The 121,896-nt window shown below is 33.7% G+C and overlaps 1 protein-coding gene across 2 annotated transcripts; it reads left to right on the top strand.

The window, feature by feature from the left end:
- Window positions 1-808: 808 nt before the first annotated feature.
- On the top strand, window positions 809-71,156 carry LOC123713586 (monocarboxylate transporter 9-like). 2 transcript variants are annotated; one of them, XM_045667321.1, is made up of 12 exons: window positions 809-928; window positions 31,558-31,720; window positions 34,665-34,819; window positions 43,120-43,270; window positions 52,264-52,382; window positions 63,333-63,500; window positions 64,939-65,098; window positions 68,061-68,202; window positions 68,709-68,837; window positions 69,207-69,381; window positions 69,758-69,910; window positions 69,983-71,156. In XM_045667321.1, the coding sequence occupies exons 3-12, from the start codon at window positions 34,705-34,707 to the stop codon at window positions 70,495-70,497; spliced, it is 1,827 nt and encodes a 608-aa protein (XP_045523277.1). In that variant the 5' UTR covers window positions 809-928; window positions 31,558-31,720; window positions 34,665-34,704; the 3' UTR covers window positions 70,498-71,156. The 2 variants fall into 2 exon arrangements, with proteins under 2 accessions (XP_045523277.1, XP_045523278.1); XM_045667322.1 differs by lacking the exons at window positions 68,709-68,837; window positions 69,207-69,381; window positions 69,758-69,910; window positions 69,983-71,156 and having other exon boundaries at window positions 64,939-65,102; window positions 68,061-68,204.
- The last annotated feature ends 50,740 nt before the right edge of the window (window positions 71,157-121,896 follow it).

Below are 121,896 nucleotides of genomic sequence, written 5' to 3'. Positions count from 1 at the left end.
ACAAGTGTGTGAGTTTACTGGCCTTAGTTGTTGTTGACTGCCGTGTGAGTGCTCTGGGGCAGTAGCTACGTAGAGGGCTGTGGACCAATGGACTTTCATGAAAAATATATCATAAAGTATACTTTAGATCCATGAAGTTGACGGAGTGTGTCAGGCATCTATTGGAAAAAAATGTTTAAAAAAACAGACAGAGAAATCTGTAGTCTATTTCTAAAAGGTTTAGGTCAGTTTGTTCTATATATGTAACGTAAATACAAGTGTAAATAGCGCTCATTTAAAATTTAAAATTACCTTAAGCTAACTGGAATATTTTCTCTTCATCAGAACTTACACATATTTAGTTTTTTTTACTATTATTATGATTTACATAATAATTTAGTTATATATTCCACAAATGTTGTATATTGAATGATATTAAGTAGACTATTGTGTAATATCTATCTCGCTTACTTTACTTTGCTGCAACAAGTTTCCATTAAATAAAAATAAGCTAAGCTTTCACGCATAGGTACACTGGCCTAACGCTTTCTAAAACTTAAAAAAAACTTTTTAAAGTAAGCATTTGTGAAGCTTGCCAATTTGTTATAAATGTTCATTAATTTTATCAGGATTTCCCGAAAATTTCAAATGCTTTACACAAAGATACTAGGCAACAGAGTCTAGTTTTAAGAGAAATATCTTTTAAAAGACGCTGAAAATGGTCAAAATAAGAAAAAGACCAAAGAATAGGAGTAGCCCCATTTAGGCACAAGGCCGATTGCTGCGGGGTGACCGTAAGCCCGGGGCTCACGGCTCAGTCTCGCGTCAACGTTCCAATGAGATGGTAGTACATGGTCGGCAATCTTACTTCCGCGCGAATTGAATTTTTTCGAACACGTGAACAGTGTAATTTGTGACGTGAAATAAAATTATTTATTAATAGATAAATGTGAGTATTTTAAAATAAAATTGATTTTAAATTTATGTAAGTTAAATCTTTTATAGAAATAACCTTTATTAGTCATGACCGTTGTCATTTAAAATGACTTTTTTAACTGAATGCATGCTACGAGGTCCTACGTGTCTACGAACTAATTCAATACATTCATTCGTATCTTGAGGTACAGTTTAAATTACTTAGTTGTGTTTTTCGATGAGGACTGATTTTTATTAGAACGGGCATATTGAATAGTAGTTTTTGCTAGGTTTTTCCGTAGAATTTAAATGACTTATTAGTAATTGTGCTTGGAAATGCGACCCAAATATTTTGTTTATATTCCTCATGTTGAACCTAAATTCAAACGTACAAGTTTCTTTCGTGTATGATTTATATTTTCATATGGTTTCCATATTACGTACAGGTACATCCGCCCGTTATGTGTTAATGCTTCAGATTAACAAACGAAATACATTACATGAGGATAAAAGTATATTATTTTATTTCTCAATTTCATTTGACACGACCATATACAAAAATTTATGTCACCAAACCGTTGGGTCTGTGGCAGCCACATATCAATAATCGATTCACTGACCGTGATTGCCTTCTTTACTCACATAAAACATTGTTTCTCCGGTAATCGTATCCGAAACCGTCATTAAGTACATACGTGTATCAAGCTCTTTTTTAAAAATGTATAACGATAGTATGCGTTTTCCTTACAACATTCATACAAAATAAAACTTTATATGATCATAAAGAGCTTGTAAGCCCTTGATGTAAAAGTCACGTAGAAGGCATTTTTCTGATAAACTTTAAAGAGGAATGGAAATGACATTTTATTCATACGACTCTGTACGAGCCTATTAGAAAGGCTTATAACTATTTTTTGAATAGCGCACGACCTTTGCGTAGTTTATGTTTTATTTAGATGATAAAGATTTAATCTTTTTCTATTATATCGTCTACTGTATCCGTTTGCTGATTGGGAAGCTTTCTCCCCACTTTTCACTATTTTCTCTTGTCGCGCACGCAATGCCAATAGATTGTCATCATATCTCGTTTTTTGGATCGCTACTGAGCTGAGATGACTGACGAATTATTCTGATATCTTATTGGATTATTTCCTTGTCTTGCCTGAAGTAACTACATGATCACTACCTCTTTTGCTTCTAATTATTATATAACGTCCAGATGTCAAATTTATACTGGAAAACTTGAAGATTTTAGATTCTTCGAACTTTAAAATTAACGTTATGTAAAGCAATATAACATTTTCAAATACTGCTCTAAAACAATTCAAGCACGGAAATAATTTAATTAATAAAATATGTAAGCGAAACAGAAAGTTAATATCTGTTCGTATATTTTATTTATACAGTTATTACACTCACACATTTGCATAAGCTTAAAAAGATCAGCATAATCATTTTTTACTGAGCTCGTTAGAACGGGCTGTATACTAATAGATTTTAGTGTTTATGCCATCACTTGCTCGTTCTGTGAAGGAATTTTTTTTTAATAGAACAATTGATATTATTTAGGCACATAAATTGTCCATAAATATGAAATAATGAAACAGATTCCGTCAGACTTCTCATCATTCATGATTAGTCAAACCATAGTGAACAATTAGTTATGTACATCATAGATCTAGTTGGTATTCGCAACTGTTCAACTTATTTTATTTTGAAGCCTTAGGCTATATCAATAAACGAAGCAAGTTTTAAAGATACTGCGTTGTATGGGTATTTACAACGCAGCCCACGCTCACGCGCCCTTTACGGCCAAGCTTTGCGGGCTGTCGCCGTGTGTGGCACTATAAGTCAGCAGATTGGGACGGGATGCGGTCTTTTTTTGCGTCCTACCCTTGGAGGCCCATTTGCTTTTCGTTGAGTACTCCGGATGCCGTCGCTGACTCTGTCGCTGATGTGTTCCTGCAGGGCATGGAACTTTTTATTCCATTCTCTGCGGTGCCGGTCGGTGGCAAGTCCCAGTCTTGGTTTAGGCGTTCGTGCAAAGAGGCTTTGCGCCGTAAGCGTGAATGCTTTAAAGCCTGGGCAGAAGCGGCGACATCCTGTGATGCGGCTATCGGCGAACGTAAAAAAGCATACAATTCAGCCTCTAGGTCCTTCAAACGGGAAATCGCTAAGGCAAAGTCAGAGCATATTGCCAGGTTTGGTGAAAAATTGGCCCACCTTCCTTCGGGAACTCGAGCCTTCTGGTCTCTTGCCAAAGCTGTCCAAGGGAATTTCTGTCAGCCCTCTATTCCACCACTGCATAGGGAGGATGACTCACTGGCCCATATTGCAAAAGAGAAGGCCGATCTTCTAGGCTGTCTCTTTGCGTCGAACTCAACTTTGGATGATCAGGGGAAGGAACCACCGACATTATTGCGGTGTGATACTACGATGCCTGAAGTTACATTCCGGCAACGTGCTATCCATAAACAATTATTTTCCCTGGACATCCATAAGTCGAGCGGGCCTGATGGCATCCCCCCAATTGTGCTGCGTACTTGTGCTCCTGAGTTGGCTCCGGTCCTAACGCGCCTTTTCCGGTACCTGTACTCCCTCAACACTGTTCCGAAGTGCTGGAAGACAGCTTTGATACATCCGATCCCTAAAAAAGGCGATCGCTCTGATCCATCCAACTATCGCCCAATCGCAATAACCTCCTTGTTCTCCAAAATAATGGAAACCATTATTAACGGCCAGCTCTTGAGGTATCTAGATGTCAGCCAGCTGATTAGCGATTCTCAGTACGGCTTTCGTCGTGGTCGCTCAGCTGGTGACCTCCTTGTATACCTTACACATAGGTGGGCAGAGGCAATTGAGTCCAAGGGGGAGGCGCTGGCGGTAAGTTTGGACATAGCGAAAGCCTTCGAAGAAATTATGCAACTGGATTTCCAGCTTTCTTGCTGATCGGAGCATTAAGGTCGTCATCGACGGAGCATGCTCCGACCTTAAACCCGTCAATACTGGTGTCCCACAAGGCTGTGTCCTATCCCTGACCCTGTTTATTCTGCATATTAATGATATGTTGCAACTTAGCAACCTTCATTGCTATGCGGACGACAGCACTGGGGATACTTTTTACACGGGCCGGGCCGGGTATTTCTCGGGCTGTTGTTGATGAGTGCCGGAACAAACTTGTGTCCGAAGTCGAAACTCTTTTACGTGGAGTCTCGGACTGGAGTAGACTAAATCTAGTTCAATTTAACCCCAAGAAGACACAAGTACGGCGAGACGGTACTTCACTCCGGGCCACCGCTTGCAACTCTATAAAGCGCAAATTCGGCCCCACATGGAATACTGTTCTCACCTCTGGGCGGGAGCTCCCCAGTACCAGCTCCTTCCACTAGACCGTATTCAACGAATAGCGGTTCGAATCGTCGACGATCAATCACTTTCCGTGCGGCTTGATCCCTTGGCGTTGCGTAGAGATGTTGGGTCCCTCTGCATCTTCTACCGCATTTACCATGGGAAGTGTTCAGAAGAGTTGTTCGGTCTAATACCCGCAGCTGAGTTTCATTATCGGACGTCAAGGCAAAATACAAAATACCATCCGTATCACCTCGACGTCCGCCGTTTCACAACTGAGCGTTTTCTAAGGCAGTTTTTGCCGCGCACCACCACTATGTGGAACCAGCTGCCCACTGAAGTATTTCCGAACCAATTGGACTTAGGGTCCTTCAAGAAAAGAGCGTACCAATGAAAGGCCGGCAACGCACTTGCGAGCCTTCTGGCAATGTGAGTGTCCATGGGCGGCGGTATCGCTTCACATCAGGTGAGCCTCTTGCCCGTTTGCCTGCTATTACATAAAAAAAAAAAATATATTTTTCTAAAGTATAATAATAATAGTTTAATGGATTCTAAATATATCTTAAAAATGATAGTAACGCCACTGAGCGTTTGATTTCTTCAAGTATATAAATCGATATATATATATATATATATTTTTATCAATAGATCCTTTTACAAAGACACGAGGCATCAGCAAAATTACTTTAATGGCTGTTGTGCGTTTGACCCTTATTTTAGTTGTAATTTTGCGTCAGGGTGAAATGAAGGTCCCGTCATTATGTATAAATAGTATATGTATCAAATTAACTTAAAAAAATACTAACTAAAGTATACCTCTGTAAAAAAAGTACACGTATGATTGTTTTTTATTACTAATGTTCTTTTTTTGATACATTTTCTCTTCATTGAGACATCATGAAACATTACGATGTAGCCTAACTTAAGACTATAAGAAATTTAAACCTAATTTACTAAAAAGATGTACGTCCAGTACCACTACTTACAGTCTGTATTAAGGGAAAGAAACTCTGTTCTTGTGTTCTATTTTTTGTTTTCACTTAGTACTTTTAAGCACTTAACTAACGTGTACTTCAAAACAAATATTTTTTCAATAATTTTGTCACATTGGAAATAATGAAATTGAAAAAAGTTTTAGGACTTTTAAAAACTATTAAAAAATATATTTTTATCCAGTCAAAGTAGATGGCCGAAATTCGTGTAAAATTACGTTATATTACGCACATTTTAAGTATTTTTCTTACTGTTAATGGACATTGCCATTGGTTCATACATGGGCCTCGTTCAGACAATGAATCCTACTATTTTAATACTGGAATATTTTTTTAATAATCGTTTTAAATGTTGATATATCGCGGGTACTAATAATTATATTAAGAAATCGGAGTAACAAGTACCTCTAATTGGTCAGTTTCTTAGCCCAGCAAAAGTCCCAACAGGGGCAGCCTAACTCGCACTTGGTTTAACGAAATATGAAAAAAATATTTTAGGCGATCGCAGTTTGTACATATCACTATAACATTATAAACCAATAATTATAATAAAAGTAGTCGCTTATGTAGACATTTTTCTGTTTGATTCATTATGTAAATATGTTGACTGTGTTTCTATATATGCAATTTTGTTATATTTACTTACTGAGACGCGATTTCTTACAATATTTTAGTTTCATATGATTTTCAGTAATCAGTGACCTCTTGACACACAAAAATACAAATTTTAAATAAAAAAGTTAATATATTAAAGCCACAAAGCGTTAGATGATAGAGTAGAATTATATACGTGACATACGTCACGTCTGTCAAAGGAGAACTTATGTGTGACAAGAATTAAGCTTTGGAAATTCAAAGGAACATAATAAAATATTTTTTTATAAATTATCCTTTATCTTTGTTATAAAGTATTACCAAAAGAATGTTAATAATAAACAATAATTCATTTTTGACAGTGTTAGCCTGAAACAGTTAAATTTTTTACAGTAAGAGTATATTATTTTATTTACTATAGTTAAATATGCACATTAGTGCACAACTTATGTTCGACGAACATTGTCTTGAACGAACCCTGTCCTTAGAGTCGCACGCTTACGCTGTTGGCTGTTCATTTTGTATTATGTGACTATAATCTACGTATTGTGTAATCGTTAAAATTTTATATAATATAAATAATAATTACGTAAATGAACAACCAAATTCACAAGGGACAGGAAGGCGAACTTTTGACACGTAAACGTGAAATTATGCGGGTAAGATAATTAATTAATTCTCTAGGGCGAGGGAAAAAAGTGCCGGCATGTGTCCCATTTACTACTCACTGGGTTCGTTAACGCCGCTTTAAACTTGCTCGTGCGATATATGAATTAACGAGAATAGAAAAAATAATATTTTCACACGCTTGAAACGTGGAAAATTTCTATGAGATATTTTGACAAAAGTCCCACTTTAAAGGCGTTTTATTCATATAACATTTTCACTTTTCCAACGTAATCGTTAGGTCATAGCGATGCTGGATAAAAAATGGTAAAATACAACCTGCGTAAAGGGAAACTGATACCATCATTTGAATCACAGATAAGGGTTCGGAATAAGTAGGTAATGTTGATTTCTGAATCTATAATTCTGTATAGGCGCATGAAGGGCTTTTCAGACCTTTATATTTAGCTGATTTATAACCAAATTTGAGTAATAACTTATATTATATAAATCATTTACGAGAGCAGTAATAATTTCCTGTTATATTTACAAAACATATCAAATTTATCACCAGATCCGATGTCGTATCATTATAGATCAGGTAAATCGCGTAGCATGTTTTAAATTGATATTATTATTGCAATTTGTTTTGCTTCGCTGATTCTTAAGTAAAGTAATTCCTATACATCTGAATTCCATATTCAAATGAGTATATTAAACATAAGAATTATGTTCACTTATTGACGACTTCAATAGTCTAAGCATTGATAGCTATTGTATACGTAGTAAAGTTAGCTAGTAAAAAAAATGTTTGTCCCCTAGAATATGGGTTATGTAAAATGCACTGAAATACCTTAAACACTTCAATATTTAGTATAATACACAGCTGTACTGGAATTAGACCTGTCACAAGTCGGTCCGTGCTCATCGCTATCCGTTTCCGCTTAAAATCCCGCCAGTCGCTATCTTCCCGACCGACGCCTTCGAACACAGAATATAAAATATCCTTTGAATTTCCCAACTGAATTGTGATATGGGTTTAGATTGGGTTAAAATTTTATTTTTATTCTCTCGTTTATATGTAATATTCACACAAGCAACAATTGAGTTGTTAATTGGTGTTTTCGAATTCAGATCATCAGGTTTAAATACATTTCATAACGTATATGTTTAGAAAATTTTATTAATATTTGCATATATTATATTATAAAATACTACATATACATACATATATTTTACATTTTTATGGATTTTATGATTAAACAGGTTTAAGTATTAGTGGTAGATGCCGTGTAGCAGGTTCGATAATGCAATGAGATAATTGTTATGTACTTGAAAGGAACTAAGAGAATGAAGGAGAAAATGGCGTCCTAAATATAGGTAAGTAGAAGACATAGAAGTATTACAAAGCGAATGGAGAAAGAAAGCAATGGATACAATTATTTGGAAAAAGCTGCTGGAAGCTGGAAGTGGCCTTTATCTAGGACGAGGTTCCGTTTAAAAGTACTAAAGGAATTTAGGATATTAGTATAACAAGAAAAAATGATCACAACAGATCTAAGCTGTAAAGATTGAAAAAACACGGGCATAGATCTCCTATGTTTAAGTCTGTATAAGGGACGGTGAGGGACTATAAAAGTGCGTTAATGTGTTTTTCGTTACGTCTTTGTTATTTCTAAGTTCTAATATAATCGGTGTGTAAAATTTGTAACGTCATATTTTTAAGTATACTATTTAAAAATAATTAACTGTAAAAACTGTTTAACTTATAAATAAATAAAAGCGGAGCAAAAACGTACAAAACTGGTGCCCAAGGCCCAACGAAAAAGAGGAAGAAGGAAGATTGATAGACCATATTAAGAAACAGTGCAGTGCAGACAGGCGGGATTTGGCGGCCTTTGGTATACATGTACCTAAAAAGAAAGAGATACAAATAGTGTTCTAGTCGAAAATTATCTGACATAAAATGCTATTATATATTGTAAAATGTTTGCAAGTAGCATTTTTGCCCTTGCTACTGAAAACAGTCATTGTTTTCAGACCTTCATAAGGACCAACGCTTTGTTACAATGTTTCATACGCTGAAAAATCTATAACTATAATTAAAATACAAGTCTTACCCAAGTATATCCATGGGCTGGTATCCTCTTATCCTTTTGCCCTTTTTACAAAATAGTTTTAAAACCAGTTTAAAAGCTTATAAAGACAGTTTGAACCCGAAGTAGACTTAAAAGTACTTAGCTTTAAAAGTTGGAAATCTTACATTATTGTTTCAAGAAATACAATTTCTGTATAAGTAGGCAAGTTATTCTGAGGTTTCATCGCAGCGTCAAGATAACGGCGCCTACAATTGCCTATAAAAATGCTAATGATATGAAGGTGATGTTTGAAGAGAAAAGAAAATTTTGCGAACTCGTTATATTTACCTTTACGCATAGATAAAATCAACTGATAACTGATTATTATCGTGCCCAATAAACGCTTCTTACGAGAAAAGAAAGCATACTAAGGAATGATTCAGACATAAAGGCCATGTACTTGAATGGTTTATAAATGAAACAGATGGTAAAATCAGAAGATAAGACCCACCAAGAGTTGTATGTATAAAAAAGCATCCGAGAGAAAATTACAATAAAGGTTCAAAAATTTTTTTCAATATAAACGTACATTTCGACAATATACGTAAACGGTTGGACGAAAATCCACATTGATTTCAGATAATAAAATAAATGGGTCGAAGCCAAGTTGAAGCGTTTAAAAAATCATTCAGAGTGAATTCAATTTGCGTAGCCGACTGGAAATGTGAGATAAGACGCAATTGTCACGCACCTTGTCCTGTAGTTCTACAAAGGGAATGCGAACTCGTTATAAAAGAATTCTTTGAGTATAAAACTTTGAGGAAACGAAATCTGTAATAAATGCAATATCATTTAATCTGGGTATTTTTTTATACATACTATACATATAATAAACGGTATCATGTTTTAAGAGTAGATAACAGATGTTTGTTAACGATTTAATCTTTAAAAATAAAATCGATTTTAAGTTTAAGTTTGGAGTATCCTTGGGGTATATTTCTTAATTATTGATGTTTTGTTAAGTATTTTTTACAGAGCATATATAGTACTCCTTCGTACGGGTCTCAATACTTTGTAATATACATGAAGATCTAAACGGTACATGAAATTGTATATAATATTTACTAGTGTTTAGTACCATGAATTATACTTAAAATACTAACGTATGCGTATATTTTTATATTAATTCTTTGTTTTGCCCCAGATTGCGCTGTGAAATGTGTCGTACAAATATCTTATTCAAAAATTATCGTAGGACACAATACATAACATATCTCTCGTCGGAATAGTTCCATATACAATATAAACAATACAAAGTAATAAACATTTCACAAACAATTACCCTCCGTCAGCACATTTGTACCGTAAAGGACATAAACAGGTAAAATAATATTTTATATTTTCTGGGACAAAAAAATTGTTCTACGAAAAATAAACACCGGCCCACTTCGTAGCTCATAACAATGATTAACTGGACTGTGTCAACAAAATAAAGGAAAATGTGATTTTTCAACTAACTTTCGACGTAGATGAACGGAACTTTTCTTACAATATTTTACTGGATAATATTCAGTGAATTGTCATACCTTGAAGAGAATTTATATTGAAAATTGCTTTTCACGGTGACTTATTGTTTTGCTTACAGTTTAACAGTCCTCATACGATGTAATGTATTGTCCATATCGCTTTGAAAATAAATAAACTATAATTGTTTTCAGTGTGACGAATAAGATCGCTACACTATATTATTTCTATTTCGTATATTCCGTCCGTCCGTAAATTTTAATACAAATGCTAAAACAGCACAATAATTTATTTATTTTAAAAAGTTTTGCCAGTGGACATTACAGTAAAAGCTTTCATTTTTTTGTGCCTTAGACACGCCGTCTTTTTATAGGTCTAAGTCAAGCCGGTTTCCTCGTGATCTTTATCTTCACCGTTCGAGCGAATGTTAAATGCGCACATAGAAAGAAAGTCCATTGGTGCTCGGGATCGAATCTACGACCTGAGGCTCAGTCGCGTGCTAAAGCCACTAGGCCAACACTACTCATTCCTCATATTTCTGTTAATGCTATTAAGGTAATAAAAATGTGTGCGTGAACTAGTGTATACACGTATTACATAATTTCATTGATTGTAATAGAATTATTACTATCATTGTTATCGTTATTATATATATTTTTGTTATTTATGGCTTCGAATTTCTTTTTTTTTAATGGATTCTCGCTGTAGGCCTTAAGGCCCTTTAAAGCTCAGGTCAGATCGTTTTGGCGAGCGTAGCTTGGCCTGAATGGCGTTTTATCCCGCGGCTAGCGTAAGGGCGTCTCCTGTGAGACTCGAACCTCGGCTCGGGCCGTCGCGGGGTGTCAAATTTCTTCGTGGTAGAGACAACAAAAAGATGGCGCGTAACGTAAAAATGTGACGGTAAATTTTTATAAGATAAAGAAGTTTCACTTCAAAAAAACGTACATTTGAACAACTTATGTCCAATACAAGAGCAAAAGTTTTCCTCTTAAATATTCTGTCGCATAATCAGAACAATTTACGCTGAAGAGTAATATGAAGTTCCATTCAGCTTATGCTAAACACAATATCTACTTCACCTGAAGTTGGCTGAAGATTGAAGTTGTTGCTATATACATTTATTTTGTCACGTTTAGGAAACTTATATAGTTTCAGAACCGGGTGAAAGTTGACAGAAAACTCAGTATTTACTTTGTTTCTCTCCAAGGCTTATCTAGTTTTTCCAAATTACACGATTGTTGTTCCCAAAGTTTAATAAAACTCGGTGAAGTTATATTAAGTTTTCAAGACGCGGACACATTTCTGTGTCTGTTTCATCGCCCATTTTTCTCTGTATGTGATTAGTAATTTCCTTATTTATATCCGCACCAACAGGTTTTATTAATGGCCTCGTTAATAGACGCGGGTGGCGTGCATAAACACAACGATTAACACGCACTTATTTCTATATATATATATATAGAAATGAATATATTGGATAATTTTGAAATATTTGTGGGAGTTCAGGGAAGGATTGAACGATGAGAAACATATAATATATACGAGTATAATAATAATAAAAACAACTAAAACATTTTAGCTTCAAAAAATTGTGTCTTTCGTTCTTTAAGAAATTGAAAATTTGATTGGAAAAAATTGTTAGGTTCGTTCACAAATGTGTCTGTGTCATATTGTATGAGTTTCGAACCCTTTAATCTGTTTTGAAAACAGGTTTTACGTAAACGAAAATTTCCAAAAAATTGTAAATTAACTTTATGGGTTAAATCTAGGTTATGTATTAAAAATCTATCTCTAGAAATGTTTAATTTAGACAGGGTAAGAGTTCTGCGTATACTGCTTTATATTTGTCTAATGTTTTCCTTTAACGTGCGAATCATTAATTGCAGACATAGTAAAATCCATTTGTGTACAGCAGGGTTCAAACTAATGACCTTAACTTTTGGATGGATTCTACGCCTAACATTGCTAACGTAGCTTGTGAGTTAATACATTCTTCTTAGAAATATATCGCCCTACTACGGATTTAAGATATTAAAACATCTTCAGAGAGAGAAAACCAAGACTCATGCCATAAAATATCTTCCACAACAAAGAAATGATTTATCAGCATCATAAAAATACAATCTTTCCGTGGTTTCGTATTATAGGGGTCGGATGAACCCAAAGGAGTGAAAATAAAATGAAGGATAATAAAAGAAGAACGTGTATCCTGAGACTTACAACATTTACTTGATGCTTGGGTACTTTATGAGTCATCACGAGTGTATATTTATCAGCGGAAATAAATATTTATTATCTGACAGTATCTGAATTTTAAATATCGAATTAATCATAGATACAAAAGTTATTGAACGTGATCTGTGTAAAACTCGAAGCATAGACATTAAGGTTTAGACAGGATGAATATATTTAAGACAGTTAAGATATTTAATGTATCTCCAATTCGTTTCAATTGCGCAAGCTTTGTGAAAAATTGTGTCAAACATTGCTGTTTCTATTACATTTGTAATTTGTAATGGACAAGTCACCATTGTGTACCATTTTTAAATAAAGAATTCAGTACAGATAATATAAAGTATGACAAAAGTAGTACAGGAACTCAGGGTGATATAGGAATTTTATAGAACATAAAATGCCATCATAATAGCCATAATGTCCAATTGATTTTAGTTTTATTGCTGTTTCAGTTTAGTTGTGAAGTTTGGTAATAGCGAAGACAATGTCATGCCAAAATAATTGTTAATTGCGGAAATTTGAATTCAAAGAGAATATATGTCATACATATTTATGGTAATTATCTAAAGAAGAGTCCAATTAAGTTACGAAATATAATTACTGAGAGGTGGTGTAAACTTTATAGTTTTAGATTAAGTTATATGTAGTTAATAGCTTAATCCTAATGATCTACTCTGAGTACGGTTGTAATATGGTACATCAACCTGCAGGTATAAACTATTAACCGTGGCATTTTTAAAGCGATGTTAACTATTCAAAAACTGTGTAGGCGTCGGATGTCGCTATAAATTGTTGGATTTTCTATGCATAGGTGTTTTATTGAAAACCATTCAGGTAGGAAAATTCAGAAACCAATCCTGTTAAAAGTGCAAATCACAAATCGTTTTACAATCGCGTTGCATTTTTGTTGAAACATTTTATAGTACTTTTAATTACTATGAATATACATATATACATAATATTCTAATTTCTCCTATCTATCAATTCAGGCTAGAATATCATTCTTCTTATAGTTCCATCTTCGAAGGTTGTCGATATTTATGGCTGAAAAAATACTCTATGAATAAACAAAAGAGATAATAAAGAGTGGTTTTTATTTTAGGAAACAACCGGGCGGAAGGCTCATCTAATTGTGACACTCACACTACGTGAAGGGTCGCAAGTGCGTTGCTGGCCTTTTAAGAATTGGTACGCTCTTAAAACGATGTTTAATAAATTATTATTTTCACTGTACCACGCAACTTGTTTATAGAATATAAATTAATATTTCCAAAGTTATTTGGAAATGCATTTAGCATTAGTGGTTGAACATGCATTTCTAGTGCCTGTGGTTGAACGTTCAAAGCCTAATGAAGTTATTTCTGTTCAGTTTCCTGGCACAATTAATCTGTATTATTTTAATGGGTGCAAACATTGTATGTAATTTATGTTTCTATTTAAATTAACTACTATTCATACCATTAAAGGAAACAATTTTATGCGAGTGCACAGTGCAAATCGTAAACTTTATATAAAATTGGCATCAGCTTGCGACTCTCATTCCTGAGGTCTTAGGTTCGTTCTCCGGCTGTGCACCAATAGATTTTCTTTCTATGTGCGCATTTAAGATTAGCTCGAACGGTGAAGGAAAACATCTGAGGAAACCGGCTTGCCTTAGTCCCAAAAAGTCGACGTCGTGCGTCAGGCTTAGAAGGCTGATCACCTACTTGCCTATTCAATTTATAAATGATTATGCTGTTTCATAATATAGAAATCTGAGGCCAGACCTAAAAAGATTGTAGCGACATTGATTTTTTATTTTATTTAATGAACGCTTGCAATGCGTATCTTTAACCTGATGACCTTAATCAATCGTTGACTTACCCGTCAAGATAAATGTGACAAATACATATTCTTTTCAAAAAGCTTCCGTATTCAATAGATAAGAAATCATCTCAGTTGAGTGAACGATCAGCTGATAATATTCGCAGAGAAAGCTCTTATGTCATCTCTCGGAATTTCAAGGTTTGGTGCAGCATCTTGAGCACTCAAGAACGGGGTCGCCGCTTTTATCTCAAATCGACCTCCACTAATTAAAATCTAGGTGTGAATTATTTGCATTTTAGTTATGTACTGTTTTATTAAATCTTCAAGTATGGTATGTAACGTAATAATTTATTTTTTTATACAAAATATTTTAGATTGAATATTTATATACCATAATAAAAACATTGTATATCAAGCTAACTTTTAAAACATAATATTTTATTCATTCATTTATGCTATGATGAAAACAGACAACAGAACTCTGAACGCGGCAATAAGACTTTTGACAATGATTTAGTTTTTTATGAAGGAGGTATCTACCTGCCATTTTGAATATAATATTTCTTGGAAATTGAACCATACCTTATTGAATAAGATCTTCAATTTTTTAATACTTGATACAGTGTTAATTCGAGTTGAGATTTTTGTATCAAAAACCTCTCTAACGTGCTTTCAATATAAAATATGCAGGATGCAAGTTTTATTATGAATATATTGAAAATGTATTTTCAAATGTACAAATTATTTCGGTCAATTTAGATTTAAACACTACTATATGTTTCGTCAGTGATTTTATAGACTCTAAAGCTGTCTCTCTATAATGGTTATAGGACTAAAACTCTAGAGGTAATACACGGAAACAAAGGAAAAAACTAGTACTATTTTTAATAAATTATCCAAGTATAATATAGAAGACTTCACTCAACTATTGTTTCACTCAGTCGAACCCTCCGCGTTAGTATAAAGTTCATGTGCGGAATTTCTAAGTTTAAACAAAAGCTTGTTAAGCCATCGTTAGCATAGTAATAAACAAAAGAATTGTTCGAATCCTTATTGTGCGCTTGGCACTCACTTATGGTGCGACATTCTTCTGTAACACATGTTTAGATGTGTTCCCATGCCAAGAATTAAAATTAAACGTCGTTCTGAGAAAAACAAATATGATGTTCAAATAATATGCTAATGAAACCTAATAAAAGGGTAATTATAATATTCAATTTAAGATATTTTGTAAAAATAAATATTTCATATTTATCGAAATAATATTTATACTTTACAATGTTTTAGATTAAATGTATTTTTTCTCTAATAGAATTTATATAAATGTTGCCAATACAACAATTAAAACAATTTTAGATATAGCAACACACGGTTAATCTCACAGCTTACCACTTCCATTGCTATTCCCTTTGCGTATCTTTCATTCTTATCGGAGTGACCGCATAACACACACATACAATATTATAACCAGTCTTGTTATAAATACTGTTACATAAAACTTTTCTTTTTTTCAACTTTTTAATTATTTTGAATTTTGAGCATGTATGAAAACTTTTTTCGATTGTTCTCCATTTCATATATTTTTCGTTTTCATTATCAAATTACAATATGGAGCCGTCCGTCATATTCATATAGACACTTCAAAAGCTTGGTATCAGCCGTATGTTTGTGTTTGGTATTGGTGAAGTTTCACTTTCACAAAACGTGCGTAAATTCGTAGATTCTTGACCTAACAGATTAAAGGCCTGTATAAAAGCCAAAGGTGGTGGCATTTCGAATAGAATGTTTATTTTTATTTTTAACTGAGAGTTTAATATACATGTATACATATATACATAATATAATATGTAGGTATAAATTTAAATAGTATTAAATTTCTTCATTAAGATAAAGGACTTTTTATTTGTAACAGTACTTATGGCTGGACTAGGTATGTTGATCCTGATTAACATTTAACTCCTTTAGCCTGTGCCCAGTTTAAATTTTCGAAGTTTCTCCTTGTGTTTCGCTCCCAATGTTAAATTAAATAACACTTGCTTAATTTATACAATAAGTATTTTCAGGACTATTTTTGACACTACGGAAAAGGTACATTTACTTTGCGTGTTGAAACAGTACGAAAAATCTAGCAGTTGTTTATATTATATTATTGTTCAATGAATTATGAATATTACCAGAAAATACCATGCTATATACTCAAAGTGATAGCGATATGGTTCCAATGGTTCTATGGTGTTATGAGATCATCGTTAGGAATATTAGAGGAGCTTGAACTTTTGTTACTGGGTACATCATTAAGATTTGTAAGATTTTATTCTGAGTGAATTGATAACTAAGAGCCGACTATCCAATCCCCAGGCGCAGTGCCCTTAATGACCCCCTGGATTAGCCCTCGAACACATAATTATTAAGCAACATTTATAGCTTGAAACAACGCTATTTACAATAAATACATACAAACCTATATTTTACTACATATTTAAAAAAATCTCTTAAAGAGTAAAGGTCTCATCCAACCGTCATTTCATCTTCTCCACCAACTACTTTAAGTTCATGCCACCGTGCCAGAGAGCAATTTATTATTCTGTATAGATAGAATGGACCAGCAGGTACAGAAGCGGTGTTACCGAACCATTCCACTTATGTTTTTTTTGCAATGTGTTAGTACATCAATAATTTTCTTATTTTTTCTTATTTATGTTGGTACCTCTTATCTTGTCCTTTGGTTTTAGCTCCATTCCTGGTTGATAGTTTGTTATTTTATGTTTGTATTATGTATACGTTTTTCTTCTCTCCATTTAACTACAACTCTCTGTAACGCCATTAAATACTCAGTGTGGTTATAAAAGAGTTGACACTGTAATTTAACTAATATACATGGAACACTATTACGATATATGTAGGAATGTTTATTATAGTTCTACTCTACAAAGACACACAACGACAACTATATATGAGTCAGTAACAAAATTATCCGTTACTCGTAAACTAAAAGGTGAGCGAAAAACAATTTCCAATATAGATTTTCCGCAAAAGACCGTTGTCTACTTTGCAATAAACATTTCCCTCGGTTCATTTGAACTTTATTAAGTGGAAATACATCTGAATAGCGAAATGTACCGGCACTTTAGAATCTGTCGACTATCAATTAAAGCCTTTGTTTGCTCAATGAATTTTGCTGATAACCATAATTATACCTCATGTGTCCTGGTTTCAGATACTGGTTCATTGCATATTTATACTCTCCCGCATCTTTGCCTGAATAGAATTAGGGCATGGCTCTGACCTCTTAAACTTAACTTTATTCGTTATGCTTACGGTCTAGTTAAAAAAAACAAGAAATAAGGTGGTTTATAGGTAATATCACATACATAAGTGACTGCACGGTTTCGCGTAGTATTTTTGTTTTTAATTATTGGCTGAAAACGAGTGTTAAAAATGGCCATAAAACCTGCACATGGGCACCCATGTTAGTGGGTGCGTTGCCGGGAAAGTCACAACTTTGGGTGTACCGCGGGCACACTCCACTTGGTTGTGACCTGACGATTACAGGTAAAAAATCGAGTTTCGACACTTTGTTACCAACTCATTATTTTTTGCACATCTAGAAAGTCTAGAAAGACTCGCTGAACAGATAAAGGCCCTTACGGGTCTTACCGTCACCCAGGCACAGAGGCTTGCTAAAAATAGAGGAGAGTGGAGGAAGTTGTGCGGTGCCATTAACTCGACCTTCAGAAATGAAGAGTGTGACTAACTAGTTGCTTGTTATATTATTAGTATTTTTAACTGTATAATTATTGTTGTATTATTAGTAATAACTATCGTAATAAAATGATGTGGGAAATAAATAAACATGTGTTTATGAAACAACTTCAGAACTTCTTGAGCGTTTGTTATTCGCACCTTCCAGGTCTCACGCAAAGATTTTAAACGTACCGACTTCTAGTACCAATATTGGGTTTTGCGCGCCTCTTCACAGATTGTGTTCTTAACATGATTATTACACTATTGTCGAAACTTTTCCTCTGCTTCGTTTAAGGTTACATTACAACAATTTTTATCTTTTACTTGAGGTCTTTCTTTCATAGTTACAATTATTAGGTTTTTGTCACTTATATCTAACTAATCTTCTAAATGTAATATTGTACTTATCTTCCGACCCGCCGTCGTCATGTTTGTATTTTTGTAAAACTGTTTCAACGAATGCAATATTTCAAATTTATAATTTATTTGATCTATCCGTTTTATAATAAATATATAGTTTGTTATCTATTTTTTCATAAGAAGAGAAGGGTTTATTAGTAATCACAACAATGTAATATTATTTTACAATTTTCTTAACCTACATAGTAATGATAACAATAATTAAAAATTAATAAAAAGAAAATTAAAACAAATTTTAAAAGTTTGTTCCCTGTGGCACATTACGTTTAATGCTGGCAGCATTTATGTATGTATTTAAAAAAAGATGGCGAGAACAAAAATTGTTTTTAACGCAAATTTAAATTAACACAATCTTCGAAATAAAAATCTTTGAAAACGAGTCACAAAATCGTTTATACAAAGCTTTTGAATAAACATGATAATAAAATGATCCCACATATCTTTCCACATTACGCACAAAGGCGTCAAAATGAAGTATTAGCAAAATAAATTCATATTATTTTCGTATTTCCTTAATAGAATGTGTGGGCGATGTGATTTGCGATAAGAAAAAATAGTTGCAACTCAGGCATGACGATCGTAAAATTGCTGTTATACAGTGGACATTGGAAACATGCCATTTTCAACAGGGCTTCGTATCTTAGTTTGTTTTAAAATGCATATTTGTCCAGTTTTATCTTGACAGACGCGGTAACGGTTTTGAACAAGGAAAAAACGAACAATCATGTCGTGCTAACATAGTTTTTGGCGTTAAATTTCTGGATTTCTTCTTTTGTTGTTTCTTTATAGGCGATTAAGTGTTATAAAAAAATATTCCACGTCATTAAATCGTATTCCAGACATCACTACTCATCGGCAAAGAAGACAAAAGGTATAGGCCCGAGAGAAAAAGCCGGCCTAAAAAACTCTCGGACAACTCTTAGATTTTTTGTTCTAAAATATGCCGTATTTCTCACTATGTTTATGTATATTAAATTCATTCATATGCAATGATATTTTACACGCCAATACGTAAACTTATTACGCGGCTTTGCTCAATAAAAAATTAATACAGTGTACGACGATAACCACGTAATACCAATGCTCCATATTTCCATTTGGCATTATCAACCTACATAGAATAGCCCTGCTGTCTCGCCTTCCATTTTAATCAGATATGCTACTTTGAAACGTCAACACATAGATAAAACCCGTTTATTATTATTTGAAAATATTTGTGGCCTAGATTCGTGCATTACTATGACTATTGCGTTTACTCATCGCTTTGAAATGTTTCAAAACATTTTGCGTTGGTTTTATAAATACTGCCAATCATAATAAATGAATAAACAAGATAATACAAAACGTTATTATACTCTGCCATAGTTTGGGATGACCACGGTTCTTCCTAATATTAAATTAGGTATCTGTAATTACTATGAACAAGAAGCATATTGAAACTACAAGTGCTCGCCACAGACTAAAAGTTTTATTAAATAATTGATCATGCATAGACCCACAAATGGTTGTTTCTTTATATATAACTAGATGTCGCTAGTAGTACTATTTTGATAGATTATTAACAAAGCATTGTACAGATTTTGGCAATATTTCATTGTATATATAGGATTGAATTGTTGGTTTATAAATATTACATTACAGCTCTGTTCAACCTAAATTCGGTTGTGAAAAGGTGTCATGGTAACGTGAACTCATGATCACAATTAATATTTTGTTCAGTTAAGTTAATCAGTATTTAGATGTGTATATAAAAATGTATATTTATTTATTTCGTAATCCAACAGCTAATATAAAAAAACTACAAAATACTAAAAACTAAATAATGCATAATTATAGTAACCACAGATGTAATACATAATATATACAAAAAGTTTCAAACATGTACGAAACGAAAAGTCAATAAAAATTATTTAATACGTACTACCTAATTTGGTTACATTGTGTGTGTGTTTGTGGGGTGTGCTAATGATGCAGGTGATTAAGCGCTATAGATTCTTTATACTCGTTTTAACCTTATTCCGCAATTGCTTAAACAAGTCAAGTAAATATTGGTCGTTGTATATCCGCGCTGCGCGATACAAAACTGAGTTTTTTGTATAGTTGGTGTTGATTTGAGGGACGTGAAATAAAGTATATATACGAGTCTGTACGAGAAACATTGAAGAACAATTTTTCTAAATGTAAGCTGCAATTAATTTTATTTAGACAATGTCATGTAGTAAATGAATATGTAACAGTTCGACTTAGAGCCCTTCAAGAAAAGAGAATACCAATTCCTAAACGACCAATGCACTTGCGAGTATCTAACTAATGCACTGCTTAACACCAGGACAGCCTTCAACCCGTTTGCCTTCTGTTCTATACAAACAGTGCATAAAATACGTAGTACTTACTAAAGTAGGTGAAGAAATTACAATTTCTAAATATTTAAAAAAAAGCAACGTTTACTATGATAATTATTAAAGAAAAAGAACAAAGAATGAACACAAATTAACTTTTCCCTCCAAAAAAGACCTTTAACACATAAATACTACATTAACAGTGTAATGAATGCGAAACATCTGTAATATAAATCAATTATATTTAATCCCATTGAATGAAACTCGTACAGGTTATAAATAGCAATTATTTAGATTAGATGTTTTCCGCCTGTCATGCAAATAATAATTAATATATGCAAATAGAACAATGTTATATCTCGGATGACACATAAGTGGGGGTTTGAATCTTCAAACGTGACAGCGGCCTACGCCTAACCCAGAATAATGTTTTTGTAACATCTGATTTGTAATAATAAAACCAGTTATAATATATAATATAAAACGTTTACAGTATAATACTCGAAACATAACTAATTTAAGCGTACTAGAGACCTGGCTCCAGAAGATAGACCACTCCTTATATGGAAATTGTATACGTTTTAAAACAAACTCGCAAGCGAAGTTTGAGAATTGTCACTAAATAAATTCAAAGCACTGTTAAGGCCCTATCTCAGAATTGCAGTGTCAGTGTTTCGGGGTGGACTGCGGTGCGCAGTGGAGAGTTAAAACATTAAATTAATGTAATTTTATCATTTTTTTTCCGAAATGGATTACTTGTCTTGCGATAAATTATATCGTGTAAATTTCAAAATCATGTTAAATATACATTTTCGTCATAAAATTAATTCAAAATGTCAAAAATTGGCTATGTTTGGATTTTTTTTCTATCGAGCGAAGTTATTTAAATCGTATATCGATCTTTCAAAATTCTTTTCCATTTACCCTACTTCAAGAAACGATGACAAAAAACGGAAATAAACAATGTACTTTTTGGAGTTTGGCGACCGTATAGGCCCTTGAACGGTAAATTACTCAATAAAGCTTTTTATAAATGTGACGAATATTTAAATGATCCTAATCCATGCTATTGATTTGTTCACGTTCAAACATTTTGTACGACTCAAAACTTAGCGATTAAAGAGTGGCGGAAAGTTTCTTACCAGTTCTTCTTGCCCGCTCTACGTCCTTGACTTGCGAACCGGTGAAAATGTAAATTTAGAATGAATTTAACTTCTTTTCTGACGTTCATAAGTGTACTTGTTTAGCAATATGAATAAAGTTAAATTAATTGACTTTGACAGTATTGTATTGTATTATTTTTGGGTAGACGCTACGTCATTGAACTTTTTTAAACATAGGTGGCGCTTTTTTAGGTCTAGGCCTGAAATTGGACCTGTTTTGAAACCATCGACACTGTAGTGACTACTATAATTTGTACCGGGAGAAGTATGTATACACATATTATAATAAAATACCATGAAGACCTTATTTTTAGAAAGTTGAAATGGAAATAACAATATTATTAAATCCACTACGATTGGCAAAGTACATATATAAAGGTAGGTCTAAACACTGTTCTTATATAATTATATCCCTATATTTGACAATTGTGTGCCGTTTTTCGTACATTGTTTTTAAACGATGCAGTTGTTAATAGAACTTATATATCCCAACAGTACTAAAAAGTACAGTCATAATTAGGCTTTTAAAAAAGCGTTAAAGCGAATTGTGCAAATATAAAATAAATTATAATCGGCCAACGCGTAATTACGATTTTGTATTTAATGAATGATTGAAGTGTTTTTCAACGAGCGTTAATTCGGAAAATTCAATTGCAGTTAAATTATGAAAACATTTTATATATGACGTTTTTAAATAGATCAAACGGGCAGGAGGCTCACCTTATGTTACGTGATACAGTTCATGGGAATTTATATTGCCATAAGGCTCGCAAGTTGCAGGCCTTTTGAAAATTGGTATGCTCTTTTTTGAAGGGTCCAAGTCGAATTGATTTGGAAACACTTTGGTGGGTTCCGCCCCGGAGCTTTTGTAACGTGGATATATAGGATTTACTCGATGTGGTTTTAGTGAATATTTCTTCCAGCTTAGTCAGTCTCTGAATAGCGGAGATTCTGGTGTGCGTGTAGTCCACATACATCTGGTTATTTCGGGAGCAGGGGATGTGCTAATGAATTTCCACATCGGAAATCAAAAGGGTAGCTGTTTCCGCATTCTCTGCTGATGCCAGTTTTTAAATTGCATTTAAATTATATAATATTACAGTCGTAATGAACCCCGGCTCTTTACGAATTTTGCTTAATATACAAATAAAAGTTCGTCAAAGGAAAACTTCGCGTGGAACCACGTGGCGTTTTTTTATTAAACAGTGATTCTGCTGGTCCTGAGATTAAGATCTCAATACATATTTAGTTTATATTTAATAGTGAAGTTTTTATCGGATTTTACTTGGTTAAATATTGAATAACTTGACTATGTCACCTAGGGGACTAGGTGATCGATTTGGTGTGAAGGTTTTCGTGTTACCTTGCTCCAAGTCTTTCGTTTTCGCCTCACCTGCAAGTATCTGGCAACAGACGTTTGTTTGCGATGACCACGATTCCGCTAATTACTAGCGTCGCTATTATTACCTCAAACACTAATTTGTATATAGGAATAAGTTCTGATATAGTACCAAACTTAGACCTTCTAAAACTAATTACGTTGGCAAACAAATGAATATAGTTATTCTTCAATTAGATAACGATACGCTAGATATAATATCGTGCTTCTTCGTTAACATAATTGAGCGCGCAACTTGTAAGGAGATGTCAATTATGGTTATTTAATTAAAAATTGTTTCGCTTCTTATATTTTACTTGTACAAGTTTCTATTAATATTGCTGAATGGAATACATTATATTTGATCTTCATTTCGTTTTATTAAAATGCAGAACATAATTGAATTTCGAATATACTTTTAATACTTATACTTTACATAAATTGATCAGCTTCCGTTTATCATAACCTGAGAGGTTAGAATTAACTTTAAAAAACGAACTATGAAACACGACACACGTCCGCCTAGACTCTAGACCAATCGCAATCAAGTTATGATAGACAAGTTAAGATATGATAGATATGAGAGATAGTAGTTTCGGTTTTTAAATCATTAGAATATTTTTTTTAAGCCAGCCAGTGGGTTTAAATAAGAAGGTTATATATGCCCAGTAAAAAATTTCCACCAAGATGGAAGTGAGTCTTCTAAACCTATTAATTGTTTATCCTAAACGAATAAAAAATTAAATGTACAAAAGATAAGCGTAACGTAAAACCACGAAAGATTAAAACGAAAATGGTGTCGCGGTAGTGAGATATTTTATGTAGTATATCGAAGCGTGCAGTGATGCGGAGCCGATAGATTTTATGAAAGCATATGCACGGTGATAAGGAATATATTGGAAAGTTTAATATTGATCGAGCAAACATGAATATGCAACGAGTTTTAAAAATTTATTTCTGTAGTAACGAGGTTCATATTTATTTATTAAAATCTATACCAATATCGGTCCTGATTGTATAACTTGGCTAGATTTTGGTTGAGAAAGTTTGTTTTTCGACTACATCATGGCGATTCTTCATTGATTTTGATAATTTTTTGTTGCTATGTAGGAGTCTTTTTACAGGCCCTTGTCCTTGTCATATTATTTATTGAACTAAAACAGGAAGAGGTCGCTTTGAATATGTACAATTAAATGTATATTTTGTAAAATCATTAATTTGTAGTCATTTGGATACTACGTTTAGAACTGGCCCATTACAAACATTGCTAATAAAACTTTTCTGAATTTAAATTTTAGAAGCCTTTGGTAACCTGATGCAGTATATTGCATTCATTTGTCATTTGTTTTTGTGAATTGGCGGCAAATCTAAAACTTTTGTTACACGTGAAAATTAACCTAACGCGAGAAAATTTTCGGTCAGTGATTTATTATGACTTTCGTTGTGGGCTTACTCAACAACAAATCTATGGTAGGCTGCGGTTAGCCTTTCTTATGAAGCCTTCTCGTGCCAGTATTTATAATTGGTTTAAAGAGTTTAAGCGTGGACGTAGCAATCTCAATGATGATCCGCGTGAGGGACGTCCTTTAACAGCGACTGGAGATAACATCAGTGCTGTGCGACGCGTGATAGCGGAAGAGAGTGACCTATCAGCAGATACGGGTAAACTTAGGCATTGGTGTGTCAAGTTTAAAAAATATAACACGAATATTTAGGCGTTAGGAAGCTTTGTACCAGATGGATTCCCCATACTTTAACCGACGACCAGAAACACCTTCAAATGGACTGGTGTCGCCAAATGTTAGATTTAACGGCGGTGACTTCAATGCTGTATTTGACATCGTCACAGGTGATGAAAGCTGGATAATCACTTTACAATCCCTGAAGATGCGGTGAAAGCGTACTAAAATGCCATAGAAGATACCCCTAGAGAAGAATGGCCCACTGCTTTTCTCAGTGGTTACATTGAATACGACGATGTAGAGAGGAACGGAGATTACTTAGAAAATTAATAAAAGTATTGGCAACTTTCTATAATATGCCACTTTTCATTTTCTAAACACTTTCAGTGTTACCTAGATATATTACAAAATATGTCCTGTTATAGGCATGTTTAAGAACGAAAAGAATAAGTCTTGAATTACGTATATCTTTTCATACGACGATAGTTTTTTTTTCATTTACATTTCGTTCTATTCTTATAATATAATTCATACGAATTTCTTATCCATCTTAATATTGAAAGCCACAAACGGTGGATCTAATAACACACATTAATTTAAAGTTAAGTTATTATAACAAATATGGCGTATGTTATAAATATATTCATGGACAATAGAAGTATACATAAAGTCTCCTTTGTATAATTAAAACACCTTAACAGATGACGCAATTTAATTACGATATACAATACAACTTGGAATCGGTAAGTGATAATCGCGAGTGGAGGAGTTGTATTGTAATCAATTCGAGAGAATTACTTCTTTTTAATCGTGCAATCTTCAGAATGGGCGTGATCTCTGATCCACATCGTTGATTCGTCCTGCTACTCTTATAACTATAGACCTCCATTTAGCCTATCTTTTGCATCTCAACAGCAGATTGAAAAGTGAGTCCAGTAGTTGCACTAATTAAATCGGCCCAACGCGTCGGAGATATGCACGCCACGTACATGTTTCCCTTCGACATGGCCCGACAAGTCTCTAAAATAAATTCCTTGAAACCTAAAGAAATTCAACATCCGTATCAGTACAAGCAACGAAAGTCTTTCTGTATTTGAAGTTCTTTGAGCATAGAACTGTTGGTCCGAGCTGTTCCCAACAACACATCTCCAGCGTATCAGTCTTTTGGTCTCCTAATTTTAGCGACCAAGTTTCCGCGCTATAAAGACAAGACATAAACCGAGTCTTTTTATTTTCGGTTATTCAACTGTCTTAACTTTACCCAAAAGCTTATCTGCAGATCTCCTCTCTCTGAGATAGTAGGAAGGTTTATTTTAGTACACCAATTTATTCTCAAAGTAATATCTCCATAATGAAGCACGGACAAGGCGTGCTGACCACGCCTACTATTTACATTGTCCTAATCCGAAATGGCATCCATTCAATTTCAAATATCAATGTCTCAAAATAACGGGTTCTTTAAAAAGCTAACATGTTTATTCCATTTACAACGTGCGTGTCTTTATAACGTGACACTCGTATCTTACATTGTGTCATCAGAACTTAGATCCATGGACTGGAATTTTTATAATTATTATAAAGATTCCAATTAAATTGACGTAATGTCCCGTCTAGGGTTATTGACATTATGGGTGTCCACAGTGTTTCCATCGTGCTCAGTATCGTGTTACCTATTTAACCTCGCTCCAGTTTTTGCCAATCAAAGGTATGAGCGTGTCGACGATGGTTGGTATTCTACTAACTATGCGAAGTTCATGTTTCCACAAAACTATTGTTAACTCCTGGTCAAACTTTATGTATTATAGAAGAAGGTAACTCTCTTACGAATTCGTGATTATAACGGATATTATAGTAGTAGCAAGAGCAGTGTTGGCCTCGTGGCTTCAGCGTGCGACTCTCATCCCAGAGGTCATAGGTTCGAGCCCCGGCTTGGTTATTTTCTATGTGCGCATTTAATATGAGCTCGAACGATGAAGGAAAACATCGTGAGGAAACCGACTTGTCTTAGACCCAAAAGTCGACGGTGTGCGTCAGGCACAGAAGGCTGATCAACTACTTGCCTATTCCATTAACAAATGATCATGAAACAGATTCAGAAATCTGAGACCCAGACCTATAACGGGTGTAGCGATATTGATTTTTAATTTTTTTATAGTAGTAGTAGATCCGGTGCTGGTTAGATTCGGTTGTGGGTTGATCATTGCTAAGTGCCCACCTCGCTGTTTTGCTGGTAATGTTTATATGTTTTATTCTGCTTAACAGAAATTGCTAGTACTTTTATTTTATGTAAATACATAAGATCATACATAAATTGACCCAGTTATTTATTATAATAATATAAGTTTGCTCAACTTGTAATCATGTTATTCTAATATAAACTTTTATGGCCATACATCCGTTTTATCTATCAGAATCTGGAGTAGCAATAAACGTAATTAATTTTAATAATACAAAGTTATGAGCCATCGAGATCCCTTGCCCTATACTTAACCTACATCTTGTTTCATAATCGTAAATCGTGATCGAAATATTAATGCTATTGTAATAAATTATTCTCGTACATTATAAATCGTAATAATGAATTTATTGAATGAATATTAGGGACTCAGATTTCTGTGTCTGTTTCGTGATCATTTGTTTTTTCCAATAGCCAATGAGGATACGACTTAGGGGTGTTCAAGAGCGTACCATTTTCTTAAAGGTTGACAACACATCCGCAAGCCCCTTGGTGTCGCAGGCGGCAGTTAACACCGCTACATCGCGTGATACATATTATTGATTTTTATGTCTCATATATAACTCATTACACAAAAGTTATGTATAATATGAATAATAATTGTAATATTTTAACATCATAATATTACATTAATAATGATATTGTAAGCGAGCGTAATCCCATGAGATTAGCAATGGATATTTTCTACCTCTCCGCAAAAAGCATATTTATGGAGTTTAATATTCCTGGGAAAATTTAATTACTTAGCTCCCTTTATGGCTGGATTTTTAATATTCATTCGAAAACTCAGCACCGCTATTAAGGATCGCTTAGGTTTATGATATCGTAAATATACGGGTTATTCGTTAATGTGCAGTCCAATTTATTAAGACAAAAAATAGTGTATACACGTAAGAGTTGAAACTTGTTTATGACCTTATTTAACGAAAAATTATGTACTATATGCAACTTCACAGATTGAATAAAGTTAAATAAGATAAAGTTTAACATAAGGATTTATTATCATAGACATGAACAAATAATACAATTATTTCATTTTACCTTATTACTACTAAGATTATTACAGAATTTCATTAATTGTAATAGAATTATTACTATCATTGTTATCGTTATTATATATTTTTGTAATTAATGGCTTCGAATCTCTTTGAATCAACCGTGGTAGGGACAAGAAAAAGATGGCGCGCAACGAATAAATGTGACGCGTAACCGTAAAATATGACGGTATTTTTTTTACTACGCCGATAAAGAAGTTTCACTTTAAAAATATAACAGAAATATAAAAAATATGTTTAAATAAATGTTTACAGCTGAAAGAAAATACTGAAGTATATTTTATATTAATACACACAGTAAACAAGACAAATAAATTTCATTAGAATTTATTTCGGAACGCTGTACGTACGTAGATTTTTAAACGAATATGTTTTAAATCAAACACCTTGTTTGAAGCTGGGTGTCCACTGGTTTTAATCGTTTAATATATGAGCTTATAACTAACATATAATTAGGGGTTGTGACGCTGTATAAACAAAGAAATAACTTGGCTTATTTAAGGATTCTTAAATTCACACTTCAATAAGTGACAAATTGGACCTATTTAACAACATCAGAAACGAGAATGTGATATTACAATTTAAGAGTATGAGAATAATTATAAGGCTAATTTTGACTTCAAATGTGTGATGATTAACTAGGCTAACATTTAGTATACATATGTAAATATGTAACTTAAATAATGTTAGGTTAAATAACTACCTCCTTAAGAGAGAAGCCTTCTAAAGACGTATAATGAAACGCGCTCTGACGTCATTGCCGTCATCAGTGTGTAACGTTTAACCGGAATTCTCCATTATAAAATGGAAAAACTAGAAATAGTGTTGCATAATCTTTGCCATGTGATTACATTAGTTACGCGTTGACCTAACATAATAATTAAGGAAAAACTTGTGTTTAGTGACAGAATAGTGATTATTTAGTTACTAACTACGATACATATGACATACCACACATACATTTTAATAAATCTAATATATACACAATTTTTTCGAGTTATTAATACTTCGTATATATCACAGGAATTTGGAAGTAACAGGTTATATGTTTATCCCAAAGAAATATGTCCCGATTTTACGAATCACTTGCACCGGACTGAATTATAAAGGATACGCATAGGGCGGAGTTTGGAACAGCTTGATACCTTTGGAAAATACTCCAAATTGATTTTAGGAATCACTTGCACTGCCCCAACATCTTAACTGAGTAACTTTTACTGATTTTAAGTGAAAACAAAGCTCCGTCTGTCAAACTTACTTCAATCTTTGATCGCGTCGCTGTATTCACATTCGATTTTAGAAATGTGTTACCGATAATTCGATGTTATTCCACGCACTTTAATTTTAATAAGACTTTTAGTTATAACATGATTAGAGTGTTTTATATTAACTTATTTTAAGTTACATATCTTGCCACTTTTATTTTTTGCATCCAAAAATTGGTTTAATTATTTACAGCTTTGCTAAAAATACATACACAAATTCTGTCAAAATACAATGAAAAGAGAGTTCGTACATCTCTCCTTAGAGAATCTACAACAAGACCCATTAGTTTCATAGAAAAACAAAGCTAATAATAGTTAGAAAAAGTACGTGTAAATCTGTCTGGCTAATTATCAACGTAGAGTAGTTACGCCATCACTCACGACTCGAGGCGTCGCTGTCACTCGCCTGAGTTATAGAACAGATAAATTAACTACCGCGTGTCCAGATAGACCTGAAGGTATGTTTGATTTACGAGGTTGTATTGTAATTATTTACTTACAAAAGCTTGCCAACGCTCGGCAAACTGATACATTGGTATTTAAGAAAAATATAATAGAAGATTTAATGTGACAAGCAATTATAGACATTTGATGCCAAAAACGAAGAGAAAAAAATTATTTGAAGGTTTGAGGGGAGCAACTATGGATATCCATCTCGTTTAGTTTAGTTGAGAATTGGAAATACACAGTTTTACTCTATGGCAATTTGTTTTATTAAGGAATAATAACTAATATTAAAACAACTTTTTAAAAACTAACATACCTACATATAAAAATTTGACAGTAAATTTTTTACAATGACTTTATATAAGAAATTAATAACATATTTACTAGGATATCTTATACATAATGTGTAACTTCTAGTTGTTAGGTACAATACAATTAACCAATGTTATAGAACATGGTAAACGTTAATATCCTCTTATCGTGCGGTGCACGTATTAAAATGGCCCCGTGTGTCACAAACAGGTGTTTCAGAAGCAATAAGCCGACAATGTATCGCCATTAGCCGCAATTTTGCGTTAAAAGCCTAAATAACGCTACAACATAAGCTATAAGTTATAACAAAATCGTGAAAGCTTAACGATCGTCACGGAGACAATGAGACCTCTTTTCTTCAAGTCTATACTTCAAATTGTAATCTGGCCACTTTTATACGTAGTAAAAGAAAAATCTATAAAACGTTCTAATTTTAAAATGCAGATAAACCTTTTTCAAGTTCCATTAAAAATAATATTTGTTTGAAAATAATGTATTTTAAATTTTGAACTTCATGTCGTTTTTTAAAATTAATTATATTTACGGATTCATTGTTGGCAACGTTCATGGCCATAACAAAAATTAAAAAGAACTTTCAAAGTTCTTCATTTAAAATACGTGGGTAAACCAATTTTAGCGTGAACATTTTGTTTTAATTTAGCAATCAAGCTGAGCCTAATACTACTCAAATTGTATTTTATACGCATTTGATCTTATAGTCCTGCTAAATATTTTTCAGCCACTGCAATGGGAGTGGCTGTATGTATGATGTTTTAAAAAAAATCCTTTGTATGTCGCAATCGTAGATGCCGTCAAATTTACGTTCACAGAGCATGAGACAGATCGGCTTTTAAATATTACATTTGATTTAATATCGTGTACGATTTCAAAACACGTTTTATTGTCACTATAATATAATGTGTGCCTTCTCATGTCTACTACTGAACATTGTTTTCTTTTCATTTCACGTCATGTGAAACGTGTAATAGCGTACTTGTAAGTCCTTATGTGTATCTTGTAAAACAAAATAGTTGGTAATTAAAAATATATGCGGAGACACACATATAAAAATATATAAACTTTTAGGTCTACGCCTCAGATTTCTGTGTCTGTTCGAATTCGAATTTTATGCGATGTATAATATTTACATACATAAAATAAATAGTTTTCAAATATGACCGGTTTTTTGTCACTTAGTATTAAATAATAACAATAAAGCCACTTTAATTCAATAATATATCAAATAAAAATCAGATGAGTGTTAGTTTTGTTATTCTATACTTTAGTCTACGTTAGTTATTGTTATATATATATGGACCCCTTTTTGGGTAAAGATCAGTCAGTTAGTATTTATAAAATTATTATTACGCAGTAATTAAGCTTTGTTTATTATAACCTAAAATCAATTATTAACTACAATTATTTAATCGTTGTTTCAGTTCCACCATGCTACGGACATCATCGTTGGTTAGGTGAAAGTAGTGAGATGTCAGCCATGTCCGCGATGCACATGTGACCATGCGGGCTGTGTGACGCAGTTCGAATGCGTCGCGGGAGTGTGTATAGCGTGAGCGAAGGCGTGGAGCGGTGCACCTGTGCCAGGTACGTAATAAAATACATATAAACATAAACCAGAAGAACCGGCATGGCAGTTATGCTATAAAATACTTGCGACGCGTCTTTTGTTTTAAGACACGAAACTCACATTGACTTACAGATAACACACCACAAAAAAAACACACATGCATCTCATTTAAAGGAAATCATTTCAATTATAAAACAGAAAATAAAAATTACAAATTATTTCTTCTTTGCAATTGTTATTGGAACAATGGCTGCAGCATCTTACCCGTGAACATGTATTTAATCACTAAAAGTGATTAATAGAATCATGTGTCAATAAAAGTAGTGATCAAATCTCACGACGGCTCACTCTGTATGTCGTAATGTATACAGTTGTTTGATATTCCTGATTTACGTATCTTCGACCTCATCAAACACATTCACACTGATCCTGTAGATTGAATCATTTAGTTTCAATTGTTTTATGCCTTAACATGAATTATAGAAAGGAAAAAAGTTGGCTATAACATATACAAAATAAAGAAGAATTCTCGTGTATATTATTCTCTATAGTATGGGCTACTATTGGAAAGCACATATCGAAAAATTACAGATTACAAAGACAGCTTCGTTTATGAGTTGAAACGAATAAGGGAAACTGTTAATGATACGGTATTAGGTGCTTATCATGCATACTTAGATATGGAATTATAGTTTGGGAAAATCAGTCGAAGTAAATAGCGTATGTCTCAAAAAAAATGTATTAGTGCAATTTGAGCTTGCATGCCTTTGTTTAAGAATCTCAAAATTGTATCTCTTCCCTGTATGTATAGTTTAGAAATGTCCTTATTCGTTTACAAAAATATAATAATTTTAAGTCAACGGAAATCGACCACTGTCGTAAACATGGGAAGACATTGGCTATGCTAAAAATTAATCTGGGATTTGTATGGCAATCCAGGTTTATAATTACCAAAAACATTCAATGATCTTTCTACTAGAATTTTTAAAAATCGACTTTTGGTTTTTTTTTTATTTATTATAATTTATTATTAATATGACAACGTGATAATATACTTTAATAATGTGATTATAAAATGATAAGAATGTACTATAATGATATCATTTATTATTATTATTATTATTGTAACTTCTATTATACCTTTTAAGACAAATTTCCATGCGTGAAAATGCAAACTACAGATTGTACAAGCATTACATTTTTGTACCATATTCATGAAAATAAATAATAATTATTATTATTATTAAAGATAGAGTATTTTTCTGTTGAATTGGTCCTGTTTCTCCATTTACGACATTTGATTGCAACTATCTCCGGTAACATATGCTATATATATTGTTATATTTGGAATGACGAGGCTTCTGGTTATATTTACATATAATACATTAAGGTTCTGTTTAACAATATACGGAGTTCCAAACAAGCTATTTATTACTTATTGGTAGGATAAACACTATTGTTGCGTTTCACATATCATACCAATTTTATTGTCAGGGAATAAAGAAAACATAACCTACTTTCATTCTTTTCTTATATTTAAAAATAACAGATATACTAACCGATATGCAAACTTCGACTTCGACTACGCTAACTTGTGCCTTCACATTGTAATCCGCAAGCTTCTGTAAGCAAATTTAAAAAGCGGTCAATTTTTATAATACTGTCAGTTAGGAAACTTAGGAAATGTGTTTATAGTAACGTTGTCATAATAAAATATCACAATAAATATTTTTTTAAGTCATAAGTATAATGTTAATCTATTATTTATGATAAAAATAACATAAATTAATATCTTAATAATAAACATAAATAAAAATCTTACTAAAAACTTTAAAATATAATAACTGTTATTCAAGGGTTCCGAAGCAGCGTTCCCCCTTTGAATTGACTAATAAATATATAAAATATAAATAAATAAATATTATATTTATAATATAGCTCGAATAAGTGTAAATGTCAGTGTGGTGGGAAAACTCACTGAAATTAATATTCTTTGTTTGAACTCTTAAACATCAAAGAATTTTAAAACCGTGAAAGTTATTATCTCATAACAAATTCTTGCTCTTTTTAGAGGCAGCCTCCTTTGTCTCTTGATAACTAATATTAAAAAGTATATTGTTTCCAGTATGCGCTATTAGTATTTAGGTTAAAAAAAGTGGGTTAATATTTCATTCGCTTTTGTACTCGAATTTCTATTGAAAGAAAAAAATCCACTATTACCATAATTCATACTAACAACAACAGATGGTTTATCATTTTAATTCAGGAATAAATTTTATTATCTCATATTTTGTTTAATTCAGCTTTGTCTCCTGAAAATGGCGCGTCATTGGTGAATGCATTCATTTTTTATTAGTATTTTATCTGGATCGTAATTTCATTATCTGATTAACATTGCACAGAATTCAGTTGTCATAATAATATAATATAGCTTTTGACAATTGACAATTTCCAGAGACAATTTGAAGTTTAATAACTGAAAAAATATATTATTAACAAACTAAATTTTGTAGAGTAGCTATTTAAATACCACTTAAATTTAACGTTTTATATAATGAAGGTTATTTAAAAAAAAAAAATTCTTACTGCACTAAAGTCCAGCAAAGTGAGATTCACTTTTAAACTTGATTAATCAAATGATAATCTAAGCCAAGTATACAGTATTTACTCAAGCACGGCTACTCTAACACCGATACGGATTTTAAATATCTATTGAATCAGTAATATACATTTTCCAGAATTGGTACTATCTAACAAAATGCCGATTATAATAATGATGTCGTTATGAAACGATAAAAGCATTATCATTACTCATTTGGAGTTACGTGATCCGATACTCAATATAGAACCGTAATTAGCACGCCTACTAGTAACTTAAATAGCCATTAAGATTTGGAATGAATAATCAGTTGATACTTCTGATCACATGGTAGAGCTTGATAAATTAAGAATTGTTTATAGGTAGCGCGGGCGTTGGTGCGGGTGCCGGCATGGGCGGGGAATGGAGGGCGGGTGGTCTCCCTCCTCTGCGTCGCCGCCGCCGCCGCCCCGCGCCGCGTCCCGCTGCCGCTGCCGCTGCACGCTTTCCACCAGCTACAACTGCCTACCACACTATGGTAAGTGTTACACATCCACGGAAAGAGTAACAATATGTATGTTTATTAGATACAGTCACACAGGTCAGCTTATTTATGATTAATCGGCATATTGCGAGTTATGTGTGTGCGACATAGCGGAAGATGAAAATGCGCTCCGGCTTAAAAACTAGGCAGCGTTTTGTTTTGTTGACTTTCTCAATCTCCGATGTATTTCAGAATTATGTGAGTGTCTTTCTTAAATACAAAATGGTATTAAAATACTGACTGTAATCAGCTAAGCAGCCTTAAGTGACTTAAAATAAAGCATATAATTCCACATAAAAAGAATTTCGCTTATCGCCGCCTGTAAACTGACGTCACTTTCACGCCTCGCCGTATATCGTAGGTTTCTCGTTGAGACGTAGCAATATTTTGTTGCTTTGCTACGTAACTTCGGAAGTCTATAAATCTTTTTTTTATTTCCATATCCTTAAGTTCTATTTCAAATTTTGTTGTTAGTGTTGTTAAAATTAACTTTTTTCTAAATATTAGTATGTGTTTGTCGCCTGTTGATATGAACCCCTCTTGGGTAAAGGCCTCTTCCAACGTATTTCAGATGATCTTTGCAAATAGTCTGCCAGTCATTTCATGCTATTTCTATCAAGTCATCAGCTCACTCATCAGCTTTTTTCCCTGGTTTATGTATCATGTCACATGACCTGCTCGGATCAGTCGACGGTGAATGGTCTAGGTTTCTATACTATAGAGGATAGAGGATCTTTGACAATCTGAGACAAATCGTTGTGTTTAATTTATTTTATTATTATTTATTTACTTCAGATGTAATGTGGAACATGGTGTAATGGTTGCAGCTTCTTACAAACGTTGTGTAATACAAAAAAAACTTGGCGATTTAAAAAAAATTCGGAGAGTTAATTGCCAGTTCTTCTCGTCCGTTCTACGGCCTTGATTTGAGAACTGGCAGTAAATGTAAAATTAGAAGCATTTAATGTATACTAATTTTTTATTGACGTAATTAGTGACTTTGACTTCTTAACCACTTTTATGTCGTGACCCATGAAAAAGCCAAAAAGTTAAATAAAAACTCGAAAATAATTTACTTATTAGTGTTTGCAAAAATGATCCACGTATAGAAAAACTTTTAAGTGAAAAACAACGTCAAATATCACATTAATAAATGTTCATGATTCATAATTTTATTGAAATAAAGTTTATTTTTTCAAGTTATTTATAACATTTAAATACTTATTACTACACTATAATTATTCATTCCTATAATAAATGAATATTTGGCACATAATTTAGTTTGTATTTATTATTTTTCAACAGACTGCCACCCCCTTTTAAAAGAAACTCGACCTCGGGTCACGACACCTCGCTTAAAAAACGATGACCTAGACTAAAATAAATTCAAATAATATTGTCGCAGATCACAAAGTATATAATTAATAATACCAACGTAAGATGCTGTACAGGCAAGCTTAGGCAAATGGCCGGCACTTGGCTTAATTTTATAGTGTATATGCATAAATAAAAATTAAAAGGCAGACGGAAAATCTGTTAATAACTTTCATCTTCTCCTTGTCTTTAGATTTATGAATAATATAATAAAAAAGTAATTCCTAATATCCTAATATAATATTTTTCAAAATAGATAAAATTATACCTTAGAATATATATTTTTATAAAAAACGCTTCGCTTTTGGGTCACGATGTGAGGGATCATAAAAACGGGGTACGACCTTGTCTTTGGTTATCTAAAAATAAAAGTTTTACCCTTCGAAAACCACAACACAACCTACATTAATTACTTTCTCTATGGACTTTGAAAATAAAACCAGAATATGAAAATTAAACTTATTAAAACTTTATACCGCAAACGTTGCAGTATCGCACGGCATTACGAGTTTTACCTTAACTTTGTAAAGTTCGATTAGTGTATATATAACTTTGTTCCGTTGTCAAGGGAGTGTTTGGATATGAAATCAGTGAATGGAAAATTAATAGGAAGAATAACTTGCGCATTTATTTTCATTTGATGTGTACCATCGATGTGTCGTTGAATAATTTAACAGTTACATAATTTTTTATTTTGTTATTTATTTGTATATAAATAAAAATGTATCGCAACATATGTCGCAATAGTTGACGACAGCTGGTTCAATTCGAGTATTTTTTTGCGGAAAGTTTTTTTTTCGGAATGCAAGCTTCTACGGGGAGGCATAAGATAATAATCCATATATTTCTATGTAGCTACTAAAAAGGTAGGCTAAGTAAAAAAAACGAAACGTTCAGTTAGTTTAAAAATAAAATTCTGCACAAACATTTTTATGTTATAGGAGGCATACGGGCAGGCTCACCTAATGTTAAGTGGACGCCCATGGACGCTCGCTGCCGGCCTTTAAAGAATTGATACGCTCTTTTCTTACAGGACCCGAAGTCGAATTGGTTCGAAAATACTTCAGTGGGCAGCTGGTTCCACAAATTGGTGGTGCGAAAGTTGCAAAACGAAATAATATAGATGTTCCTATACCCCATATAATACCATATATACCATATAATCTTTATAATGATAATCCTCTGCACGGGCCCCAATATTATAAACAATAAGTGCAGTGTCAAAAACTAAAAAAAATACTACTTCGAGTACATTACAGTATTTGAATAAAAGCTATTGGAATAAAAATATTTTATACAATATCAACTGAATTTCAATCTTGAGCTTACAAACAAACAACACACGTAGCTGCCAACTCAATATATTTTATTAAATAAAGAGAACATATTTTTAAAGTAAATATCTACGAAAGTATATTTGATTTGGGTGTAACATCGAAAACCATGTTGGATCGACAGTTTATTGTTACTAAAGAAATGAATAAATATATAAAATACTAGCTGACCCGGCGAACTTCGTACCGCCTAACAGTCAATGAATGTCGTGTTACTTTTGAGCTGAACTAATTTAGGCTTTGATGAACGTAAAACAATGATACAAAATAATATATTTATATAGATAGAAAGAAAAAAGTATTTTATTATGATGAATGATGATGAACATACATAATGAGATTCAAAATAAAAAATAATAATTAAGTACTTCAAACTCATGTCAGAAAAAAATGATTGAAAACTATGTTGTGCAGATTGGGAAAAAAATAAAACTCGGATTATTTCATTAATAGGATTTTCATTCAAGCACTTTGTGGTAAACGACATTCTTTGTTTTTTGGTCAGGCGCAAGAACAAATAAAGCGGATGGTTTGCCGACACGTGAGCATGCCACGTACAATTGACCATGAGAAAAACATGCATGTTCTAGATTGAGGCCACAAATAGTCAAGGATTGGCCCTGTGATTTGTTGATCGTCATGGCGAAGGCAAGACGAATCGGGAATTGAATTCGTTTAAACTCAAAGGGATGATCCCAATGGACATGTCCATTGGGATCATCGGAATCCTTGGAATAAGAACTTCCTCATCTTTAAATTTTCCTTTAAGTATCGACGCGTGAATCACATTGCTCATCAGTTTTCTTATCACCAAACGCGTTCCATTACACAGTTTTGGTTGGTTTAAATTTCTAAGCATGATGACTACCGAGCCAACTTTAAGTTTTAAATTGTGCGGTGGTAAACCAGGCACATCCAAGGAGTTTAAAAATTCAGTTGGATAATTAGTGGCTTCTTCTTCGTTTGTTACACAGTCGATAGATTTTAATGAATACAGAGTACCTACGATTTGATTTTGAATTATAAAATTGAGGTCATCTACATCTTTATTTTTAGCGGCCAAAATTGCTCGCTCACTTAACCATTTAGTATTTTTGTGGTTAGCAATGATATCCGGGAATACTTTGTTGATAAGCTCGTCTTTTGATGATACGAAATTGCAAAAATTTGGAGGAAAAGAAATCAAACCGCTCGATTTGTCAACAGGAACACGGCCATTACCGATAGTCAGCAATTGCTTCGAGAAATCATCAGCAGATAGATCGTTCAACAAGGCAACTCTCATATTTACAGACAGTAGAAGTTTCTTTACATATCGCCACAGATTTGATGCTTTGAGGCAAGCGTTTATTTCGTCGGCAGCAGTAGATCTTGGAATGACTGGTAGTGTTTGTCGGAAATCGCCAGATAATAAAATCATTGCACCACCAAAACATCTCGAGTCATTGCGCAGATCTTTTAATGTTCGGTCTAGTGCTTCCAATGCGCGTTTGTGCGCCATTGTGCATTCGTCCCATATGATGATTTTTGATGCTACTAAAACTTTGGCCATTGCGGAGTGTTTCGAAATGTATGTATGTCGGTTGTTCAGTAGTTGTTTGAAGGTTTAATGGCAATTTTAACGCTGAGTGAGCCGTACGGCATCCGTCTAACAATGTGGCCGCTATTCCAGAATAAGCAATTGCTACCGCAATTTCGCATCTCGCACGTACAGTGGCCAAAATCAATGACATGAGGAATGTCTTCCCAGTTCCACCGGGGGCATCCAAAAAAAATAAGCCGCCATTTCCATCATCAATTGCATTAATCAGTGTATCATAGACTTCCCTCTGCTTAGGATTCAACAGAGGTACATTCGTTTGAACTGATTGGATTAGTTTATGTGGATCATATTCACGCTCACGTTCCAATTCTCTATTGAAGCGTCATTCATTCCGCGATCTGGCGCTGGCATTCCTAACCTAACTAACAAACTGCCGCACATGAGGTAACACATATCTTCGATCAAGAGCAAAGTTTGGTTATGGATCTCCTCATTCACCTCAAGATCGGAATTTCTTGAGCTGACGCGAATTCGATGTAAAATATTTTCTGACATGTTATCTTTGTATTTGTTCCACAGGTCACGTGGGTTCGATGGGAAGCATGTTGAAATGATGATAGCAAATAATGTGCGTATCTGACTTGGAGATGCAGAAATAATTGCTTCAGCGATTGTCGTGTCCCAATGAGTATCGTTTTCAATCAAATTTAGCTCTTGACATGCTGCACGAAATGTGGGGCACATGATACCATTGACAGTTCGTAGTGATTCAAATGATGTTGGCCCTCGAACATGTACCAGCAACAACCGCAAATAGAAACATTCATCATTCTTCGGAAGAACTGTGTAAATACGACCAAGAGCATCAGTAGAACGCATAACTGCATCACCTTGCTTCCTACGTTGAAATTTCTTCGATGTAGCGTTCCAAGTGTAATAACGTGGCATTTCTGAGTAAAGCAAAGTTCGTGCGAACGGATCACTTTGACAAATCGCAAAGAAACTGGTCAGTGTTGTCGCTGGAGGTGTGTCGGCACGTTGAGCAGCATTCCACGCTGTGAAATATACTCTCTGACCGTTCTCTATATGCACCCCCAAATGTAAAACAGTGGGATGACGTTCGTGAATAGGGAATGAAAATATACGCCAAATTGCTTCATTGCAGTTCACATATCTACCAACTTGATAGCGCGTGATTTCATCGTTGGTATTGCATGTTTGGATACCAAAAACCGCCATGTCGCTCCCTTTCGTGACATATTTGCAAATGTATTTAATTGACTTGACCGAATTGCAATACTCAACATTACAATGTGCTTTGAATGTTTTGGAAAGAAGTGGCGAATATGGAACAATCCAACTGTTGTCAACTACGAAATCGTTTCCTTTCACTTTAGTTGTGATAGTTCTACCATTATCATCGGGTGATCGACGCCGATACAATGGATAACCATCGTTGCCTGTAATGATCTCTGCCGTCAACTTTCGTGGATACCGTTTGGAACGCTTGCCGTCGACCATGCACATTGATTGTCGGTTGATAGTGCCACACGGTCCATGAATCATATTCGTGACTACAACATCATGTAGGTCTGGATCGGTTTCAGGAGCAGGAATCTCCGCACATATGATGTCATCTATTTGATCTGGCCGAATTCTTTCGACTAACCAAATCAGAATGTGAGCATGCAGTAGGCCTCGTTTTTGCCATTCAATTGAATACATCCAGCATCGAGTATTCCCAAAGACGTGTTGCTTAACAATGTAATTCATTAGTGACCGAATTTTTTGCCTGAAAACACGTGCGGTGATGTCGTGTCGATCACTTGATGTTTGTCCGGGAAGCAGCAATTGAATAATTTCTATCCATTTCGGATTACATGTAAATGTAATGAATAGATCTGACGAACATATGTCATTGCATCTGGCGCATATTCATGCAAATGACGCGGGCTACCTATGTATGTCGCCGGTAAAATAGTCAATCGACCAACATTTTCTGAATCTCCTTCTGTGCTAATTGCATCGCGTAAATGGATATTGCATAACGGCTTCGCTGGGAAAGATTAGATCTTCTAGGACGCGGCATTGTTATTAAAATGTGCACTCGCATAAAACCACCAAATATAATAACAGTGCCTGAACTTTCGAGACATAGACAATAGCTCAAAGAGTATATAACCACTACGTATGAATAGCTAATCAAGAAAAATCATAGACAACCTATAAAAAGACATTTACACTTTTGTTAACCTGTAGATTTTTTTTTCCTTAATCTTATAACCTTTACCAACTGATTTTTTATTCCCTTAATTCTGTTCCTTCCCGATGATTTTATGTTTTTACTGTAGAATAAAACTTAGGTATTATTTTCGGGAATTAAAAATTAAATAATTAATGAATAATTTTCGAAAATTAATGTCTAAAACAAACAAATATAACAGTACCTGAACTTTGTAGACATTTTACAAAAAATAAATTTCTGAACGCACACATGATGTCTTCAGAAAAAAATAAAGTTGTGGCTTAAAGGTCTCAGCAACCAGGCCATAAGCTCAAAAAAAAAAAAAGTTGTTACACTATTTGACAGGATTGGACAACAAATGTTTGACATGTAATAAATAAATCAGCATCTATTGAAATGGTTAAGTATTCATTACACATATCGAGTTTTCATTGTTTTTAAGATGTATTCTGCTATTCGGGACGGAAACAAATCCAACAAATCAAAAACCATGGCAATCGGTCCAGCCGTTCTCGAGTTATAAGTGTTGTAACAAACACGACTTTCTTTTATATATATAGAATGTCTAGTCAAAAATAAAACAAAACAAGCTATTTTCATTAAATTATACTTACTTAACTATACCCCTAGAGGGGCCAGAGGGCGTCCACAGTGAGTCTCAATCACGTTCGGTCTTGAGCACCGCATTTCACCTCGCTCCAAGTCTTTGCGGCTCTCATCTGCAACTGTACAACACCAGGTTTGCTTGGGACGGCCACACTTCTGTGTTCCCTGCGCGTCCAATTGAGTGCCTGCTTGGGGATGTAATCAGCTTTCTCTCTACAAAGGCCTCTTATAGTTTAAAATTTGTAAAGGCGGTTTAAATTTTAGGTTTCTAAGGTCCATATTCTATTGTGCAACTCTGGAGTCATAATCTCGTTTCGAGCGCTATCAAATATACCAAAGTCGAAACACAGAAGCTAAATTATTAGTGATTTATTCTAAATAAGAATTTACATATTTACTAAGCACAATCTTTGTACTTTCGATAATTAGTATTAGTACTATTTATCCTATACAAATACCAATACTTCTAAAGAGAGTTCCTACTTATAAATTGTTGGCAAAGCTCTGGCAGTGCGTGTGCTTTCTACACTTCACATCAGCCTCCTGCCCGTTTGCCCCATGTTCAATAAAAAAAACGTACCGAAGTAATAATGTAATTGGCAGCACTAACACAACGCTATAACAGGAAATGGAAGGCAAAGAAAACTTTTCTTCACCATATGAGCAAGTTTTAATAGAAAGCACACAATATAAAATCAATACATAAAAAAATAGAATTGTAAATATCGTGCATGTCTTTTAGTTGGGAATACGTCCCAGGTGAGCCCTTCACAACTTTGCTTTTTCTGTTAACTAATTGGATTTTACATATTGTTCGTGCAACCTTACACTGTTGAAAAACCTAGAAAGTCCTAACAATTAAGTCTATAAATAAAACTGTATTGTTTTCAGCTGAAGTATCCCGCATATATAAATACGTTATCAAAAGATTGATTTTTGAGTAATCTTCTTCTATCTGTCATCTCTTTACTTTACGTAGTAACTTTTTGCTACCATGCCTTCTACCCTAGACCTGGGTTAAATTAGCATCACCTAGACAGGCGTGACCTCCAATAAGCCATATCTCACTTAACATCAGGTAGGATTGTGGTCAAACGTCTGTCCAGTTCTGTATAAAAAATAAGTTGCTTCCTACATTCTGCATAAATTTCAATAACAATGGATAGTTATTTATAACTCTTAATATCATCAGATGGGTGGCCAGACCTTGAAGACGAGTCGACAGGTGGTGCCCTCCGAGAACGCGAGCTCCGTTCACTTCATCGCACGGTGCCTGCGCTACGAAGAAGAGAACTCGACACACGTGCCATCAAACACCACTTCTACCCGGAAGGAGGCTGGGGGTAAGATTTAAGATGAAGATAAAAATTACCATTAGATTTGACTAGTAAGCATTTATATATTACAAGAGTGAGCCAACAAATATCCACTTGATTTTCATCTGTATGTATATCAAACGTTGCTACTAAGACACACCAGCTTCGAGGATGAGAATATAGAACGCAAATAATTCGTTGTGATGAGTTAAACGGAAAGTATTGCATGTCTTTATTGATGAAGGGAAAGTAACTTAAATATCGTAGATTAGGTTATTTTACTGAAAGAAGGCAAGAGGAATCACATTTTGAGCATTCATTTAATTAATTTACAAAAAATACCCAGTTTGAATTGACTACGGCAATTTCATGTATGTTTTTAATTTTATTAAAATTATTCATTTAAGCTATCCCTTTCTTTAAAAATACTAAGTTACTTAATAAGTGTTATTAGTTTTGGGCCATTCTTTCGATTGGCATCATAAAAGAAGGGACTTTTTTTACATTTAAGTCGATTCGATTCCCAGACGATACAAGTAATTTTTAGAAAGTCTTTGAATGCACAATTACTAACTTTTAAAAATAACATAGTCTTATTTCAGTGAGATTCCATCTACGATATTTAAGGTACTTTCCCCCCATGTCCCATAACTTTGGGACGACCTATATACTGTATTACTAATCTTATGACCAAATATAAGCGGCATAGATTTGTCTTTTGTTTTACTCCCAACATTATTACAGCCTCAGTGGTGGTAAAAGCCTGTTTTGTGATTTAGTATAAACATATACATAGTGTTAGCTCAAGTAAATTCCGCTAAAAATAAGACAATATGGCTATTGGTCGCTTATTCAGAATTGTTCTCACCTAGGTGGGGCGACTGTCAATAGCAGCCTCTTATCGCATTTAGCTCAGAAGGACTCGATACCTAGGTTAAACTAAGAAAACACTTTTTAAACCGATTGAAGCTATGTATTATTATTATAAACTGATTTACATAATTTTATGACGTTTCGCGTGCTTTACAGCGTGCGTGGTCAGGGTGACTGAAGACAAAAGGTGTGTGACCTAGTGTGCCATCTACTTTGCCTATAATTAAAATATCCAAAAAGGGCAAACAGTTGTTGTTCTCTTGTTCAACAGTAAGTTTAATGTTGTTGTGTATTGAATTTAAATGTGCTAGAAATGCAGATATTTTGTCATTGGGGAGCAATACAAATGGGTCATCGACATATCTCTTGTACAGTCGAGGTTTAACCGGGGCATTGGCCAGAGATCTCTCCTCAAAGTCCTCCATGACGATGTCAGCGACTATAGGTGACACCGGATAACCCATGGCTACTCCATCAATCTGCACATAGAACTCATATTTTTGCTGCCCATTTGTTTCCCTCTCGGCGTTTAAAAATAAATGAAGTGAAAAAGGTTTTCAGTTTTTTTCTATTTTCAAACATTTTCAACGTAATAAGCTAATGAATTAACGGTGAAGAGACTACGTCAAATATAATTACAACCAAAATTAATTATGAATATCATTAATTAAAAATATTGGTAAATATATTATATACAATGTAACTAAACGGATTTCAGGTAACATCAATAACATTTATATCTATAGTCTATAAATAATTTCGATAGAAGAAAAACCATTAGTAATGTCACGAATATTCACACCGCAACTTTTATAGTTGGTTATACCAATAAAGTGCTTGGAAATACAGTATTTCTTACACCACGACAACACCACACAAGACTAAAAGAAATTATAATAATAATACAAAAATGGGGACGTGAGTGCTTTTTTCCTAGAACCCTCAAGAGGGGCACTCTCCATTAACAATCTGTACGCTGTGCAGGCTTTAATCAAGTAATTAAAAACCTGTTCTGAATTATAATCCTATATATATATACTACCTATGTCACGCTTTCAGCTCCGTTGGATGTAGTCTATAGTGTCCCTCGTTAAAGCCGAACACTTATCGAATTATACAATCCCGAGTAAGTTGCCGTAAGTTAGCGCGTTTTAACTGTTTCCTATTTATATTTGTATAGTTCTGATTAAACACGTATCGTAGGCGTCCGTCGTTCCACAACTGACTAATGCAATGTTTACCGCGCACTACTCCTATGTGGAACCAGGCTGCCTACCTATGTATTTACGAACCAATACAAGTTAGGGTCCTTTAAGAAAAGAGCGTACCAATTCTTAAAAGGCTGGCATCGTGGGAGTCTATGGGCGGCGGTATCACTTAACGTCAGATGAGCCTCCTGCCTATATAAAAAAAAAAACGTTTTTTTCTAGTGAAGTAATCACTCGCTACAGAATACTGTATTGCTGATTTAGTATTTCACATAATTCCTATTCTAAATACTTAAGAGTTCTTTAGACAGTCCAAGCAAGTCGAAATTATGAGGATCGCTTGAATAATGAAAAAATGAAAAAATCGCTTGATTCCAAAACCTGGAATCCTGGAAAGACTCTTTTAAACCTACTCCGTGGCTATGTTGCTTAATATTTTAAGTTTAAGTACCTAGTAGTAATAATAATAAAAAATGAAGCTTTAGGATCTCGGAACTAATCCAACCAGACCCTATACACACTATACGGCTGTATTGTCTTAGAATATTACTATGTATGTACATCAATAGGATAATGTCAGATTTGACAGCTCAAACGCACAGATTGTCTATACATTTGGTTTAGTTCAATGTATGTTGACAGAACATAACATAACGTCATTAACAACAACAAATGCGGTCATAGAGGTGAGAATATTGTGATATTGAATAATTTTGTTGGTTCGGTTAGGAATATTATCTAAAGTGCCAAGCCTTTTAAATGAATTACGTATCAACGAAGATATATTTCTGCATCTAATCAATTTATTAAATTATTTTAAGACAAGTTGAGCTTGTAAGATCCTGTACAATATTTTGTAGCCGGAAACCCAGTACAGTATAACACGTTACATTAGTTGCGCGTTATAGAAAACGCGTTGTACTACGTGTGGTCATAACCACATATACATTCACGTTTAACTTTTCTTGTTAAAGGGAATTTCAATGGAATATAAAGTTACATAAAGTTTTCTGTCGTATTACACAATGGACAACTTCTTTCTCGCAAAGATTCTTTAGTTTCCTAGGCAGTACCTTTATAATAAATAGAATGAAAACATTTTAATTAAAAAAAAACTATCTAAATATGAATGTAAAAAAAGGTTACTAATTGGCTGAAGACGTAAGTTATGATAAAACAGAAGATTTAATAACTGTTACTCTGTAACACACCCACTCGCCCACACATACACACACACCCACTCAGAGACACACTCGGGCGCGCGCGCGCGCCCCCACACACACACACACACACCAAATTTATTTTACGACTCCGTTTGCAACGTTTTCTTTTAGAACTTACTTATTTTCTTCTATTGTATCTTATGACAATGACCTGATTGTATGTGTTCCGTTCCGGTGGTGCAATGGCTGGCTATCTGTCACTCAGGTCTCCTGTTACAGAGATCAGTCTCTCACATACACATCCAAATGTTATCATCTTAGTTTAATCATAATAACCTTGTATGTATATGTGAGAATAGAAATAAAGATTATTATTATTGTAAAGAAAAAATGTGTTATGAACAAAATATGTGCGTGAAAATTTACATTAATGTCAACGTACAGAAATATAACGAGTACGTTCCCCGCGTTATATATAATACCTGTGATGTACAAGGTACTAAAATCGCGTAATTTGAAAATGCATTTTAAGAGTACCGTGTTTTACAACACGGTACTTAATTAGGGTTAGGGGGTAATTACCCCATAAGGGGGTAAAATTTATTTTCCTAAAACCATTTAATATAAGAAATGGTCAATGGTTTAACTACATTAAAATAAATTATAAAAATATATATGCTTACCTAAAAACTGTCACAAGCAGATGTTTAACTAAAGGGATTAAACCACAAGTTAAACATAAATTAACTTTTCACCATAATTGTGAAGTGAAATCAAAATGTTTAAACAACTGATTGAGATTACATTCATGAATATCATTTCTGATGACCGTGCTGATCAGCATTGTGGTTTATGCCAGCGGAAATTCAATTGTCATTTCAACGTTTGTATTACTCTGTGTCACGATTGTAAAGATAAACGTTGTACGTTTTTTATTCCGTGCATCTTAAACTGATTTTAAAAACCTCGAAGGTTTCAATTTGACATAACGTCCTTAAGCACTAACAAAGCTAGTAAAATTTAGTTAAACGTAATAGTAAAATAAAATTTTATGTTTTAGTCACACACACAAACATACGCCTTTTAAATATTATGAAATTTACATTATGAAAAATTTTGTGATTTTTTACATACAATTAAATCGTGTCATACTATTATCCAATAAGATTAGGTTAGGCAAAAATACCTTAAAATATACAACAACTAATTTTGACGCTTCTGTAGACGTGTTCAATATATTCAAAAAGTTTTGTTCTGTCTTAGCCAGTTATTAAAGAAAGTCCTAAGTTCTAAGTGAATTAGAGTTGAAGTTGTATTATAAAGTTAAATTTATAAGCGCAGAGTTTCGAGGCACTGATAACTTTGTTAGCTCTCATTTAATGACATCATTATGAAAACCTGAATATTCTAAAGCACGTTTCTAATCTATGATGATTTTAAGATTAATTAACTGTGCCTAGCAAGCCAAAATAACAATTGGCGGTAATATAAAAGTACCTTTATTTGTTCAGCTACATAAAAGAAATTTAGTCTAAAATACGGTCCTTATTATTATAATGAATAAATTAACATTATGCACTGTGTATGTGTATCCGAGTCCTATTATTTTATTTTTTATATTTCCCGCCAAGTGCCAAATCAGGCGGCGACTAGATGCCTAGATAACTAAATATTAGCGCATAATCTTAATATAGTATATAAACGACACGATGTTTGTCCTCGATGGACTCCTAAACTACTTAAGCGATTTGAAATTAAATTGGCACACCGTGAGCAGTCTGGTCCAACTTAAGAGATAGGATAGCTTAGATCTTCAATTATAGTCGCAATTTTATTTTATTGAAAATTATTTGTCTATAATGAATTGACAGTCACAATTATCTGTTAACTCCAAAAGATTCTAACATATGTCGATACTTTTCGACTGGATTGAGTAAGTAATCAATAGATGGTACTGCTATGGTAAACCGACAAACGTGTCATATAAGCTACAATTCAATATCATATAAATTAAATTTATTTCATAGTAAACGAAATACCGTGAAATTCAATTATTTTTACTTTTTTAATGTGGTGTTAGCATAGCCAACCACGTGTTACTTAGACCGAAGTGTAAATCAAATTCAAATTATAGTAACGATAATACAGTGAAATTATTCTTTCGTGTCACGGTATTAAGTCTAACTAAAACCACATTAAGGAGAAACGAAGTTCGCGGGGGCAGCTCGTCTAATATATACAATTCTCGTGTAATATAAACTCTTTCGAAATGGTTCGACTGATTCTGGTGATATTTTCTGTTCATATCGGATAGGTCTGCGAATCGGACATCTATTGTTCATCCCCCTAACTGTTAACGGTGGTCCAATCCCTATGTTTCATTTGTTAATTAAAAACTTATGACTTGAACTCTAAGGTTATTATTAAGAGGAAAATTCACAGAACAACCTAAAAAAAAATAATTTCGGAAAACTGAACTGGTACTCGTAACCGTTGGTATGTACTAAAAAGTTAGGCTAAGTTGATAGGTAGTTCGCGTAGTGGTAATTTCTAGTGTACGAAAATCGTGTTTTTTTATACGTATTGTGATTAACTTTAAATCATTTGTGTACATGACGTGTATATTTCAGTTTGGAGTAATATTTCACAGGTAAACAGTAAACTTATCTGTTTAAATCAGCAAATACAATTAACAAAAAGCGAAAAGTAACTTTAAAAAAGGACAGTAATGATACTAATTTAATTTGTATAAAAAGGTATTTCTGTTAGGTTTCATTTACCTATATTCACGAACTAACTAATGTATACTTCTATAACCATCGAATGGCATATAAAAATAAAATAATTATATTAAATTCTCTAACAATTCATTTGGGAAATGGCTCAATCTCGGAGAGGATAAACTGAAGATTCTTTCAACAAATTATTCGCCAAGGGATTACCGACCCTTGGATCACGTTCTGACCTTATCGAATTTATATTTAGAAATATATAGCCCACAATAATTATTGCGCAGCTTAATCTAAGAGCGATCAAATAGGGATTCTTATTATTTTCTTTGAAGGGATATTACGAAGCTCACGTAATATGTTATAGTATTGTACGAGCCCCAATGCAAAATAGTTCGTCTATACTGAAATTTTTTCAGTAATATTTTTTCTAACTTCATTATTTTTGTATACCTACATAAAATATTAAGCTGTTCTACTATCACATGTCACGTTACTTATGCCATTTTTTAATTATGAACCAATAAACTATTTTTGCTTTTTAAATCTATATATATCCTGTTTTAAATTCGAAGAAGTTATAAGCAAAATAGTTCGTCAATCGATTAGTTAAATGAGGTTATTGCTTCTTTGTATAATTATGTTGCCTAATTTAAATTTGTAAAAGTAATTCTGTGTCATTTGTCTGAAAAATTCTGAAAATGTATTAATTTACTTCTTTTATATATGAGCTTATTTACACTCAGATTTGTCAGGTCCTTTGTCTTAGCTGACCTAATGCATGACTGATAAGACATCTGTCCAGACGCTATATGTTTAATAACTAGGGAAACAATTCTTTCGGGCGGACGAGATCTACGACGAAACCCAATTTAGATGTAGTTTCAATATACGTAGCGCTAATGATCAAACATGGAATTACGTGATAGGAAATCTCATTGAAATCGGGATTGGTATTCATAATGGCTATTGTAAGGTACGTGGTTCCAGTAACACTAAAACAAGTGACAATAAAAACTTATAGTATTGTCTTTTCCACGTTTTTTTAAAATTTTTGTCAATAATTATAAGTTTTTAATAATAGTACATAGCTTTAATCCGTTCAAAAAGTGTTTTTCTTAATAAAAACTTAGTTCTATTCCGTAGAATTTTTCATATAAATATTGTATCATGTATACGGCTGATACAGACGTGAACTCAACGCAATTGAAACTCACGTAGAAAACCAATAATTAGGACAATTCTGTCGTTACTAACTAAATTTTTCTACTCGTATGTATAAACTGCTGAAAATAAATACGTGACTTATTAAGAACATTTAGGGCTGACGCTTTCTTAATTTCCGGAGAGCAGTTGATGTCTCGAACTAGACAAAATTATCAATGGAATAGACATTTCCGGCAGGTTCTAGTACTTAGGCATACATTATTAGAAATCACATTTGTTATTAATAATTAAAATCCCTTTATTTTGTAAAATAAGACACGAATACTATAAGAAGTATTTTAAGATCATCTTTTGATTTGTTTTTTGTAATTTGCAGGTGCGCGTGTACCTAGTGTATATACTTAAGAAGTGAAGCTTCTTTATGACCTTATTTTTCGAAAAATTATCTACCATATACAACTTTACAGAAATTGGTTAAATAAATTTAAATAACATAATGTGTAACAAAAGGCTCTTATAATCACAGACATGAATACAAATAATACAATTATTTCATTTTACCTTATTACTACTAAGATTTTTACAGAATTTCATTAATTGTAATAGAATTATTACTATCTATATATATTATTGTTATTGTTATTAATGGCGAATCTCTTCGAATCAACCATGGACAAGAAAAAGATGGCGCGTAACCGAAAAATGTGATGGTATTTTTTTCCAACGCCGATAAAGAAGTTAAACTTCAATAAAACGTTTTGTTACTTTCATTTATTTGGAAAGTAGCACGAACATGAATAGGATCAATTAGCCTTGTAGCCTTAGTTCTGTTTGAAGAGTACCCTAAAACTTTTCGGCTGATATATTTACTGAAATGATTCCTACCTCTGCTTGAAATAAATCATATATATTTTTTTACTTTTTGTGATAAAATAACACTCTACCAATATATAGGCAAATTATGTATGATTTTTTTAAAATTGTTGTATTGGTTTAAAACAGTCGTCGTCAGGGAGAGATCTGAGATTTTGAAATTGTTTATTATTTGTATTTTTAAACAAAACCGTGCTAATTATTGTAAAGTGCCGTGTTTACCTAGTGGCTTTAGCGTGTGATTCTCATACCTGAGGTCGTAGGTTCGGTCTCCGGCTGTGCACCAATGGACTTTCTTTCTATGGCGCATTTAACATTTGCTCGAACGGTGAAGGAAAACATCGCGAGGAAACCGGCTTGCCTTAGACCCACAAAGTTGACGGCGTGTGTCAGGCACAGAAGGCTGATCGCCTCGCCTATTAGATTAACAAATGATCATGAAACTGATGCAGAAATCTGAGGCCCATACCTAAAAAGGTTGTAGCGCCATTGATGTTTTTATTATTGTAAACGTAAAAACCACATCTGCTCGAAGCACTATAATAAATGAACACCAATAAAAACTTCAATAAACAACTATTTCCGCTCACCCATAAATCATAGAGACGATTTATTACCATGACAAGTGTTTTATTGAGTTTAATATTTGGGAGATATTCGCGTCAATTTAATACGCGTCCTAAAACTTTTAAGATGCAAGTTAACATAAAACATAATCAATGTTTTGAGGTTTGATCAAGCATAAATCTTTATACAAATGACGAATGACGAACGAAACGATGAATCCTTCCTTTTTCCGTAATTAGAAGGAGAAATAACTAAGCTCCCTTTTTGAGCATCAAAGCGTGTCACCGAGTCGTCATTAGTACCACTGTTGTTTCATAAAAATGTCGAATGATAGGTACATATTTCCAGTTGTTTTGATCAAAATGGCGATTTTATTAAACAACTACAATCATAACGTGAAACGTGATTTTAGATATTAAAAATTACATTTTATATTTTAGGTGGATCGTGTGTGGAGCAGCTTTTCTGGCTCATTTGCTATCGACTGGACTGCAGTTAGCGTACGGAGCGCTGCACGTCTACGCTTTACGTCACCTGGGACCTGCTGCTGACCACGCAGGTTGGTTATTTTTTTATTATTATTTTCTATTTAATTTATGCCACTATAATGTCTTAATTTAAAAAGTCTGCAATTATATTATTGGAAAATTATTAGTGAAATAGGGTTTTGACACGGAATTTTAATTACCATTTTTCTTTATGTAGTTTGACATAGGTGACAGCGCTCAAGACGAGATTGTAACTTGAGATACGGATTACAATCTGTTACTATTGTTGTATGTATTGTAGGGCGAGTGCGTTGCCGTCCTTTTTAAAAATTGTTACGCTCTATTCTTGAAGGTCGAATTGGTTCGGAAATACTTCAGTGGGTAAGTATTACTAGTCTCAGTTCTCTTTTCGAATGCCTAAGAAGAGATTTAAAAGATTAGGCCTTGCGCTCAATCTTTACTGTTTTATGTACATTATTTTCTAACTCAATATTTATAATCACGAACAATATGATCGAAAATTAATCTGAAACAACTTGTTTTAAAATTTGCATAACTTTTCAATGCTTACAAAGGCACCTTCGATAAATACTTCTCTAATTTCTTCCCCTAACTGATAATCTTTGTGTACATCAGATGCCTTTTGCTTGATAAAGTTATAATAATAATGATTATGATGCTTATATAACGTTATATTAGAAATGGTATATATAATATAACATTTCTTGTATTCAATAATATGATACACTTCCAAGTCGGAAAACATCAATACCGTATTTCTGGTAATATTTTCTCGGATAAAAGCTGTCAACGTTGTATCGATACAATCAGATGTCAATACAAGCAATATTCCAAGCGCGGTCAGCGAATTTTCTTATCTTGTTACCATTTGTAACGTTTGCTAAAGATATCTTTATAAATGTATTGGAATGCAGAAATGAAAATTCTATTTTATCTTGTGTAGATAGCAGTGTTATTAAAGTGGTGTAATTAGTGGCTTCAGTGAGCGCCTCTAACCCCTGAGGTCGTAGGTTCGAGCCGTGCACCAATGGACTTTCTATATGCGTATCGTTCAAACGCAAATCGCTTGAAATCTTGGCCTCCGACAATCTACGTTAGCAAATCTAACTGGAAAAGGGCCTATTATTTATATTTATTTTTATTTATTTCACAGAAAAAAATATAATCTAAATCATTGTATATTACATATGGTTGTATTGTTGTCACAATAGCAGCCGCGACAAATGCATATAAAAATAATTCTTCAACTAGTTTTTTGTTTTAAAGTTAAGCTATCTAACGACTGGGAGGGTAGAATATATTAGCCGCGGTAGCATTTGTAAATTAAAGTCTAGATTATTAATTAACACTTAAATACCTGATTCAGTATTTAAAAATTGTATACATCCAGTTCCAATTTCCATTTTACAGCAATATTATATCATAAATGAAAATTTATGTTACTTTAGCTGTCCTCGTATTTCAATCAAATAAACGGGAATGTTGATTACCATGACTAAATGTTTCATTTAGAAATCCATTTTGAACGCCCGAAGCTTCAAGGCGTAATCTGCCAATAGGGCCCAGAGGAAATAAACCAACGTTATCTCGATACTGAGGAATATAACTAACTTAAGTAAATACTACTTATATTGGTTGAGATAATACTTTTATTGCAAATTAACGTGATACATTCTCTGTGGATTCCTTTGTCTTATTTTGTGGGAAATAAATATGTATTATTAATTTATTCTTTTAAATTTGGTATCAGGATATAGTAGAACGTGGTTACAAGGTTGCTGTACCAGGAATATCAATATTTTTATGTTGGTTAATTAAATTTATTTAACAGATCACTGAGTACAGTTTTTTTATACTATTTACAATTTTATATAGCAGATAGAAATTACACTATATTTACTAAGAATATTATTTAACAAAGACAATTTACTAATAATTTATTCGTTAAGGTGTGTGTAGGAATGTGTAATGTGTGGGGGTGTTCAAGTGTGTGTGCGTTTCGATGTGATTTTAAAAATCGCGTTTGTAGATAATATGGAATGTCGCTGCTCGCGTACATTATAGTTTTAAAATACGCGTGAGTATAATATTTCTAGAATAGTTTGTACCAAGATAGAGGATAAACAGCTCCGTATAACACGTTATATAACTCCCAATTATAGAATCCGGAAATGAAAATATAAACTGTCTATATGTCATTATTTAGAGAAAAACTTTACTTTACATATTCAGCACTAATGGTCGTGCAATTTTTCGAGGGCAATGCATTACGATCAAAGGCTATACACTTTACGTACTCTGTTTTATAAGCATGGCGATCAGCTATAACGTTGGAGTCACCGCCCGAGAGTAGGTATAGCCAGCTAGGCAGTCCCTTCCAGCTTTAAAAGCACTCATATTACCAAATGTAGAGTGAAAATAATATCCTCTATTGTGTAAAGCATCCCATTGAACAGTTTATTTTAAAAGCAATTAACTATTTTATACAAAATGAATTGCTTTCAATACCGTTGTAACTGGATGAATAACGAAATTGGAATTTCAAGAAATTAGTACCGAGGACCTGAGACAAACCAAATTACGATAAGCGACGTCTTAAATTACATTTAAACAAAGTTTTCAGTAACCGTTATTTGTGGTCGGGGTGATTTATTAAATTAATTTTCCGAGATTCACGACCTGGTTTGAATATTAAGAGGTGGAAGTGGATCCGTTTATAGCGGTCTTTGTCAGGAAGGCGGATACGGAACCATTACTCATGGCTTGCCTTTGACTCAAAACTTCGACTAATGAGTTAAGCTGTGAGCGCCGTTTGGTCAGGCCGACCATTGGGTTACAAATTTTAGGTCAAAATAATATGATTATTAGAATTTTCATTGATAGATTTTAGAATAATAGTTTACCTGTGTACACGTTTTTAAATATTTTTTGACGCGTGAACAAGGCATTACTATGTATAACATATACATATATAATTGAAGCTTCTCTCGATATTAATCGCGGACGGCGCTATTTAAATATTTTATACAACTAAAACAATGGATACAAAAAGAGATAAAATATTGACAAAAGTTATATCTATTCCAATATAAATAGGATAAAATTTTGAGTCTGTTCGTCAAACATAAAAAATATTAAACTCAAATCACTCAACCGATATCAAAAATTCACCGAACAACTACATAATCCCTAGTTAGACTATATTTATTTACAAAATGATGAAAATGGCGTGCAAATCCGAGACAACATCTTGATAAATTTTCGTTGAAATCCTGCATGAATAAAGAATGATTAAACAACATAACTAAACAGCTTTTGTAAAAACTTAATTGCTTTTTGGGTTTTTTTTACATAACATGTGGCAGGGACTGAAGGCTCATCTGATGTTGAAGTGACCGCCACCCTTAGATGCTCTCATGGCCAGAAGGCTAGCAAGTGCATTGCCGGCCTGTTAAGATTTACTAGGCTCTTTTCTTAAAGGACAAACGAATCGCAAGCCGACTTAACCTAGATTGCATACCTGTAAAACCATTTCGTTTTTGTTGTTCAATCAATCTTTACTCATTCAAAATTCATAATTCAACATATGCACCTAGTCCAGAAATAAGTTCTGTTATAAATGAAAATACATTTTTTTTAAATGATGTACTGTAATATTTTTAAACCTTATACCTACCTACGTATTTATTAAAGACTCAGCAAAAAAAATCTATTCGAAATGGCCACCATTGGCTTTTATACAGGCCTTTAGGGTGTGAATCTGCCAAGAATGAATTTACACACTGTTTCGAATGGAAATCCTCATTGCTTGCTCCATTGACTTTTTAAGAGACTCAAGGTCGCCGTGTCGTTTAGAGTAGGCCATAAAACTTACCATTATTTGAAAGGGTTGAGGTCTGTGCCAGGTGAGGGCCAGTCTTCAGCTCTTATAAAGTCCAGAACGTCGCTTTCAAGCCAGGCTTGGGTAGTTCGTGCCTTGCAAAATCCTGCTGGAAAGTCGACGCTATATTTTTAAATAGTGTATTGCTGAGAGGTTTCAGAACATAAATACTGTACCTTGATACACTTTGGCTGAAGTTTCACTCCATTTTCACAAAAATTTAGTATTGTGACTCCTTGATAAGACACGCCCCACCATCACTGGAGCAGGATGACGACCACGTTGTGCCTTTCCGATCACTTGGGCAGCTTCTTTAGAACACTTTATCATTTTGCTTATTGAAGTGTTCTTCAATTGTGAAAATGTTTCATCGGTAAGGAGGATTTCTATGCTTTTCACCTGCGTATCGCGATAGAAGGCTTTTTAATCGATCCACTCTCTTTAATTGAAAAGATTGATTTAGGTCATGTCCTGTATATCGACGATAAGCACCGAGATATAGATCTTGTTTTATAATACGCGAGAAAGTCCTAGCGGGAATCTTCATTTCTCGCGACGAGATTTTCTGGGGTTCAATGAATTCAGGCTTTATCAGCGTTAACAGCCTTTATAGTACAACAGCACGCGGCCGCCCTGATCTTGTCTTCGTCCCACGAAGTGTTGTTGTATCTTTGATAGTACGATATACGAACATACGGCTGAAACCAAGCTTTTGAAGTGTCTCGTATATGACTGACGGCTCCAAACCCACTTTGTGCAATCCTATTTTCTTTAACACCCCATTCTATATTGTAATTTAATAATGAACACGAAAAAATATGCGAAAAGGCGCAAAATCTAAAGAAATTTTAAAAATAATATACGTGTTCCATATTCAAAATAATTAATGAAGAAAAAGAAACGTTTTATGTAAGAGTACTTATGGCCAGACTGGTAGTACACTGACAAACTCGAATGTTTTCTTGAAAAAAGAGAATTTCTTTTAAGAAGGCTGTGCGAACCTCCTCATAATACTAAACATTCATCAAGAAGGGGTCCGAAGGTTTTTATTAAATTAAGGAAGGGAAAAATGTACGCTTTCATTAAAATTTGGCTTATCCAGATATTTAAAACGTCGTAGCCATTTCACGGCACTCGACTTTGATGAGATTTTTTGCCGAAATTTCAAACACCACTTATTTGTTAATAATCTCAAAACCATTATATAATTAATTTTTTTTTATTCCATGATCAACGATATTATTTAGCAATAATATTGGACCTAATAGTACAATAAATTTACGAACAATTTCTAAGATTCGTAAATACTTGAACCTTTTTATATATATTGTCTGTGGCTATAACTTTACTATAATTATTTAAGTTTAAGGTTAAGGAGTTCGACATAATTAAAAATTAAATTACGAAGATTTACTAAAATAACGTGTGAAAATTACCACTACACTAACACACAACTTGCTAATTAAATTGCGTATACATTGTATTGTAACTTAAATGAACGCATTAAGCGGCACAATGGGGATTTATTTTACATTCGGAATAAGGATTTACTTAAATAGACAGTGATTACCTCAACTAAACCAGATATTTCCTTAACGCTCCCTAGATAATTCTACTAAGTGAAAGGCCTTAACGTCATTAAAATGATGTGCGACTCTATTACCGATCTTCCGAGATCGCAACTGAACAATTATTATGTACTAAATTAAAGTATAGTGTTCAGACACACAAAGTAAGTAATTATCAAGTGTTTACAGGCCTTAAAATTATTGTTACACAACTATACATACAATGGCAATCAATACAAATAAAAAATAAAGTTGTTTAATACTTTTTATTTTATTTTAATGTTTTAAAAATTCATTAATTATATGTCGGAGCAATGCTGATATCAGGTGCCATTGTGATTATAGGTCAGTTTATAACCATTAATTGTGGTTTATTCGTTTAACCAACATTACTAGATTAAAAATTACTACTATTTGATGGTCTGTAGCAATTGTAACTTTATTATTTATGACTAAGGACTCACTATCATTATCAACTATTGAATAGTTGTTAATTTACAGATCTGGCACCATTAACCAATCAAATAAACTACTAGTATTAAAGGTTTTGAACTAATTTGACTTCAATGTTATTAAATTATAATGACAATGGCAGCTGACACTAAACGCCAATGCTCGGCAAAATATATATGGGTGATTATACAAAAGTTGGGTAACTCTTGAGGACATTTTGTTTATAATAGTTATTAAATCACATTTCCACAAATTCGGGTGTATATGATGGCTACTCTAATGAATATGTTGTTCCAAATCGGGCCAGTCAATTTTTCAGTAGATTTTGAGATATTTATAATTGTCAGAATTTGACTGCCAGGGGACTGACGAGGGTAACATAGTACTGATAAAATACACAATTTTGTGAGAATTATAATTCAATTGAATAAAAATTAGTATAAATTTCTTAGGATTAAACAATGGCACATGTCTTTTAAGTATTAAAATCACTTTGTAACAATTAAAAATAATAATTAATATGTAATACTGGGAGAAAATACTATCTCAGTTATCAAAACAGATTTTTGACATTTAACGTAACGTTATTCACTTAACTTTTATTACTGCAATTTTTTATTAATATTACTCATAAATTTAAGAACAATAACAATATAATACTATGAAAGTCAACTATTCCAGTCTTCATAACAGCCTTTTGAAGTTTTTATATGTTATAGGACTTAACACTACGTATTTTTTTAACAATTCAAGTAAATATTAAAAGCTATGCCTGAAAAGCATATTAAGAGATAGTAATAATTAAAATAAATTGAGATCTTTTGCTTCACAAAAACAAAAATAGTGCAAAATAAAAAAATATTCCCATGTCCAGCCTCATAAAAGTTCCAGGTATATTTAATAATATTAGGGAGAATGTCTTGCAGTTTACAGAATAATACATATAACATAGTTTGGTTCCTGTATTGCGTTACAGGACCATCACTTTGAAAGTGAATGTTTTCAATATTTGATGGCAGTGATGCCAGCACAGGTTTTAGATGGGCCCAAATTGCTCCAGCGTTATGAGACAAATTAGTTGAGATAGTGCAGTGTGAAACAACGGAGTTTTTTAGATAAACGACAACAGTAAGTAATGAAATTTGGGTTCTCGACCCGCCAAAATGGAAGTATTGAATTTCTTGGTTGTATGTAGTACAAAAATTTTCGGAAAAATCCATATGTACAATAGCACAGGTGTCTGATAATGACTCTTTCAATTGCTTAATGGCATTGTACTGGTGTAATATCCTAAAAGAATGCCGGAAAAATTTAACGATATCATTTTCAAGTTTTGTAATGGCATTTCTAGGGGACAATTCCTGTGTTTCTATTTTACATTTCACGGTATCTATATTAACATGTATAATATATATATATATATTATATGGCACTGTACTATGGAAAATGGTAGAACGATGGTATATCGTATATCAAAAATCGTGTTTACTACTGTTGTTATTGACGCACTTTTAGAAGTTTATTGAATAGTAATGAAGTGGAACTTTAATATAATGTAGTAATTTTCTATGGTTTTCATTTGGAATATGTTTTTTTTACTTCTGAAAAGTAAGTATATCAAAGAATGTCTCTTTGAGATCTGTCCGCTTCAATCTTTTAAAATTAATTTCTTACAAAATTTGCATTTTGTAAATTAAAATATTTTATGAAATGAATCAGTTACTTATTTAAATAGGAATAGCTTTATTATTTTTGTTTTATAATAAAGTAATGAAAAAAATAACTTTTTATTCACTATATCGTCGATAAGGAAATAAAATAAAAGACGTTTCTTTAAACTGTTATTTTTATCATTTATTTATACTTACATACTCTAATATAAGTAAAGCATCTGAAGCCCTATATAATACCTTATGCGTGCTCAAAAATTAAATCGTATTTCTTCACAAATTAAAAAGTTACCGGTTTTTGATATGAAACAGTCCTCGATTTTCCATAGTACACTGGCGTATACATAGTATAGACGTGAAGTGCACAGTATTGTTTACCTTAAAAATATTATTAGGGACTAAACACTTTTATTATAGTAAAAATAATGTATGACTGACCAATGACTACGACATACAATGCCAATAACTTGTATCACTATAATAGAAATCGTAACTATAAGCGACTGCACAACTCCGTAATAACCCTGCAGGCCTTTATTAACGAGCTACGGCTAAAAAAGTAAGTGTGTCTGGCGTTAATGGAGAGACCGTTTTGCGATTTATGTGGTACATTTGCCTGTGTTTTTACCTTATATGTTACCTACTGCTAATGTTTGTGTACCAATACATAAAAGAGCATCTACTTAAGGACACAATTGTACCGTTATAATGGACAGTTGTAAAGAACTACACATACGATGAGGAACTATTATTGTACAGCAGTAAATATATGTAACTTTTTCAGGATCTGTCAAACAATCGAATTTTGCATGACATTCAATGTTAGATTGTGACTGGAAGTTTTATCTTCTTTATCTGATGTTTATCGCTGACTTACCAAAATGCACACAAATTATGATGTAAATAATTTAACAATTCTTAGTATTGTCTTTTGTTAACATAGCTTTTACACATTTAATGAAATCATTTTTTACCGGCTTTATTTTAAACTTATAATAATTTTACATAATTTTAAATTACTTCTGACGTTTCGCGTGCTTTACAGCGTGCGTGGTCACGGTGACTGAAGTGTGAATGTCAAAAAGTATCACAGCTGTAGAGAAAATGTGGAAAAATCAGTATTTATTTCCCCGGAGATGATATCTATATGTAAAATAATTAAAATAGCTTCAATCCGGTAAAAAAGTGTTTTCTTTAACAATTATTAATCTAAGATTTGGATAGCAGTACCATCATTTTTTTGTATTATTCTTATTTATTTTTAAATTTTACCACCTAAATGACAATAGGTCTAAGGCTCTGTTAAGTCTGGTGCTGTCTAAAGGTGACAGCAGGTCAGATATTAATTAGACTTAGCGCTAAGAGTGACACTCTTACGTCCTTACATCAAATACCTATTAGATTATGACGTAAGTGTGTTGTCTATGGACCACGGTTTTGTGCATGTTTGCTCTTTGTCCCGATAAAGTAAACTACTGTTCTATCGATCAAATTAGTTAAAGGATTTCAAACTCCTTTGTTTAGTTTTTAAATGAAACTTTTGTGTTGCCATGCGTCGTGGCTGTCTAGATCAGAAGCTTTATCCTAAGTTTGATAAGAACAATAACGTGTCGTTAAATATTTGTATGACATTATTTTCCTGCTCCTGTCAGAGGCACTGTTAAAAATATTTAAGCCATACGTTTTGGGTATACTTATCAAGCTTTTTATAAAACGTCTGACGTTGTGTATTTGTTTATTGTGTATACAATTTTCTCCGTAACATTATTAAAGTTCAAAGAATGTACTCCTCCCTCAAAGGCCGGCAACGCACCCACTAAAAATGGAGGCTGCAATGACTGCTCTTTGTGGACGTCCCGTAGGGCGTGGGCGCTTCGTTTCTCCCATTATATAAAAAATAAACATTTCAAAGCGTATCTTTATATTGACATTTCCTTTTAAATTATAAATTAAGTAATTCCTTCTGACCCAATTACTCTTCTGAGTTTCGATAAGAATTTGTTTTTCAAACAATAGACGACCCTCATTATTCAAATATTAATTTCAAAGAAAAAGTTTTACAAAGATGTTTTAATTAGTATACATAGTAGCGCTTTTCTTTCGAAAATATTTTTTTACTGGCAATTTGTCTCACAATGCTCACACTAAATACTCACCAAAAGCGAATCGTATCGAGAAACCCATATCTCCAATTTGTTTTTATTTCGAGTTTTTCCAGCGTGAAATTAAATAAATTTGAGAACTAGTCAGATGTAAAAAATTTTATGAAAAAATTGAGATTTAAACAGCGAGATTTTGCTGCGTGACATGAGAACAATGAGAACAAATCTGCCTCAAGGTCATCTCTCACAATTACATCGAAATAATAATTCTGGTTTGGTAGGTACACAAACAATATTTATTATTAGTTAAATTATGAATGTTACTAATGCTTTAACGATCCAATGACGTACATCCTACATATAGAAACTATATTTTTTAATTAAGTTAGCTCAGTTTAAGTTAGTCACACATACAAAGCGGATTAACTGCCAAAATTTATTCAATTTCTGGCATAACTTTTGTATTACATTGGAGCTTAAACTGTAATATATATTCATGAGATAAAAAGATTAAGGTGGGATGGTTATTTTGTAGCTTATAGCATACAACACAATGTATTGAACGTATAATGATTATTTTAAATAGCGAAAAACTGTACTAAAATATGTGTTATTACTCTAATAAAGGGGACATATAAAAATTATTGAACTTATACTATCGTTTTGTCATTCATGTCTACCGTATTTAGACATTCTAGCTGCATATATTTTTTTAATGTGTGCTCGTACACACGTAAGAAGTGAAACTTCTCTATGACCTTATTTTTCGAAAAATTATCTACTATATGCTTTAACTTTAACTTTACAGAAATTGGTTAAATAAAGTTAAATTAGTAAAGTTTAACAAAAGGTTTTTATTATCATAGACATGAACACGAATAATGCAATTATTTCATTTTACCTTATAACTACTAAGATTATACAGAATTTCAGTAATTGTAATAGAATTATTACTATCATTGTTATCGTTATTATATATTTTTGTTATTAATGGCTTCGAATCAACCGTGGAAAAGAAAAAGATGGCGCGTAACCGAAAAATTTGACGATAATTTTTTTCCAACGCCGATATAGAAAGTTATATTTTGCCCTTAGTAGAAAGTGGAATAGATCCCAGAAGACGCGGCTATACGGATGCACACGAGAAGGTTTCAATAGATTTTGCTTATCCTGCTCTATGAAAAGCAGAGATATGCTCAGCCCAAATATCTATGTTGTTGTGGGAGATACATACATAACGTTTTCTCCTCCATTATAAAAATATTGTTCAAATGGTAATTGTTATTTCAAACAATCATTTCTATTTCTAATCAAATCTATTTTCCAGTTTGGGCAGGTGCGATCTGCGTAGGAGTGTCACGTGCCGCCGGAGCCATAGTTACCGCTCGTCGAAGGTCGCCACGGTTGGCAGCACTGCTGGGTGGGATTTTACTTCCACTGGCCTGTCTCTTCACGTCATTCGCCACGCAGCTACATCAAACACTTTTAAGTTACGGTAATAAGGGTTTCTAAATAATATATTATATGTCAGACGTAGGGTTTACGGGCAAAAGAAAAATGGGTGGTTTTGTGTTGCTCTGATTGGTCAAACGGAACGTGTCTGTAATTAGACTAGAGACTCTGTTGACCAATCACGCGATATATAAAGCGATACGATCTGTCGTTTCATGGCTATTTCAAAATCTAGAGTTATGTTTTCATCTAAGTAACTGATAAATAGAACGAAACGAAACGAACCATTTGTTTCGTTTTTCTTTCGTGAAACAATATTGGGATTGGTTGGCTAATCACACTGAAGCCGATACGTTTTCCTTTTTTAAGAGCATTCTAATTGCTTCGGCTCCACTATGTCATTGAAGACAGATTTTAATTTAATTTAGCTCATAATCGCTCATAAAGGAGGCTCCAGTAAGTGTAATAGTGATCTTAGAAACATTAAGCTGCTATGTATTTTAATGCAAATGTTAAAGTAATTATAGCATTTCCTTGAATTTATATTAAATATTGAAACTTCTATATGAACAGTAGCTGTTCGCAAATGTCTGTGTTCGAATAATGACTATCTGATGTAATAGCGGCTAATTAATTGACAATCTGGTCAGTTATTAGATATCCTAACGCTAAGCAACACTCGAAAACAAGACTGCCTGGGTACATGAATACAAACAAAAACACAGTCCTTTTCAAATGTAACATTCCAAACAAATAAATAATAAGAAATAATAACCCGTGTTATTACTTGAAGTCCTCCTTACTTTTCTTTATTAAGCCTGAAATTACGAATTCAACTTATTCACTTTACAAGCGTCAAGTGTCTTAAATAAATAAAATATATACCAATTTTAGTAACAAAGATCCATCGTCACAAACTTTGGAGTTTATAATAGGATAATACTTTAAAACTAAAGTGACTTATAAAGTACATGATGTAATTTCGCTGCACAAAAAGTTTTAACATCCAAGAATATGCAAATAGGAGACAATCAAATATGCAAGGAGTTTACGAAAATGGAACTTTCGAAGTGCCACATACGTAAAAGCTTTAATTTACTTAGTTTTTAAAATAATCTACCACTTTAAAGGTTGGCGATTTTGCTAAGACAAAAGTTAAATAACTTTAGAATAAATATTAAATACTTTTGTATAAGTTTTATGTTACCGTTGCATTTATGGTAATTCCTTTTTAGGTAAATATGAAAAACTTGTTTCACTATAAAATAATTTAAATTTCACAAATATCTTTATCGAATCGAAAAATCTTAAATCTGCCCGATTTATATATGCAAAAGACGAAGTTTTTCATTAAGAATGCATTTGAGACACGGAAAAATAATATTGCGTTAACGTGATAACTATTAACTGAGAAAGCTTGATACTTCTAATACAGATAAAATGCATTTTCGATTAAACTAATAAAGGATACGGTTTTTCAGGTATAGTCTTAGGTATCGGATGTGGTTTAGTCCGGGAAGCGGCAGGCCTAGTCCTGGGAACATACTTTAGAAAACGAAGACAATTTGTAGAATTGGTGGCTCACGCTGGGGGAGGAGTGGGCATTGCTCTATTCAGCGTCGCTTATAAGGAGGCTGTTGGGTGGGTAAATATTGTATTTATAATTTTTCCACAGATTTACATAAGTAATACCAAAAAGGATCATAAACAACTTCTAACAGATTACTAAATTGTTTACTAAATTGGGCTTACTGCTTTACTCTGTGCTCGAGTAAGCCTTCTGAAAGACCTTAGTATGAACTTTACGATATTAAAGTATATAAAAGGCTAATGTCAGTTTTTTCACGGCATGAATTTTATTGAAACTATGTTCGTGCTTCCGTTTAGTTTCACATACGCCCTTGCTATTTTTTTTCATACAATTATCTAAAGTTTCTAACGATTCATATTAAGTCTTTAATTTCTATAAATAAATAGGAATAAATATTGACATTATTAAATTAAAGCCAGTATTTTTAAGCATAAGTTTCATCGAATAAATTTACGTAAATAAATAGGTCTGGTAAAAAAATCACTACCAGCAAATTCTTAATAAAACTAATTTGCTAACTTTTCACTAATACATAAAATAAACTTATAATAAATCTCTCTCGTATAATTAGTCGGCTTTTAACGCTATAGAAAACGGCGAACAAAGATTTTAAATTGTCACATTTTCAATATGAAAGCAAATAACCCTGTCTAAAACTGAAAATCGCAATTTATATAGTTTAGAGAGCTTAAATCAGAAACTATTCAATCGCATACTTCGAAAGCTGTGCCGTGTATTGGGAAACTGAATTTCAGCCCGTAGTGGTTTTCGATTCACACCCTTTAAATGAAAGTCTGACGTTTAATATATGTAGCTGGTTTTGTTACTTGTATACAATAAAATAGAATTATATATATATATAATAATTATTAAATTATTGATTTCGTATTTTGATAAAAAAATACTAAACCATAAGAAACTAACCCTAAAACATCCCAACCTAAGAAAATTCTAATAATATTTGGACTTAAAATTAATAATATTATTGATAAAACAAATATAAGAATAATAAAACGATTTAAGTTTAACTCAGATCTCATATATCTTTTTCTATAAAAAATTACAGAAGAAGAAATTAAAGAAACAAATATTATAAATAACAAAGATATTCAATCTAATAAAATAGAAAAAACAATATTTATAGAATTAAATGATAAAATTTCCCACTCTAAAAAAATAACAGTTCTACCCATTAAGAAATATAATATAAATGCTAAATTTAATATAAAAATAAACAAAAAAAAAATCTAATAAAACAAATAGAATTATTATTTTTAATAACTTAAAATGGAATAACCCACATATTTGACCCCACAAATCAATATTTTTATTAAATTATTATATATATATATATAATGCTTTAGGATATATATTATACTTTTAGGATTAAAATGAAATGACATCAATGATTTTTTTTTAAATCACCCAGATATTTTGAGTAAGTCTCTTTTGAAAGTTATATGTATTACAACTTATAACCTCGCTGTTTTGAGGAAAAATCGTGAATAAATGTAGTATCACAAAAATAATTTTAAATTTAGTAATATATATAGTAAATCCCCACATAATCTACGGCTTATAATATTAGTATACGTAATAACATAAATAAATTAATCATAATATACATTTTTATTTTGCTGTAGATTTTTATCAAGGCGAATCAACGTTAATATTTGGTCTTACATATGAAATTGGCGTATTTCGTACTGGCCAGTTTAATCACGATGTTTTCCTTTTTGGTAAGGAATTCCAAATTCAAATTTGTACGGCTTCAATGACAAAAAAATGAATAATGTTTTTTTTTCTGTTTGCGTCACTCATTTTACAAAATGGAAAACTTAAAGTATCGCATTATTTACGAGTACGAGTTCCGCCGTGGCACTAGTGCTGCGGAAATGATTCGAAGGGTGAATGATGTGTATGGCGGTCATGTTGCAAAAGAAAACACAGTTCGTTTTTGGTTCTAACGTTTTCGTTCTGGAAATTATCGATCTGCAGAACAAGCCTCGTGGACGGCCTGAGACCCAAGTTGATAATGAAGTATTGAAGGCTATTGTGGAAGCGGATCCATCGCAAACCACGTCCGAGTTAGCTGCAGGCTGCGGTGTTAGTGATAAAACTATTTTAAGTCACTTGAAGCAAATTGGGAAGATTAAAAAGCTTGAAAGGTGGGTACCTCACGAATTGACTGAAGCAAACCGGCGAACGCGCATCGACTGCTACGTTACATTACCGAACCGGCACAATAATGAAGGTATTTTAAACCGAATGAAAAATGGATTCTTTACGATTATGGGAAGCGCTCAGCGCAATGGTTGGATCCTGGCCAGCCAGCCATATCCTGCCCCAAGCGAAAATTAACCCCAAAAAAGTTACTTGTAAGCGTTTGGTGGACTAGTGCCGGTATTGTTCATTGCAGTTTTCTCAAATCTGGCCAGAAATCAACGGCTGATGTCTATTGTCAGCAATTGCAAACCATGATGGAAAAGCTAGCGGCTAAACTACATAGGCTGGTCAATCGCTCCACGCCACTGCTACTTCACGACAACGCTAGACCACACACTGCACAACAGACGGCTACCAAATTAGCATTAGAATGTCTAAGACATCCTACGTACTCCCCGGACCTTGCTCCAACAGATTACCATTTTTTTCGAAATTTGGACAACTTCTTGCAAGGGAAAAAATTTAACTCTGATGGGGCAGTCCAAATCGCCTTCACAGATTTTATTGATTCCGACTGGTTTTTTTAGTAAAGGGATCAATGAACTACCTATGAGATGGCAAAAGTGCATAGAAAACAATGGATCATACTTTCATTAATTAAATATATTATACTTAAAAATATTCGACATTTTGTGTGCCATACAAAACGCCAATTTCATATGTAAGGACCTAATATTAATTTTTCATAGTGTTCGTACATGTTAATAATTGTATGAAGCTCAACCCCGGAAAAGCTTTCGTATAATTTTGTTATAATTATGAATTGAAATATATATTATTTTACAGTAAACTAGGCTGGAGGCTAGGTCTGCAGGCAATCACAGGATTCCTAATATTAGCGTTCTTCCTGAGTGCTGTATACCGAAGTGCTTCACTCTATCATCCTCAACGAAGAGCCATTTTACATCTCAAAAACCAACGGAAAAAGGTTAGATATTTCTTAAATTATCAATTATCACCACCACTTATTCTATACCTAATTCGTTGTTTATAAATGTACATTATGACTTTTTATATTGTTTTTTCTATACATTCTTTTTGGTTTGAAATAAATATCTTTATTTGTTATTACAATATTTCTTCTTTCCCGTGTAAGACTCTTTTGTTAGTTATATTTAATAAATATGCATAAGGTTTTAGAGTCGCGCTAAATAAGCATACCTATGTAAATAATTATTTATTTAATTAAGAATTATAAACCAATTCAAAACTTTTGAATAAACCGTTGAATGGATTTATTACAGACGATAATTTTATTACGACTTCAACATCAATCTTTATATTTATTAAACATTTTTATTAATAAAAGTAATAAGATTTGAATGTAATTTTATGTAATTATTATAATTAGAAAGCAAAATGTAAGAATTTCACTTGGATTAATCAAAAGTCCGGAGTCCTTATTAATAACCACAGGTTTCACTTTGACAATAGGTAAAAGAGAAAGTTCTGAAAAAGGCTCAGTTCATCGATCTGAGTCCACTTCAATCCCGTCCTGCGAAAGTTTTGCTATTATCAGCCGGCTTGGCGGCATTTGGTCTATATACGCCCGTATTTTTCCTGGTAAGTAATATTAATTTTTTATGTTAATTATGTCAATATTTATCTTAATACAATGAAATAAAACATTTTTTCTTTTGGAAGAGTCAAGAGTTGTTATCGGTCGAAACTTACAGCTAACGTGATTGCTTTTTCTGTATCAAAAAGTAACAATTCAAAATTTACACAAATATTTGAAATATGTGTGTAACATAGGGTTTTCTGATATTTTATAAAAATAAAATGCCTTAACCGCCTAAATAGATAGATTCATAACATAATATATGTTTGTAGGATAACTTGTCACTCAAAGTCATTACGTATAAGTTGAGTTTCTCCAAATTAATTAAAATTAACAAACATATAAAATATATTTTCGTTCAAAACTTTCAGGCTCTTCAGGGCTTCCAAGAGGGATTAGAAGAGAGCGCGCTAGTATTATTGCAGACATTTCTTGGCTTCGCCGCTGTACTTGGCTGTGCGGGATTTGGGCTCGTCCTCGTCAGACCTTCTGCACAGTGCCTCGTTTCCAAGCAATATCTATGTCAAACGGCTATGTTAGGAATAGGTATAATTTTTAATATTAGTCTAATTTTATCGTTTTCATATTGAATAGTCTAAACTTGAGATTGACTCTTTAAAAATTACTTGGTTAGTCTTAGACAGCTTTTTGGTTTAAATTATAGCAACTTCGATATTTTTCATAAAAACTTAATAGATTAGAACCCAGCACACTACAAAGCATTTTTGCATAGTCATTTTAACAGATATAAAAGAGGTAGCTGATAAGACGATTAGATTAGACGTCAAATATTTTAAGTTAAATTTTATACCTAAAACCAAACATTTTAAATTTGTTTGATTATTAAGTTTTAATTATAATTATTATTCTATGTAGGTTAAGAATATTGTAAATACTGTATAAATAAAGTTGATTTCCACAGGAATATCAATGCTGGCTCTAAGCAGCGTCGAAGGTTATCACGGCTACGTATTATTCGCGTGGATGTACGGACTCTGTTTGGGAGGGTTCCTTTATTCCATGAAAATGCTCACAATGGAGCGAGTTAGAGGTCGGCACTTCACCAAAGTTTGGAGTGAGTACTTAGTTCAATAGTTCCCAATGTCTAGTTAAAACTTTCGAACTAAATCTGCTATTCTCTTAACAGGTTTCGTTCAGGGTGCGGAGGCGATTCCAGTAATCGTCGGAGTGCCCGTGACAGGTTATATAAATCAGCAAGTGCCTCGAGCTGGATTTTACTTTTCCACAGCTTCGACTTTATTAGGAGCGATTTTGTTGTTTTTCGTTGGGTTTTCTAAGCGGGACCCCGATCCGCCCTTGGCCCCGGCAGTCTCAGAGGCTTGTCTTTGCCTGACCCCGCCTCGCTGTGAACCAGCTTGGTGCGCTTGTAGCGTCGGTGGTGCGACAACTTATTGCGCGTGGACGGGGAACTCTTGTAGTATGTCTCGTCTTCCAAAGTCGTTGTCCTATGGGGCGCCCCTTAATAGGCCGTGTTGCATGACGCCGTACCCAGAATGCTGTCGACGGGCTACTTTGCGGCCTTCGCGAAGTGTTCCCGAGGGGTTAGCCCGCCGTGGGGTCTGGAGTCGCAATGGCTCCTGTCGGGCGTCTTGCCACCGCCGTGAACATCATTTAATAGAACAAATCACCACTTCTGTTTAATATTTACATAGCTATTTTTTTGCAATCGAATAGCCCTATTTGGAATATTCTTCCTTGTTATATCCTCCGTATTCAAATGACGGATGTCTTAGATAAACAGGAAGACGGTCTTTCCGTCATTTTATTTGATTTGGTGCTCGTCTTATTTGAAGTACGAAGTTATGTAACGAACTTATTATTTCCAAAAGACTGTTTCGATGTTCGAAATGTGTTTCGTACAAATTTTATATCTCCCATTTAAGTACTGTGGGACCTTTGATGTAGTAATATTTTGTATTATTAATCTACCTTCGTAGTTAAAATCTATCGTAATTTTTATCGTTCAAAACTTGTAGTAAGATTATTGTGAATATAGTTATAATAAACTTACCTATTAATTAAGGAACATTGTCAATTTAAAAGTTTGTTACAGAGGTATTGTAATATTTATTTGAATTATGTGATTGTTACAATATTAGCTATTTATTAATTTTATAAGTAACAGATTGAGAGTTTTATAATACATTGTTTTTCTACAATACTGTTCAGGTTATTATTTAAATATTAAAGTTTTAGCAAAAGGAATATGTTTTACTTAAACACTAGTTTAAACTAGGGCCTGGTGGTGGACGTAAAAAACGTGTACGTATAACTTGGAATCTATGTGCGCATTTAACATTCGCTCGAACGGTGAAGGAAAACATCGTGAGGAAACCGGCTTGCCTTAGACCCAAAAAGTCGACGGCGTGCGTCAGACTTAGAAGCCTGATCACCTACTTGCCTATTCAATTTATAAATGATTATGAAACAGGTACAGAAGTCTGAGGCCCAGACCTAAACAGGTTGTAGCGCCATTGTTTATTATTATTATTATTATAACATGGAATCCCGAGGAAACTCTAAAAGAATATGACGCAACATATATACTGTATTTAGAATTTTACGGAGACATATATAGTATACACTGTCCATTTATTCAGCTTGAGCGGTTGACCACAAAATTTAGTAGGTAACATAGGCATCCGGAACATGCCTCACGCAAAGGTTGTGGAGAACGGAAATTCCGGTAATAAATATCACGCCATTCCACTGTTCTAGAGGTCTGAATGATTATTGGTTAGATATTCGATGAAAGACTTTTCTACATTTACAAATTTCAGATGTTTACTGATTTAAATAGCAATTTTTATCGAAGATTCTTTTACATTTTTACTGAGCTCAAATATATTTAAAAATATTAAGCATATATCGACATAATGGTTAAGCGTGTGATGCGATGAGGGCGTGCATTAGATCCCCAAATGTGAATCAAGTTCCTTTTATATATATACATTTAACGCACCCATATGTTAAAGGCAAGCATCGCAACAAGCCGAGATGTCGACCCAAAAATTTACGGAAACGTCTTGAGACATCTTACGCTACAGAGAGAGAGAGAGAGTGCGAGCTATGCTTCACTCGCATTCAAAATTTTCGAAACTAAGAGGTTTTACGGGGAGTAAAATGCGACGATGAATTTCAGTCACAGATACAGAAAATTTTATAATTAACTGTTACAGAAATGTGTCTGTGCCCTTGAGAATTGCAGTAACTCAGTCACATTTAAAAGAAAATAAGTAATCGAATTTAATATACATTTAATGTTTCTTAAAGAGGATATTTCGTATTGTGATTGTGGACAGCTTTTATAGCGAGTTTGTTAAACTTATATAAATCACCATTAAAATCTTCGCACACAATATGCCATACTGAAAGGATGACTGATGTTCCTCGTGATCTAAGACGTTTGCAAATGGATTACAAATGAACGTGCCAAGAGTAAGACAATGAAGATATACACCAATCATTGGCACGGATTACTTCGAGTTTGGCTTTATATTTGAACAAAGAATACGTAAGAAAACCTGGTAAATCGTGATACAGTGATATGTTTTTAATATATATAGCGTAGATACGTTAAGCCATGTCCTTTTTTAGAATATTAGCGTGTTTATTCTGCTTTTGTCTACCTAATAGATGACACTTTTTTAATCTGTGTACGATGGCGTAGACAACAATCTGGATTTGACTAGAATAAATTTGAATCATTCTTTGCAGTATGTTTAAAAGAGGATTTTTTTAAAGGCTCAGTTCACATAACGTTATACCATAGCATACAATGAGGAAGTAAATAAATACATTTATTATTTATTTGTAAATATACTTATATACTGTTATATTTATTACGTTATTATTTTGATATTATCTTTCTATATCCTTGAAAACCAAAACTTATGATTAAAAAGACTGGCGGAGAGCTTCTTGACAATCCTTGTCGCACGCTCAACTTCCAGTGCGGTAAATAAATTTTGATTATGCTTTGATTCAATATGTCATAACATATATCCATTTGGAACAACATACAATTTTGAGCAAACGAATATTGTCAGGTCTTATAAAATATTTTATAACCACAATATAAATTTATTCAAATATTTACTCTGTGAATCACTTCTGATACTGAATGGAACGATTCAGCTTTCACTTTTGTTAAACAGGCAATTAATACATCAAACACAGTATGTACATAGTGATTTGAAGCGGCATTCAGGAAAATGTATGGAAACGACAGCCACATGAAATGTTGACATTTCCATAGGTACATGAAATACAATAATGCAAAATTACTTCACGGATATTTGCAAACTCCGGGATTTATATTCGTCGTATCTGTTATCACTAAGTCCTGATCGACTAAACATATAATCAGGAGATCGTACTCTCCGTTTCACAAGTTATGACAAAGGTTTATCTTGATTAGTGAGTACAAATTAAAATTATAACTAATACATAAAATAGATACACAGAGGGAATCTTATATAATATAAACGTAATTGTAACCTCTAAACATAATTTGTTTCATGTCGGATGCGAAATTTCTTTGAATTATGTATCACCCGATGCAGCATCGTTTCACGTACTTAAATATGCATATCATTATCAAGAATTCTGGACGAACGTTGTATGTTTACTTACATGTGTTTAAATTGTTTTTGCTAAGCATATAGAATTACTAGATTTGTTGAATGTTTGCGGGGAAAATATTGTTTTTGACGTCTTGCTCCGCTCAAATATTTGGTCCTTGCATACGTAATTGGAGTTTTGTATGGGAGGAACAAAAAGTAGATTTTTTAAATAGAATATATTTATTTAAAAACGCACTGTGTTTCCTTATAAATACGCCGCCATACACATCATTAATTCTTCAAACATTCAACAAATACTATACAAAATTAATATAAAGATGGAAACATAATTTTTGTTTTTGATTATTTTATATACAGAATGCAGTTCATTCCACATAGCAAGAAAAAAAATAGTAGACCAATTACGGCGCACTTTAAAATATTTTTTTCAAGGCACTCTGGAGGATACTCAGAGTGAGACGTCAGAATTTTAGTTATTTATAGTGACCAATAAAAGCAGTTGAAAATAACACGACCGTAAAACTCCGGGCGTTGTATGTGGCCATGGGCGGCAGTGAAAACTTGTTTGCCTGCTTGCAAAATACATGCAAAATTTTCTAGTTTCTTGTACGACCAATATAGATTGCACTATGAAGAATTTGGACCACTGTTATTGTACTCTATCTAAGTAGTAAAAGATTACATTTCAGAACATTTATAGTTATATATAATTGAAATGTATCTTAGATAGGTACAACGTTACTGTAACCCAATATATCTCACGTCGAAAATATTGCAAGTAGGAATATCCTTCTAATTGAATAAGGCAATGTATTATTATTATTAGTCTTTGATACGTGACGTCACGACTGTGTCTAGGATAAAATAGCCTTTTCTCTAATGTCCCATATATCTCACGAACAATCTCCTTACTTTATAAACTCAAAGCTATCCATGCATATAATTAATTGTGAAAGTTACAATTTCCCGATTTACATAATTATTCCTAGTGAGCACTTTTTAGGAGGCCCAAAGGAAAACATCGAAATTTATTATAAATCAATTCACTACATTCGCTTATGTAATAATATGCCGTTTGAAGGGAAATTTTAACAAAATAAATTCTAAGCTTTGTCAACACTACACTGGTGAACCATTTTCGTCTGGGCTTTTTAGCCTCGTCGGCTTTCAGAATTCAACCGTTCGCTATATGCAATACTATCCAGCTATCGATCACAAGAAATAATATCGTCTTTACATAGGTGTAAATCGTACAACGAATATTTTATAACATCGTCATATTTTTTGCTCCCTTAGGTCTTGCAGCTAGGCTAGAATAAAAATCGTTTCCTCTTAGCAAGTATTCTTCTTGGGAAGCTTTTGTTGTATTTCCGCATAAAAAAAACTGTAAATACGTCAATATTTGGTTGCGTTGTTGTGTATAGACGTGTAAATGTATGATTGCCAGCCAGTGAACTGTGAAATGTGTATTTAAATTTATATGTAATAAATGTAGTATCTGTATATATACTACTATAATAGAGAGATTACGGATCCCTAAGCCCTACAAATATACACTAACACATAAATAGTGTATGTATAAATAAGTACGGGATATCTACACCAAGAGAGTTGTGGTAACAGACCTAATGGGTAGGATCAGAGGTTCAAGGTGGTGGGATTTTCTCAAAGTTATCGGGCACAACACGACAATTCAGGGGTTTGATGAAGGCTTCGCCATGTTGAGAGGAAGTGAGAAGTTAATAGGACAGAATTCAAAATTACTTTATTATTAGAAAACAACATTTTAAATACTACATACGATCCTTTCCTATTCACCAATACATAATATTACTCTCTTGAGCTGTATCACTCACCTTCGGCTATTGAATTTGGAACGTGAGCCGTGTCAGCAGTTGGTCAATGTTCAAACGAAATCCGTTCATGGATTATATATTTATGTAGTCAGAGGAATTATTTGTTGATTCTTTTGTTGCTTCAGGCATGAAGGCCTTGGTAGCCAATCGAAAACCCTCATCCGCACGAGCAACCTTACCAGTGGGAGATTATAATATCTATCACGGGTTGGTTCACTTTTCTCAAAAATTATGCCACTTTGGAAATTCATTGATTTTATAAATGTAAGAATCAATCAATTTATAAGTAATGAAATTTAAATAAATTAAGCTGTTAATTCATACAGTTAATATCAGGTGAATTTAAAGTCTACTGGTACAAAATTTGTATGACAAAACGGATCGATAAATGGCTACAACCTTTTTAATTCCCGGCCTCAGATTTCTGTAACTGTTTCATGATCAAATGTTAATCTAATAGGCAAGTAGGTGATCAGCCTTCTGTGCCTGACGCACGCCGTCGACTCGGGTCTAAGACAAGCCGGTTACCTCACGATGTTTTCCTTCACCGTTCGAGCCAATGTTAAATGCGCACATAGAAAGTCCAGGTGCACAGCCGGGGTTCGAACCGACGACCTTAGGGATGAGAGTCGGACGCTGAAGCCACTAGGCCAACACTGCCTAAAACGGATCGATAAGCTAATTACATTAATTTTCATAAATTGGTTTTGGATTTTTTGCTATGTAACGTACATAATTTAGTGAAATATCTTTAGACGTAAAGTAAATTAAAATACAGTCAGTGGTTTCAGTGCTTAATTAAACAATTAAAATTTTGGCAGGAAGTGACGTTCTTTCATTTCTCGAATCTGCCCCATTGTGTCGTCTTTTCAAACATTTTATTGCTTTGTGGCCTGAAATTTACGATAAGCATAATAAAACCTCAGAGGCGTACGATGGAGACTATAAAATTGTTTAAAGACGTTTATAACTTTTAACGAATTTATAAGAAATATTAACGTTAAAACATTATACATGTAACTTGGAACTCATAGGCTTCTCTTCAACATCCTGGAATACGTGTTTGTGATGTATAGTTAGAGAGCAATGTTGGCCTAGTGGCTTCAGCGTGCGACTCTGATCCCTGAGGTCGTAGGTTCGATCTCCGGCTGAGCACAAATGGAATTTCTTTCTGCGCATTTAACATTCGCTCCAACGGTGAAGGAAAACATCGTGAGGATACGGCTTGCCTTAGACCCAAAGGCTGATCACCTACTTGCCTATTAGATTAATATATGATCAAGAAACAGATACAGAAATCTGAGTCCCAGACCTAAAAGTTTTGTAGTGCCATTGATGTTTTTATGTGTGTTTAGGGCAATACAATTATTAAAAAAAATATACACTGCGTACGTGTCTGAGCCCTTAGGTCATGTGTTTGAAGTGGTCGTTGTCAACACAAGAATTTCAATATTTTTAAGATTGTATTTTTAATAACAAATGATTCTTCAAGAATTCTTTGCTCTGACACAACTCATAGAAACATTTTGAGTAGTAAACCTGTAGTTAATATGTGTTAATTAAAATTGTAAATAAATGAAAACACCATTACTTCGAAATAATTGATATTGATGCCTTGCTTATTAGAATTAAATTGAATCCGAATTTAAAGAACCTTCACTATGGACTATATTATAATTCAGAAACAAAGTTTAGCCTGGTTAGTCAGCAACTCATAAAAGCTTAGACTGTTACATTAAAATAAGACTTCAGTATAAGGCATTTTTAAATATTATTATTATATAATTCCTTATTCTAAATATAATGAAAAAATAAATAAATCTATCCTAATAGAAAAGGGAAATTGAAACAATTCCTTTAGCGAAATTCAGATTTTATTACTCACATAAAAATACTAGATACCGCGTAACCGAGCACGCGGAGAAATCTATTATAGCACGTAAATACAGGAGAAATTCAATATAAGGTTAAAGGCAATAAACTATGTAAACACCTAAAAGAAGGCTTTCGCGCTAAAGTGGAATGTTATTTGATTCTTCGGGGAACACAAAATTTCTACGTTTGTAGAACATCTTTATTGCTTTATTTTTTTATGTTTCCAAACCAACACTGCGTCTTAGCGCGAACTACGAAGGTTTTGTTAGACACAGTTCGTATCTCTTAGGTATCTGCTGTTTGTTGTGTTGGTGTTTTAGTCAAATGTAGATTAATCTATATGGACGCTATTTTTTGGTTTAAATTTATGGAATTTAGGTTTAATGAAGACAATACATGACATTTTTGGAAAGAAACACCGACCACTACACAACGCAAACCCAAAAAGCGCACATTCTTTGGCCAAACACAAAAAAGCGTTTTCTGAAAGGGGATTCATCTTCAACTTTCTCCAAGGCAAAATTTTCATTCTCGATTCAAAACTTTATACATTCGTTAAGAATCTTAAGTGACATTATCTAAAGCTTATACTCAAACCGCAGTAAAATTTTAGTAAGTTATATGTAGAATTTACTACTACAAGTACCTATTATAATAAGTATCATATTGCCGAAGTCACAGGGACTTCTAGTGTAGGGGTTTTTCTTTCTTTCTAAGCCTCTAGCTGATGACAGAATAACATTAGCCTCAGCTAAGCCTATTTAAATATTCACCAAAATAAAAATGGGTTAAACGGTTTAGCCATGAAAGCGTAATATAAATATTTATGAAACCCACCTGAGAATGTTCAAAGAGTACGTTACAGACGTAAGTTATCACTTTATAAAAACTGAATCAGTACGTTGTTTGAAGGTAGGTTTAAAGGGGTTTCAGCTAAACGATATTAATTGCTGGCTAACACTGGAGAAATGAAGTTACAGTGAAATGTTACAGAATGCCTTTGTTATAAGGCACGCTCGCAACATTTTATAAAACCAAAGTGTGTATTAAAAAAAAGTAAAACGTGTATCCCATATAATTGTGTAAAACAACACAACTTGGCGCGAACTTGCTGATATGGCTTATGTCGAAATATAATAGATTTTTGGCGTACGAAGCTTACACTTGGCGCCAATTCTCGTTTCGGAATCTTACCGTAACACTTAGTGCTTCTGACGCTTAGGAAGTGTACTACTATCACAATATTTTTCAAATTTTAAAGTTTCCAATTGTATACACGTAGGCCTAGTATGGGATTTTGCAACGCATTGTAGGCAAAAAGAAAGTTTAATAATCTCGAGTTATATATATTTGATACATTGAGAATTTCTCTGTAATAGCTTAGTTTTAACTAATTGTTACTATCGCTATTTCTCATTCTCTCGGCATTCATCAACCTCATCCGTCATCAATTTGAAGCATCCTATGTCATGCAACGCCTACGGCGTCTTGTCCTACATATTTATCTATTTCGCTCTTATAATCCTATCACCCAGACGTATTCATTGATTCTTCTAGACGATTCTAGTAAATATCTACCAAGTTTATTTTTCCGAAATGTTAAGAAAATGACAAACAATTGTCTTAAATAAATAATTTTCCACGGCTTTTGAATTAGCAGAATTTTTGCTCGCTTTTTTGGATAAATGATTATTTGATATTAGAGTCACGTTCTGTACAGGTTCGTCCTTTGTTTTTACAAATTCACATCACGTATTCCTTAGATATCAATAGAGTTAATGTGCGTTGGTTGCGTTCGCATAATTTTTCGATTTCCGTCACATCGCAAACAATTTGAACTTGGAACGCAGCTGCTTGCTTCACCTGTATATAAACGTCGAAGTGTTGAACTGAAAGGAATTTAATGAATGGAAATATTCTCGTTCGTTCTCAATCGTTTACATTACTCGTATTGGGGACAATGAACCCGTAACCATCAAGCAGGACTTTCATTAAAATGGTATTTTTTTTTCAGGAATTATTAAGTGATATTACGAATAGCCTGAAAATTTATATTAATATTATTTATGCAACTTATCTTAGGTATCCATTTATAATTCAGTAGTATTGATAATAATTTCAAGTATATAAGTAAAAATTAATATAAAGTGTAAAATTTTGTGGGTAATTTTAACTTTAAATAAATAATTTTTATTCTACGATACGATAATGATGACAATCACTCTGTATAATAATAATTAACGTAAGGATACATAATTACTTTAAAAAAATAAACCCAGTGGCACATCACCCTTTCAGATCCCAGGCCCAGGGCTCAGATATGCTTTGTGATCATTTATTTTTAATAATATACAAATAGGTGATCAGCTTTCTGTACCTGACACACTCCGTCCACAACATAGCACGGGATGTAACGTTGAATCAAATAAAGCAACACTGCTTTAACACTTTTTCTACGTACAATAGGAAATATACTTTATGTTTGATAATAAACATAGCTAATACAAAGATCTGACTCAATAGATTAGTATTCAATATTGCGGCTTATTGAATAATTTAAGTCATGCTATTATTACTATTGGTATATTTCATCACAATCAAAGTAATTCGTCGTTCTCTTAAAAGCAAGTAGGTCAGTTACTGTGCACATATCTACTTTTGGTTCTTAGACATGACAAGAACAAATGATAATGGAGGTTAGACAAACAAACAAGCTACGTAGCTTGATGCACAGGACTTATTCAATAGGTAAGATTGGATTTGGAAAAAAAGATGGAATTGAAAACCCCGATTAGCAGGTCAAGCGACGAAGAGATTCCAATTGTATCCCCAAGCAGGCGCTTGAACCAGGAAGGAAAGTGTGGCCATCCCAAGCAAGCCTGGTCGCAGTTGCAGATGAGGCAAAGAGAACCGAAAAGAATTGGAGTAGCATGAAATACGAGGCTCAAGACCGATCGTGATGGACCTCGCAGTGGATGTCCACTGAATGTAAGTAATAAGTAGTCCTTCCCTAAGGTCTACTTATTGAAGGGATAGCGGGAAAGGATTGGAAAATTGTGGCGAGGATGAGAGAAGTGGAAAAATTTGGAGGAGTTTTCACTGCGTCGGAAGTCGTGTACTAAACATAATGATATGGACTTAATGTAATCCTGTATATGTAGTAAATGAATACAGTCCATTTTATTTTCATGACTTTTTTAATTTCCATTACAAATTGCACAGAAAATGCTGAAGCTGTTACTTACTCCAACCTAAACGTAGTCATCTCCTATTTCCGCTTTGAAAATTCACTTTATCCTTGTCGCGTCCGATTTGAAATTGGAGTTATAAAACGTGAACGGAATTTCAAAAACCATATCAAGATTTTTTTCAGATAGTGTTCTGCATGCATGCATTATAAACTAGTATTCTTATTAATTAACGGAAGTCAGAAACGAAGGTCATCTTATTTATAATTCCGTCATTCTTATTTATAATTCAATCAGTCTAAATCAGTGTGAACTGGATATTGTGAAATAGTGTCTAGGAAAGAGGTGATTTACATAACACATCTTTTTGTATTTTGTTTATTTCCTTATAGAAACATAAATATGTATACAACGTATAACCATAACAGTCCGTTCCAAGCCTTGGATTGAGGACAGTCCTATGGCTAATATACTTTAGATCGAATTATTATAATATCTACCATCAAATTGTATACAATGAACAGTTGTTTATTTCATTTATTTGTAAATGCAAGTAGAAATTAGATTCTACATTTCTTTCAAGCACGAAGAACGTGCATAATTTCTTCTTTAGTATTGTATTGCATTCCCTACCATCGCTTGAATATTTCCAATAATTGGATTATTCTCGTTAAAGCGAATCCGTAAGAGGACTTAGTTAAACCAACGCGAGAATTCTGTGTCTATTTACACTTAGCTTTTAACAAATAAATCCTGTAACGTCTCCCTCAATGTTACATCCTGGAGCCGATGAAACGAACATTCCAAAGCATATATTATTTAACAACTTTCACAAAGTATACAACAGTTTCTTTAGAAATTAATTATTATGAAACCTCAAAGGCTTACCATATATATCCTTAGTCTAGTAAAATTAAAAGCAGTAACAAATGAATATACTAACACCCTGAAACTAAACGTCGACTACACCATTGGAATTATATGTTCAAAATGTTTACTTAATCAGTCTGAACTATTAAATTTAAAATAAAATAAATCAATGACGCTAGAACCTTTTTAGGTCTGGTTCTCAGATTTCTGTATCTTTGTCATGATCATTTGTAAATCTAATAGGCAAGTAGGTGATCAGCCTTCTGTGCCTGCCTCACACCGACTTTTTGGGTCGCAGGCAAGATGGTTTCCTCATGATGTTTTCCTTCGCCGTTCGAGTTTCGTTCGCTCGCTGAAGCCACTAGGCCAACACTGCTCTAAGTTTGAGTACGCAAGGTTTTTGTAGCAACAAAGGATAATATAGGAAAAGTAATATAATCCAATTGTTTTTGATTAGAACATACTATTTTATATTATCATCTTTATTTTAATCTGAATGAAGAAATTATTAACGTCTCTTGCAGAAAACCGTGAACTACATTGCTTAGTTACAAGATCTCCCGCATCTTAAATACATATTAGATTTAATTAAGTCATACTTAACCCTAAGTGACGACTCTGAATTTTACCCTCGTAAAGCATAGCAAACAAAATCGTGTTTTGAAACATTTATTTTATTCATAAAACATTCTTATTTAATGACTGATATATTAAAAGCAGCCTAAATAACCTATAGCAACTAAAGCAATATATAATCAAGTTATACCATAATATGTATATTTTAACTCTGAACTCTAAAAACATTACGAACACCGGCTACAGTAAAGTGGCCATTCATCGTAAGAAAAGGAACAATAAATTCTGTAAATAGACAATCTAAAAACATTTAAGGGCCAATCAATCTGCGTTTTATAATTTAAAAAGTAGTTATATTAGAGATTGTACAGACTTGTAGTTTAAAGGTATTTTAGCGTGTTTTTTTCGCCGCCCAATGACACTCTCAATGCCAGAGGGCTCGCGGATGCTTTGCCGGCCTTTTAAGAGTTGGCACGCTCTTCGCGTCCGATGATGAAGCTCAGCTGCAGATATTAATCCGAATAACTCCTCTGAACACTCTCCACGCTAAATGCGCTTGTAGATGCAGAGTGACCCCTCATCTCTTCGCAACGCCAAAGGATCAAGCCGCTCGGAGAAGGATTGGTCATCGACGATTCGAACCGCTCTTCGTTGAATACGGTCAAGGTGAAGGAGCTGGACCTGGGGATCTCCCGCCCAGAGGTTCCCTAAATTGTTAAGTTGAGATATATAAGGACAGTAAAGTAATATTTCTGTAGTGTGAAATTTATAAGGATTTGTCAGGTCTTTAATTAGTATTGAGCACCGTTTATCTGTTTAACGGTTTTATGAGAAATTCAACAACGCGATTTTCTATAAATTAGATAATGTTGGATTTAAATTAGAAAATGTGACTGCAAGATGTTCAAAACGATATAATATATAAAATTACTTAGACAATTACACTACGTAATGAAACGCTAATTTTTTTTTTAATATCAATAAATACTCACAGTAAAGGAGACAAAAACCTTTGCTACGGATTACAAGAAAAGGCAGTATTTCACTTAAAGCGTGTGATAATCAACCATGTCTTCGTGCGTTCCGACGCCGACTCTGCCTAATGGATATTCGACATTTTTAACCGTAGGAGAAATATTCATAATATTATAAAGTGTATATACAGTAATAAATAGTACAAAAAAATGTTTATTTGCAAAGAAATTATTTGATACATTCAGATCGATTAATTATAAAATTCCGCACAATCAGCCATATAAATAGGCATGCAAATGTCAAAATAACTACCATAATGCCATAATAATAAGTTAAGTTATTTATAATTTTTGTCAAATTTGTATTTTTGCAACATACTTCAATTGATTTATATTCAACAAATTATGGCCCAAATTAATATTTCTCGAATAACCTAATACTTATTTAAGAAAGTCTAGAAGCTGTCCCACGGTGATTTCATTTATTTCGTTTAGGAAACCAAGAATTATTGTTCCGCCAATTATAAAAAAACTAAGTTGATTGATTGATGAACATTTTTAAGTCTCAATATAACGTCCTGTTGTGTGAGAAGCATTTTAAAGCGCTAAAATCGCTGTTAATTACATAATAATTGTTTTAATTTTTTAAATTTCGCGCCAAATGGTCCATTGATTTGAGTTTCTTTTATGTCATGTTTGTTTCACGTCTGTCTTTGCATAATCTCTATTCTGTAAACATTACTAGCCCATTTATTATTTTTCAAACTAAATATCTATGTTATTTTCTATATATAAAACTAGTTATTTCCATTAAATCTTTACAATAATAATATTAATAAAAACTTTATTTATGACAAAATTCATATATCGTGCACACTACAGTCTGTGTTGTAGGTAACTAGAAAACAATTATTCCGTAGTACATGGTACATAATCAAAATAGTTTTTTTAATGTCATTTCAGTGTTATAAGGCATTAAATATGAGTGAATGTGTGTGTATACGCATGTATTTGAGAGTGTAGCTGAGAGTTGTTATGATCGTACACGGTGTCTGTGTTAGTAAGGCATCTGTAGACTCGAAATCCATAGTTAAAGTACTTTAACTAAATTTGATATAAGATATACTGAAACACAAGTTTCCATACGAAAAATCGTTTATTTACAATTTAACTTAATCCAAGTTTGCTTACGAATGGAATTGTGTACTGTTCGTGATTGTACCAACTTAAATTACTTTGAGGTTTGAGAAACTTAATGTATGTTTATATCTTTTCAAACTATTTGAATCCTTTATTAGACTCTACGTGGATCGCTTAATTAAAGGGTGGATGAGAGCCACTTAACCCCATTTCTGCTTTTGTTATCCTAATAAGGTTAGTAATAAAACAGGATAGATGTTCGTGTATGTTTAATATAAACTGGGTTAATACAAATCTAGATCACTCATATATAAAAATTTTCTCTTTTCGCCACAGTGAGTTTTCAGTTTCTTATAAAAATATAACTGTGGCATCTACTTTTTCCATCTCAAAAAATATATAGATATAAGATATTGTCATCGGAAAAAAATACTTGACTGACTTATCGTTTGCAATTACGATATTTAAGAATCAGGTGGATTGCGTCGAACTTTTGTCTGAATTTAAATAACGTGTACCCTGAAGATTACATCATTGCATTTGTCCCTCCTTTTAGAAAATTTTTAGAAGACGTGTTTTGTTCAAAACTCACCATTTTAAGACCGATATTCAAATTGAGCATAAACGAACCAAGTCTGGATATCCATGTATAAGTGTGGCAATCTTTAATAAATATGTGGGGACTGGCAACACTGCGCGGGAGACGCTAGTCTTTACCGAGCTTCGTCGCCGGCAGATCGTACGATCGTACCTACGCCACGTATCGCGACACAAGCTACCGGTAGACTGTTTTAAACGATACATTGTATTGATTTATTTTAGAGTAAATATAGATGTGTGTTTAAATATATGGGGTTTCATTTCCACCAATCCTACACCCCCCATATATTGGTGACACCGACGTGATGGACAATCAAGACGCGCATGACGCTCCCGTGATCAATAGCGTCAGTGTTAAAGTGCCGCCATTTTGGCCCGACGAACCTGTGCTATGGTTCGCACAGATCGAAAGCCAGTTTACGTTGGCGAATATCACGGCGGACACTACTAAGTATAACTATGTAGTGTCAAATTTGGATTACAAGTATGTTTCGGAAATTAAAGACATAATAAAAAACCCGCCCACTACGGACAAGTATATATCTTTGAAGACCGAATTAATATCGAGATTGTCATCATCCCAAGAACAACGGGTGCGACAACTTTTAACACACGAAGACATTGGAGACCGGAAGCCATCCCAATTTTTAAGACACTTGCAAAATCTCGCAGGTCCAGAAATTCCAGATGACTTCATTAGGTCCATATGGTCGAGCCGATTACCAACAAATATTCAAGTCATAATTGCGTCACAACCAAAGAGCTCGCTAGACTCCTTGGCGTCGCTAGCGGACGCAGTTACTGACGTCATGTGTCAACCACAAATTAACCACGTGGCGTCCCCGCACAACGAGATAAAAGAACTAAGGAATTGCGTTGCCGAGCTAACCAAGCAAGTCGCAGCCCTTTCTACATCTACATCTCGGCGTCCACGCTCGCGATCGGGACAGCGTGCATACGAGTCGCGACGCCGATCACACAGCCATGGACGTTCACGAGATGTTTCAACGAGTGGCGTGTGTTGGTATCACCGAACATTCAAAGAAAACGCGACAAAGTGTCGTGCGCCATGTTCATATAAGGGAAACGACAACAGCAGTCATTAATGGCGACGAACAATGGCTGCCACAACCACGTGCGTCGTATTTTTGTTGTAGATAAAAACACAAGACTGGATTTTTTAATAGACACTGGTTCGGATTTGTGTGTGTATCCTTGTAAATATGTAAATAATAAGCAGTTAAAAAACTGTGAGTACAAACTTTATGCAGCCAATGGCTCAGTGATTAATACGTATGGAACAATCAATTTAAATTTAAACCTCGGTTTACGCAGAGACTTTCATTGGCGTTTTGTAATAGCAGATGTGACGAAACCTATAATAGGGATAGACTTTTTAGCTTATTATAATCTATTAGTTGATGTGCGTAATCACAAGCTAGTGGATGTAACAACAACTCTTAAAGCAAGTGCTAAGCCAGCTTCAGCTACTGTATACCAAATCAAAACTGTTTCAGGCACCTCACGGTATCACATTCTTCTCACTGAGTTTCCGGAGGTTACGAAACCATCGGGTGAGCCAGAGGTACGTGAGATCAAACACAAGACGCTACACTACATACGGACTACGCCTGGTCCACCTGTATTTAGCCGACCGCGCAGATTGGCACCGGATCGACTCCGCAGAGCGAAGCGTGAGTTCGAAGACATGGTAAGAACAGGTATTGCACGCCGTTCAGATAGCCCGTGGGCAGCGCCGCTACAGGTGGTACCTAAGAAAGATGGCACAGACCGCCCATGCGGTGATTATAGAGGTATAAACAGCCGTACAATACCTGATCGATATCCGGTTCGCCACATCGCCGATTTTTCACATAATTTAAATAATTGCATAGTGTTTAGCAAAATTGATTTGGTGCGCGCATACAATTTAATACCTGTCAATCCCAGTGACATACCTAAGACTGCGATTACAACACCGTTCGGTTTATTCGAATTTCCTTACATGGGATTTGGTCTGCGGAATGCCGCCCAGTCATTTCAAAGATTCATGGACGAAATATTAAGAGATCTGGATTTTGCTTTTCCTTATATTGATGATGTTCTCATTGCCTCACGAAGCCATGATGAGCATGAGATACACCTACGTCAAGTACTTGGACGTCTACGAGATCACGGAGCTGTTTTGAACACTTCCAAGAGCATATTCGGTGTTTCAGAGATCGAGTTTCTTGGATATCTTATCACTGCAGAAGGCACACGTCCTACTCCAGAGAAAGTCATCGCAATCCAGAACTTTACGCAGCCGAAGAATTTAAGAGAACTCAGACGATTCCTTGGCATGATAAACTTTTACAGACGTTATTTACCAAATGCTGCTCAGATGCAAGCACCACTCCATGATCTTCTTTCTGGTAATGACAATAAAGCAACGACGCCCATATGTTGGACGCATGAGCTCGAGGAGGCCTTCAAGTTGTGCAAAGAGAACCTTGTGGGTGCCACTCTCCTAGCTCACCCAAATCCAACGGCGAATTTAATGTTAGTAACAGATGCATCGGATATAGCGATAGGTGCAGTACTACAACAAAAGATTAATGACGTATGTCAACCGCTTGCATTCTTTTCGAAAAAGTTAACATCAGCTCAGCGGAAATATAGCCCATTTGACAGAGAATTGCTTGCAATCTACGAGGCAGTGAAATACTTCCGGTTTATGGTCGAGTTAAGACCTTTCACGATTTGGACCGACCATAAACCTATTGTCGCAGGATTTCGCAAGGCATCGGACAAATGTTCGCCACGGCAATTCCGGTATTATGATTTTGTCTCGCAATTTACGACTGACGTGAGATATATCTCCGGTGATGATAATGTCGTAGCGGACGCACTGTCAAGAATCGAAGCTATATCGGACATAGACTTAGACCAGCTGGCTGCAGCACAAGATAGAGACGCGGAATTGAACGATATATTAAACAGTAATTCTTCGTTAAATTTAAAGAAAATTTACATCTCTAATTCCAGCAAAGTGTACTGCGACATCTCCAGCCCTTCGCCACGTCTGTACCTCACACCTGATTTTCGGAAACAAGCGTTCAACTCCATCCACGGGTTGAGTCATCCTGGTGCTAAGCCTACGATTCGACTTATGACAGAGAGGTATGTTTGGCCGAATATAAAAAAAGATTGTAGGGCATGGACGAAAGCCTGTATAGCGTGCCAACGCTCAAAAGTTGGAAGACATACTCGAGCCCCTATACACGTTTTTTCACAACCATCTTCACGTTTCGCCCATGTTCATGTAGATCTTATTGGACCGCTGACTATTTCACACGGCTACCGTTATTGCTTAACTGCTGTCGACCGATTCACGAGATGGCCTGAAGTTATTCCGTTAACAGATATAACGGCTGAAAGTGTGGCTTATGGTTTTGTTAACGAGTGGATCGCACGATTTGGTTGTCCGCTTAAAATTACAACTGATAGAGGAAGGCAGTTCGAATCGCATCTCTTTAAAGAACTTGCAAGGCTTACTGGTTCCGAGCATATCTCAACTACTGCATATCATCCTGCAGCTAACGGCCTGGTGGAGAGATTCCATCGACAATTAAAAGCGGCTATAATATGTCATGATAACGAGAATTGGCATGAGGTGCTTCCTTTAGTTCTTTTAGGCATACGTAGCGCATGGAAGGAGGATATATCGTCCAGCTCTGCTGAGCTGTTATACGGTGAAGGTCTTAGATTACTTGGAGACTTATTCATATCGTCGGGTACTGAAATCACCGACCACAGTGATTTCTTGTCGCGTCTACGGCAGCATATCAGCCAGTTAAAGCCAACGCCTGTTATGCGACATGGTAAGGCCAAAACATTCGTGCATAAGGATCTAAAACAGGCAACGTCGGTATTCTTAAGGCAGGATGCCGTACGTAAATCTTTAAAACCACCATACTCTGGTCCGTACAAATTCCTTGACCGGACAGACAAGACCATGAGAATAGAAATGGACGGCAAGACAACAACGGTGTCTATAGATCGAGTGAAACCGGCACACATATTGACGGAGGAGGAGCCTATCAATAACACCATTGCAGTTCCCAGTATGCCCCCTGCGAAGAAGCCTGATTATGTAACTCGTTCAGGCAGAAGAGTTCGATTTCCGCGCCACTTGTACGACCTATAGGTCTCCGGGGGGGCTGATGTGGGGACTGGCAACACTGCGCGGGAGACGCTAGTCTTTACCGAGCTTCGTCGCCGGCAGGTCGTACGATCGTACCTACGCCACGTATCGCGACACAAGCTACCGGTAGACTGTTTTAAACGATACATTGTATTGATTTATTTTAGAGTAAATATACATGTGTGTTTAAATATATGGGGTTTCATTTCCACCAATCCTACACCCCCCATAAATATATAAATAAATAGTAATATAATTATATTTGAAAGAAAATACAATTCACACAAAAAACAGTATAGACAAATAAAAATCTTGATAAACTTATTTTATATCAAAGAACATAAATTACTTTGAAAATCTTTGATAAATAATTAAAATAACAGCACAATACCTTTTTCTTACATAAAGACACGAATTACTCGCGGCTGCGAACAAAACGACGGATCTAATTACAGTAATGTCGACGCAGGGATGTTGTGACATGCTTTAATTACACATCAAGACAGTTTTATCTATTTAAATAACAAGTATAAGGTCCTTAAAGCTATAGGATAACTGTAGGATGACGCTTAAATGGTGAATAATGCGCCTGCATGAGAAATAGAAATCAAATCCCGGATGCGACCTTTGTTCTGATAGCCTAATATGAAGCGTCTTAACACCCACACGCCTCCCATCCGGTGTGGGGCAGCTTTCGTGTAAAAGTTGGTAAAAAGGGAATGTAAACGATCTTTTTAATATTATTAATGTTTTGGGGTGAAAATGGCTACAAATATTTATCCAGCAGGGATGTTGGAGCCTGACATTACTAGTCTTTTTATAACGATGAGCGAAGACAATGTTTATTACCATTGTTAGCTTCTAATATTTATTTAATTAAATTCTAAACATTTTTATGAAACATATTCTTAAGAACCTTGCTACAAGTGTGCATGTGCAATAGTTATTCGTGTGACTCGTTCGGTTGTTTACGAAGAGTTACGAATTGCCTCGACCATATCCCCGAAGTATGGTCGAGTCGGAGTAGGGAAGTTGTGATTATAAAAGAGGTTGTGACACATCCGCACGGGCTATTCCTTTGTACAAGTTTGAAGTTATACAGTTTACGTAAAATCAGTGAACTAAATTATAGTGAATTAAGTCATCATTGAAGTGTTTAATTTCCTACCCTAAGAACTACATCAAGTACTGCTAACAAGTCATATAAAGAAGGTATATCATATCCTTGGTGTAAAGGATTTACGTACAAGTCTAAAGTACTATTTTTTTATTATACTTTTGAGGGTACATAAGTTTGTTATGCTATCAAAAGTAGCTTACGAGTATAAAGTTATGTTCCTTTATTATCCGAAAACTGTGCTATTGCGTAGGAAGTGTGGAACTGTGCTATGTTTTAGGATTTCTAAAGCTTTTACCAATTATAACCTCTCGGCCCTGTCTTGTCGTATTATATCGCTTAAAATCAAAGCTTCCCAACTGAAGGCCTTGATTAGGGTAGTAAAGCGTTTATTTAGCTAGATATAGAGGTGTTATGTGAAGTAATATATAGTATTTTTCACGCCTTGGGTGTGAACTGGATGCTATAGTAATTTGTAAAAATATTCTCTAGCCCATGTTCATCCGAGATAACGTAATCGTAAAATAATTTGTTTAATTGATCCTGTCAATCCATCCAGTTTCGGAGCCTATTTAAAGCAAACAATCAAATCTTATCTTCTTATATTATTCATATTTTTTAAAAATAATTTTCACAGTTTTTAGAGATTCTTAGGTGAGTTGAATATTTTTAAACAGTTTATTTTTTAAGAAATAATTGATTTTATTTTTTTATAAATTTAAACCATTATCACAGGACTACGCAGTCCCAACAAAAGTAAGGCACCCAACCGACGATTGCATGAATAATGCAAGCCGTGAAAATACAGCGAACTGCTGATACATTTTTTTACTAGATCAACTACCGCTAACACCATGGTAACCAGTTTTCATCGTAACCATGTTCATTACGGTACAGTCTTATGTCTTATGATATTGTCTCAGTCAGAACATGGTTATTGTTTAATATTGTTACGAGATCGGATAGAGAGGCAAAAGAATATTCCTTCATGAAAGGGGTATAACTAGGCCTGAAAACGTCTGAAAACAGGTCTCCTAAAAACTGCACCACTCGACTACACATGTTCTGAAACGGAATGAAAAAATGTTTCAGCTTCCTGAAAACTAGGGTCACATTATGCAAATTATAATTTTCTAATATGTGGTTGACACTCTCCTGAAATGGTCAGAAAACATATTTCAGCCTTCTGAAAAGTTCTCTAATTAGTGGAAAAATCTAGAAACATTGCAGTCGACCCGTCTTTGTAACAATATATATATATATAAACTCATAATCGTAAGGTAAACCAGGAGTTGAAACAAATTGCACCTGCTTGACAAAGCGATGTATTCATAATAAATTACCCCAGACGCAATTTGAAACAGTACACTTGACTTCCATTGATTGATGCGTTGAATGTATGGGCATTCACACTGCTATTTGAAGAGTAAACTGTACAGGTTTTGATCACGAAAAGTTGTTTAACTGCAAATCTGATTTGTTGAATTTTCACATTTTCTCTTCAATCGGCAGCTCATGTCAGACATGATGAGCAAGGAAGCATCTGGAGCGGATAATCTGTTTCCATCGATGTATTGGTGCGCTTGGCATAATACACATTAAGAATTGAATAATAAATTATATATAAATAATTATATTAAATATAAATTATTAATAAATGAAGCTTAAATATCCTCTAGTCTCTCTGGCAACCCATTTCTTTAAGTTCATCAGACCACCATGCAAGTGACCACTCTTTCTTTTCCCTGGTGGGCCATTCCTTGTTTCCCTTTTTTTCAGCTCAGGATAGGATCAATATCAATAATAATTTATGTTTTCTTTCTTAAATCTGTTCTTTGTAGTTTTGTTAGGTTTAGGATTTGTTTATTTATTAATTAAGAAGATTAACAGCACAATACAGAAATAGATGTATATATATATATATAACAATGTGGGCCAGTTAAAAATCTTCACATATAGATTTTTTTTACAAATAAGCAGGAAAACAAACCAATTATTTTGGTTGTAGAACAAAAAAGAAAATTGAATTCGTTGACAATGGATCATCCATCATGATCGAAATAATTTTGTGTAATGAATCTTTTTAATAGGACGCGAAAACGGGCAAGAGGCTCATGATGATGATGATGATGTTAAGCAATACCATGGACCCTCACATTGCAGTGGCTCTCGAGTGTGTTGCCGGCCTTTTATGGTTTGTTAGGCTGTCGTACTACATATTTATCATTCCTGAAACTTGTTTGAATTAATTATGTACATTACATTGTATTTTTTCCTTATACCATACATTAATTAATTTTCTTTGATACTGTTTCCTCGAAAAGGCCGCGCGATGTCTAACTTATTGTAGTACACACAAACATCTAGCGCTTTTATAGACTTAAAGACCTCTTGGTCTTTGCCTCGAATTTTTCTTAATCGATGAGCCTTGTTCCTATCACAGACCGAGCTTGGAAATTTAAGTGAGGTTTTATATCATCGTACGACCAACTACGAAATACGCATACAGTCTATTGGTGCACACCCCGCTTAAGGCCACTAGGCCAACACTGCTCTTACAACTATTTTAATACTGCACAGTGTACATACGTCTTAGAATTTAAACGCTGGAACAAGAGATTATATCCTGAAAGCTGTAGCAAACTTATATCACAGAGTTAAGCCTAAAATTTAAAATTTACATGCTTCAGATTCGTACAGTATAGACATAAATGTAACTTCGTATTCCAGGTGCTATTTTAAGCATTATACTGATAATTTCAGCAGTGTTGGCCCAGTGGCTTCAGCGTGCGACTCTCATCCCTGAGGTCGTGGATTCGATCTCCGACTGCCCACCAATTGACTTTCTATCTATGTGCGCATTTAACATTCGCTCGAACGCTGAAGGAAAACATCGTGAGGAAACCGGCTTGCCTTAGACCCAAAAAGGCTCATCACCTACTTGCCTATTCAATTAACAAATGATCATGAAACAGATACTGAAATCTGAGGCCCAAATCTAATAAGGTTGTAGCGCCATTGATTATTATTATTATAAATAATAATTTATTTCTATAAAATGTGTAATCATTGAATCATGATACATACGTATAATTTGTGTTTACAATTTCCATAAACTACAAAAAAATATTGAAAAGAAAATTAAAACAAATTTAAAAAGGTTGGTCCCTGTGGCAGTGTGCCTTCAACACTGGCAGCATTTCCCTCGCTGTATTGCGATACTTATTCGTCTATTTATATTCTATAAAATTATCACATAAAAAACATGTACTAGTTCTTGATGTAGTTTGAACCCTCAAAAATGAGTATAGGCTTTCTTTAACATTTTTCATTGGCCTTATTTTTCGCCCTACCTTGTATGACCTCCAATCGCGTAGGTTGCCGTCCTCTACTACGTGTATCTTTGCGTACGTGACATTTTGGCTAAGTATTCTGTAATAGAAAAACAACGAACTAGTGAAATAAATTTGCAAAGCGAAACCAATCCTGCTTTAGATTTATTTGTTTATTTTATTTTGTTTGTTATTTTAGTTTAGTCATAGTATGTAGTAATTTCTTTGTATATTTTCTATCCGCGATTGAAGTATGGTGGAATGTTACAACAGGATTTCTATATTAGCACTAGCCTCTCAAAAACATGCACGTATCATTCAATATTGTTAAGAGATTATTACCAAAAACAAATTAGTGCTTTAAAAGTGTGTATTAGACTTAAGAATGAAATAAACTAACCTAACATTTGCGACACATTTCATACAACACAATCACACTTTTAACAGCATTTCTCAATTACTTTTATGCCAAATTAAAGTTGCTCTTTAGTCGTTTTGCTTCTCTTCCCATATTCGTAAATTTTACATACTCCATCCGGGCATAACGAAAGCAAATCTATTATTTATTTTCGTTATTCGACAATGGAGGCAGATTTCTACGTCTTGTTATATAAATTATATGAAGTGGCCCAGTTTCTTAGTACCGAACCTTCGGCATAAGGTGCTTTATTCATTAAGCCATAAATTAACTTTAAAGACTCACAAAGTACTTGGATACTTAAGTAAATGGTCTGGGCAATCAAAACTTATATTATAAGTAATTTCTCAGGCTTATTGCTGTTCGCGAGATTAGGAACGCTCGGTTCATTTTTCAGATGTCTGCAAGGTGTTGAGAGTTGATGAATGTGGGTTGACGCCGAATTCCGCGAAAGTAACGAAGACAAATTGAGCCCTTGCGTGGACAGAAAAGTTCGTGAGTCATGTTTACTTTGTTGTTTTCTATAAGAACACCAAGAAATACAATGGCATTTCCTTGTCCAATTCCTTTATACATTAAACATATATACATAGCTTTAATCCGTTCAAAAAGTGTTTTTCTTAATATTAAAAAACGACAAAAGAAAATAATTTACTGATTAGTTAGTATTGCCTACAAAATAAATGTATTCAGATCTTAAAGTAAACAGTTTTCAGCACTTTCTTTGAAAAGTAGTTCATGGCGTGTTCAAAGAAGTTTTGTGATACCATGTATTTTTACTTTTATATGGGGGAGGATAAGCTAAAACAGTGTATGAATAATGACGAAGTTGGGCTACATAACCGAACGCCAGTCGTAGGCAGGAGTGTCAATTGATTACTTTAATCTTTATTATCTTTAAGCTTCAAAGGCTTGTGCTAATAAATTACTTAATGACTATGGAATCACTATTACTATCGATCATTGAATTGTTGTTAATTTATTGACATAACATTATTGGTAAATTAAATAATCCACTAGCATTATCGGTTATGAACTCATTTGACTTTGACGTTATTAATTTATAAGCTGTGTGACAATGACAGCTGACAGCTCATTGCTCCGACATACATAGCAACAGAATAAATTTAATTTTCATTAGATTGCTTAATCCATATTAACCTTTTGTATATAAAAACGAAGTAACCTGGGATTTTTTTATATTATTTTATACGTATTTTAACATTTATTTATAAAATTGAGTATTACTTCAAAATTCACGAGTAAAATAAAACCGACAACACTATTCTCAATATTTTTGAGAATAGTGAATTTGATACCGTAAAATGGTATAATTAACTGAACTCACGTAAAGCCAACACACTATTTTAAATTAACTATGCTAATGTGTTGGAAATAATTGCGGTTACAATGGAATGAATGAGGTTTCCCGCTGTTACTCTTCGCTATAGTGGTAAATCCTATGCGATAACAGTTGTTTAATGTTACCTAATGATCAAATTGATAAGTGTAGAAACCACTCTCTTCCAGGTGAAATTATTTGTTTTTATTCCTGACTATCTACAACGCTTTACCATAATTTCATCATTAAGTTTAATAATAATTATAACTACAATAAATGTCTTAAAATAATAACTGGTGTAGATTGAAATAATTTGTATCACGTAAATAATACTAAGTAGATCTGATAACAGCTTTTATGTTAAATTTTTATATATATTACAATAATAATGTATAACTAGTTATACAGATATAACTGCTGAAAGCGTTAAGAGGATTGAAGATAAGATTTGCTTATCACGCGCTACCGCCGGCCAATCGAATTCGAGCTGGCGTAGGTCTTTCTTCGAGGCGTCTTTCCAGCGATATCTGGATCGACAGGTCGGTCTTTATATAAACTGTGTGATATTATTGACATTGAATAAAATTTGATTTTCATTTTAGAATGATATTTATTATTATTAATATCCTGACTGTATGTATGTTTGTCCAGAAATTTCTCGTAAACTTAAAGTCATATACAACAGGTTATTTCAACTGGGAAGTTAAACTTCATAAAAATCGGTTGAGTATTTTTTCCTTCAACTCCATGAATGACCCTATAATTTATGGAGCTGTATACATAGATAGGTCCCTAAGTAAATTATTTTACAGATATTTAACGCCGGTTTATTTTCGTATATAATCTAATGCATACAAATTCTCCTCTCACGGTGTTCGTAATTAAAATCCTCCGAAATGTATCGACCAATTTTGGTTGAATTTTATGATACAACATACAAAAATACAACCTTTAATTTTCACCCCCAATCGACCCCTATTTTTTATTTGTTAATTAATGACTTGAATTATGGCTGGACCAATGCAAGCAATTTTTATTTATTTATTCCTTGAACTCTGAAGAATTTTAAATTAAAATTAATTTTATTTTTAATTGAAAAAAAATATTATTAAGGCAAAACGACTTTTGCGGGAACAGCTAGTAATATATATAATATATACCCTTCACTACAAATAATTTTTAAAAGATAATTTAAAAATTCATTATGATAAAACCACCCGGTAAACTCTGATAAGAACGTTTAATAACTAATCTTATAGTCAAAAATTTGCATAAATTTCTAATTAAAATTTTCTCAACGTCGCTCACTAACTTTGTGTGAATTCCTTAGCCCTCTCGTTTCTTTATTACATTCTTCAATAGTCCTCACAGCTACTGTAATTGCTACCTTTAACCCTTATAAGCGAACTATAAGCCCGAAACGGCACTTTTATCCCTCAATCTGAACTAGATTTTTCACAAAGCGGGCGATTCTTCAGCTATAATTTAGTATATATTCGAATTAAAAACCTCAACTTACTTAATTAACGTGCTCAAAACACAGAGTATAGAAATATCTATTGAAAATTGAACAAATGCTTCATGGAAAGATGATGGACTATGAGCATCATGGCCAATTATGAAGAGGGGCATAAAAAAAGACTAAGTGAAAGTCCCTCAACCCGAATGAGGTATGGGGCAAACTTTTCCCTGTTTGAATAATTTAACAGACTCCTGTCAACTTGAAAACAATGTTGGTCTTACCATTAACTACTAAGCCACGGGTTGAATGGAAGTTCATCGTATATTAATTATTAACACAATTTCCGATACACAAAATGGATATCCCCTTGTTTAATTTTCCATTGAACCAAGAGCATTGCCGTAATGGCAGCTTAATTGAACGTAAATTGTGAAGAACACTTCTAAACCCGTAATTACATTGACTTCGTGACTTTCAGGATTTTATGTGTCCTAAAAAGATAATTGTTTGTTCTTTTATTCATACGAACATAACAAACTAAAGTATAACTTCGTAGCGCTTCGACATTTCATCAAACGGAGTACTTTAATATATCGCTTAGTCATGACTCCCTCAAAAGAGGAGATTTAATTGCTACAACTTTTTATAATTGCCTTCCTAGGCCACTTAGCACTTCCTAAGCTAGCTATTTCGATACTCGGCCAGCTCCTCAGTCTTTCCCGAGGCCCAAAAAAAAAGAGTACCCGCAAAATACAGTCAAATTCTATTTAAAAGCCTCTTTTGAAAGGTAGAAATTAAAAAAAATACTAGTTGTTCCAAAAAGTAGTTTCATATTGAGAAAAATGGGCGAGAAACTGCACACTGACGCTTTTAAAATAGTTTTTACAATATTTTGTATACATTGATTAGATAATGTGACGACCGTGTACCTAGAACAAAAAAACCTAATATACTACAAAATAGGTGCATGGTATTATATAACTATGTTATAATGACATGGTGCTGCCATATTTACGTTTTAAGTCAATAAAAGGCTTATTTACTTTTTAAATACAACCCGTTCGCCATTAAAACTTTGATCTTTTAAAAAAGGTATGTGGAGCGTTACGCAACATGTACATTTCACATTTTGGTCAACATTTTAAAAAGGATTTTGCTTTCATGCATATAGGACGTGTAGGTGACAGAATCGTTTTCAAAAATGTTTTTTTTTAATTTCAACTTTCAAACATTTTAGATAGGTTAGCGTTGAGGCAATCAATGGTAAAGTTAAAAATAAAAATTAATCATAGGCGCAACCTTTTTAGGTCTAGGCCTCAGATTCTATTCTGTCTGTATCTGTTTCATGGTCATTTGTTAATCGCATACGCAAGTAGGTGATCAGTTTGACACACGTTTTGGGTCTAAGGCAAGCCGGTTTCCTCGCGATGTTTTCCTTCACCGTTCGAGCAAATGTTAAATGCGCCAGAGAAAGAAATTCCATTGGTGCACAGCCGGGGATCGAACCTACGACCTCAGCGGTGAGAGTAGCACGCTGAAGCCCCTAGGCCAACACTGCAATGGTAAAATTAACAGCAGAAACGATATTTTAAAATCAGACAGCTTTGTAACACATTCAATATATCATATTGGTTACTGCCTAGAGTAGTTAGTTAATTTCTTATATTTTTTATTATGTAATTTTTATTTTCGTATGTTTGTTTCATCTGTAAATTTATTTACTTATTTTTCACTCTTGTCAATTTAGAGTCACCTGTTAGGTCCGGAGTGTCTTTAAAAATAAATAAATAAATATATTAATTGTATGGAAAAAACTTCTACATTACACCACTTTTGATTGTTAGTACTGAAATAATGGCTTAAATAATTAAGGTATATGCTGCTAGACGCGCTTCTTAACCCAGGGGTCAAGCTTTCAAGTCCCGACTGTTCACCAACTGATAGTATTATCGCACACAATTAAAACATGATCATACACTGACGATACTTATTTTTAAAGCTAGATATATAACCTTTTCTTTTGTAAATTACTTTTAAAAATTCCATAATTATTTTGTAGTCGGGAATATTTACTTTCTTAACGAAGTACTTTTTGAGTTAATAAAATTATTAAATGTCTAACGTGTTGTATGTATACGTATAATTAACAAAATTTCAGATTTTAGACGAATTCCTCACATACGTGTAAAATAAAATAAAGTTTAAATAATATTTAACAGTATTTTAGAAACACCAGTTAAACACTTGTTTCCAGTTCAAAAACATGTATTGAAACAGAATTCTAAATACTCTAAACAGAGATTGAATTCATACGGAAACAAAGTCTGAATTTTCGTTTTAATTCATTTCATTCACCAGCTTCTTTGCCTTCGTTACCAGGTTTGACTGTATCTATGTCCGTATCACTTACGATAATTTTGTTATACAAGGGATGATATATCAACTGTCACCTCTATTATATTTCAACACTAGATTAATCAAGAATTCAAGCATGCGACGGAGATAAATGATAAAGGAGTGTTATCACCTGCGTCTATCTCTAGAGCTGATTTTAATAATGAAGATCAATTACGCTTATATTATTTTACGTTAATATATATTATATAGTAGAGAATAGACCCGATCTATACCCTTATGTACAGTGCGATCCTGTAATCGTGTGAGGAAAAACATTAGAATCGCTGTCGGAAGTCACAGAGAACTGGTGCAGAATGCGAAAGCTGCGTTGGAGCAGCTTCTTCTTGCAGCAGCATCTTTGTGCAGAGCGAGTAGACTGTAAGGAGTATTTCGTCTGGTGCCAGCGACTTTTTCCTGTTCTCAGAGAATCTGAAGAGAATGCTCACTGGCAGAAATTTTGGGCTCATGAAGAAGTAATTATCTAGTAGCTATTTAGTGATAAACACTAAACTTTTAAATAAATAATATATGATTAATACAAATAATTACACAGCTAGTGTCAAAGTAAATTGCCAAAATTATTAAGTGACAGTTATATACTGCGCATAATCCGGCGTTAATTTTCAATTTAAATTATTCAAATTAAGTTTTATTGAAAGCATTTGCGGTTACGCGCTGGTTTGGGTGTGGCTAACAATATTTCGTAACATTAATAGCTTAGTGATGTAAATCGTCATTTCATTTCGACTTAATGTGAATTCATTACCCCAGAGACGGTAAAAAAACCTAAGTACTAAATAAAACATTTTTTTATATAAGGGCCGTTCAAGTATTACGTAAGCAGATTTACAGCAATTTAACCCCCCCCCCCCCCATGTCAGAAAAAGTAAGCAAAGTTCTCAAAAATAAATATTATTTTTTGTAGGAATCCTCGAAATGCATTTCGTTTTCAAGCATAGCCAATGTGTTGGCAATATGCGTAAAAAAGTAATTCATAATAACTGTTGACGTAATCACCAAATAAGAAAATCAAAGACCCCCTACTTCTATAGTGCTTACGTAATACTTGACCGGACTGACATCCAAAATTTATCTCCATAAAAAGTTTCTTGAGTATTGACGGAAAAAAATAATAAATACTTTTGGTCCAGTCGTCTTCGAGTTTTGCGATTAATTTTCATTTATATAAGAGAAATGTTATTAAAGTAAAATCCCTAATATTAGGTTCTTACATACGAAATTGGCGTTTTGTATGGGAGGAACAAAAAGTCGAATATTTTAAAATATAATATATTTAATTAATCAAAGTATGAACTATTGTTTTCTATGCACTTTTGCCATCTCATAGGTAGTTCATTGATCCCTTACTACAAATTTGAATTTGGAATTCCTTACCAAAGAGGAGAACATCGTGATTAAAATATGCCAATTTCATATGTAAGGACCTAATATTTCGATGTACACAACGAATAATAAGTGTCAAAATATTTAAGTTTCGGGTTCGATGACGTTCGTCGCACATTAAAAGTTCACATGTGTGTGTGCCTAACATGTCTATTCAAGAGAGAAGTTTATCACTTGCCACTAGTTTTAAAAAGTTACTTATTATGCTGGCATGTTGGCTAACAAAATTACTAACTTATTGGCTGTAGAACTTATCTTGTAAACAGAGAACGGAAAGCTAACTTAGGTAATAATGCTACCTTGATCCTAACATTTGAATAAGATTTTGGTTAGTTCTAACTTTGAGTTCTAATTTCAAACATTGATTCCATTACCAAAACGAACTTTAGAGATTCACTCGAAATCATGTATTCAGGTGTTCTATAGATTACTTAGATCGATAAGTGACGTCTAAATTTTAGGATAATGGCCGTCAAACGTTTGACTCAGCTTGACTGTTAATGATGGCGATATAATTGGTTTTATGATTAACACACCCCACCCGGCCTTTGAATCAATTAATGGAAATTTTTTCTTATATCCGTTTTAATTAAAAAGTTCAAAGATTACCTTTAAGAACATATTTTAGGATAATGGTGTTTTCTTTTCGTGTCGAAATTTTTACTACATTTATAATTTATGTCCGTAATAATAACTGGATGGGATTGGACAATCTGTGTACAAGTTATTGTATTTTTAAATTAATTAATATTTTCATAGTGTAATTGTGATCTTTTGATCAAAGAATTATTCTTTAGGAAATTTTCTGTATTTCCTGTCTTGCAAATAAAAAGTAATTGGTGTCAATAAACCAAATAGAAATCGCTCAAGTGTTCCTATAGAATTTAAGCAGTTTCTTCATTTTTATGATTCGAAATCAGAAGTAACAATAAACAAAGACAATAATCTAGATCGGTCTTCGAAACATAAACTTATTTATTTCAACATTCTATCTAAAAATTCTGATGATTTGATAACCTCCTTGGTAAAATTCGGTCAAAATAGCTAGTCATCAAAATAATAATAACCTCTTACAACCTAAACTAGTCTTAAGTATAATAAACATCATACATTTAGAGCAGTTTAGTGGCCATATACACGAAACCTTAACTCGGCTTTTAGGTTGCGAATGAGGATATAATGTAGTCTCAGCCTTTTACGAAGGTTCTTATCGGGAACGGAATAACATATGTTAGATCGTTATGTACTCACGTTTATAAGTTATGAAGCAATTTATATGGTTATTGCGCGGAAACGTTCCTTTATATTACTTGGGTAATATACATAAAATGTTTAACATTAATTTGTATTGCGGAACGGCATTTGTACGAAGTAATCCGATTCTGTATAAACTATTTCCTGTTGATCACGTTAGATAGTTCAGTAATAGTAAAATTACAATTACGAACCCTGTAATCATAATACGGTGTGGCGGGCGGATGGCGCTAAATATATTTTTTTGTTTTACTCTTTATTAACCACTCGCGTAGAACTATAAAATATAATCTAAATAATGAAATGTTAATTGCTATGTAACGAATGAATGCAATGTAATAGTTGGAGAGAGTGCATGCGTCTAGCTATACTCCCAGGGCGTAACTCCCACGATTTAGCAAATCGCCAAAAATGTACAGCCTTGGCTAGTACAATAAAATTCGTTACAATCGTGCAGTTGGATATTTTTGACATTTAAAAGCGCGCATTTTATAATTTACATAATCAATTTTTACTTATCTGTGGTTCTGCATGCCTGTTCTCAATGACGGTTTAGACGCAATTTTTACGTGTTGTTGTACATTTTCGACTTTTGACTATTTAAAAATTACCAGCCTTGCTTAACGCTATTAGCTGGAAAAAAATATTTAGATAACGTTCATTTAATATGTATTTGTTTACATTAATTCCATGAATAAATTCCCGATTTCGTTGTTAAAATTTTATTATAAATTTCAAGATATTAAAAGACAATGTATGAAAGTATAAGAAGTGGAATTCTCAAGTCGAATTGTAGAACAAAAGCAAGATGTTGATGAGAACAGGATGTAAGGCGGTCGCCTCGGGGCTGGCATGCTTTCATTTTAGCTTCACAATACTTTGAAAATATGTATTCATATTACCAATATTGTCGCCGTGGCTTACTGGTTCATACAGTAGTTTTCATGGATAACTGAAATACGTATCTCATATAAATAACCCTTTTAAATCGTTGAAATGTCTAAACCTTAATAGATTCGATTTCTGGCCAAACAGAGCTAGTGACAGATTAGGTTTTCAAACCTATATTGTGTATTTGAATATTTAACATTTGCTATATATGACAATATTTATTTCACAGCTTTTTTATACGTACAAATGATTTTCCTTCAAAATCTTTTCAAATATTAAACTGTCGACTCCAATCCCGTTAAAGAATTATTCTTTTACGCTGACATCACGCCTTTGTTCGAGCCTCAAATTAACCACGACAAAGTTTTAAAGCCTTTGTTGTCTCGTTTCTAACCTTTTTACGAAAATTACGCTGAAATTATATGTTTGACTTTATACGAGAGCACTTAATTTTCACTTATAATGTTATTATATTTTTTTGCTTAGGTAAAGGGTTAAATAAATAGTAGAAGTATTAATATTATATTTATAGTTTATTTTATTGTACTTATAACGAGCAATTATATTATCAATTTGCTAGAAATTAACCCTAGTCTTAAGTACTATTTATTTGTTTTTTAAGACAAGAAGCAAACAAACAGGTGAGTCACATAGAATACGCTCTCCTCTTGAAGTTTTATTAAAAGCTTATTCGAAGTGGTCTCCATTGGCTGAAATACAGTCCTTTAAATGATGAGACCAGTTCTCAATAGAATCACGCACTCTTTCCATGGGAAAATTCTTCACTGCCAATCGTACGGACGCTTTTAGTGACTCTAAAATTTTATCGCGTTTAGAGCAAGTCGTAGTCTCTAAAACTGACCGTCAATCATAATTAAGATCGGGAATAGACGGCGGCCAGTCTTCAGCTCTGATGAAGTCCGAAACGATCGTTTCCAACCAAGACTGCGTAGAACAAGCGGCGCCGAGTCTTGCTGGAAGGACCATTCTTGGTTATTGACCATGGTATTGTTAAGGGGCTTCACTACCTTCTCAAGAATGGTATCTTGATACACCGAACTTTTGATACCTTTTTCAAAAAAGTATGGCTCAGTCACTCCTTCATAGCTAATGCCCTACTAAATCATCACTGAAGTCGGATAGTGCCCACGTTGCACTCTGTTGACTAATTGGGAAGCTTCCTAAGAGTTTTGAGCATAAATATGGTCATTTTGTTTATTAAAATGTTGCTCAATTAAAAAAAATTGGTCATTGGTAAACAATTTTTTTCTGTGACCTACATTTGCGTGCCGCTTCAGTAGTTGTTTCGATTTTACCACCCTACTCTTTTTTTTAATTATCCTTTATGAAATGATCAGAACGTCTTTTATAGGCTATAAGTCCTTAGTCGTCTTTTAAAATACGTGACATGGTTCTAGGTGCTATATTCACGTCCCGAGATAAATTATTTGTTTTCGGACAGGATTTCTTCGAATTTTTTTCCTTACTGCTTTGACCACCTTTTTCATAAAAACACTACGTGGACGGCCAGATCTTTTTCTGTCACAAACAGAGGAAGTCTCATTATACCTATTAATAGCCCGGTACATAAACATTTTACTAATACCAAGCGTATGGAGAGGTTTAAAAATAACATTTGGCACCATACGTACTTTGCGCAATGCAATCACAGGGATTCGGTTCTCTTTATCACCCCACTCCATTTTAATATCTCAAAATATTGTACAATGTATTGGCGCCAAAATGAGAAAACTCAATGCACAATCATATAAAAATTAGCGGACCGGACATGTTGGCCTTTCTTAACTATGAATATTGATCGAATTAGTATAAATGACTAAAAAAAAAATCCGAAACAAAGTGTAATGCTTAATGTATTGTAATGCTTTATGATGCAACAATTCTTCTTCTTTGTTGGTTTTTCTGGTGCGTATATAAATAGTTTTGTTGTTATTCCGACATGGGAACACGCGGCAAATAACTAACGTGAAAAACATGGATTTCCAAGATTAATACCACAGACAATTAGCGACTGTAATTATTTTATATGTATTTTATCAATACATTGACTCCGATCGAAGCATTTGTTTTAAACGATATGAATTTTTCATACCGACATATAATTGACGATATTTCTAGCCCGCATTCTGTCAATGTTAAAAGTTAAAATAGTAAAAACTGCACTCAAAAAAATATGCTGTAACAAAAGTCTAGATTACTTAATTAAATTTTCTTATTTTCTGCGCAATTTACATATTTTTTTCTTCATTAGAACTTATCCCCTTCTAGTAACATTAACAAACACAACAAAAAATAATTAGCGAAATCGGTCCAGCCGTTCACGCGTGATGCCGTGACTAAGGGAAATTGGGATTCATTTTTATATATATAGATAACAAATTCCAAATTCAAATGTAATATTTTTTAATATATTTATGGCCAGGCTTAGTATGTGGTGCCGCCACACGGAAGACGGAGGTAAATCCAATAGTAGTGGGTTAACTGCTATCTGAAAACATAAATTTTCATGTAGTCGTAGGTTCGAACTCCTGTCAAATTCAGCATTTAACATTCGCTCGTATGGTAAAGGATAACATCGGGAAGAAACCACCATGCCTAAGACCCAAAGTCGACATGTGTCAGGTACAGCAGACTGAAAGGTTGTAGCGCCACGGGAATTTTAGCGAAAACTGTCTAAACGTTTATCACTTGGACCATAAGAATCAATTGAAATTCAGTCAGGCGAAAAAATAAATGTGTAGTTTTCCATTCAGAAACAGATTAAAGTAATACAAACTCGTTTGAGAGAATTCTGTACATTCACAATCCCCAAAGTATTTTTTGTAAAAAATTCGATGTTAAACTGCACCTTTGATAAAATAGCAAAATATTTATAAAATAAAGAAAGAATAGATTTTTTTAAACTCTTTGCCTGTGTTTTTTTCCTTGTTTGTATGATTTTAATTTAAAACATATTTTTTAAACGTTTTGAATTTGTAACGTATTTTCTTGAATTTTTAAGCTTGTTGTTTTAGAATTAATAAATAAATATAGCGGATTATGATGACCCAAGATAGACCCATAATTATCAATAATCATATGTAATTAAACTTTCCTCCAACTTCGATTTTGTTCTCTTTGGAGTTGAGACTCTTGGGCCGTGTCACAGACCCTAATTAAAGATTTCAGTTGGCGCCTGGTAGACAGTAACGGTCACCTCAAAGCTGGTGCTTTCGTCGCTCAACGAATACAGTGAAACGTTGCCAGCGTTAAAGGTACAATGCCAAACTTTTAAAATTTGTTTTAATTTTCTTTTTATTCATTTTTAATTATTTTTAATATGTAGGTTAAAAAATGTACCGTATACTAGATTGTTATGTTTAGGTTTTTATAAACGAAATATTATTATAACACATAGATTTTCCAATCTCGAAGAAAATTCTTAATTTCACTTGAAAATTTTAAATTTTCCCATCTATATATTTATCTGTTTATTAACACTATCCTCGAAACTATTGAACGAATTACAATGGTTTCGATAAACTCATCAAATGCTTAAAGCTTGCATTGCAAAATCATTCTTTTAGTACATTTTCATTTTGCAAACAAGACTCGCCAAGATAAGACAGACGTTTGTCTCGCAGCGGGAATACACATTATAAAGGCATAATTTTAGTAAAATTCAGCACAAAATCGCGGGCTTTTTGTATATATTTACGGGACAAAGGATACTAAGCGTCATCGAATGTGATTGATGGTACCTCTAAACGATATAAGGACAATTTTTCGGATAATTTATTATTATTCATTCATCATACTCCTATTCATTGCCCTTTATAGGTTCCGTCACTTCGTTATTTCGTTACTTTAAGAAATATTTTAAATATTTCTTACTAACTACTAACTTATAAAAATATATTTTGTTTTTAATAAAATATTTCTACAGCTACAGGGGAAATTGTATTACAGATCACACTTTTAAATTTATTAATTTTTAATTATTATTTTGTACATCTTAAGGTAAGACAATATTTTTATTGATAACTAATGATTTTTTGCTTAAATAACTCACCCTGTTTTATAATTCTAATCAAATTTTAGTTTCATCATCGGACGTCAAAGCGGAATACGAATTCGTATCACCTCGAAGTCTGTGGCGGTATCACTTAGCATCAGCTGAGCCTCCAGCTCGTTTGCCCCCTGTTATATATAAAATAGGAAGTGGTCAAAATAGAAACTAATATGTAATGATACTAAATATTCATATGTATTATTTTACATGACACAGACGCATACAGTGTTACATATTATTAAGATAATAGTTGTCTAAAAACAAATAGACAAATATGTGAAATGGGTTAGCAACAATTCGTAAATGCTTAAAATAACACTAACATTTTCAGCAGCTATATTACTATAATAATTAGTCCCTGGGCCAAAGTACATACTGTGCATTTCCTGTATATGTCGCAGTCAACTATCTCAATTATCAGTTCAATTAACAGCCTAGCCTTTTAACTAAACGACGCCGTTTAACTAGCGGTCTGTAAGATGTTCAGCCAGTTGATCAAACAGCTAGGCAAATGACTTGGATCGATGACGTTTCATTACTTCACAGTCAGTCAACAGTCAGTATCAGTAATACCTAGGTAACACTGAAAATGTTTTGAAAATTAAAAACGGCTTAATGTAGAAAGTTGCCAATACTTTTATTATTTTTCAAAGTAATCTCCGTTCTTCTCTACATATCGTCCTATTCGATGGAACCACTGAGTAAAGCAGTTCTTCCATTCTTCCTTAGGGGTCTCTTCTGGCATTTTCGTACGCTATCACCGCCTTTTCAGGACTCGTAAAGCGAATACCTCGAATTTTATCTTCAGTTCTTGGGAAATGAGAAATAAATGAAAGTTACAGGGCTCCAGGTCAGGACTTCATGGCGGATGACTCACTATCTCGACACCTGCCATAGGCAAATATTCACTAGTCCGTGCGAAGGTGTTTCTGGTCGTCGGTTAAAGTATGGGGAATACATCTGGTACAAAGCTTCCTGACGCGTAAATATTCCTGTAATATTATATATATATTTTGAATTTGACTTATTAAAATACCTAGGCTTACCCGTATCTGCTGATAGGTCACTCTCCTATCTTCCTCTATCATGAGTCACACAGCACTGATGTTATCTTCAGTAGTCGCTTTTAAAGGACGTCCCTACGCGAATCATCATTGATATTGTTACGTCCACGCTTAAACTCGTAAACTAATTGTAATTAGTGGCACGAGATGGGGCTTCATTAAGAAATGCTAATCGCAGCCTATCATAGCTTTGTTGTTGAGTAAGCCCACAACGAAAGTCATAATAAATCATTGACCGAAAATGTTCATTTTCACGTGTAACAAGAGTTTTAGATTTGCCGCCAATTCACGAAAACAAATGACAAATGAATGCAATATACTACATTAGGTCACCAAAGAGTTCTATAATTGAAATTCAAAAAAGATTTCATTAGCAATTTCTAACTGGCCCGTTCTAAATATTTTCAGTGTTACCCACGTAAAAGATATTACCACAAGAAACTATAGACCTTTATTTAGAAATAATGTAGAGGTTAATGTTTGTGGTGCTGTATTAACTCTATATGCTTAAGCGCTGCCAAAATTCCATCCCTTAATTAAGTGATCTCGTAACATGTAGACAAGGCTTAACGTAAATTACCTTCATAAATACGTTTAAATTGTTTAGTAAGAGCCGCTTATGTATGAAATGTACGTCTCAAATATTTTGTTGAACTCATCCATACATTATTAATAATTGTAAGATATTGTACTAATTTGTTAAAATATCCGCTATATTTATTCCTTCGCTAGCGAGCACACCATATCACGGGTGACTATGAACTAGAAAAATTATATATGTAACACGGATTTATTCTAGATATCGGTAAAAATTGCAGTGTTAGCCTAGCGGCTTCAGTGTGCGAATCTCATCTCTAATTTCCCTGCTGTGCACCAATGGATTTTCTTTCTATGTGCGCATTTAACATTAGCTCGAACGGTGAAAGAAACATCGCGAAGAAACCGGCTTGTCTTGAGACTCAAAAAAGTAGACGGCGTGTGTCAGGTAATTTAGGTGTCTGGGTTATTTTTCTAGCTAATAATTATGATATTGGTGTATTATAAGCAGTGTAAGATAAATGAATTTTGTGACCAGTTGGAGAGTTGTATAATATAATAATGAAAAATGAATAATACAATATTGAAAATTGTTTGAGAGAATTTAAACCACAGATGGCTGATCATCTACTTGCCTATTCGATTCACAAATGAGCATGATACAGAAATCTGGGGCCAGTCCTAAAAATATTGTAGCGCCATTGGTTTATTTTTTTTCGTTAAAAAGCATTTATCGCTTCCAGATAAAAATGGCAGAGGACTTCTTTTTTTTCCAGTCGCTGACCTTTATGTAGTCATTATCAAGATCAAACCTTTCATCTTAAATTCTATCATATATCTCTCATTGTAGGAGAGCGTTCTTAAAAACTATATAGCCTATGATACTAATAACGGCCAAATAACGCAGCATTCTATTAGTAAAATATTTTTTCAGTAAAACAAAATTCCTTAGAGATTAACCCTACAACCTCACAAATTACATCTCTGCATAATACAAGAAAAGATAAATCGAAAAACATAATTAATAACTTGTCCTAAGTGTTGAATATTATCTTTGATGATTTCTTAGTGTTTATGAAGTTTATATTATATGGATTGTTATCTATGCACCAAGGCTATTTGGTGTGTATATCGCGCGGTTTCGTTTTAGACTGTAACAATGAGAGTATTGTAATAATACAAGAATACAAAATAAAATAATGTTACTATCATACTATTCACGAAAGAAAAGCTTTTTATAATCCAGTGTACTTTATAGAATACGAATAAGCATAAAACCTGAAATATTGAAAAGAAAATTCCATTTTCTATCTAAGTTACAAACGAATCAAGAAGTAGGTAAAGGCAACGCTCGTTCGAGACTCTTGTAAATGCTAGAATAGCATTAAAAGTGAAATGGGCACACAATACAGGCCTCTGTCTTCCGACTTTCATATTTGGATCATTATTGTTCTCTTTTCATATTCAACATATATTACAAAGCAAAAAGTTTGGGTACACGCAAAAACTAAAGTTTCAAATTGAAAAATTCTTATGTATTATTCAGGAAATATGACTACGAAATACAACTGTAGTTCGTTAACTATAGTGTGAAGATTCTAGCTGCCCCGCAAAAAATATTAATTACTTAACTTCAGGTTTTTTTTTATTATTTAAAACATATTCTAGATGCATTATGTATGATAGGTACATAAAGGTATATAAAAATATTTGTTGTATATTAGATTAATGACAATCTTTAGTACGTGATTCAATTCCTTATTAATCACTATAATAAACTCTTCAAAATTGGCATTTCTATAAAATCCCGTCGTTTGCGAAATTGAGTTCATTTATACAAAAACATACCGGCAAATATTAAAGTTGGTGCTTGCATGGAACTTGGAATACATCCAAACGTATTCCAATTAGCAGAGGTTCACGTCGATATGTTTGGAATTAAAATATAAACAATTAAAATTACTTGCTATTTAATGGTGATTAATAATGATTGTATACACAATTTATAACTCGAGTTGTGTCTTCTGTGGGTACTAACAAATTGATTTGGCGTAACTAAAGCCTCTGGGTTATTTTTCTAGCTAATAATTATGATATTGGTGTATTATAAGCAATGTCAGATATATGAAGTATGTGACCAGTTGGAGACTGGTACAATATATTGAAAATTGCTTGAGAGAATTTAACCAATAATTTGCTAATGAATTTTGAATATAAAACATAAAAAATCTATAAAAGTTGGGTCCCTATAGTGTATCATTAGTGCAGCATTTCCTCGCTATATGGCGATACTTAATCGTTTGGTGAGGAAAGCATGAGCTCTGGGATAACCAGCACTGTCTACCAGGGACCTACTAAAATCTTTATTTAGCGCATATTATTTTATAATACATTATTCGAACTATATAAGAATAAACGTCTCGTATACGTATATACTTGGTAGAAACTCGTTCAATCTCACGTAGCAAGCTGTCAAATGAGGGAATGAATACAAATCGTGGTTTCTTGAACCACTGATGGATTGTATGTAAATGTAAGATGGTGTTGTAATAACTGGATCTTTTGTTGAAAGTATTACAAAGGAGTTTTCTATTATAACAATGGAAAAAAGCTATTTTTATTATATTTTCTGTTGAAATCAAGTAATTTTAGTTCACTAGTGATTTAATTTATTTTATTTATTTGGGATGTTGAAATATTTTGTGAATTAATCAATTAAAGGAATTTAAAATTGTCCGATAGAAAAAAAGCGTTGCTGAAAACGGAAACGACAATTACAGTTCTTAAGCAATATTTCCCAATTGATATCTGTAAACTTTTAATATGCAGATTTTACTTAGTTCTTTACTTAAATAAAACCTACGTTATATGACGTTTCTTTGGGCATCTACGCCACGCTCTTTTCTTGAAGGGCTTTAAGTCGAATTCGCTCGGAAATATCGACGAGCAGTTACTTCGTAAGGTACGGGCTGGTAGCTCACGAAACCCGCTACCGCGTAGCGCGTAGCAAGGTGCACGGCAAATATACCTTAAGGAACTGTCTGTTGTGGAAGGACAAACGTCGAAGTGATTTGGATTGAATTTCATATTTGACGCCCGATAATAAAACTCAGCTGTCATCAATCTCATCAAAAACTCCTCTGAACACTCTCCACGGTAAATGCGGTAGAAGATGCAGATGCCAACCTCTCTACGCAATGAAAAGAGATCAAGCCGCGTAGAAAGTGACTGGTCGACGTTTAGAACCTCCAAATACAGTAGGATTGATGTACGGAAGTCATAATTAGCACAAAGTCTTAAGATTTTAACCTTAAACTTCTTAAATAATAGCGAAATCCGCCAACCGTGACTGAAATCCTTTTCATTTAAACAGTTTGTGTAACTTTAGTTTGAGATGAAAGTGATAAAATTACTTAAGTAGATAATAGGAAAATTCAACTAGAATTTTCTTGTAGGATCTTTTAAATGAATACTGTCTTAGTGTAAATATTATATGGATCTGGGTATACGACTAATATCGAAATTTATGTTTATATATAATATATTTATATAAATAATAAGAATAGTGTACACATATATAATATTTTTTAAGTGAAACTTCTTTATCGGCGTTGGAAAAAAAATACCGTCACATTTTTCGGTTACGCATCATATTTTTCCGTTACGCGGCATATTTTTGTTGTACCTATGGTTGATTCGAAGGGATTTGAAGCCATTAATAACAAAAATATATAATAACGATAAAAAATGCCAGTAATAATTATATTACAATTAATGAAGTTCTGTAATAATCTTACAACTAAGAAAATGTTAAAATGAAATTATTGTATTATTTGTATTCATGTCTATGATAATAAAAGCCTTTTGTTAAACTTTATCTAATTTAACTTTATTAAACCAATTTCTGTAAAGTTGGATATAGGAGATCGAAAAATAAGGTCATAATGAAGTTCCACTTCTTTCGTGTGTACACTAGCACACGCATACATTTTTTTGTTGTGAAAGCGTCAACAGTCAACTTATCCTTGAAACTCCTACTTGTAAAACTAAATTCAAACACTGTTCTTTAATGGAACTCTTGTTATCAGACGACTGTCTAAATTAATTTAAGCAATCTTTTTTTAGCATTTCTGACTCTCAGCTACTTATATAAATTAATTAAAACTCATAAAACATTAGATTGTTACATTTATCGACATCGTTTAGAGCGCTCCGGATATACTCGTATTGACCGACAAAGAATGTCCCGACGGGTACAAGTATTAGGTATTTAATAACAATGTCATCGGCTATTTTTACGACCAAATATGAGTAATCCTTTCGATCTCGTTATAACAGATTTTGACTGTATTTCTAATGTTGCGCGTAATTTTGTTTTTTTTAATATTTTTCCATACTAGGGTTGTCTGGAAGAAATAGCTTGTTAAGACACTATATGGCGAAATTTGCCTAATAACTTATGTCAGCTGTTTTTATATGTGTTTAAGGTAATAAAGTATAAATAAATAAATTTAAAAAAAGGGTCCCGCCGTAACGGCCCATAACTATGACGTCATAATAGCTGATAATAATTAAAACATGCTTAAATTTGTTACTTTAAACTAAACTAACTTTAGAGATTTTTTTTGTTGACAATTTCTTGTTAAATTAATACAAAATAGTACTAGTATAAAAAACAAACTCAAAGCACTCAAGAGTAAGGAGAATTTTTATGTTAATTGGCGAGAAGGCGGAAGTGATAAAGATGATTAAAAATGTTTTTTGTAATCTGAATAAATCAGGATTTTTAAGAAACTCTGTAACCATTGAAGCTTGGATTCCCATTATCCGGGCCCATTGCCTTGTATTTATTATTTCATAAACACATGCCGAATAGATCAAACTAAAAGAGACACACAATATAAACAAACAAAATATAGTTGGAGAATACGAGTACATCAGTTGGCGTGAAAATATTTATATCTATTCTTTATGGTAGTTTTACTAACAGTTATCCTTATTTTTTTACTTACACACAAATCTTCCAAGACTTCTTTACTTACACTGTTAACGTTTACTATTATTATTATTACATTCTCTGCATCTGAAGCGCAATCTAACTGTTGTGGTCTATGGCAGAAACACCAGCGCTTTGGAACACGTCTCCTCCACAGCGTAATGCTGAACCAGGGCCAGATGCACGCGCACTTTATACTTACTTAAAATGTACCTAATATAATAAAATTATTTTTATTATTTGGTGTGTATTATTATTTTATTTTTATTTTTTATTAAATTATTTTTTAAACAAGCACAAATCCTAAATATATATAATAAATAATAATAGATACAAATCAGTAAACCAATCAATCTGGAAACAAACTGTTATCTAGCACGTATCGAAACAAACTAACATAGAAAATATATAAACTATTAGACAAAGTACGGTTGCAAAGAAATGGATAACCCAAAAATATCTCAATGTCTGTCTCCTATTAAGGTAGCTTCCCGTAGAGGAATCTAATGGTTTATTGATAATACTCACAAATCAACAGACATGTTTTATAATTATTAAGGTCGGTGTCAACATGATATGAACACCCAATAAATAGGAGTTTAACGTAATAATATGTTTCCATTGTGCCTGACCCTCCCGTCACTGGGGACAGCAGCTACGAGTAGGATTAAAGGTTTATCGCTGTCATATTTGAACAAAATTAGGACGTAGTACTATCGTTGTTAGTCCAAAAACCCAAAGGAATTGCCTTAAATAGGAAATTGTCTTGTCCACTTATAAGGAATTTGATAGATAACAATAGTATTAGTACCAAAATTGTTAATTGATTAAAATAGAAACCGTTTAGCTTTTCAAGCTTTCAACAGAACGCAGCCTGCAGGGCTCTCATGAGCAAATCATATGCGCCTGATATTAGAAAATATTTTAGACTATCATTTATTGCACGATCGTGGATTTCTTGGCAGACCTCTACGTTTCGAGCTTATATCGAGATACTTAATGAATAGAGGTCGAGTTTACTTACTCGTGAAATTACGCGTTTCCAACTTCTGCTTGTTTGAAAATGGTTATCCTTTTTGATCAATTAAAAATAAGACCGTATGGTTATTTGGAAACGAATTGCCGACAATAAACAATGCAATACCTCGTTGCCGAAATCACACCTGAGCCGCTCTCCCTTGATTTTGAAGTTACAAAATTCAACCTTATTCCAGTACCAAATTCCAATTCTTAAAAATATATTATCAGAATAACATTTCTAGTTCTTAAAATATATTTCGATGCTAAACATAGAGGTTGTGTGTATGTGCGTGCATCTGTAGGAGGGACAAACATTTGTATGACGGCATTATCACTTTTTGTCACTTTTCATAACACCCGGGTCAATCAAACTTTCCAGAGGGGAATAGTTAATTGGAAAAAAAAAATTTAAGCAAGTCCATTGCAATGACCGATGTTTAGTCAATCCAGTCATCCCACTATTACTGACAGCATGATATTAAGGCGCCTCACCAATGAAACATTTAAAACATTGGTGATTGGAAACTGTATCATAATAACTAATCTTTTCATACAGTGTTTGCTTATCATTTGATGGCATATCGAACGAGTCTTCTAGTATTGCGTTAAAGTTAACAAGCTAATATCAAACAAAGTTAATTCTATCTTGAAACTTCGACCGTTTAACCACAGGTAGGACTTCCGTAAGTTTCCTGAAATTAACTGTGTACCCATGTTAACCTACTTGTGACGGACATGTTAAACAAAGGGGTTGGAGTGATTACCTGATTAAATTTTATTTTGTTTGGGGAATCATTCGTTCAACCATTTGCACCACTATACTCGTAGTTTTGTTAAATGTTCGTATACGTCAGTTTTGACAGCTTCTATATTCATACAATTGTGACATTTTATTTTATCATCCACGCATTGATCACTTCCAAGCAAATTTGGACAATAATAATAATTATTTATTATTATAATTAGTTATAATTGAGTTAGTTACATATCTATCCTACACTCTACTATACTCTTTACTCTGCATCCTCTACCGCATTTACCATAGGGAGTTTTCAGAAGAGTTATTCGGTCTAATACCCGCAGCTGAGTTTCATTATCGGACGTCAAGGCAAAATACAAAATACCATCCGTATCACCTCGACGTCCGTCGTTTCACAACTGAGCGTTTTCTAAGGCAGTTTTTGCCGCGCACCACCACTATGTGGAACCAGCTGCCCACTTAAGTGTTTCCGAACCAATTCGACTTAGGGTCCTTCAAGAAAAGATCGTACCAATTCATGAAAGGCCGGCAACGCACGTGCGAGCCTTCTGGCAGTGTGAGTGTCCATGGGCGGCGGTATCGCTTCACATCAGGTGAGCCTCTTGCCCGTATGCCTGCTATTACATAAAATAAAAAATAATAAAATAGTTACGATATTGTCTCTGACTCATGATTATCTCTCCCTAAAATATGGTGAGGGGGCCGATGGCTGGCCATGCGTCATACTCCTGAACGGGTGCTACTTGTGGTGGCTGGTCGGAATTAAATTCGTGTATGCGGTGATGTTATTTATTTTGACTTTGTATTTGCGTGTTGTTCCCACGAGAATGTAAGTGCTTGCTCATATTTCAAAATGCCTCCTGCTGATAGAGGACCAATCTTTGTTTTTTAATTTATTATTAATAATTAACTATGAATTACTTAAGATGTCATGTGGAACATGGTATAATGGTTGCAGTTCTTTAAAAACATTGTGTCAAAAACTTGGCGATTAAAAAGAGTGGCGGAGAGTTTATTGCCAGTTCTTCTATGTTAATAAATGTAAAATTAGAATAATTTAAAATGAATTTCTTTTTCGATCATAAATGTACATTACGTTCCCTATATGGATAAATGATTTGTCTTTGATTGCAATAAATTATATAAAATTAGTAAGTTCTCATACGTCACCGCAATACCACTCACGCAGTTTTTTGTACACATGATCGTGGCACATGATGTCCATTGTAATGACCATGGCTACATGTAAAGGCAATCCAGCCTTCCCGCTATTACCAGCAGCTTATGTTAACGGCACTTCTGCATGCCCCTGCACCAGAGATATCGCTCACTTGTGCATCGTGGTCCACACCTGCAAAACCAAACATTGTAGACGCACTGAAATGCCGAGGGAGCCACATCAACATCCTGATCATTATTAAACTGAACACGATGGTCAGTGTACGATATTTTGTATAACACGACCACAGGCTACAGGTGTCAAAAGGTTGCACAATATGTTCTAAAAAGAATGATTTTTACCTCTCGCGAGCACGGTGGAAACCGCCGGATGACCATATCAGCTCTAACAATCAGCGTCCTTCGTTCGTCCACTCAACGTCAGCATATTCTTTCAGAGTAACGAAACACCGGAGATGCACTTACAATATTCAGATCTTCATCATCTAGGTTTTTCATACTCTATATAATCTAGCAGAGATTCGATATAGAACTGCACGATGCGAAATCCAGTTTGATTATAGCAATTTATTCTAGCAGATGTCCAAATACTCTCTAAAACGTTCCCAAAGAGAAACATTTGGTTCGGAACATTTGGTGATTGGAAAACGATTTGTTTTATAATAAACATACTTAATTATTGGAAACGGTATTGGGTTTGCTAAACAAGTCTTTATCGACTTTTTTCGACGACTGGCTTGACCAAGTGGAATATTATTTTTGAAATTATTTCCAAAATAAGGTCCTGTTTTTATTTTTATTACTTAATCTTTCCGACGCTGTGGTGTGGGACCTTATTTTATTAAAATATCTTGTTAAAGAAAGTTGCGAGAGGAACTCTTTTTTTTAAACGACTTGCTTTTTTAAAAGGCCGGCCATGCACTTGCGAGCCCTCTGATATAGAGTGTCCATATTACACGAACATTTAGGCGCCAGGAAGCTTTATACCATATGGATTCCACATACTTTAACCGACGACCAGAAACACCTTCAAATGGACTGATGTCAAATACAAATGCTGTATTTGACATCGTCACAGGTGATAAAAGTTGGATATATTACTACGAACCCAAACCAAAAGACACTCAGCTCAGTGGGTGTTTCCTTTCGAGGATCCGCCAACTAAGGTAAAGAAAGGAAGAAGTCAAGGAAAAAAGATGATTGTCTCATTCTTTAGTCGGAAAGGTCATTTCGCGTTAGTTGTGCTGGAAGATGGCATTATTGCAGAATGGTATCACTGTTCGCCTGTTGTCTTCGAAAAAATTCGACAGTAGCGCCCTCGAAGCAGGATTCTCCTTCACCACGACAATGCTTCTCCTCAAAACGCACTGTTGAATATTTGACTACGGCAGGTGTCGAGATAATGACTCATCCGCCATACAGTCCTGTCCTGGCGCCCTGTGACTTTAATTTATTCCCGAGAACTAAAGATTAAAATTCGAACCCTGAAGATGAGGTACGAAGCGTACGAAAATGCCATAAAAGAGACCTAAGGAAAAATGGGCCCGATGCTTTTCCCGAATGCAACGATGTGTAGAGGCGAACGGAGATTACTTCGAAAAACAATAAAAGTATTTTCAGTGTTGCCTAGGTTATATTAGGTCCTTACATATGAAATTGGCGTTTTGTATGTGAGGAACAAAAAGTCGAATATTTTTAAATATAATATATTTAATTAATCAAAGTATGAACCATTGTTTTCCATGCACTTTTGCCATCTCATAGGTAGTTCATTGATCCCTTTACTAAAAATAACAGTCGGACGGGAATCAATAAAATCTGTGAAGGCGATTTGGACTGCCCCATCAGAGTTAAATTTTTTCCCTTGCAAGAAGTTGTACAAATTTCGAAAAAAATGGTAATCTGTTGGAGCAAGGTCCGGGGAGTACGGAGGATGTCTTAGAAATTCCAATTGAAGCTCTTCTAATTTGGTAGCCGTCTGTTGTGCAGTGTGTGGTCTAGCGTTGTCGTGAGTAGCAGCAGCAGTAGCGTGGAGCGATTAACCAGCCTAGGTTGTTTAGCCGCTAGCTTTTCCATCATGGTTTGCAATTGCTGACAATAGACTTCAGCCGTAATAGTCTGGCCAGATTTGAGAAAACTGCAATGAACAATACCGGCACCAAAACTACCAAACTAGTCTACCAAACGCTTACAAGTAACTTTTTTGGGGTTAATTTTCGCTTGGGGCAGGATTTGGCTGGCTGGCCAGGATCCAACAATTGCGCTGAGCGCTTCCGATTATCGTAAAGAATCTATTTTTCATCACAGGTAATGATTCGGTTTAAAACACCTTCATTATTGTGCCGGTTCAGTAATGTAAGTCAGTCGACGCGTGTTTGCCGGTTTGCTTCAGTCAATTCGTGAGGTATCCACCTTTCAAGCTTTTTAATCTTCCCAATTCGCTTCAAGTGAATTAAAACAGTTTTATCACTAACACCGCAGCCTGCAGCTAACTAGAACGTGGTTTGCGATGGATCCGCTTCCACAATAGCCTTCAATACTTCATTATCAACTTGGGTCTCAGGCCGTCCACGGGGCTTGTTCTGCAGGTCGAAATTTCCAGAACGAAAACGTTGGAACCAAAAACGAACTGTGTTTTCTTTTGCAACATGACCGCCATACACATCATTCACCCTTCGAGTCCTTTCCTCAGCACTAGTGCCACGGCGGAACTTGTACTCGTAAATAATGCGATACTTTAAGTTTTCCATTTTGTAAAATGAGTGACGCAAACAGAAAAAACAGAAGAAAAAACAAATGAATGACGGTCATCGAAGCACAAATATATGAGTAAATAGTTGTACAAATTTGAATTTGGAATTCCTTACCAATGAAGAGAACATCGTGATTAAAGTGGCCAGTACGAAATACGCCAATTTCATATGTAAGGACCTAATATTTAGTAACATTATGTCATAATATATTTTATTCATATTAATATAACTTAAGATTTTTTTACATATCACATAATACCTGTACATAAAACCATTCGATATTTAACGAAATATTTTTACATGTAAATTACATATGTAAATTTAAAATATCCACATTCCACATTTAAAAATCCTAAAGTTAAAATGTATGGAATATCATGTGTATATGATCCACTCACTTAGTTGTAAATTATGCGCTACTCGGCGTTTCTATGAATATTTTAGTTATCAAATATTGGCGTAGTTAAATCGTTTTAGATATATTACAGTTATTTTATCATATAAATATCCAGTTCTGTTACTAAAGGGTGCCTCAGCGCCGATTAGTGCGGATTTTATTTTAAATATTGCACCGTCAAGTTGTCTTCCATCAAAGTGAATGCACTCTTCAAAGAAGACTGGCGAATTTGCGGAGACACGCCGCAGGACGTCAACTGATATCGCTCACACTCCTGTCGTTATTTAAGGTATCATAAACTCTTGCTTCTCTATAAAGCCAACAATATTTAATCCAATATTCGACAAATTAAAGTTCAAACATAATTACAATTCCACTAATAATATGACCAATACCAATTAATTATGATACGTAATACAAATATTAGGACTCGTATATCATAACGAATCAATTTTCAAAGCTCCATGATTGATGAACTTTTTACAAATGATTTGGCGTTGGGCCAAGCCTTTAGTGGCTTAACGATCCATATACCGCCCCAACATTTCACAAAAGTGGATATAATCACATTTATTGTAAGAGAGGTGTTATAACTATGTGTCTAGTTCGTAAATGAAGATTTTTTCCACAACTGAGTGTTTTTAATGCAGTTTTTGCCGCGCACCACCACTATGTGGAACCAGCTAAGTCAAAATGGTTCGGAAATACCCCATGTATTTCGCATGTCTATGTCCTTCAAGAAAAAAGTGTACCAATTTTTTAAAAGCCGACAACGCACTTGTGAGTCCCCTGGTAATGTAAGTGTCTTTGGCGGTTTCCCATAACATCGAATGAGGCTCCTGCTCGTTTGCCCCTAGTTACATTTAAAAAAGATGTGGTGATCGTGACGGTCTATAAATTATCAACTGTTTCAACTTCAACGACTCTTTGTTAGTTGCGGCATAAACTTTCAAACTAATATAACTACTCATGTATGCTGGTACTAGTGACCTAAATTTTAAATTTCACATTCGGTTTACTTCAATTTCATTTAACGCATGTAAATTATTAATTCACCAAACCATCATGTACATAAACAAATTAAATTTCACATTTATATTAATTAATTATTATTTATATAATTAATTATATTTTTATCTATCAAGAACAGTGCGGGCCTTGTCGCTAGTCGCGCTCTAAGCGTCGTGCATTCAAATCGCAGCTGTACACCAATTTTTATATCATCAGTTTACACTTGTACTCGGCATGTCTTTGACCCTAACGTTAGCGTGTGATATGCACATGGGCTTGATCAACTACATGTCTATTAAGAAAACTAAATGTTCTAGAAACAGATACAGAAAGTTGCTTGGGCCTAAGACACGTTGCAGCTATGAACTATAATAAAAAAACCAATGGACCGAACAGAGGAGTAAAATTAGTGCAATGATAAAAGTAACTACTTTTTTTATAGTGTTATATCAATTGTCTTCGCAATTTATTTTCCTGCAGACATTTTAGCTTATAAAATGATTTATCTATAATATCAAAAAATCTCTCATATCGAAGCAGACTAATACTTCCAAGCCTTTGTTCGAACTTCTAGCCGAGAGTGTAATTAATGTCATCAATCTTCTTGAAGATATTTTTCAGCTGTTTCTTGATACGATTCTTGTCTTTTAATAGGTTACGTATTTTATGACCGATTACAAAGCAAGTCACTATAGCATAGGCCAATAAAACAAAAAGTATTTATGGAATGTAGTCTTTGGTGGACACGTATATTTCATCCTAAAATTTAACGAATATGTACGAGAATTACAAGTCTCCTAATGAAGTACTAGATACTAATGAGCAACATCGTTCGCCATCAATTAATAATTTTATTTATCATTATTAGAATCAGAAACTACAGAAAATTTCTAGTACAACTAATTTCTAATAATAACTATTTATATAATATCCTGGCTTCGCACAAATAATTGCAATGTACACGTACTTACAAAGCTTAGAGAACATTTGTAGGCCTTTTATTAACCACATACCCTTTTGTAACCCTTACAATAATTTTAATACCTAAATCACGTGTACCTTTACATTACTTTGTTGTATGTATTATTAGTAACTCGAACCAGCTATATAACTGAAATAGAACTTATTGGTGTATTTGTTAATTGTTGTTGAATTTTACAATATTATTAAAATACATATTATGTATAGTTTAGAGAACCAGAGAGCATAGCAAGAGCACTCTATCATAATGAATTGAATAAGCTTTATTGCCATAATCCAATTGTAGTTTGGCTGAAATCCCACATATTTGCTTTCAATGTCTGCAATTTATCAATATTATGATATTGCGTAAAAAGTTTAATCTGCAAATTATTCAGTATAACTAAATCATGCTATAATTAATTCATGTTTTATTTGATAACGTAAATATATATTTTAATGTGATGATGTAGTGATGAGCAGTGTTGGCCTAGTGGCTTCAGCGTGCACTCTCAGCCCTGAGGTCGTAGGTTCGATCCCCGGCTGTGCACCAATGGATTTTCTTTCTATGTGCGCATTTAACATTATCTCGAACGGTGAAGGAAAACATCGAGAGGACACCGGCTTGCCTTAGACCCAAAAAGTCGACGGCGTGCGTCAGGCACAGAAGGCTGATTACTTGCCTATTCGATTAAAAAATGACCATGAAACAGATACAGAAATCTGAAACCCAGACCTAAAAAGGTTATAGCGCCATTGATGTAGTGATAAAATATACTATAATTATTTGACTCATAATGTAATTGTAATTTCGATTCTACCT

Source organism: Pieris brassicae, chromosome 8, assembly GCF_905147105.1.
Source record: "Pieris brassicae chromosome 8, ilPieBrab1.1, whole genome shotgun sequence".
NCBI lineage: Eukaryota > Metazoa > Arthropoda > Insecta > Lepidoptera > Pieridae > Pieris > Pieris brassicae.
The sequence above is the reverse complement of the archived record's forward strand: the minus strand, read 5'-3'. Positions and strand labels throughout refer to the sequence as shown.

Excerpts from the sequence above, each read along its gene's own strand:
- LOC123713586 (XM_045667321.1), top strand. The coding sequence starts at position 34,705 with ATGGAGGGCGGGTGGTCTCCCTCCTCTGCGTCGCCGCCGCCGCCGCCC. Across the intron at positions 52,383-63,332 it reads ACCTGCTGCTGACCACGCAG|TTTGGGCAGGTGCGATCTGC; the intron begins GTTGGTTATTTT and ends TCTATTTTCCAG. Across the intron at positions 69,911-69,982 it reads GCACTTCACCAAAGTTTGGA|GTTTCGTTCAGGGTGCGGAG; the intron begins GTGAGTACTTAG and ends TTCTCTTAACAG.